The 144179-nt window shown below is 37.4% G+C and overlaps 7 protein-coding genes across 10 annotated transcripts in view; 6 read left to right on the top strand and 1 right to left on the bottom strand.

The window, feature by feature from the left end:
• The window catches only part of LOC121382678, an 8267-nt gene extending 5059 nt beyond the window's left edge, over positions 1-3208 (top strand). Inside the window, exon 4 of the mRNA XM_041512213.1 lies at positions 308-3208. Coding sequence (XP_041368147.1) covers positions 308-424 — 117 coding nt within the window. The 3' untranslated portion in view covers positions 425-3208. The remainder of the gene's footprint in view (positions 1-307) is intronic.
• Positions 3209-9790: 6582 nt separating this feature from the next.
• LOC121384108 (free fatty acid receptor 4-like) lies at positions 9791-13170 on the top strand. Its single transcript, XM_041514342.1, has 2 exons — positions 9791-10326; positions 11210-13170. Exon 2 carries the CDS (start codon positions 11222-11224, stop codon positions 12341-12343), a length of 1122 nt encoding a protein of 373 aa, XP_041370276.1. The 5' UTR covers positions 9791-10326; positions 11210-11221; the 3' UTR covers positions 12344-13170.
• Positions 13171-18521: 5351 nt separating this feature from the next.
• LOC121384335 (free fatty acid receptor 4-like) lies at positions 18522-20476 on the top strand. The gene has a single exon (XM_041514683.1). It carries the CDS (start codon positions 19036-19038, stop codon positions 20179-20181), a length of 1146 nt encoding a protein of 381 aa, XP_041370617.1. The 5' UTR covers positions 18522-19035; the 3' UTR covers positions 20182-20476.
• Positions 20477-28487: 8011 nt separating this feature from the next.
• LOC121384427 (tetraspanin-33-like) lies at positions 28488-51244 on the top strand. The gene is made up of 7 exons (XM_041514820.1): positions 28488-28949; positions 42745-42933; positions 44174-44362; positions 45259-45393; positions 46838-46888; positions 49447-49575; positions 50206-51244. Exons 1-7 carry the CDS (start codon positions 28866-28868, stop codon positions 50332-50334), a joined length of 906 nt encoding a protein of 301 aa, XP_041370754.1. The 5' UTR covers positions 28488-28865; the 3' UTR covers positions 50335-51244.
• Positions 51245-56247: 5003 nt separating this feature from the next.
• LOC121382999 (tetraspanin-33-like) lies at positions 56248-80510 on the bottom strand. Of its 2 annotated transcripts, none has more exons than XM_041512721.1 (7): positions 80118-80510; positions 63615-63803; positions 62266-62460; positions 59902-60036; positions 59217-59267; positions 58410-58526; positions 56248-57165 (listed from the first exon to the last, which is right to left on the bottom strand). In XM_041512721.1, the coding sequence occupies exons 1-7, from the start codon at positions 80217-80219 to the stop codon at positions 57100-57102; spliced, it is 855 nt and encodes a 284-aa protein (XP_041368655.1). In that variant the 5' UTR covers positions 80220-80510; the 3' UTR covers positions 56248-57099. The 2 variants fall into 2 exon arrangements, with proteins under 2 accessions (XP_041368655.1, XP_041368657.1); XM_041512723.1 differs by lacking the exon at positions 80118-80510 and adding an exon at positions 75838-76707.
• A 3798-nt stretch (positions 80511-84308) lies between these two features.
• Positions 84309-114663, top strand: LOC121384100 (lipase maturation factor 1-like). 2 transcript variants are annotated; one of them, XM_041514333.1, is made up of 11 exons: positions 84309-84587; positions 92227-92536; positions 93350-93360; positions 94182-94330; positions 96243-96308; positions 99332-99499; positions 104732-104906; positions 106640-106793; positions 108606-108789; positions 112441-112553; positions 113664-114663. In XM_041514333.1, exons 1-11 carry the CDS (start codon positions 84356-84358, stop codon positions 113842-113844), a joined length of 1743 nt encoding a protein of 580 aa, XP_041370267.1. In that variant the 5' UTR covers positions 84309-84355; the 3' UTR covers positions 113845-114663. The 2 variants fall into 2 exon arrangements, with proteins under 2 accessions (XP_041370267.1, XP_041370268.1); XM_041514334.1 differs by lacking the exon at positions 84309-84587 and adding an exon at positions 89826-90026.
• Positions 114664-119046: 4383 nt separating this feature from the next.
• Positions 119047-134482, top strand: LOC121384706 (post-GPI attachment to proteins factor 4-like). 2 transcript variants are annotated; one of them, XM_041515205.1, is made up of 2 exons: positions 119047-119720; positions 132547-134482. In XM_041515205.1, the coding sequence occupies exons 1-2, from the start codon at positions 119713-119715 to the stop codon at positions 133799-133801; spliced, it is 1263 nt and encodes a 420-aa protein (XP_041371139.1). In that variant the 5' UTR covers positions 119047-119712; the 3' UTR covers positions 133802-134482. The 2 variants fall into 2 exon arrangements, with proteins under 2 accessions (XP_041371139.1, XP_041371140.1); XM_041515206.1 differs by lacking the exon at positions 119047-119720 and adding an exon at positions 129032-129694.
• Positions 134483-144179: the final 9697 nt, after the last annotated feature.

Here is a 144179-nt window from a genome sequence, read left to right as displayed (position 1 = left end):
ACTTAAAATGATTTAAAATATTTTAAAGTAATACAAATTATTGAGATATACAATTTTCATCTTGAGGCCACACATTAGTTTTTATTCACCAAAGAACATTGAGTTTTGTTCTCTGTGCAATTATAATTGATTTTGGTAAAATATTAAAAGATTTGTGGAACATTTAATAATAAAATTTTAAAATGGTTTTTTTTAGTTTCTTATGCAAATAACTGATATATATATATATATATATATATATATATATATATATATATATATATATATATATATATATATATACTCACACACTGATATTTGTTTTCAGCAACCACCATCACTTGCAGCCACTAATGCAATGTACGGATTACCCCCCAAACTGGATATCAACTACATGCCTTATGTTGTGGAAGATGACAGCAAGTTCATCAAAGAAAAACTGTAGATGTGTGGAATACTACAACAAACACACAACATACTATTCCGTAATGTGTGGAATCTAAAACAAACACAACACACTATTTTGTAATGTGTGGAATCTAAAACAAACACAACACACTATTTTATAATATGTGGAATCTAAAACAAACACAACACACTATTTTATAATGTGTGGAATCTAACAACACACTGTTTTCATAATGTGCTATCTAAAACACAACACACTATTTCATAATGTGTGGAATTTAAAACAAACACAACACACTATTTCATAATGTGTGGAATCTAAAGCAAACACAACACACTATTTCATAATATGTGGAATCAAAATCAAACAAAGTACACTATTTCATAATGTGTGGAATCTAAAGCAAACACAACACACTATTTCGTAATATGTGGAATGAAAACACAAGCTACTTTATACATACCAATAACATTTTTAGAGATTTACCAGAACATCTATGTAAATCTGTGAAATCCTGAGACTTCTGAATTTCCTTCAATCACCAAATGCTGTATCAGTAAGATTAGCTGTGATCTACAAGTATATTTTGTTACTAAGCATGAATAAAGACATATATAAACATTAAGTCAAGATGTGTGGTAGACCTCTCGGTGCATAGTAAAATTATTACAATATCTCTTTAAATGTTTATTGGCTTTTTATGATTTGGTTTGTTCCAAACTTAGTTTGACCCTGATGTTTGTCAGATTAATTTTATATTAATTATGTCTAATTGTTACACGATCACAAAATCCATATACAAGAAATGTTGCATATTATATTATTTTGTCTGTACAGTAAGACAAGCTTTCTCATACAGCATAAATAAATATATCATCTGTACGTTCAGAGTATGAGTACTTATATACATAATTTAAAGTTATGTCTTTGATATCGTGATGAGAATATTACTTCTGTCAATTAAGTACATGTGACTAATATACATAATTATATTCCGTCTTCTGAAAACTGGTTCCATTATGTACAACCAATTTGTCATTTCACATTTTAATTTAAATCCTTATTCTGGTATAACCAACATGTACCTTCATGAAATTAGAAAGCTTGCCATAATTTAAAGTCGTTCTGAGTTTGTTGCTACTGTAAAAAAAATTGCCAATAGTGTTTTTTAATTGTTAAAATCACAAAATGTTGGGGGTTTTCGTGCTTACAATATGAATCTCTGTGTACATGTTTTTCTTCTGATTTGTAGTACATGTACAATATGAATTTGTGATCACAATAATTTTATAGCTATTTTTTTATTTTTTATTAACCATGATTTAAAACTGAAATGACTCGAGTCCAAGGGAATCCCTTTAATGGCTAAGAACTCAGTATGTCCTTTAATGTATGGTTGTTATGTCTAGCGTAGATAGCTTAATAGTGCTAGTTGCTAATAAGGTCACCGTAGACAGTTTTTACGTGTCTACTAACATCTCTGCTCATTGTATACCTGTGCATATTCTAGATGTTTTTTTATAATGTTTTGATACTGTGTATTTTTATATCCAATTTTATGTGTATGTATTTTTCAACCTTTCTCACATTTTAAAAAATATTTTATTAAACCACCTGTGATAATAATTATTTTGATTGGGAAAACATAATTTAAACATGATTAATTGTAAGAATCAAAAACATTGTAGAATATAGCATTTGGCTTGTAACCGTTATGTTTGGTAAGCTCTTGTTGGAGTTAGTGATTGTGTTAATGTCCAGCAAGACACCTTCTTGATAGATCTGTGTTCTGAACACATCAAAGGTTTTATATAGTATGTGTAATAATGCCAGTCTGTTCTTCATGAGGAATGGATACCTAAGTTTGATGACAGAGGCTTTTATTAGCAATGTATTCCTTGGGAGACAAGATCACACTGGGCTGACAATTAGAATTGATTACGTCTATAGTCAGGATTTTAATTTTTTTTTAAACTTTAAAAAACATGTTTCAATTTTTTTTAAATATGAAAAATCCAAATATTTTTTTTTATAATTATTATATTATTGTAACATGGCATAACTCGTATTACATAGTTTACCAACAAAAAGAAAAGAAAAAAGGAAAAGAAAAACCTACATTAAAAGAAAAAGAAAGAAAATATGAAATTGTGGACTCAATTTTTTTTAAAACCTACATTAAAATAAAAAGAAAGAAGATATGAAATAGAGAACTAGTGTCAGCTTTTCATATAGTGGACATAACTAATTCTGGTTATCGGCCCTTGACAAATAGATATATGTAGATGTGTACCCGTTAAGGCAGCCTGTACCTAGGATGCGTTCTATGTTGCTGGTCGATATACCTACCCTACCTTTAATAGCACACACAAAACACAGTTACGGCAGTGGTTATTCTTTCAGAGCAAGTAGGCCAGGTAAGTAGGGAACTTGGCAATTTGGAAACATCAAAAAAAAAGAAGAAGAAGAAGAGTAAATTATAACACATTTAAAGATAAAATGTTGAGGAATTTATAATATTGAAATCATTATCAGCTTGTGTTGCTGTTGTGCCGTATAATATTAAAACAAACTCCTGTAATATTACAATACTCATTTCAGTTTATTTTTATTTTGTATATTAAAATTAACATGTTGCATGCTGGTACATGTAGATGGTATTTGAAATGGTTGCCCCTTTGAGAGACATGCTGATGATTTTGTACTTAACTTTTGTATTTTTACTTTTTTTTCCATTGTTTTTTACTGACATGGCTCAATAATGGTACTTAATGCATTCCTTTTTGTATTCTTGCTTATAATAAACAGAGTAAATACAAACGTCCTTGTTCTTCCATGTTGTTGGTGGTCAGATGCTTAAACGAAGTGAGATTCAAACCGCATGCAGTGTATGTGGCGTTTTAAATCAGATGTCAAGAGAGCAAAGCTTACATTGAAGAAAGATTGATAGTGTGTACAGGTATCTTGTGAAGATTTCTTTCAGTATGTGGAAATATAAAAGTTTGTTTGTTTTGTTTAACGACACCACTAGAGCACATTGATTTTCTAATCATCGGCTATTGGATGTCAAACATATGGTAATTCTGACATGTAGTCATCAGAGGAATACATTTTCCCTAATGCAGAGAGGGATCTTTTGTATTCACTTTCCCACAGACAGTAAAGCACATACCACGGCCTTTGACCAGTTGTGGTGCACTGGTTTGAACGAGAAAAAACTATCCACCGAAGTGGTTCGATCCTGCGACGCAAGCACCTCAAGCGAGCACTCGGCCGACTCATCTAAATCCCGCCATATATGCTGACTGTTCAGAGTAGTGAAATAACGTGCAGTAAGTTCTAAATGCAGACTTTATTATCAGTGTCACAGAGTTCGTTTTAACGATTCATCCCAGATTTATCATAGCATATTTGACAATGGAGAAGGAAGGACGGAAATGTTTCATGTAACGACGCACTCAACACATTTCATTTGCGGTTATATGTCGTCGAACATATGATAAAGGTTCACACTTTATGGGCTGTCCGCCACTTCATGGGCTACTCTTTTCGATTAGCAGCAAGGGATCTTTTATATGCACCATCTCATAGACAGGATAGCACTGACAATGGAGAATTCCAGCATTGATACCTACCTGTGATAAACCATTTTAAAACTACCAATTACAATCAATGATACGATGCGGATCTTTAATATTCACCTTTCTACACAAGACCGTGCATACCACAACATTTAACTGAAAGGGGAAAGATCGGCATTATTACTATTCATTAAGACTTTTCACAAATGTATCGGAGGATCGTTTTAACAGAAATATGTGGAATACTAGGTCAATATTGTAATGCTTTGTAATAACCTGTTCGTACAGTCTATATCGGGCATTATATCAATCAGGTCGATTAAACGTGGAGAAATATCTTGCCGCTCGCCACGACCGCGATATCACCATCACACCAACAGACAAGTACACTCATACAGATCTATAGGTGAGTGTTACAAATATTAAAATATATAACGGTGCAATGTTTTTGTGTGTGGGGTTGTTGTTGTTTTTTTTGTTTTTTTTTTGGGGGGGGTTCTTTTTTTATTTTGTTCTTCGCTTTCGTCTTCTTCTTTAAATAATAATTGAAATGTATGAATACAGTTTTATTCAAAACGTATAATGAGATAGTAATTGTAAACTATGTTATGGAGCAGATTTTCCCCATGCCAGTGTTGGTGTCCCCTACACAGGCTACAGTGATTTTAAATATACTAACCAATATGTATTTTCGACTTTGCAAGATAATTAGTCGCGAAAAAGTCCCGATAGAGTGGCAGTCCTCCTACAGGCGGTGCAGGAAGGATGAAGTGGTCTTGTGTCGTCCTCGTATCGGCCATATAGAGAATACTACATGAGTGGCCGTTAGATACCATTTATCTTACAACGAGTTGTTTTAAAACGTATCTAACCAGCAAAAGCGAGTTGGATATGTTTTTAAACAATGAGTTGTAAAGATACAAGGTATCAAACAGGCACGAATGTTGTATTCCATTTCTTACATATCCTGAAAAAACAGCTTAAAAATAATTTTAAATGCCTTTTCCAACGAAAACCTATTTACGGTCCTTGCGCTTATCGTTAACTTGTGTATCACAGACAAGTCAATTTCAAGTTAACTTGTAGGGCCTACGTCTTTTTTGTCATTGAATGTATGGCATTGGTGACCTGGTCATCACCTAGGAGCAGCCAGTCGTATGTCTTTAAAATGTTATCGCACATATATGTATTAATAAGTATGTGTTATAAAAGAAATAACGAACAATGTTCTCACAAACGGGTGTGTACGAAAAACATTTAACACATACATTTATTTTAAAGAAGGACCCTCGTCCTCAGTGTGAACATTGTCAGTGCACACTGACTGTGCGACACATTTTGGTGGAGTGTGATCATCTCAAGCCGACGAGAAACAATATATTTGGCAGCAGAAATGTTTTGTAAGGTTTTAAATTCCACCCAGAATTAATCTTGAAGTGTTAAAAATATTTTGATTTCTATGAAAAGTTTTAAAATATACTTACCTTGATTTTTGTATTGTACATAATTTTAAAGTACAATTACCTTGATGTTTGTATTGTATTCTATTGTACGTTTCCCACAGCTCTTTACGCTGTGTTTTTACATAATGGTACAATTTTTTACTTTTAATCAATCAATCAATTGGTTTATTCTGGCGAAGCTGAAATCAGCCATTGGCTGAAACATACAAAATACATTGCGTGAATACAATAGTGTTAGAAATTTTCTAAATATAAATAAACTAATGGAACTAATCCTATTGATGTACTTACCTCTGTTTGACACCTAATAGCCGATGTGTATTTAATCATATTGATGTACTTACCTCTGTTTGACACCTAATAGCCGATGTGTATTTAATCATATTGATGTACTTACCTCTGTTTGACACCTAATAGCCGATGTGTATTTTTGTGCTTGGTTTGTCGATAACCATTCATTCATTCATTCATTCATGATTAGTCACATAACATAAATTATAATGTATGTACATTTTTTCAAGATTTGGGCTAATTTTTTAGAACATCTGTCTTTTATTTCAAAATATATAACTTACTATCAATCATATATTTTTTTACAATAACATCCAGGTATAAACTTTGTTTTATTTACACTGCATACTAAAGTTGAACACTTAAATGTGATAGAGAAGTTACGTAATTGTGTGTTGTGGTGACACACGTTTTATTTCCTCAACGTTCAAGCACAAATGTGTAGAGTAATTAACCCATTTCTGAAATACGAAACCTTTTTTTTAAAAAGTGTATGTCAAGCTGAAACATTAGACAGTTAATATTTAATAAGTTTAGTAAAATATTTTCTGCATGATTTCGTTTCTTTTTCTAGTCAACAATACGAACTGTCCTTTTTTATAGCATATTTCCTTTATAAGCATCTAGAATTATATATATATATATATATATATATATATATATATATATATATATATATATATATATATATATATATACATACATACATACATACATACATACATACATACATACATACATACATATATATATATATATATTGTAAAACGGACATCATATTATTGGTTACGGGTACTTTATTATCGTGCATATTATTGGTTAATGCCTCTTAAATTCAAGATAGGAAAAACAAAAGATATAGAGGTTTAACCACAACAAGCAAATTTGACGTTGCATTTGCTTCAGGACGTAGTAAAACTCGACATAGATCAAACCCTGCGGTCAGAATCCCACTCACTCGTCTTTTCAGATTGAAAACTGGGCTCAACTCCCCTATTTTCCGCGTGTAGGAGTGGATTTATATAAATTATGTCCTGAAAAATTATTTAACATTACTAGAGTTTGACTAACAATTTTGCAAATTGAAATAGAAACACAATTACACATTTTTACAAACACAATAAAACAATAAATAAAACTGAATATGTATGTAATACAGAACACTGAAAGTTTGTTTTTTGTCCATTGATGGAGAAGTGTGACGTTCATACAGAGATTACATTTAACATACTGCAAAATTAAAACTAATGTAATGTCAACAAATGCTATATAAATGCGTGCTGAACGACACAACCTACAATCTGCTATGCTATATAAATGCGTTCTGAACGACACAACCTACAATCTGCTATGTTATATAAATGCGTGCTGAACGACACAACCTACAATCTGCTATGCTATATAAATGCGTGCTGAACGACACAACCTACAATCTGCTATGCTATATAAATGCGTGCTGAACGACACAACCTACAATCTGCTATGCTATATAAATGCGTGCTGAACGACACAACCTACAATCTGCTATGCTATATAAATGCGTGCTGAACGACACAACCTACAATCTGCTATGCTATATAAATGCGTGCTGAACGACACAACCTACAATCTGCTATGCTATATAAATGCGTGCTGAACGACACAACCTACAATCTGCTATGCTATATAAATGCGTGCTGAACGACACAACCTACAGTGTGCTACCACAGCCGGAACACACTAGTTTTTATTTCAGTCGAGCGCTTTAAGGAAACCTATATTACAGGGACTATCCTGATTGTATTATAAATAATTGGGTCTGCAGAATTCAAATTTGGTATATATAAATTAAGGCATAAAAAAAGTGTTTTGGGAAACCTAGAAAGAAAGCCGACCCTAATATTTTTTCGATGTATTTTGTTTCTCCGATTTTCCGATTTTGTATTAATATATAGTTGAAAAGAGTACATAAAAACCTTTTATCTGTAGGGGTGAATGAAAACCAAAATGGTCGACCTACCCTACATACGTTTTGTCGACATGTTCCCTGAAACACATTTTGTTTTCAAGGCCTAACAAAGAATTTGTTGTGTTTAACGACACCACTAGGGCACATTGATTTCTTAATCATTGGCTGTTGGTGTCATATATGGTCATTTTGACACAGTCATAGAGAGGAAACTCGCTACTTTTTTTCATTAGGCAGGATAGCACATATTATGGCCTTTGATACACTGGCTAGAACGAGAAATAACTCCATGGGCCCGCCGACGGGGATCGATCCCAGACCGACCGCGCATTAAGCGAGCGCTTTACCACTGGGCTACATCCCGCCCCCTTTGAAGACGTTATTACATTTAAAGTTGTTGACATATGACAGAATCTGACAGATCCAAAACATAGAGAATGGTAAACGCACGCAGTTGGGGTCTGATGCCCAGGAAATAAGTTAGATCTGTATACTGTGAGTTGTTCCAATTACAAAGTAAAATCTCTGTGAGCTAGCTGTTGGTTGTCAGATTTCACTCACTACCGTTATTGAGATATCGGAATCGCGTTCCACACACAAAAAGCCACTTAACTTATTACGGATATGGGTGCCACGTGCCAATTAAGATTATTGCTCATTACATAACGAAATATGACAGTCAACGTAATTTGGTTAGTAGCTTTTATATTTAACCTATTAATATTTAGTACTAATAACCTCTCGATGTATGTATTTATGTATGTATGTGTGTGTACATGCGTGCGTGCGTGCGAGCGTATGTATGATGATGATATTCTTTATTTCCTCCATAAATGAAGATTGCATACAATCACACGTTCAAATTAAATAAATAACACAAAAATACAGGTACCGTAATACATTAATATTAGAGAGAGAGAGAGAGAGAGAGAGAGAGAGAGAGAGAGAGAGAGAGAGAGAGAGAGAGAGAGAGAGAGAGAGAGAGAGTACATGCCCTTCATAACTATTTATAACAGTTTAGAAATCCAACCGGATGTACTGACGACAAAGATGTATATATTTTGATATGCTTAAAATAAACGCAATCCACTGATGAAAATCAAGACCATTCAGGTCATTGTTTTCTCCTCCCAAAATACAGTTCATGAGATTTTCGTCACTTTGGTCACATATTGTAACATATTGGTCAATAGACATAATGTTTGCTAGTAATTCAAAAGCAGCATTTCTTTCTGTTATTAGTTTTTCACAGTGTAATAAAATATGTTTAGAATAATCTAACGTTTGTTTATCACATAGAATACATTTCCTTGGAAAGGTTTTCATGCTACCTATTTTTACGACTGATGATAAAGTTATTTTACAATTTGGATGAACGTACGCTATTTTCCAAAGAATGTGGACACCGATATCGGGGTGAATGTCACAGAAGCGGGAAAGTTCAGGCGTTCTATGAAGTTTAGTTTGGTGACTCGTATTCTCAAATTCCATTAGTTTTCTAGTATGTATGTATGTGTGTGTGTGTGTGTGTGTGTGTGTGTGTGTGTGTGTGTGTGTGTGTGTGTGTGTGTGTGTGTGTGTCATTCTGTCTGTCTGTCTGTCTGTATGTATGTACCAGGGATTACCGAGGGTAAAATTACTCACCGTCAGGGTTAAATTACAAAAGATTTCAAAACCAGATCCATCTAATAATGGCATTTATAGTCTGTTTTATTTTTTATTATGTATCCTCAAATCGTTTGCTGGTAGAAAGTCTGTGCAGGTAGGTATGTTAAAGTTTGTGCAGGTAGGTATGTTAAAGTCTGTGCAGGTAGGTATGTTAAAGTCTGTGCAGGTAGGTATGTTAAAGTCTGTGCAGGTAGGTATGTTAAAGTGTGTGCAGGTAGGTATGTTAAAGTTTGTTTTGTTTAACTACACCACTGCAGCACATTGACTAATTAATAATCGCCTATTTGATATCAAACATTTGGTAATTCTGACACGCAGTCATCAGAGGAAACCCGCTACATTTGTTTCTAATGCAGCTAAGAATCTTTTATATGCACTTTCTCACAGACAGGAAAGCACATACCACGGCTTTTGTTCAGTTGTGGTGCACTAGATGGAACGAGAGAAAAAAAAACCAATCAGTTGAATGTATCCACCGAGACGGTTCGATCCTGCGACGCAAGCACCTCAAGCGAGCACTCAACCGTCTGTTCTAAATCCCGACCCCGTTTGTAGTGAGTACGTGCATACGTATCTGTGTATGCCTGTATATGTATATGTCTGTATTGTAAATATATATATATTAAAAACAAAATTCGATAAGCCTTGACCAATTATTGTCGGACTATAAACAAGATTGTTTGTTAGTTGTAACACAACCGTCGAGGTTAGCCTGTGACCACACCAGTGGGAGTGAAGTGTTTTAGTGTCGGTACAGCTGGTACTCGTGTTATATATTTATATTAGATTCCAATCAACACACGCTGCTACTGTCGTGCTGCTCGGAGAGAGATAATGTTAATATATACACTAATACCAGAGCCGTAACGTCATGTGAATAACTCGTTTATTAATACCACAGATATCGTGTCATGCTCCAGTACTGTTGCGTCTGCCGCTGGTCTTGCATCATGTGAAAATAACAGACATCCATAAACTGCTTTAAATGTAAGTGTATTTTGTTTTTATTAGATTATTTATTAATCTTAATTAAACGAATTTAGATTTAAAACAAGAAGGAATAATGATTGAATCATTTATTGCGGTGCTAAACATGCAGCCATATATTCGCTATGATATTTCAATAATAATAATATGGGTGTGGTTAATTTTTGACGTGCTTCCATCAAATAACTATTCAAGCACGCCTGTAATGAGCACAGTGTTTGTTATTTGTGCACCAACGAGTTCTGTCAAAGACAGTGATGCATAATATAACAAAGAACTGTGTTTGATATAGCAACTCTAGACAAATAAAACCATTGTGTTTTAAAATATTTTTAATTAACGTTTTCAAACCTCTGGGTTTGTTTGCCTAAGAAGGTTGTTGTTTATTGTCGATTGAAACTGACAGACCAATCAATATGACGTGAAGTGGATTTGAATCATGTTTGTATGGGTTCCAAAGCCAAACAACCAGTGAAAGCATTACCCAATTTCCGGTTTAGTAATTGGTGCGTTGCGTTAGCTTTCATGTGAGACTGCACGTTTTCATTCGTGAATTTCGAAAAACAAATTAATCAAACATTTAAACTATTGGGGCTTGAGTTTTATATTTCTAAAGTCGTACACAGACACGTTTTGAAGTAATATTATACAAAATTGATACAATTCACACCGACGCTTCTGATGAACACAATAATTGTTCCTGCATTACACCACACCACCACGTTTAGAGTAAAACGCCTGTTCTACATGTGACATTATAATATTGCTATAACAAAACAGAAATTTAAATTACAAAATTCTAAAATGAAACTGGTTAAAAGCCAACAGCTGAGTAAGACAAAAGATTGTTGTGGAAATATTTAATTTAGATTTTCTTTTTCAGACTGCGTCTAAGATGTGGGATCAGAAAAACCACAACTTTAATTCTTCGTACTTCCCAGGAAGCGACGGTAAACATGGCTGGGGGAATACGACGTTTTTCTCCTTCTTTTCCCAGTTTAACAGGTCATCGTCTGCGTATGGAATCGTCGAAGCCACCGTCTTTAGTTTCTTATTTCTACTGTCCTTGTACTTCAATACTGTTGTCTTTGCTCATCTAATCTGTAACCGACGCATGCGCACTGTCACCAACAGTTTCATCTGCAACTTGACAATAGCAGACATGTTTCTGACATTTGGCGCCCCAATGATTGCAGTTACCAGGGTAACAGGTTCGTGGATTTTTGGGAGTTGGGCTTGCAGCATGATGGTCTACACGGAATTCGTGTGTGGGTTTGTTGGTATCTGGACGATGACGTTGATCGGCTTGGACCGATACATCTGTATTGTAGGTCGATCAGTCACCAGACTCACACAGCGATCAGCACTGTGTATTCTGTTAGTCGTGTGGATATCAGCTCTTGTATGTTTTCTACCCATGATCCTCTACTTTGACACACAGTTTGTCAGACTGGGACAGTCTCATGTGACAATATGTACCCTGATATGGCCACGCCAACCAAAAATCAGAGTCTCGATTATTTTCACAACCATTTTACTAATCAGTGCATTTATTATTCCGTTTGTTTTACTAACTTGGAGCTACGTTAATATCTTCAGAAGATTCTGGACAATTCGACAGACCGTTGTGAAGCCACAGAAGACATTTACCAGTACAATATGGATGAGCACTTTGGACTTCAAGAAGCGACGGGACAAAAGAGATTTTCGGATTGTGAAGACATTGTTTTCTTTGCTGGTCTTCTTCTTCGTCATGTGGACTCCTGTGTTTATAGTGTTCGTGTTTATTGTGGCAGACCAGAAGATGATCATATCATCACAGGTGTTTGTCTTTACCATCGCTATGTGTATGGGCAACGCCATCATAAACCCACTCTACTACGGGATGATGGTCGAAAGACTCAGAGCCCGCCTAAGGACGTGCTTCAATTGTTCGACGTTAGATGCTGAATCGAATGCCAGCGAAAATGGAAGAATTCGAGCTATTAGTGATGGTATTGTTTCTGATGCCAAATAATGATTGTTTAATTATGTTGGGACCTGGATGTTTTAAACCCCCATGGCTCTTTGTGCTTTCCCTTTAAACAGCTTGTGAATCTAGAATTGGATAGCTTTACAATTTGTTTTTGTTCACAAAATAGTAATACTTTATCTGCACTTCCCCAAGCAAGGTCAAAATTAGGAGCATGTGCTGTATGCCTGCTAATAACTCAAACTGACGGTTTAATGCTTCGTACAATTGCTAATTTGTGTGGTGTTTATTTCTTTGTTTGTTGTTGTTGTTGTGTTTTTTTGTGTGTGTTTTTTTGTTTTGTTTTGTTTGTTTGTTTTTTGTTTGTTTTTGTTTTTTGCTTGTTTTCAAACGTACATACCTACGCTCGTTTGACAGTTCAAGCAATTAAGAAGAAAAAAGATAAGATGTCATTCAACAATTACATCATGGTCTAGAAATAGTATGTGTTAAGAACGTTTTCCATAATGTTGAGGATGGTGTAAGTTTACAATTGTGCAATGTTTTTGTATGTTGTCTTCGACTTTTTATATTGTTTTATTGATCGTCACTTGAATGTGTTCGATCATTTTATTATCAAGTATTTAAAATACGAGCGATCGTCGCTTTAATTTAAGCAATATTTATTACTTTAATATTAATATATATGTCATCTGGCGTACTATGTATACAATAAAGGTCTTTCCTTACATTTTACACTTGAAATATTCTTTGGGGCGGGACGTAGCCCAATGGTAAAGTGCTCGCCTAGTGCGCTATCGGTCTAGGATCGATCCCCGTCGGGGGCCCATTGGATTATTTTTCGTTGCAGCCAGTGCAAAACGACTGGTATATCAAAAGTCGTGGTATGTGTTATCCTACCTTTAGGATGGTGCACATAAAAGATCCTTTGCTATTAAGGGAAAAATGCAGCGGGTTTTCTCTCTAAGTCGATGCTTAATGCATCAATGTGCTCTAGTGGCGTCGTAAAACAAAACAAACTGCCTTTTAATAATTGAAATACAATGTATTTGGGTTTTGAAAATAATATGTATATATTTCGTTTCTTGTACATGTATAATTTGTGAGAAACAATGACCAAGATTCTGCTGCAGATAAAGATAGTCACTGGACTGTAATTAAATTATGTTGTTTCTATATATTTTCACTTTAATTAAGTATGTTGTAATATTGTCACTTATAATATGTACACAATATTTTATTACTGTAATGAAGACAATAAAAGGTGTATTATTTCGTTTTGTTTCTCGGTTTATTCACACAGTTGCTGCATTCTACTTCTTCATTACCTGCAACACCCATTATTTGTATTAAAACACCTTTCTGCAGCTTCCTCAAACAAAGGAACATTTAAATGCGCACACGGATTTGTGTAGACTAATATACTGAACACTGTTGGAAACGCACGAGAAGAAAACAATAATATATTTAACTCATATTGTAAAATTACATATATTCTGGTCAGCAATAAATAACCCCAAAATTGTATACAAGAGTCAGAATTGTTTTGTGTTTTGCAGCAATATCATAAATGCGAGAGCAATTTAAACTGGAAAGTGGGTGGTGGTTTCCAATGTAATTCAGTATATTTTACAGAAATTTTTCAGAAATATTTTGAGGGCGAACTACCTTTAATAAAATTGGAAAGATAAAGCAGTTCGCATAGTCACGTGCAATATTTTTGCAGATATAGAGCGAGTATAAATGCGGTGTGTATCAAAATGTACCTTGGAGAATAACATTCTTAAGTTTGAAGCGTTTTGTAATTGGTATGGAGGTCCTGCCAAACATATTTCCACAAAGTAGTACCAAAAAAAAAGGTTTTTATGCGTCACTGATTATTTCAATCATAAGCGTACTGGCTGCCAGTTTTGTAGGGGTGGGGTGGAGTGGGGTAGGTGGGGTGTGAATGGATGGGGCAGGATGGTGTTTGCCCGAATTAAAGGAAAAGGTCTCAGGTTAGCATATTTCGCCCGAATATCTCTATAATTTTTGTCCGAATTTGATGATTTTTTTTCCAGCACTAGAGAGCAGTTCCCCTCCGCCTCCCAACTCGTAAACTTATGCAAATAAAGTATTTCCAAATTTAAGTAATTTTGAAGATCCTGGTGTGACTGAAACATTAACACCATTCGGTAAGAGGCGACGTTTTATTGATCCGCTGAATGGGTTTAATAGTGAATTACTAACTCGGCAGTGTAATGCATCACCACACGTGATTATAGCGATAAGGCATTAAATCATTTCCTGCTCATCATTAGAAGAGAAAACACCAGCTCTGTGTTCAGTGTGGACCACGCTATTCCTGTGTGATAACCACTACATCACGATAACGTCAACAGACAGGTGGCACACAGGTATGTATTCTCTATTGTAACTTCAGTAAGTATCGTATTACAATAATACAATGAGTAACAAAACCAGAAATAATACAAAATGATAACATGTACACGAACAAGTAGGTACGCATATTCAGTATATTAGTTTTACCTTTTATTCACAATATAATAAGACACGAACATTTAGTTTTAATAGATGTTAAAAGAAAAGTTTATATTTGTAACATGAGTACACTAGATAATTATAAAACAATAAACATATTAGTACTGATAATTATCATACAATAAATGAATAAATGAACGCAAAACAAACTATCAACATTAAAAACGTGTATCTCTGCACAAGACAGTCGAAATATGTTCAGACAATATCATGACTGCACCATTGTCAAGTGTTTCCACTTAGGAGGACTACCACTTCACAGTCGAGTGTTTCCCTTTAGGAGGACTGCCACCTTCACAGGCGAACGTTTCCCCTTTAGAAGGACTGCCACTTCACAGGTGAGTGTTCCTTAGGAGGACTGCCACTTCACAGGCGAGTGTTTCCCTTTATGAGGACTGCCACTTCACAGGCGAGTGTTTCCCTTTAGGAGGACTGCCACTTCACAGTGCGCGGTTTTACGAAGCGGTCCTAGCGCACATAGCTACCTTTTGCTCTTAAATGGACATTCCTGAGTTTGCTGCAATTTTTAAGATGTTATCGACTAACAGAGACATTTTAACGATTGTAATTACATATTACATATGATTATGATATATGAGTACACATTGAATATACAGACACTGATATTCTAAACAAGAAAATATATTTAAAGGGACATTCCTGAGTTTGCTGCAATTTTTAAAATGTTATCGACTAACAGAGACTTTTTAATGATTGTAATTACATATCAAATATATTTTTCTGCATAAAATATTAGTGGCTATATATTAAACGTGTTTCTGGTCGTTCTCTATTTGTATTAGGTTAAATTTCATTTTATTTCCTCAAATATTATTTTTTCGTACGTTCGAAATTATTTGAAGACAAAATCCAGTTTGGGCTTCTTACAAATATTAAGACGACCAGAAACGCATTGAATATACAGACACTGATATTCTAAACAAGAAAATATATTTAATATGTTTAATCGTAGAAATATTTAATTTTTCGGAAACATCTTAAAATGCAGCAAACTCAGGAATGTCCCTTTGATATGTAAGTTTAATTGTAGAATTATTTTATTAGTCGGAAACATCTTACAATGCAGCAAACTGAGGAATGTCTCATTAAGGTGATCTTAGCACTAAAATCGCTTTGTAAAATGAGGCCCAGGACGATACATATTTTCTACGTCGCCTATAGTAAGACTGTCACTTCCCCAGGACGATACTTCCTTTCTACGTCGCATATAGGAAGACTGCCATTTCTCCAGGACGATACATCCTTCATAATGACTGCTGCGACATATCGGGAAATAGCCTCTAAATGTCTACCATATCACGTCTTTAAAGCATTCAGAAGTCCCTGAATGTTATAACACTGATGAGAAAACTGTGACAAAATGATGTGACCTTGGTTGAAATCAGCTTATAATATATGTACATGTCCTGAGGTATCTCAGAAGTTGTGATCTATTACCAACCGCTTGATATGAATGGTTCTTGCTTGACATAGAAGGAGAATTGTCATTTGTTCACTGCTAATTGTTAGTAGTAGTGGTGGTAATTGTAGCAGCAGCAGCAGCAACATTGGTGGTGGTGGTGGCTTAGTAGTAGTAGTAGTAGTAGTAGAAGCAGCAGCAGCAGCAACAACAGTAGTGGTATTAGTAGTAGTAGCAGTAGCAGCAGCAGCAACTGTAGTGGTATTAGCAGCAGCAGCAGCAACACCAGCACCAGTAGTAGTAGTAGTAGCTGTAACAGCAGCAGCAACAACAGTAGTGGTATTACTAGTAGTAGCAGTAGCCGCAGCAACAGTAGTGGTATTAGTAGTAGCGGCAGTAACAGCAGCAACAGTAGTGGTAGTAGCAGTAGTAGCAGCAGCAGCAACACCAGCAATAACAGTAGTGGTATTAGTAGCAGTAGCAGCAGCAACAATAGTGGTATTAGTAGTAGCAGTAGCAGTAGCAGTAGCAGCAACAGTAGTGGTATTAGTAGTAGCAGTAGCAGTAGCAGTAGCAGTAGCAACAGTAGTGGTACTAGTAGTAGCAACAACAGCAGCAACAGTAGTAGTAGTAGTAGTAGTAGTAGTAGTAGTAGTAGTAGTAGTAGTAGTAGTAGTAGTAGCAGCAGCAGCAGCAGCAGCAGCAGCAGCAGCAGCAATAATAAGTGGTATCAGTAGTAGTAACAGTAGTAGCAGCAGCAGCAGCAACATTAGTGCTATTTGTAGTAGTAATAACAGTAACAGCAACAGTAGTGGTATTAGTCTAGGATCAGCCTGGATCGGTCCCCGTCGTCAGGCCAGTGCATTACGACTGGTATATCAAGGGCCGTGGTATGTGCTATCCTGTCTGTGGGATTCTGCATATAAAAGATCCCTTGCTTCTAATGGAATAATGTAGCGAGTTTCCTCTCTAAGACGATATGTCAAAATTACCAAATGTTTTACATCTAATAGCAGATGATTAATAAATTAATTTGCTCTAGTTAAACAAAAAAACTTTAATACGATACAGATATAAGTATATATCCGCAATTAATTAGAGCAATCAAATGTGAACAAACGTGGAATAGTTGAACAAAACTAACTGTATACAATGCTATGTGTTTTTATCTTTCACAATTATTTATCACTAGATTATATTGCAATATATACAGAGCTGATTTACACGTTCATAATATTAGGACGTAGGAGACGTTTTTATAATACATTTAATAGCTTTTGTAATATCTCAAATGTTTATTTTGTCAGTATGTATCAGTTCCACAATGTATAGTGTATACTTTGTTGTGCAATCAAATAAAATTAAAAACACCCCCCCCCCCAAAAAAAAAAAAAAAAAAAACACCCCACAAACCCCCCCCCCCCCCCCCCCCCCACAAAACAACAAACAACAAAAAACAAAAAAACGAAACAAAACAAAACAAAACAAACAAAAAAATAACAACACCCTGACCACCTTTTGCTTTTGTACAATTTATATTTTAGTGCCTGCAAAGACATATCGTATTTAAGACAGCGAAAGTAGCCCATTGGTTGTTGGGATTGGCCTCGTTCAAGTGAAGTATCTATATGTCAGTCCAGCTGCTACTTGAAGTACTTCTTCGTACTAGACCACCACTGCTCAGCACCAGCTGATTTGATGATGAAGAGGACGATGATGTTTAAACAAATAGTGTGCTATCACGTGGACAACGTTACTGTTAGAACTAGAAACACTGGCATTGCATTGCTATTCCCAAGACTGGACATGAATCATCTAACAATGACAGGTATTTCTGAAATGGATTAAATGTAAGTACAGGCCTACATTTTATATGCGAATTTCTTAATTTTGTTTTACAATAATCCACATACCTGTTAGGTCATGCCCAGTCGTTTGTCTGCACTGGGTGGCATTACTATGTTAATAGTGACGCTATATGTAGCAAATGTAACCAGTTGTCGTAAATGTTAATTTTACGTTCTTGACAACTGACGAGTGAGGAGTGATTGGAATAAAAACAAATAAACAGAGAGTTGGGGAGATTTGTGGGATCGAAGTACCCTCGTTTGAAGCTAAAAATAACAATTTACTGTATTTTCCGATGGAGTATGACCCCACAACACCCAACACCCAGAACAAAAACGACTTCACTGGCTACAGTCTAGACACCTCCCTGCATCACTCAAGCACACGCGCATAGAAAGAGAGAGGAGAGACGCTGACGTGATGAGATAATATTAATTGTTATTCATATTTAAATGGCATAACTATATTATTGTCGTGACATGTATGTATTATGGAGGGAGCCTAGTAAGTTGTGTTTAAAGAAATAAAATATGATTCAATTAAAGACAGAATAAAAACGGGGTTGTGAGAGAAAGAACTATGGAAATTAATCTACAATCCAGCTAAAGGAAATTTTACTAAACGACAATTTCGTGTCCACTATACGGTTATCATGACACTTGGTCCAGTGACAGATAACAAAATCACTGTTCACGTACAATATGTACGCAAGATTTTTAAAAAATGGATTTGTACAGAGCTAGTACTGGCGGGAAAAATTATGAAATCATGAAATGTACCTGTCCGCCGCAACTACCGATAAAATGCGAAACATACCTTTTAATATCCATGTGTCTATCTTGCTCTGCGTGTGTGCGAGGATCTGTTGGTAACGGACTTTACATTAAGACATATTAAAACATTTTATTTTTTTCAGGCTGTTGCTAAGATGTGGGATCAGACCAACCAAAACTTTAATTCTTCGTACTTGTTCGTAAACGACGATAAACGTGGATGGGGAAATACAACGTTTTTCTCCTACTTTTCTCAATTTAATAGGTCATCGTCTGCTTATGGTATTACTGAGGCAGCCATCTTAACTTTCCTGTTCATCCTGTCTTTATATTTCAATATTGTTGTTTGTGCACAACTCATCTGTAACCGACGCATGTGCACTGTCACCAACAGTTTCATCTGCAGCTTGACCATAGCAGACATGTTTCTGACATTTGGCGCCCCTATGATTGCAGTTACCAGGATAACGGGTTCGTGGATTTTCGGGAGTTGGGCTTGCAGCATGATGGTCTACACTGAATTCGTGTGTGGGTTTGTTGGTATCTGGACGATGACGTTGATCGGCTTGGACCGATACATCTGTATTGTAGGTCGACCAGTCACCAGACTCACACAGCGATCAGCACTGTGTATTCTGTTAGTCGTGTGGGTATCAGCTCTCTTGTGTTTCCTTCCCATGATCCTCTACTTCGACGTCCATGTTGTCACATTCGGACAGTCTCATGTGACAATATGTACCCTGATATGGCCACGCCAACCGAAAACCAAAGTCTCATTAATATTCATAATAATTCTGCTCCTCTGTGTATTCATCATTCCTTTTGGATTACTAACTTGGAGCTATGTTAACATATTCCGAAGGTTTTGGATGGTTCGACAGAGCATTATCAAGTCACGTGGAAAGGACAACAACCCACTTCGGATAAGCTCTATGAGTCACAAGAAGCGAAGAGACAAGAGGGATTTCCGGATTGCAAAGAAACTGTTTTGTTTACTGGTTTTCTTCTTCGTGATGTGGGCTCCAATCTTTGTGGTGGTGGTCTTCATCGGAGCAGATCAACACATGAGGATATCATCGCACGTGTTCGTGTCTTCGATCGCCGTGTGTATGGGCAATGCTGTGGTGAATCCTCTGTACTATGGCGTGGTGGTAGAACGACTAAGACCACGCCTAAGCTCGTGCTCCAAGTGTTACAAGTTCCAAAGTGTTCAAAGTACCCCAGATGCTGAACAACAGGTTGCAGAACATGAACATATCCGGGTCATTAGTGACGGCATTGTTTCTGAAAACAAGGAATGAAAGTTACTTTCCCTTTGGTAGACGATATTAACGTGTGTGTTATCTGAGCTCTTTTTTAGACCATAGCATTTTTTTTTTAAAGAATCATAGAATATATGTATGACAGATAGCTTAAGCAGACGCGAAAAACCCAGACAGATTGGGGTCGAAACTTCTCCCTGCTCAAGTAAAAAAACTAATTTCAATACATATTCCGGGAGAGTATGACTTTACCACCTATAAACTTCACTCACCACAATCTAGACACCCCCCCCCCCCCCCCACACACACACACATACACACTCTAAAATTCCTGCACACGCGCATGTTATGTCCCTTACCAAGCTTTTTTGGAATATACTTTTGTTAGATTAGATTAGATTAGATTAGATTAAATTAAATTAGGAGATAGTAATCTTTAATGGATGTTGATCTAGTTCATTCTTAAAAATGTTCTCGGTTATCTGCCTTTACTACCCAGTTCATCAACTAGTCCTCTAGTAACCCAGATAATCTTGCAATGGAGTCCTAAATGTTTTTCTGCAGTTCTTGTATCTTTGAAGGGTGTTAAATAAGAATCTAAGTGATGCCACCCTGGCACCTTTGGGCAATTTGCACAATATGCAAATTAAGTCCGTCATTTTCGAAATTCAGGGGCGGGATTTAACTCAATCCGTTGAGCGCTTGCCTGGGCTACTTGCATTGCAGGATCAAACCATCTTGGTGAATCCATTCAACTGATTGGGGTTTTCTCCTTCCAACCAGTGCTCCTGTCCGTGGGAAAATGCATATAAAAAGCCCTTGCAATTTGTGCAACGACACCTTAACACCACCATGGTGTCTGTAAAAGCAAATCCAACACGAGGGGTTCTTTGTGGCTTCATCCCACGCCCTTCCATATTCAGTGATGTGAAAGGATGGGGGCTCCGCGTGACGTGCAGGCTTCCAAAGGATTATCTGAACATAAGCTAAGCAAACATTTTGACGATAACTTGGCTTGTTGTTGGTAGGGTCGTTATGCCAGGTGCTGAAGTCTGGTTCTTTATACACAATTTACGTGATATGTCCAATTGTCACTGGTGCTCTATAGCACTTTGTTGTGAACTTGGCCACTTCTGTGATCATCTCCGGCGTTGCAGCATCTAGGTCAGCAATATCTTGGCAGTTGCTTAGCCAACACTAATCGGCTGCGTAGCAGTATCAAATCCAGAACAAAAGTTGCACACAACGGCTGGGCAATATTAACATACTTATTTACAACTGCTGCTACATCGATCAGGATATATCCGAACTAGTGGCTCCCTCTGTTAAATGGTAGTTACACCAAGTTTGTTATAAACGTGTAGAAGCAGGACGGTGACATCTGCATCATTGCACATGCTCTCTAAACTAGTGTATACTGCCTTTGTCACTCTCGCCATATGTTGTCCCATCATTGTCAACAGAGTGTGGATGGACGCGGGATGACGCCTCAAAGACCCTCTCCATGTCAGTTACACTGGCCCTTGATGTTGGCTTTGCTTCTCCAGAATGCCTGAGGCCAGTTGTTGAAACACTAATAGCTTAACAAGTGGTATACAGACATGTTTAAAATAAAGAACTGAATCATTACAAATAATAGCCTAGCACGCCATATTACCGCGGGGCTTATCGGAAAATGGGATTCTAAATAAAAACATTTGTCTGACCTAACGATTTCTTTTGCTGTTTTGTTAGTCATTTTTTTATATAGTGAAATAAAAAAATTCCCACCCAAGTTATTAATTTCCAGTAAGAAACATGTACCAATTTTTATGCATTGACGTACATACACAAAGAGAAGGCACTCTCAGTTACCGCGGGTGTTATGATTGTTTAGCATGGAGGCCCGTTATGGACAAAAAGTTAATAAATGTTACCTGAACATCAAGCAAGTCCTAGTGTGAATATCACCAGAATGTGTCTTTTTAACGTCGTGTTATCATGGTTAAAGGTACATAAACCAATAACTTAAAAATTCTCGTTACAAATAATCTGAACACAAATATTGGAATGCAAGATATTTTAAACTGGAACAAATCATACTTTAATATACAGGACAGTAACATTGTAGTAATTTGCTGAGTACATTCTGCATGCAGTGAAGGCACATAAACGTGTTGTCTGTCCTTACAACCTTGGTATCAATGGAGAATATAAGATATTTCTAGTTATCACTTTTATCACATTGTACCCACTTGCCACTCACACGATTTACACATTCTCTGTGTGCTGGTAGAGAAAACTGTTTACAAATTACACAGCATTTCGATTCCTCTAAATCAAACCCTTCACTTTCCTCATGGGAAATTAAATTGCTTAAATCATTGAGGTGGATGGTCCAGTCTGGGGTCATGAAGGTAAGTTTTTGTGTTCTTTCCAATTATCATCTTTTCAGTGCTTTGTTTACTTTATTTTATTTTATTTTATTTATTTATTACTATTATTATTAATATCGCCAGTTGTTGAAAACCGTACTAAATCGAAAACCGTATTATTTTACTTCCGGGTATTTTGTAATGTCTGCACATGTTCGATCGTTGATACAACAACTTCTTGTTAAGAAAGTACACTTAAAGGTAGGGTCAACTCCAACAAGAGCCTTATGTGTTAGAAAGATGCATACCCGGACCACCAACACATACTGACACTTTAGCAAATGAAAAACGCGTAATTTTAGAGTTAATAAAAAATCATGTTTATTCCTGCTAACTGGGGGCAGCCATTTTGTTTCGTTTTTGTGACGTCCGGTGGGATAGCTTGGGGCGAAGTGACGTCAGCTCCTGACCATCTCCTGTGTATACATGTACAGTGTAAACAAAAGCAGTAATTTTCGACACGGCGCTTCTCTTTGATCAACCTGACTTGTAAAACAGCACAAATGACGTAATAATATAATAAACAATTTAACTAAATATATTTCAAGTTGCATTAACGGAAAAAAATGGGGTTATAGTGTTTTTCTCTGTTTAATAATCCAAAAGGAAAAATGTACATTATTACGCCTATTGATATGCTACGTTGGAGCAAAAACGACAACCCACGATACCCAAGTGATAATTTTATTTTCTTTGGGACTACGTAATTGGTCAGTTCTGTGGTTTTAGATGTGGTTTTAGTCTACTTAATCAATAGTTTTACAGAACTATTTACAGTAATAAACCATGTCCATTACAATTTTAGGGGCGACAGGTAATATTCCACAATACCGGTATGTATTTTTGTGTCTAGACAGCGTCAATTAATTGGCTCGTCTGGTTACCAATCAAATACACACCTGCCAATCAGGAATCAAAGGTAGAAGCAACTAACAGCATAGACCAATTAACTAAGAAAACACTCCGTGTATCATTTCAGTACGTAGGTTAATGCATGAGCAAAACATTGTTAATTGTTTCGACTTGTTGTGTAGCCACTTTGACAATGGTATTTTATTTTGTATTGAAAAATAATATATATAGTGCTGGATATACTTACTGTTGGCTTACTGGGATGTGTATTATTACAGAACATTGCAATGTATGACTATTTATCATCCCGCAAAAACCAGGTAGATTGTGTTTCTCTAGTTCTAAGGCTCATTCCTGACGTGACGCGTTAAATATTACGTAACCACCAGCTCGCCAGAGGGCGTACTCACTGAGATGGTACAAAATGGCTGCGCCCGTTAGATATAATAGTCGTCACATTTAACCGTTTTATTAATTAACTATACGATTATACGTGTTGATATTAAGCAATAATGTGCATTATATATCGTTGAATATGCATACCAGGCCAAATGCCTTAATTGTCCTCTCCTTTAAAACAAAATTCCTTAAAAATGAGGGGGAAAATGGTAAGAATAAGTTTAATGCACAATGAAATGTATTATTACAGTTAATTTGCGCCTTGGAATCTTACTGAATGCAATGCAGATGCATCCCTAAACAGCAACAGGTGCACGACGGAATCCACACAACCAAACACGTCTGCTAGCACTGTCGATTGAGTAATGACTGGTCACTTCCGGATATCCACTTTCATGTTACTGTTTTCGATTTTATGTTGTTGCCATTGCATTGATAACGTCATAGTACGGTTTTCGATAATGCTTTCAAAAAGACGTTTTCTTAACACCTGGTGCAATTCGTGATGGAAGAGGGCTAGCGTGTATATACTTACCTTTTTATACATTTTATTTCTAAATTGAACAAGATAAACATTAATGTCGTTAAATTGATAGACTGGCATGACTGAGCATGCGCACCAGCCATTTCCTCTTAGTCGTACGGTTTTCGATTAAACGAGGATACCTCTTATTATTATTTTTTTTTTTTTCAGTTTATAATTTTTTTAAATAATATGTTTAATTCTCTGATTCAGTCAACCAACAATCTGTGACGTTACAGATTTGTGTTTATATTATATGGCCTTTATGCGCCTCCATGTAAGCCGTAAAACGTCATTACAAAAATGTCCGGCTGGTCAGCTGACAAACCCAAATAGCAGACGACAGGTCTGGGACACGTGGAAAGTCGGAGAGTGAATTGGAAGGAAATAATAAACAATTTTGCAAGACAGGGGATCAGTTACCATTTCAAGGTTGTGAAAATGGCGCATGATTTATATTTATTTTTTAACTTACAAGAGAACGGAACATTTCACACTGAGTTGTTCGCAATTGTCCAAAAATAGCTAAGCCCGCGGAATCTGCGAGCTCGACTATAATTGAAAAAATAATGTTGAAACTTGATTTAAAACAACCAAAGGTATCCATACATGATGAAATCTAAAACTTGTTTTAACGTATTTGTGAAAAAAATAATTAAAGGAAAACTATTAGACTAACCCAGGCTTGATTTAGCTATGATTTGAACAACTGGGTCTTGGAGTGTTCACGGTGTGGTGCACACCATTTCGCACAGAGCAACTGGGCCTTGGAGTGTTCACGGTGTGGTGCACACCATTTCGAACAGAACAACTGGGCCTTGGAGTGTTCACGGTGTGGTGCACACCATTTCGCACACAGCGACTGGGCCTTGGAGTGTTCACGGTGTGGTGCACACCACACAGCGACTGGGCCTTGGAGTGTTCACGGTGTGGTGCACACTGCGACTGGGTTCACGGTGTGGTGGCACACTGCGACTGGGCCTTGGAGTGTTCACGGTGTGGTGCACACCATTTCGCACACAGCGACTGGGCCTTGGAGTGTTCACGGTGTGGTGCACACCATTTCGCACACAGCGACTGGGCCTTGGAGTGTTCACGGTGTGGTGCACACCATTTTGAACAGAAGAACTGGGCCTTGGAGTGTTCACGGTGTGGTGCACACCATTTCGCACACAGCGACTGGGCCTTGGAGTGTTCACGGTGTGGTGCACACCATTTCGCACACAGCGACTGGGCCTTGGAGTGTTCACGGTGTGGTGCACACCATTTCGCACACAGCGGATTCTGTCCTGTTCATTTGCCTTGCACTTTCTTTTGCGCCTCTAAAGAATTAAGTGACTGTCAGAATGAACACACTAAACAGGTAGAACAAGATGATGATGATGGTGAGTGCGTGGAATCATTTCGACTTCTAGTACTGAAGTGGAGATTGACAGTTTCTTCCCCTTGAATATCTATATATTTTCAGAGATAAAGAAGGAAGGAAGGAAATGTTTTATTTAACGACGCACTCAACACATTTTTATTTTACGGTTATATGGCGTCAGACATATGGTTAAGGACCACACAGATATTGAGAGAGGAAACCTGCTGTCGCCATTTCATGGGCTACTCTTTTCGATTAGCAGCAAGGGATCTTTTATATGCATCATCCCACAGACAGGGTAGTACATACCACGGCCTTTGATACACCAGTCGTGGTACACTAGCTGGAACGAGAAATAGCCCAATGGGGATCGATCCCAGACCGACCGCGCATAGAGCGGGGCTTTACCACTGGGCTACGTCCCGCTCATTCCTGAAATGGCGTCACCTAGTATTTTAGAGTACTCTTTGGATCTATAGAAGCATGTACTAACTTCGTAACTATGATTGTTGAAGTTATAGACCATGAGAAAATAGGTATAGGCATTTCTTTTTATCTGATATCACTTGTAAAAGGAAATCTAATTTTTGACAATGGCGTCACGTTATTTGCATCTTTTGAATAAAAGAATGTTGGGAGGATATCAGTTTTGAGGTCGTTTGGTTCGTAGACCATGAACACATGGGTGTAGGCACCATTTACCGGATCCTATCCCATATATTCATTGAGATATCGTAGAAAAACCGAATTTCAATTGTGCAGGATTCAATTTGCATATTATTCAAATTGCCCAAAGGTGCCTGGGTGGCATCACTTTGGATTGTTGTTCCGCAACATTCAAATATATAAGAACTGCAGAAACACTTCTGAGGAACCGTACTGCAAGGTTCACCCCAAAATAGCATTTCACTGCACGCAAACAACGATATTAAATTAGTTGATTTTATATTAGATATTCCATAAAACCTCATTTTCCGTGTGGTAGGTTACCGATAACGATGAAAATAGAGAAATATCTCTCAAAGTTTATTTAATGCATTCTATGAACACCTTGTTTTTTAACAAAACTTTAAACATGCTTCTGATTTGAGATAACAATAAAACATATATTGTTGTTTTCTTACAATCACTTCTCCACCACACCTCAGAGGCATTGGAATCCCAGATGCGTGTTAGTTTTGTGTGGGGTTTTTGGTTTAGCTTCCTTTAATGAGCTCACTATGAAGATTGGCATGACATCGGCTTGCATACTGTTACTGTCTTAGTTCGCGCAATCGTCATGCGACCCCTAGACGAGTTAGACTGTGCTGTGGAGAAACTAAACCTGCGGGATATAAGTGCGGCGTCAAACGTCTTAATCCGAACACGTCATGTCCAGTTCACAGGTAACCCGAAACAACAACCCAGAGGGCGCTATGGTTATATGACCTGGTTATATAATAGAATATGGTCCAGTTCTGCTGGTCAAAATTGCGCACCTTTTCTCTTTGGCATATTGACTACTCCATTCAACATTCCATAGCACCACCACCACCACGCTCCCTTGCCTGCTACCGACCCTGGTCGGGCTGCTGGTGCTCCCTTGCACCCGCCAGTGCAGGCGGTCCCTCCTCCCTCCCCCACCCCACCTTTCCTGCCATGGACGGAGAGAGCCCACGACAGGCGTGCGCTACAACAGCTTGTTCTGAATGTGCACGTAAAACCCTATGACCTGACCTGACCTGTTCTGCTGGTCCTACATGACGTCATCAAGACACGCGCAGTGTCGCCGTTATGAGATGGTCAAGTCTGTTGACGGTTTATCACGAGGTATTGAAGGCAGTGACGATCTATGCATACAACTGACCCATAGCATGTATTGTCATCTCCTAGACAATTTAACTGATAGTAACTCTTCTTTTCAAATACTCTTCGCTGGACTTGCATAGCATGCACAAATCACAAAAGATTTGTAATCGTATTTTAATTGATTATTAGTGCAGATTACCCAAGTTTTATTCTCGGACGTTTTGTCAGTCAAGATGCTATGCTATACTTTAAAAAGAAAATAAACGAAATATATGTAAAACCATACTGAAACATGATAATAAATAATTTTATTTTCACATCATCTAAATATAACCATTGCTGCCATAAAAACTCTTTTAAAAAAAATCTTGTCACATGGTTGATATACCTGTCTTCAATAATGATCTTGTGGCCAATCTAGATTAGAAAAACAAACTCTCATTCAACTAAACGAACTAGACCGTAAGACTGGGAAATCAGACTTGTTTTGTGTGTTTTAGCCTAAACTTTAGCAAACAAACAAACACTGTACACTCTAAGTTCGCGTTAAGTGGGGAACTCCCCCTCGAAGTAAGCGAGCGACGAAACTAATGTCACTTCAGTGGACCCACTCTTGTTGTTTGTGACGTGTATTCCAACGAGACGACAACAAACAGCCCTGACTGAGCAAAGACACGACTTCCAGACTTCCAGCCTCACACGACCTTTGTCACCATCATCAAACAAACCTGCTTAATTTCAGAATAGAGCAATTAACGACGCGACTTTTAACAGTGGACACCACACCCCTTCTTAGACAACAAAGCTGACCGCACTAGCGCTCTGTTCTTTGACATTTTCTTTTGTTTGTACCTTTCCATTAACGTTAAGTCGCATACCCTAAGGAAGTGCCTTCGTGGGTGAAAACTGGTGGGGGTATTCGCTATTAGTCCTTGTGCAATTCTCAGCTGTTGTTTCACGGAAGGTAAATGAACACGGACGAACTTTGACCCCTTATCTATGTGTTCATAAGACCCGCCCCCAGTCACCTGTTGAGTACTCAGTTTAGTATTATCTCAAATCGAAAGGAAACCGCTGTTAGCGATCTTCGTCATAAAGTGCATGTCACGTGAGTTTTAATAAATCGTGGATTACTTCATTTCGAGGGACTTCGTAACGGATATAGCACGAACAGTGTGTGGATACATATATTCGGTTTACCACTATGTACTCGATAACATCGACGATAACGACATAGCACCACGAACCGTACAGATAAAATATTTACTGTGTCTGTCTGATGACCGAATGGTTAAACATAACTGCATTGTTTTCTATACATGACATGAAATCATCCACCGATGACATTAATTAGACAAAGGAAGTAAACAGTAAACTGGCCATGGCGGGAATACGGCGAAGAGACAGATCGGAAGTCAGCATTGTTACCAAATATTTCCTATTTTTTCAATGTTTTATTATGTGGGTAAGTATCTTTTAATAATACTATATTTTGTAACAACTCATTTCATAAATCCCTGTCTGTCTATCCGTGTGTCTGTCTCCATGTCAAAACATTTAAATTTGAGAAGTAAATGACAGATTATGACAAAATATCTTAATGATTACACATGCTGTCATACTACCTTGGATGATCATAGTTCTTGTAGCATTTCCTTACATGATTTATGTTTATCATACATGCATGGAGTTGGGGTGGTGGGGGCGAGACTGTCTCTCAATCGCTTCTGACGTCTATGGCGTATAATAATATAAATGTATCTGTCGTTTTGTTATTACAATTAGGATTGATTACCACGCAATATAAAATACTGATATGCATGCATATGCCATACGTGTTCTTATCAGCCTCCCTTTAGGGATATAATTTTATTTCTAATCGACGTCAGGAGAGGACAAAACGTTTAACGTCCTCTTTACGATTGCTCAACTTGTCATTAAACAGTGCTCGCAATATGTGCAATATATGACAATAAGCCGGAAGGCTGAAAGCAAAATAAATTGCTGCAACCCGGATTAATATTATGACGTGATAGCTAGTGTGATACACTCCGCTCACCCCGAATAGAGGGTATGATAATGACTATAGTCACACTTTGACGCCAATTTCAGAGCAGACCTCACTTGTACAGAGCTCGTTAGTTTCGGAGTAGCCCAACATATCACACCTACCCAAGATCCCTCCAGTACTGAGCTGAAACAAGATCCCTCCAGTACTGAGCTGAAACAAGATCCCTCCAGTACTGAGCTGAAACAAGATCCCTCCAGTACTGAGCTGAAACAAGATCCCTCCAGTACTGAGCTGAAACAAGATCCCTCCAGTACTGAGCTGAAACAACACCGAATATGTCTGTCTCTGTAAAGCTGCATTTAATGTATTATATTTATTTATATTTTTAGTTATTTGTCTATTTATATTTATGTCTTATTTCTGTGTAAAGCCACTAGACTTAAAACGTAAATATAGAACAGAGAAATAATTTTAAAATAAATATAAAATATGCAATATAGCTTTACAGAGAGGGAAATATTCGGACTAAGCTGACATCTTTCATTTTATAAAAGGCATTCAACCTGTATACTTGAAATTTGTACTACAAAATAAAAATAAAAACACCAAAAATAAAAGGGGCAATACCGTCCACCATCAGACACACACCACACCACACAACACACAGAAGAGAGAGAGAGAGAGAGAGGGATGAGACGGGAGAGAGAGAGAGAGAGCAGAGAGAGAGAGAGACACACAGAGAGAGAGAGAGAGGAGAGAGAGAGAGAGAGAGAGAGAGAGAGAACACACACATACGAGAGCAACACACACACATACGTTAATAATTATTATTTAACAGTTGTTCCTTTCTGATATATATATATATATATATATATATATATATATATATATATATACACACACACAGAGAGAGAGAGAGAGAGAGAGAGAGAGAGAGAGAGAGAGAGAGAGAGAGAGAGAGAGAGAGAGAGATATATGTATGTATATGTATTAATTAAAGGGGGAGTAAACTAAAACATGAGCCTTATGTATTGCAAAGATGCGTACCCGGACCACTAACACATACTGACACTTTAACAAATGAACAACGCGTAATTTTAGAGTTAATAAAACAAAATCGTGATTATTCCTACTAACTGGGGGGGGGGGGGGGGGGGGGGGGGGGCGAGGCAGCCATTTTGTTTCGTTTTTGTGGCTTCCTGTGCTATAGCTTGGGGCGAAGTGACGTCTGCTCCGACCAACTCCTGTATGTATAATTTACGACAAGGCGCTTCGCTTTCATTAACCTGACTTGTAAAACAACATAAATGACTTGATAGTATAATAAATTATTTAACTAAATATATTTCAATTTGCACCAATAGAACGAAATGGAGTTATAGTATTTTAATTTCTTCAAAAAAAACAAAAACAGAAAAAACATTACGCCTATTGGTAGAGTACGTTGGATCAAAAACGACCACTCACGATACCCAAGTGTAATTTTTTTTTATTTGAGACTACGTAATTGGTCAGCTTTGTGATTTTAGATGGGAAAGTCTTCTTAATCAAGGGTTTTACATAATTATTTACAGTAATAAAGCAGGACGGTTGATAATGTCCATTACGATTTTAGGGATGTCTGCGCATTGATCACACAATACCCTGTGATCTTAAGAAAAGGGGCACGTCTTTTTAGTGTGTCTAGACACGTTGACTGGGGACAGTCTAAATATACACATGTCAATCAAGAACCACAGGTACAGGCCACGACCAAATATATATAAATTTAGAGAACTTATGAGCAGTATCGGAATATGCACACTAACAAAAATAGCTAAATTCATGAATATAATTTTTCAAGTATTTAAACGCCCATAACAACAACAATACCCAACAACAACCAAAATTACCATACATTAACCAGTTAATGAAACTAAAGGTCAACATACAACTATACTTGATATATTTTAAATCGTATTACATTATTTTATGTCTTATTGTTATTTTATGAAAATTTAATTTTTATTATTATTATTATTTATTTATTTTATTTATATCTATATATTGTAATACCAATAATTATAAAGTACACAGTTGTAACTGAAATTTTCTGAATAATTATATTTTACAATACATGTATACCTCTACTCTGTTACATCGAAGAATGCATCTATATTGTTAATACACATATCTCTATAATGTAATATCATGTATTTATATTATTAATACACATATCTTTATAATGTAATGTCATGTACTGTATTTGTATTTGTATTCATATATCTACCAAGCAATGTATTCCTATTATTTGTATCCTCCTGTTAACTATCTTGTAAAAATCAGACGCCGTTGCATAACAGCCCGAATGTAATAAAGTTCTGTTCTGTTCTGTTCTGAAAGAAAAGACCAATTAAAGGGAGTAAATTAAACATGAGCCTTACGTGTTGGAAAGATGCATACCCAGACCACCAACACACACTGACACTATATCAAATGAAAAACGCGTAATTTTAGTGTTAATTAAAAAAAACGTGTTTATTCCTGCTAATTGGGGGCAGCCATTTTCTTTTCTTTTCGAGGCGTCCGGTAAAGCTAGCTTGGGGCGAAGTGACGTCACTCCTGACCAACTCCTGTATGCACAGTGTAAACAAAAGCAGTAATTTTCGACGAGGCGCTTCTCTTTGATCGAGTTGTGACACAACATAAATGACGTGATAATATAATAAACTGTTTAACTAAATATATTTCAAGTCGCATTAATGGAATGAAATGGGGTTATAGTATTTTTCTCTGTTAAATAATCCAAAGGAAAAATATACACTATTAGGCCTATTGGCATGCTACGTTGGAGCAAAATGGACATAACCACGACACCCAAGTGATAATTGTCTTTTCTTTGGGACTACATAATTGGTCAGTTCTGTGGTTTTAGATGGGAAAGTCTACTTAATCAATAGTTTTACAGAACTATTTACAGTAATAAACCATGTCTATTACAATTATAGAAGCGACAGGTAATATTACACAATACCGGTATGTATTTATGTGTCTAAACAGCGTCAATTAATTGACACGTCTGGTTACCAATCAAATACGCACCTGCCAATCAGGAATCACAGGTAGACCAAACAAACAGCATTGACTAAGAAAACACTTCGTGTCTCCTTTCAGGACGTGGCTTAATACAGGGACAAAACGTGGTTTATTATTTCGACTTGTTGTGTAGCCACTTTGACAATGGTGGTTTATTTTGTATTGAAAAATAATATATACTTATTGCTGGATTACCGAGATGTATATTATTACAGAACACTGCAATGCATGACTATTTTATCATCCCGCAAAAACCAGGTAGATTTTGTTTCTCTAGTTCTAAGACTCTTTCCTGACGTTGCGCGTTAAGTATTACGTAACGACCGGCTCGCCAGAGGGCGTATTTACTGGAATGGAACAAAATGGCTACGCCCGTTGTATCTAATAGCCGTCACATTTAACCGTTTTATTAATTAAATATAATAATATACGTGTTAATATTAAGTAATAATGTGCATTATATATTTTTGAATATGTATACCAGTCCAAAAACCTTGCTTAAGCATTCCTTTAACTAAGAAAATACTCCCATTATTATTTCAGTACGTGGGTTAATTTATGGACAAAACATAATACAGTTATTTCGACAATTTGACAATGGTTTATTTTGAATTTAAAAATAATAAATACTTATTGCTAGCTTACTGGGATGGATATTATTACAGAACATTGCGATGAATCCGCAAAAAATGAGGTACGTTTTGTTTCTTCAGTTTTAAGACTAATTCCTGACGTGACACGTTAAGTATTATGTAACCACTGGCTCGCCAGAGGGCGTATTCACTGGGATGTTACAAAATGGCTGCGCCCGTTATATATAATAGGGTAACCGGTCAAAGAGGGGTTTTTGACTATTTATCGCAGGGGGTTTGACTGAGGGTGTTTTGACTGAGGGTGTTTTGACCGGAGGGTGTTTTGACCTGGATTCATATAATAGCCGTCACATTTAACCGTTTTATTAATTAACTATATGATTATACTTGTTGATATTAAGCAATAATGTGTATTATATATATATATATATATATATACATGTGTGTGTGTGTGTGTGTGTGTGTGTATATATATATATATATATATATATATATATATATATATATATATATATATATATATATCGTTGAATATGCATACCAGTCCAAAAGCCTTGCTTAAACTTTCCTTTAATAAATATATTAATAAATATAACATACACATACATATACATATACATACATATAGATATACATATAGACTACATATATACATGTATATGCAGAACACTATGCAACTACAATACTAAGCACTCGATACAACGTAGTCCTACACACATCCTGCAGCTACATCTACATCTAATCACTGTAGTAAAAACGTTCACAGTACGTGATGGTACAGTACCTTGACAACAAGCGTGTCGCATGCACTGTGTAACGACGGGTCACACAGGACACAGGAAAGTAATCTGACGGAGGGTGACAATTAAGACAGCATTTGATATGTGGACGGGAGAACAACGGCGGGTCATAACTAATAAGATATTCGCATTCAGTCTCACGTACCCCGCATAACTCGAAGCAATTTAATTAGCACGAGCCACGTATTGGAAACATCTGTCAGATCGGGTTTCTCCCGCTCATATTTAGATCAGCTGATATCACGATCTGCACTCTTAAACCATCCACCTTCTCGGGGCTGTAGAATCTTCAGATAATATTATAACGCCTGTTAGTTTTATTGTCATCATATGATAATATTGCAATATTCACTCTTAACCACATACCGATTGATATTTTCATAGTTATCATATAATGTTCAAAATAAGTAGGGGATATTCAAATATAACACAATATAACAGAGATGTATTAGTTTTTATTACAATATTAATTAATGGTAAAACACAAACACTCATGTGACAAGGGATTGGCATTAAAGATTATAGCCAGGATAGTGATGTAGGTCCGGAGGAGACACAGATAGGCAACAGGGGTGGTACTTTTCGATTTGACGTTTTCAATATTTGCACTAGTAACGGGTAAAACCCCCGCGGTTCGCCAAGCATACACGAATCCGACGTGGCATGCTCCTGATTAAACGTCCAATAACATTTTCGGGGATCTTGTCCCATTCCTCTTGGAGAGCGGCGCCTAATTCAGCCAAGTTGCATGGCTGACGTTGACATTCTCGCAGATGTCGTCCGATGATGTCCCACATGTGCTCAATGGGTGAAGGGTTTGGGCTAAGGGCTGGCCATGGTAGTGCGATGGTGTTCTATTGCTGCAGATACGCCGTGACCAGTAGGTGAGCACGGGCGTCGTCGTCCTGAAAAACTAAATTGCGTCCAGCCTGACGTGCGAAGGGCACAACGATCGGTGCAAGGAAAGAAAAAGAAATGTTTTATTTAACGACGCACTCAACACATTTTATTTACGGTTATATGGCGTCGGACATATGGTTAAGGACCACACAGATATTGAGAGAGGAAACCCACTGTCGCTACTTCATGGGCTACTCTTTTTTCGATTAGCAGCAAGGATTCTTTTATATGTACCATTCCACAGACAGGGTAGTACATACCACGGCCTTTGATATACCAGTCGTGGTATACTGGCTGGAACGAGAAGTAGCCCAATGGGCCCACCGATGGGGATCGATCCCAGACAGACCGCGCATTGAGCGAGCGATTTACTACTGGGTTACGTCTCGCCCCCTGGTGCAAGGATGTTGTCACGGTAGTACTGCCCAGTGACCCTCCGTGAACAACGTGCAGCTGGGTTCTGGCAGTCATGGTGATGCCACCCCACACCATAACTGACACTCTTCCAAATCGGTCATGAGAACGAACGTTGACGTTGGCGTAGCGTTCATTGGGACGTCGCCAGACACACTGTCGTCGATCATGGAAGTCTAGTGCGAATGTAGACTCGTCTGAAAACAGTACCCGAGCCCAACGCCTGTTAGCCCAATGCCTACGACGTTTACACCATTGACGTCTGGCAGCTCACCGTCAAATGTGAGGTAAAGTAGGGTCGACATGCGTGGATATTACGTCTTGTAACGAATAGTCTGACCAGACAATTTAACGCCGGAGTACTGATACTGATACTGATATGTAATACGGAGGTCTCTTGCGATTTAATTGCTTGACTGAACTCGATTCCTCAACGTGTATGAAGCGGTACTGACCCGGAATTGTGGCTGTTAGCCGTTCTGAACAGGGACTATTATCCACATTTCTGTTTTGTCGATATCGGGCCCACAATCGGCTAATGACTGATTGTGACACATTAAGTTTACGGGTCACAATTCGCTGGGTGGTGCCAACTTGGGGCATGCCTACAGCCCTGAGACGTTCCTGATAATGGAGACGTCGCATTGTTGAAAAGTTACACAATGTTGTAAGGCATGTGGCAGCAAGGTTATGATTTAGTGTTTCAGTAACAAACAAGAACAATATTGCCACAGTGTGCACACAACGTATACACAAACTAAGTGTTCTATTTCAAATCACACCCTTCGCACGTGCAACGTCGACGTCACGTCAAATGCTTGTGATCTTAACAATCGTTGCGGTTTTTTGCGTTTGAGTGGGAACATTATCGCATATTGTGCACTTATTTTGAGTTTTATATCTCATTTCATTCTATAATTATTGATATTTGAAATGGAATATCCCCTACGTATTTTTAACAGTATATTATATAACAATATTCACTCAATCTTTACACTTATAGCATGATCTTTTTATGGTCATCATATAATATTATAATACTATACCAATATTTACTCTTAACCATCTAACCTCTAATATATTCATAGTCATCAATCTATGATGTATATAGCACCATCACCACGGGTAAGTGCCATCTTATAAATCATCAGCTCCATTTCGTTTAAAATGCATGCATAAAACTGACACATTTATTTCTATATAACACCATAACCCCAGCTAAACATCTCTAAATCTGTTCTTGCAAAACAAAAAATACCACACTATTCTGTTAAATAATGTCTAGAAGAGTCTTCTTGATCAACAGCTGACATACTGGCACATATTCCCTGACATTGTTCACATGCAGGCGGAGTCGAGATCTGCCTTACCACAAGAGCATCTTGGTGGTAAACTCTGAAGTTGTGGTAACTGGCTTCAGCATATGTTGGAGGCAATATCTGTGGCTGAACAATCTATAGTGGGTTAGACTCACAAATCATGTGGATTAGCTAGATTTAACAGGCAGGGTGAATGAACAGCTGTCAGACATATTTCAGTATGACCTATCAAGCTACCCACCTGCTTTATTTGACAACAGTTCAATGTCCATCGACTTCCAAGACAGTGCTTGTGAGTGATGACACTAACCTGTTGATTCACCGTGACATTTTCTTTAGGCCTGAAACCAAAGCAGTAACATATAAGTTATCACGACGCTAGAACATAAATCTTACAATGCAGAGTCTAGGTCTTTGAGAACATCCTCTTTGTCCATGCTGTGTTCGGATATGACACATTAACAGTGTTTGGCATTGGCAAAAGTGTTGTTTTAACGCAAACTAGAAACAGTGTAGACTTCAGTCTCGAGTCAGAAGTGTTCAACAACAGATTGGCTGCTGATGAGGAGATTACAACAGATGCAGTAAGTGCACTCGTTAGTCTGTATAATGGAAGCCAAAAAGGAGACACACTGGACCAGGTTCCAGCACGTCCAGTGTTCAGCTTCAGATATTGCTTCCAACATTCGCAGCAGCCTGGTGTCGCATCGTCAGAGTTTACAACCATATGCAGATGTGGAGAGCCTTGGAACCCACTGATTGGGGTTGGAATCCTCATTCCAGTAATGGAAGACATATAGCACCAAAGGCCTTGTTGGAAGTCGTCAGATGCTCTTACAAGACACGCTGTACAACGATGAGATGGTCCTCTTACAAGACACGCTGTACAACAATGAGATGGTCCTCTTACAAGATACGCTGTACAACGATGAGTTGGTCCTCTTACAAGACACGCTGTACAACGATGAGTTTTTCCTCTTACAAGACACGCTGTACAACGATGAGATGGTCCTCTTACAAGACACGCTGTACAACGATGAGTTGGTCCTCTTACAAGACACGCTGTACAACGATGAGATGGTCCTCTTACAAGACACGCTGTACAACGATGAGATGGTCCTCTTACAAGACACGCTGTACAACGATGAGTTGGTCCTCTTACAAGACACGCTGTACAACGATGAGATGGTCCTCCCGCAGGGCAGGCTTCCCATGCTTCCCAGGCTTCCCAATATGTCAGTTGTTGATAAAAAAAAATCTTCTATTGATGATTAATATGATTCTCTTTGAGAAAACCCCACAGAGCAGGAAATCACGTGTATTCTCTCACAAGGACAAATGTACAGGTGTTTAGCTGTGATGATGTGGTTATATAGAAACACATTTTCCAGTTCTATACCCATTATTAGATGGCACTTGCCTGTTGTGATGGGGTTATATAAACATTAATGTGCCAGTTCTATAATCAGTTAAGGGATTGGGGCGATTTTTTTATTAGATGGCATTGTAATTAGAAACTGCAGAATTCTAACTGAACATGACCCATGTCTCTGAAGTGAGTCATTATATTGAATTTGTGTCTATCCAGAACTGTAGTGTGTGACGAGTTATAGTGTCTGCCTGTATTTATCCAAATGTTCCACGCACAACACCAACATAAATGTACTTTGATTACAAATCTTATGTTAAAAGACTTTTTTTTAGCATCTTATAACATAGACAAATGCAGTGCATTGAAAATATGGTAAAGCGTCGAAGTCTGTGGTTAGTTATTGGTCAATGGCCTTCATTAGATATGAATTGGTCACACAGTTGTGTTTATAACCACAGTAATGATCAATGATAATGTTTTTGTGACAGGTCGTGCCTACAAAGCCTAATCTTAACCTTAACACCAAATAAAATATTCACGTTGGATGTTGTATATGGTAAAATAAGCCATTTCCAAGGATTTGGGCAGCCATATTGGATTTATGCAAATCAAGAAAGTGCCCATGTAAAATGTTACATCTTCTAAAATATACATCATGCTCAAGAAATACATTTTAAATTTTAAACTAATTAAAATACCTTGCTTAGTACTTGCTATATGACCAAAAAGGTTATCTTCGGGAGGTTTGGCAGCCACATTGAATTTATGCAAATTAGGCATTTTTCCCCAAGGTGTATTCGGGGGCATTTTTAATGTTGTTTTAGAGACTTCTCCAAAATGCATTGTGAAGAAACAAATTGTATCGCAATTTGTGGTGGATCTGTTCCCAAATTGACTAGACTATATAGGATGTCAAACATTTGGTATTTCTCTTACATATAGTCGTAGAGACGAAACCCACTACATTTTCCCATTAGTAGCAAGGATCTGTCATGTTCAACATTCCACTATTCACGGCATTTGATATACCAGTCGTGGTGCACTGGCTGTAACGAGAAATAGACCAATGGGTCCACCGACGGGGATAGATCCTAGATCCACCCCGCGAGCGCTTTGTCACTGGGCTGTGTCCCTCCCCTTTTAATAGACATGCGATTGTGAACGAAGGTGCCATGTATGTGCAGGTACTTGTTATACAAAGTAGCACGTTATTACAAGTCCTTTTAATACTAACTATTTTTATAGATGGGTGTTTGTTATACAAGGCGTCCTTTGTTGTCAGGCGCCTTTAAGTAAGATTTCGTTTATATACAAGTGCTTGCTATAAAATGTCATCGCTATAGAAATACGAGTGTCGTTTCTATGAAGGACTATTAGCCGTAACACGACATTCTGCTCTGACCCAGATGTTGCCGTAGACCTCACGAAGTATGGTAATGTCCCCAGGCTCGTTAATGTGCGATTACGTTTGAAGATAATATTACCGATAAGAAACCTGTACTGAACTGGGTGTTGTTTACTCTGCGTTTAGTCAAACAGGAAGGTCTCGAGTTTCTGGTGGTGCAGATGGCAAGCCGACACGTTTGCAAACAGTCGTAAATATCTGTAATGTTACCCGTACATCATGTGGTATCTGGCATAACGGCACGTCATGCCATTGCCACACACACCCGAGATACAGGGGCGTAGGCTGTGGCGTTAGAGGACGTCAAACGACCCCCATGCCCTAACCAGCTTAGGCTAAAAAAAAACATTTACAGTGCAATATTAGGAAAATTGTAGGCAAAATAATTTGCTATGTTCATATTCGACCCCTCCCCAGGTCCAAATGACGCTACGTCACTAAGATATAACTACCATACAGAGATGAAGTTGAAAACACATCACACTTAATACACAGGGTTGTATCTAGACTAATCGAACTAGAAGGACTCCGTAAGAAATAATCAGAACAAACTAATTTACATGAACTATCTTCTCCGTCTACACGAACGAGAAACACCCAAACAATAAAGGATACCTTTACGTAACTTACCCAACCATCCCCACAACGCTAGGTATGCTATTTGTATACCACATACGACCAAACTGCCTTATTACATGTGCTTCTCCTACGTGTTGATAATATAAAAACATGCTTCCTACCAAGTGGTAGCTTATGTATAAGGCTACAGCTATATTCCTGTATGGTTGCAGTATGTGTGAGTGTTTGTGATAGGGCTGCAGCTGTATTCCTGTATGGTTGCAGTATGAGTGAGTGTTTGTAATAGGGCTACAGCTGTATTGCTGTATGGCTGCAGTATGAGTGAGTGTTTGTGATAGGGCTACATCTGTATTGCTGTATGGTTGCAGTATGAGTGAGTGTTTGTGACAGGGCTACAGCCGTATTGCTGTATGGTTGCAGTATGGGTGAGTGTTTGTGACAGGGCTACAGCCGTATTGCTGTATGGTTGCAGTATGAGTGAGTGTTTGTGACAGGGCTACAGCCGTATTGCTGTATGGTTGCAGTATGAGTGAGTGTTTGTGATAGGGCTACAGCCGTATTGCTGTATGGTTGCAGTATGAGTGAGTGTTTGTGATAGGGCTACAGCTGTATTGCTGTATGGTTGCAGTATGGGTGAGTGTTTGTGATATGGCTACAGCCGTATTGCTGTATGGTTGCAGTATGGGTGAGTGTTTGTGATAGGGCTATAGCCGTATTACTGTACGGTTGCAGTATGGGTGAGTGTTTGTAATAGGGCTACAGCCGTATTCCTGTACGGTTGCAGTATGGGTGAGTGTTTGTAATAGGGCTACAGCCGTATTCCTGTACGGTTGCAGTATGTGTGAGTGTTTGTAATAGGGCTACAGCTGTAATAGGGCTACAGCTGTATTTCTGTATAGTTGCAGTATGTGTGAGTGTTTGTAATAGGGCTACAGCTGTAATAGGGCTACAGCTGTATTCCTGTATAGTTGCAGTATGTGTGAGTGTTTGTAATAGGGCTACAGCTGTAATAGGGCTAAAGCTGTATTCCTGTATAGTTGCAGTATGGGTGAGTGTTTGTAATAGGGCTACAGCTGTATTCCTGTATGGTTGCAGTATGGGTGAGTGTTTGTAATAGGGCTACAGCTGTATTCCTGTATAGTTGCAGTATGAGTGAGTGTTTGTAATAGGGCTACAGCCGTATTCCTGTACGGTTGCAGTGTGTGTGAGTGTTTGTAATAGGGCTACAGCTGTAATAGGGCTACAGCTGTATTCCTGTATAGTTGCAGTATGGGTGAGTGTTTGTAATAGGGCTACAGCTGTATTCCTGTATGGTTGCAGTATGGGTGAGTGTTTGTAATAGGGCTACAGCTGTATTCCTGTATAGTTGCAGTATGAGTGAGTGTTTGTAATAGGGCTACAGCCGTATTCCGGTACGGTTGCAGTATGTGTGAGTGTTTGTAATAGGGCTACAGCTGTAATAGGGCTACAGCTGTATTCCTGTATAGTTGCAGTATGAGTGAGTGTTTGTAATAGGGCTACAGCCGTATTCCTGTACGGTTGCAGTATGTGTGAGTGTTTGTAATAGGGCTACAGCTGTAATAGGGCTACAGCTGTATTCCTGTATAGTTGCAGTATGGGTGAGTGTTTGTAATAGGGCTACAGCTGTATTCCTGTATAGTTGCAGTATGAGTGAGTGTTTGTAATAGGGCTACAGCTGTATTCCTGTATGGTTGCAGTATGGGTGAGTGTTTGTAATAGGGCTACAGCTGTGTTCCTGTATAGTTGCCGCATGACTGCATAGTTGTTGTTTGAGTGATTGTAATATGACTGTCTGGTTGTTATATAACTATGGTTGTAATATGACTGTATGGTTGTAACATGACTGTATGGTTGTATAACTATTATTGAGCTATAACTATGGTTGTAATATGACTGCATGGTTGTTGTATTACTGTAAACCTATGGCTGTTGTATGTATGGTTGTATGACTATGATATGGTTGTAGAATGGCTGTATAGTTGTAGTGTGACTGTATGGTTGTAGAATGATTGCATGGTTGTAGACTGACTGCATGGTTGTAAATGTCTGTATGGTAGAATGGCTGTGACTGTATTATGACTGATTGTATTATGGCTGTGATATGAATGCATGGTTGTAGTATGACTATGGTTGTAATATGTATGGTTGTAGAATGACTATGGTTGTAGTATGGTTCTATAGTTGTAGTATGAGTCTATGGTTGTAGTATGCCTGTATTATTATAGTATGACCTATTGTAGTATGACTGTATAGTTGTAGTATGACTGTATGGTTGTAGTATGACTATGGTTGTAGTATGACTGTATGGTTGTAGTATGACTATGGTTGTAGTATGACTGTATGGTTGTAGTATGACTGTATGGTTGTAGTATGACTGTATAGTTGTAGTATGACTGTATGGTTGTAGTATGACTATGGTTGTAGTATGACTGTATGGTTGCTGTATGACTGTATTATTGTAGTATGACTCTATGGTTATAGTATGACTATGGTTGTAGTATGACTCTATGGTTGTAGTATGACTCTATTGTTGTAGTATGACTCTATGGTTATAGTATGACTATGGTTGTAGTATGACTCTATGGTTGTAGTATGACTCTATTGTTGTTGTATGACTCTATTGTTGTAGTATGCCTCTATTGTTGTTGTATGACTCTATGGTTATAGTATGACTCTATTGTTGTAGTATGACTCTATTGTTGTAGTATGACTCTATGGTTGTATGACTGTATGACGGCTGAGTTTGCTGTATAACTGTGTGTATCTTGCAGCTGGTGGGCCTGGCCCTGATGGCGGTCGGTGCGTACATCCTGACGTACAAGAAGAAGCGGGTCCGTGACGCCATCGACTTCTTCCTCGACCCATCGTGCGACCTCTGTCTTGCGGGGTCCGTCGCCTTCTTTGTGTCCTTCTTTGGCTGTATGGGCTCTCTCAGGGAGAACGTCGTCTTCCTGAAGATTGTAAGTTCACTCACGCAAACTCCAAGTAGAGTTGTCGGCCGCTTGTTGTGACTTTTGATTTATTACGGGAATGATAGCATAACGCCGAGATCAAATTATGAGTTACTTGGTTTTTATAAGTTGGAGCTAAATATATTTAACGTTTAGTCCTTCACGGGATATTTATAGTGATGACAAAATTATATTTGATTATTATTATTATTATTATTATTATTATTATTATTATTTCATCTTACCATTTTTAAAACTGGTATTTTTGTTCGTATTTATTTGAAGTTGTCTATAGTAAATATTGCTGAATTCAGATCTGATTTGAAATAAAAACTCTTAAAATGAAAAAAAAAAAAACGTGTTTCAGTATTTGCAATTATGTTTTAATATGCCATTTAGGGCGTGTTGCAGTTTTGTCGTAGAGCACAAACACAACGTGCAATGGGTCGCAGGATCGAATATTGTTCTATTCCAAACAAGTACACGACATCAAATATAGCATAGACGTTGGCATTTTCTGGTTATGGTAAAGTACATAATTATTCTAAAAGATCCATTGCTGTAACTATTGGGTAGGAGTAGCATATGCGGCGACCGCGGGTTTCCTCTCTATTATCTGGATCATCTTTTACTCAAGATTGTAGCTTTTCATTAATTCATTATTTCAATTTATTTTCGTGCTACTATACAATTAAGGTTCAAGCATGCTGTCCCGTGCACACATCACAGCTATCTGGGCTGTCTGTTCAGGGCAGATGTTATTGATTAGTTGTTAGTCGTTCGTGAAAGAGAAGTCGGTGTAGTGGCCTTAAACCTCTTCATCTGGCCGTTGTAGCTAGGTTTTAAAGACGCAGACCCTAGTTTCAGCCCAAGAAAATGTACACCACGTTTAGCTGATATTCAAAAATGCAACCAATCTGAATAAGGTTATAACAGAGAGAAGTTAAAGTCTGTGACGTTTAAACGCGGAAATATCGTCTAAAAGTAACTAGAGCTTATCTCGATAACCATTGTTTCTCAGTTAAACGTACGTTTTATGAATTATGAAAACTGCATTTTGAGGTATTACCAAACCCTGGATGACCAGAACCACATCAGGTGTACGAAAATGAATATTCTAAATAATAAAATGTAAGTATTTCTAATTTAAATTATCAGAAACGGCTTTCAAAAGTGAGAAATACGTCGTAGCGTTTAAAAACAAGGGTTTGTCACTTTAACTTCAGGTCTTAACTGTGTCTAATTGTAGTATTACTACTTCACGGCGATCTTCCTGCTAGGAGAAGTAGTTCTCGCCATCCTTGTCTTTATCTTCTACTACGTTCCGGATGTACGACAAAAGCTCCATCTATTTCCGGAAGAGACGTTCCGGGACGCCATCTTGAAATACAGAGATGATCCTGACATGCAGAATCTTATAGACAACTTTCAAACTAGTGTAAGTACGAACAGTAAGATTTAAAAATTAATTATATCCACGTGAAATTGAAAAATATATCCCTGAGGTGGTGGAAATTTGATCTGGGACGAGGATTGTGGAGTTCTCCTAGGTTGAAATTCGCACAGACATCAGTGACTGAAAAGATGACTTTTGAGTTGACCATTTTATCATAAACTGTACTACCATATTTACCGTTTTTGTTTCATAGTATCATGTAAAATAACAATTGACAAGATACGTTTCATAAGGCGGGTTTTAATGACAGCATATCAGTCTGAAACTGTTGTCTTGATGACCACAGGTATAACAATAGTGTTAGTTACCTTTGTTAAGCATAATTACGTAATAGCGCATGGAAGATTGGAGTATATCATAGCTGTCGTCATGGGATAGTAGCTCTGTCCTATAATTTTAACGATGAGAAAGAGTATGTTTCTGTTTTGTTGTTGTTTTGTTTTGTTTTTTGTGGGTTTTGTTTTACCTGCAGTGTTTATCGGTAATTTGAACTAAAGTAAAATGAGTTGTTGGATGAAACGGTGGGCGATTTTAGTTGAATTTGGGCACTTGGTCGAATGTTCTCTCAGACAAAGTTGAAAGTTTGTTTTGTTTAACGACACCAATAGAGCACATTGGTTCATTAATCATCGGTCGCGCATCAAGCGAGCGCTTTACCACTAGGCTACGACCTGTCCGTTCTCTAAGACTGTCCTTGCCCTGTTTATATGGATGGATAGATGAATGAATGAACGGATTGACGGATGGAAGAATATATGGGTGCGTAGTTTGGTTTTGGGTTGATGGATGGATGGATGGAATGAGCAAACAATGGTTGATGTATAGAAGACGGGAATGCAAATGAACGTTTTATTCATATCTGATTGTAACTAACACAGATGGAGTGCTGTGGTCTTTCTAACGACAACGAAGGCTACAAGGACTGGAATAATAACGTCTACTTCAACTGCACGGCCTCGAACCCGAGCCCGGAGCGCTGTTCCGTCCCGCCATCCTGCTGCCGAATAAAGCCCGTGAGTAAACATATGAATAAAGAAAAATGGTCTCCAGTAAACGGTTACATACAGATCGTATTTTCGTATGCCGAATAAAGCCGGTTACATACAGATCGTATTTTCGTATGCCGAATAAAGCCGATTACATACAGATCGTATTTTCGTTTTCCGAATAAAGCCGGTTACATACAGATCGTATTTTCATATGCCGAATAAAGCCGGTTACATACATATCGTATTTTCGTATGCAGAATAAAGCCCGTTACATACAGATCGTATTTTCGTATGCTATAAAGCCCTTGGATAAACATATGGATAAAGAAAATGGTCTGCAATAAACGGGTACATACATATCCTATTTTTCCATGCTATCTTTATGACATGCGTCATAACAATATTTTAAAAATTATTGTGGAACTCTTCTGAAGTCGTGAGTAGCAATAGCAAATGCAAGCTTGCGACAGTCGCAGATTGTGATATTGAAATAATTCCGCGACATTGTTAATGACATCGTTGAATGTTATTAACATTGACTGTGAAGCGATTATAATGATATTTTACGTTTCTTATTAATCACTTTGTGGATAGTAAACATAGTATAACATAAAGTGTCACACGAAATTCATGAAACCCGTTTGGGAATTGTTTTATACCACTCGCGTTTGCTCGGAAAATAAAACAAGTTTCAAACTCGTATCATAAATTCCGTATGGCACTCCCGCTCATGCAAAAAAAAAAAAAAAATAATAATAATTATACATCTCGTTAAAATAGACGATACAATACATTGACTTTTGGGTGTTTTTCATTTATTTTTATGTGTTATTATGTAGGAGGTAGGTGGATGGGGGAATGTCTAGGCGCGTCTACTTCGGGGTCGAACCTCCCCCTGCTCAAAGCATTTTTTTTTTTAAATACGGTTTATTTTCGATGGGGGTATGGCTCGACGCTCCCAAGAAACTGCGCTCGCCACAGTCTAGACACAAATGTATGTACATAAATTCCTGCACACATTATTTTTTTATGTTATATATAGTAATCGCACACATTATTTTCTAAGTATATTTTGTTAATGAGAAAAAAACAACAACCCCAAAACCATAAACAAAACAAAAACACCCCCAACACCCCCCCCCCCCCCCCCCAAAAAAAAAAAACCCAACAAAAAACAACAACAACAACAAAAACAAAAACAAAAACCACAATATATAGCAACAAACATTTAACTCACTCCAGTCAATAACCTCACTCCTCAAAATACAACATATCACAAGAATATTGCAGAAAAGAATGGGAAAAGCCCAACACCAACAAAACCGACATTTATCACAGTGAGAAATGCTCAGATATCCTTCTCATACACCAACGGTTAGAGCATAGCTGCCGTGTATACAGTTCTTAGTTACAAATGTTCAATTACGAGATGTTTCGTTCTATCGATGTGTGTCTTGTTGTTTTGTAGGGTGACACGACAAATATACTATGTGGAGCGCATATAAACAAAATTGATAAGGTACGTATTAGACAGTCACAGTGTGATTCGATCAGTGTTAATGTATTAGACAGTCACAGTGTGATTCGATCTGTGTTAATGTATTAGACAGTCACAGTGTGATTCGATCAGTGTTAATATATTAGACAGTCACAGTGTGATTCGATCAGTGTCAATGTATTAGACAGTCACAGTGTGATTCGATCAGTGTTAATGTATTAGACAGTCACAGTGTGATTCGATCAGTGTTAATGTTCAGCATTACAGACTACTCAACATCGACAATATCAACTGTGTTAGATCACCCAATAATACCATGTCATTACATAATTTATGCCTCAGAAAATAAATCTGGAGAATGATGTAGAGTTTGATAATGCTTCTTTAAAGGGACATTCCTGAGTTTGTTGCATTGTAAGATGTTTCCGACTAATAAAATATTTCTACGATTAAACTTCTATATTAAATATATTTTCTTGTTCAAAATATCAGTGTCTGTATATTCCACGTGTTTCTGGTCGTCTTAATATATGTAACAAGCCCAAACTGGAGTTTGTCTTAAAATAATTTCGTACGTACGAAAATATGTTTTTCTTTTTTAGGAAATAAAATGAAATTTAACCTAGTACAAATATTAGAACGACCAGAAACACGTTTAATATATAGCCACTAATATTTTATGCAGAAAAAAAAAGTAATTACAATCGTTAAAAATCTCTGTTAGTCGATAACATCTTAAATATTGCAGCAAATTCAGGAATGTCCCTTTAATGACTGGCTTTCAGCAGTTAAATGTTTATTTGTAAATGTATTATACCGGGTGATACGACCATCGTCAATATTCGGGATTGCATTATGTATTCACCTAATACATAAATCATTACATAAACTGTCTCACAAAATAAATATTCAGAATGATGTAGAATTTGATATCTAAAAACATATTTCTTTAATAACTGGCTATTAGGAGTCAAAGATGTAAATTTGAAGTTTGTAGTACAGTCCGTTTGTGGCAAAAGGGAACCGATGAATTGGCATATAACTACATACTATAAAATTAAGTTTTAAATCCATACCATTCATGGCAAAAGTAATATATGGCAATGCAGTTTCTTTATAAATGAGCATCAAATTATATAGATTGAAGTTCATTTATAATATACGGGGTGAAGACAACATTCTTGAACAGCCAAGGTGTGCAGTTTCACCTACAGTAATTGATAATGCCGTATGCCTACATAGCGATTATAGACAAAATTGCCGGTACTTCACATTGGCTGTTCAGTTAATAAACCCACAAAAAAAAAGCAACAACAACAACAAAACAAAGAAGACAAACACCAACAACAATTTGATGAACATTAGTAAAGAAACTTTTTTATTATTATTTACATTGAAATTTTAAAAAGCCCACATTTAACGTTAATCTTTACAGAGTAACATGCCAATTCATCGGTTTGGTTTTCACGCAAAAATACTTAGTGATGGACCAGAAATCAAACAGAGGCTACTCTTTCAAATTTGTAGCAGAACATATTTCATATGTACTTACATCGTCCTTAGAGTATCAGTAAACATATTTCATATGTACTTACATCGTCCTTAGAGTATCAGTAAACATGTTTCATATGTACTTACATCGTCCTTAGAGTATCAGTAAAAATGTTTCATATGTACTTACATCGTCCTTAGAGTATCAGTAAAAAAAATTCATATGTACTTACATCGTCCTTAGAGTATCAGTAAAAATGTTTCAGGACGCAGGACCCCGACGGCGTACTTGAACCTTAATTTGGTATAAGCAGCACAGACAAATTTAGTAAACATGTCTGGCAGTCCTCTTTTGAAAGGATCAGAAAGGACGTATTGTTCTGAAAAGGATCTCCTCTGGAGTGGCTGTCCTCCTATACATGAGGCTATTCCTACATAGAGATTCATGGAACCACCACTGTTTTGCCAAATACCTATTCGACTCTGCATTGTGCAGTATGATCGCGGATATCGGTTTTGTCGTTCAGAATTAAAACGAAGTTATACTCGTAGAAAAAGGACACAACCGAATAGATCTTCCAAGTGGGTGGGGCGGAGGGTTGATTGCTTAACCCATCACATCTGAGGCGAGAACTCTATTACTGGGTTAGGGGCGGAACGTAGCCCAGTGGTAAAGCGTTCGCTTGATGCACGGTCGTTATAGGATCGATCCCCGTCAGTGAGCCCATTGGGCTATTTTTCGCTCCAGTCAGTGCACTACGACTGGTATATGAAAGGCCGTGGTATGTGTTATCCTGTCTGTGGGATGGTACATATAAAAAATCCCTTGCTGCTAATCGAAAAGAGTAGCCCACGAAGCGGCAACAACAGGTTTCCTCTATATATGTGTGTGTGTGTGTGTGTGTGTAGTCCATAACCATATGTCTGACGCCATATAACCGTAAATAAAATCTGTCGAGTGCGTCGTTAAATAAAACATTTCCTTCCTGCCTATTACTGAGTTACTTCCCCTGACTATTTTGATGAAATATAGGTGTATTTCATTTATATGTAGTAACAACATCATCAGTGTTGGGCGTGTTTTACAGGGTGGTTTCGTCGTGCCCCAGGACGTGTCTCGGATATACACTAAAGGCTGCCTCAAAGCTCTAGGAGACTGGATTAACGCCCATTCCTTGATGATTGGGGGTATTCTTATAGGAATACTCATACCTCAGGTAAGATCTGTTTAGATATCTATACTGTATCCTAGCATGTAACCCGTTTATATAGCTAATGATTGGGGTATTCACGTAGAAATGTTTGTATCTCAGGTAAGAACGGTTTAGATAATATTCTAGCATGTAATCCGTGTGATGATTGGGGGTGTTCTCATAGGAATACTTGTAGTTCAGGTAAAAATATCTAACATGTAACCTGTTTATAACTAATTTTCCACAGCCCTCTAAGAATGGACCACTTGCCAAAAACCTATGCATGAGTTACGCCTGGCAGTTTGATCTACCCTATTTCTGATTGCATAACCCGCGTAAATGATGCCCTAAATTTTATACGCGAACGAAAATAGGTTACTAATAATATACTAGTAAAATCACACAGAGACACGCCACTACTCATCTCTGTAAACCCTTCAAAGTTTAAATTAAACTTTTGTTTCGTTTAACGACACAACTGGAGCACATTGATATATTAATTAATAATCATCTATTGGATGTCAAACATGTGGTAATTTTGACTCGTATTCTTCTATAGCAAACCCGCTTAGCTATATTTGTTTCAGAATTAGTGGTGTCGTTAAAGAAAACAAAGTTTGTGTTTGAAGTTCAGTTTGCGGTGGTTGTTTACAGGTGATCTTCATCTGCATGGCCAGGAACATGATCGACTCGGTGAAGGTTCAGCTGCACAAACAGCGACTCAATGAGGAGCGGCAGCTGAGGCAGGAGCGACAACGAGACCAGAACACAGAGCGATACTAACTCCATACCCAGGGGTGGATCCAGGGGGTACCAAGGAACTCACCCCTCCCTAAATATAGTCAAGTTCCTATCTTTTGTCTGGGAAAAAGTCATTGGGCTGCCCTTTTTACGAGTTTGTCAATGTGCCCTTTTTCTTATCCCAAAAAATATTTCCAGGAACCGCCCCTGACATCTACCTGACTTGATGACCGAGAGACACAGTGTATCTGTGCTTCTATGAATGGACCCCTGATGATGGCATAATCTGTCAAACAACAATGTGAGCATGTGTTGAAAAGTGATTGTGTTTTGCCAAAGTATCTATACAATAGTTTTTACAAGTCAGTGGTTAGGAATTTATTTTGTTGAACCTTTGTTCTTGCAATATCTTAAAAATCTAGGCTTGAAGTAATTTTTGAAGCTACAGTTTGTACATTGAAATATGTTTAATTAATTGTATAATAACGGACATAAATTGTGCGGCAATTTGGGTTAAATGTTCAAAGTAATATCAGTGTAAATAATTAATTTATTTTGCTACTAACCCATCGTCATAAACTTGCTCCACATGTTAACATTTACTTCGTCTTATAGGAGGTTTTGCACCTAATTCTACAACAAAGGTGAATAGTAAAGTGACAGAATGATTGACAGATGATTGCATAATTTGGTCACACTCAAAACAGTATTCTAAATGCATTCCTAACCGTGACTGGGTTTTTTCATTAATAAAGAAATATTTTAATCAAATGTTGTGAATATATATGATTGTAATACCCCAGTCTTTCATCCAATCTTTCATCATGGTGTACTAGTTTTCATGTGAACGATGGTTGTGCTATTGCCGATTCATTTGATATGGATTTAACAGTGTATACTACACATTCATTTGGAAATATATCGTACATGTTATTAAATATTTTATACACAGCGTAATATTCATATTGTGTTCGCGTGTTCATCAAATCACTATTAGTATGCAGGACGTTTAACAGGCTGGGTCTATACTGTGTCGAGGGAAGTTTAAAGGGGGTTGAGGTCGGGTCATGCTCCCCTGAAAAACCATCCGACCCTAGAAGCCCTCCCCACTGCACACGCGCCTGATTGTGTGAGTCTAAGCAGCAGATCGTGCTATTTGAAATGTATATGTACTTCATATCATATCAGTGTGCACCACACAAACGTACATTATTTTAAAGTGATTGTGTTGAATTTTGATTTTGAATAAAATAAAATATTTTTCTTAATATATTGGACCACTCTTTGAAATGCATGATACGTCAGTACGTGTCAGTGAGAATTTAAAGGAAATCCTACGCTCAGTTTAAAAAAAAGAAAAAAAAGAGTCAATTCTGTGCTCTTCCAAATGATCAGTGCATTTATGTTTGACTGATGTTGTGATCCGAACCAGCAGTCTACCAGTCTTTAAGACAACCAACTTTGCTGCGTACAACATTATCATATTCAGCATAGGTTAATGGAGGGTGTAAAGCCATGTTATTAACGTCTCCACCTACATTGTACATAGATATCAACTTCAGAATAGGCCAGTAGAGGATTTTAAGGTAAGTACATCAACGTTCCACTTGAAATATTATCAATGTCAAATCAAGGCACTATTTAAACGCTACAGTTAACATATTAGCCTGCTGTAGAAAAACAACAAACATTTGAAAATGTATTTGTATATTGTAAGTTATATTTTTTCAATTAACACCTCTTTCCTAAATCAGGCTAGTTTAAATGATTTACGCCCTGAGAACGAGGGTCTTGTTTTCCGAAAAGACTGACAAAGATAATGTGTGTCAGTCTACTAACCGGTAATACACCTAGACAATACAAAATGGATGATTACGAATCTGTCCTCAGCATATTTAGTATCATATTTCTGAGTGTATGCAGCCATGAATCAAATATAGGGTTCCCTGTCCGTCTACAGGAGGTATGCCACTTGTATATAATCAAAGGTCATGGCCATGTCTGCAAGATGGTGTATATAAAAGATTCCTTGCTACTAATAGAAAAATCTAGCAGGTTTCCTCTCCGAAACAATATGTTAAAATTAGCAAATGTTTTGTATCCAGTAACCATTGATTAATAAATCAATGTGCTCTAGTGGTGTTATTAAGCGAAACAAACACTTGTTTTTAAGGATCTGACCAATATTGTGCAAATTATTTAAATAAAGAAGTCCCTTTAAGATTACCCATAATGTGATAACAACAGGAATGGTGTGGTGGTATCGTAATGAGCATGTCTATCGGTATCGGTCGTGTCATTTTATTTTCGTATTTATATCCAATTAAGGTTCAAGCACGTTCTCGTGGACACCACAGCTATGATATTTTTTTCAGCCGACTTAGTCTACAGTCTCATTTTGTTGTATATACAACATATACAAGCTAATGTGTACCTCTATGAAGATTCAGTCATATCACTAATAACGGTTACTGAATATATATATATATGCTGCATCAGGCGAACACTTTACGACTGTGCTGGGTCCCGTCCAACAATATTACAGACAAAATAAGAATACCCAAAATAGTTGGTAAAAACATTTATTTTAATTGCAAAGGTTTTCATCATATATAATACAAAATAATGCATATAAATATTAAATTTTTATTCAAAATACTTTCATCATGTAATGTCATATTCAATATGTTTATAACCACACCTGTAATACATTGTGTAAAAATACACTGGGTAGTAAATGTGTTCAGTATATATTTCATAATGAACGGTACTGGAAACAATGGAATTAAAAGTGCAATACGATAAAAGCAAGAAATAGTGTCTTTAAGAAAATACAATAGAGTTAATAGTCATATTTTATCACAAATATCTTTAAGAAAATAAATACAATAGAATTCATAGCCCTGATATCCAGTACCTTTAAGAAATTGTATCCACTAGTTCGAGTTCATAGTCATGTCTACTACTCAATACTTTTGAGAAAATATATGTAATAGTTGGAGTTAATAGTCATATCTGCTACTCAATGCTTTTGAGAAAATATATGCAATAGTTCTAGTTAATAGTCATATCTGCTACTCAATGCTTTTGAGAAAATATATGCAATAGTTCTAGTTAATAGTCATATCTGCTACTCAATATTTTTCAGAAAATATATGCAATAGTTCTAGTTAATAGTCATATCTGCTACTCAATACTTGTGAGAAAATATATGCAATAGTTACAGTTAATTAATAGTCCTATAGGAAATTATATGCAGTAGTTCTAGTTAATAGTCATCCGTTAGTACTGACCGTGTCAAAACGTAAAAAGGACTGAGGAAAAGCGCAACGAAAAGTAAAATGATTATCAATGACCTTGGCGGTTTTATTTCAATGTGCTTCGGGGCGAGACTTGGCTCATCCGGTAGAACATTCGTCTGAGGTGTGATGTGTCGCAGGATCGATGTCAAATAGGAGTACCATCAATCCGTCGTACAAGAAATATAATAATATAATTCGTATATTCAAATGTGTAAAACAATATCCACAACCGTTGACGGTATGACTTCGATATACATTCGCTGTGATTAGACAGATACAATGCAGAAAGTTAAAATATTGTATTTGCCAAACTATACAACCATCTGCTGCTGAAGTCATAATTAATGTGTATAGCTATATAATATAGAGAATATCATAAAAGATGTGACATCGTGTTGTGGTATTTACTCGAGCCACCACCCTCGCAACCAAAGAAAAACAAAACAAAACGAATCGCCCCTAATTCATTATCTTGTAAAATATGTACTCCAACATAATATACTAATTGCATATGTAACAATTATTTCAAATTCAGGTTATTAAAATACAATATATTACACAATGCACTTGCAATAATATATTGTCTGATATGCGTGTAGATTGAATCGTTGTAATAAACTTTGAAGAGATTTAATATTGGACAAAATAATCAAAATGTAACTATAATTAAACTAGGACCTCCTTCTGTCAAATTTTAAGCATTGTGGTGTGTACCACATAAGAAGGGGATCCTGGGGGAAGAACCAGGGGACCCATCCCCCTAAATATATTTTTAAATGATAATTAAAAAAAGATCTGTCTTTTAATCAATGGATTGCCTTTTTCACGAGTTGGTAATGTCCCCTTTTCCCTTAGCCAACCACGCATCCCAACCCCATATTTCCTGAATCCAGTCCTGACAGCAATTCAATAACTTGTTTTAACACAAATGCGTTATAGATGAAAACAACTGGCGAGACGTTTGGTTATACACTTGTTATAATATTACATTCACTTCCACAGCATCACGAGTTAACTGTACGAGAAATTGGTAAAGGGACGGACAATCACAAACCACACTAAATATATCAAGTATTTGTGGGACTATGCATGAGTTATCACAGTTTACCTCACATTTAAATACTTCCCTTGCTCAGACAGAAGGGATTGGTATGTTGGTTTTATTGCAAACCGTATTCCACTGCTATCCAAGCTGGTATGCAAGCAATCTAATTAAAATGAGCTCCACTATTACATGTGAATCTAACAGCAGCCAGTTGGATCTCAAGTCCAGTTGACCTTTCATTCGACCAATCAAAACCTTACTTGCAAAATCATGCCAGTGATTTGAAAAGAATTTGAAAACATTCGGGATTATGCCGAGGGTATACGAAATGATTCGGGTGAATTACGAAGTATGCCGGAAACTAATTTCAATATAAAATGTTAAATAAAATTAGTTTCAAGACGAAAAAAAACCCGTGATGGTATAGCCATAAAATCTTTTTATACTAGTATACAATCCAGAATTTATTACTGCACTTTTCCCTCTGTTTTTTCAATGTTGAAATAGACCAACAAGTTCGCCTATTGCATAAATAGTTTCGACCGATATTTTTAGAATTTGTATGCTCCCAAATAACGTTATAAAAGGCGAAGTGTAATTGGTCGATATTTAAAGGCGCCCAATCACAGATTTAGTGGGCCTTATTTCTCTAAATATGGATCATAAATGACATTTACATTAATTTGGAATACCAAACCTCGCTATTGTATCACCCAGAACATTTTAATTGAACCACGATTGAGGGAATCCCATAACAACCTGTGAGCAGCTTAATTTTTAAAAATTGGAACTCTTTTGTCAGGAGTCTGAAACGTACGACAAAACCGAGTATTGATGAGGCTATATATACGACAGCCGTGTAAAATACCTTTGAATTTTATATACAGTGCACGACTGCCATGTATAGAGACTTTAAAATAATTTAAAATATGTTATTTCTTGAAAAAATAATCAAAAACAGCGGAGGCCATATACACGGTCATCGTATATATAGCCACTTTGTATATAAACACCGTCTAGTTCACAGTATTCTTTAAAAATGTAATAAGTCCTATCCCAAGCCAGCTGTAATTACCCATGGGGTTATGGCATATTTAATAATAAATTTCACAAAGTGAAAAATGAATGCGGTGTTTAGATTTGTTCGCGTACAACAAACGATAAATTTACCAGTACATGCAAAGGCCTAACTAGTCGGAATCGTCGCCATTTAAAATGCTTCTGTTGCTAAAATAAATTAATGTATAAGCTTATTATCATTCAGTACCTGTTTATATAATTTTTTATAACTTATTTTCATTGTTTTTCTTTCAATTTACCCTACGTCGCAGAGGACGGTCAAGTGTTCTCGTTACACGACCTTAGCAACTCGTTTTGACACCGCGGTTATTCGGGGGTTGCCCATCACGTGACTACAAAAAGAATACGTCACACCTCTTCGCTCCAAACAGCCGGGTTTTTTCCTGAATTATGGACCGTCGACATAATTCAATTATTTTTACAAAATATCAGTAATAAGTGGGTTATGGTAGTTAAATAAAGTACTTTTAGCGACAAACCAAATGTGTATATTTTCAGATAATACTTTGTTAGGTCATTAATTAGGTCACCATCCGTGACAGAGCGCCTTTAAATTGTTATTTATAGATGAAATGTCACCTGGACATGGGAGTCCACGCAATGCTGTTAGTTCTACTGGTGAGACCAGTAGAGCTAATTTTAATCAGATTGGTATGCAAGGGAAGGATGGTTTCGTGGGGGTCAAATCGAATTTTACTTTTATAAATGTCTGTTGCATAGTTTCACAATTTCACAATTGCAATTATCAAAACATTTGAATAAAATTTTATTGCAAACATTTTATTTTAAGAGTAAATATCGATTGCATTTATACATTTGTGTTATTTGTGAAAGGGTATCATACAACTACAATAGTATTTATAGTACTGTACGTCATTCATGTCAAATATTATCATCATTATATGGTGAAATGTCTTTCGAATTCATTCCAGTTTTAAAAATAACAAATTGCTTTAAAAAGGCACCACCAACTAGCCAACAGAACGAACTGTTGGCGTTGATTTGAGGACAAACACTTGGGAACACAGTTTCCTTTTGGCCGTGTCATCTTGATGGGAAATTGCTACATGATATTGGCACATTCTTTTTATCAGCGCAACATGTTACATATAAATGTTAATTACAAATATTTATAAGTGTCTGTTTGAAATGAAGAATAAATAATGTTGTAGTTTTAAAAAACATTACGTTATTATTGCAAAACGTATATTATTCGACTATTCATACCACTGAATAGAAATGTATAATTTAACATGTTATACACAGTACACATGCTGCTGTAGTTTATGAAAATACGTTATACAAAAAAACCCCAACTGAACGTGGAGCTGCCTGGGAGTGTTGAGCACGGAGTTCTGGAATGTTGACCACGTGACGCTCTTACCATTTGGACTTCTGTTGTAACACTTGATCTCGCAAAGCCCGCGCAAAACCAACCAAAAGTATCTGAAACACAAAGAAAGTTAAACGTTGTTTTGTTCAACGACACCACTAGAACACTGATTAATTAATCATCAGCTATTGGGTGTAAAACATTTGGTAAATCTTGACGTAGTTTTAGAAAGGAAACCTGCTACATGGCTGAAGCAAGAAATAGGTAAATGGTCCCACCGACGGGGATCCATCCTAGACCGACCGCGCATCTGAAGAGTGGTTTAACACTGGGCTACGTACCGCCCTTGAACCCCCCCCCCCCCCCAAAACGAACGTAAACGTTCAAGGTCATGACAATACCGCCGTTGCAGTAGGATGTGTTTATCTTTGATATGATCACTGTTTTGAAGTGATTCACGAGTCCATGCCGCCAGAGCTGTGTAAAGTTTCAATGAGATCAGTCTTACCCAGAGTTCCGTTTATCAAACTAGTCTTGCCCGTGGCAGTCTTACACAAAGTAGAAACGTAATAAGCCTGCTAGTGGCAGTCGTCTTAGACAAAACACCTGACAGTGATTCGCGGGAGATATCACGCCCTTAACAAAGTGTCCTTTAGAGACTGTCGTGGACAGAGATACGAATTTGAATACCTTATTGGTATTGTTCAAATCGATAAGTTTCTGTATTAAAGGGGTCCCATATATCTTTGTAAAAAGGTGTGTGTCTTTACAAAAGAAAGACTATCACTTAAAAAACAGACGGCAAATTATATATATATATATATATATATATATATATATATATATATATATATATATATATATTAACAGGTGCTACAACAAGTACCACAAGTACTACAACAAGATCCACAACATATATATTGATGGGAAACATTTTTTAAAGCTGAAAGTCACCAGAGAGCAGTTTATACCCAACTCATTCCAGTGCAAATTTATATCGGTTATCAATTTACGTAAAAACGTTTCATGAAACGACCATAGTTTTCATAGTCTAAGTGAGCGTTTTCCATACATTTTTGGCCGACCCTGTGAAATGATTTATCATGTTTGCTGGAAACTAATCCTACAACACTCTTTATTACTAGTGATTATAAAAGTAATTATTTGGCAGCAAAATTCTTCTAAATGTCGAAAACAAAACATCCATATAAAAGTCGCAAATGTGCTGGGGTTAAAAACGAAACATTTCTAAAAGGTCCAGGTTTTAGCAGTGACTCAGCTGAAACAGCAGTAAAATTCCCAGTATAATTCTTCTAAACGTCCAAATGTTACTGTCCAAGGTTTAGCAGTCACTCACCTGGGGCAGTAAAATTCCCAGTATAATTCCACCAAACGTCCAGATGTTACTGTCCAGCCACACCTGCAGGCCGCGTAGACAACCGTTAGTGTAGATCTTGTCCGACACTTCATTGGGCTGCAATGTGGAAAACAAGGAATAAAACTAACACACCTAGTGAGTTAATACTAACACAGTATATCAGACATAGTCGTAGATAGAAAACCCGCTACCTTTTTCTATTAGTAGCAATGGATCTTTTATATGAGCCATCCCACAGACAGGATAGCACATACCATGGCCTCAAAAATTATCAAGTCTATATGTATGATCTCACCCCGAACCCCAATTTGCTGGCATATTCCGACGACTATGAAGCCTTTTTTTCAGAAAATATATATATATTTTTTTTAATGAAATGTTTGGCATCTAACAAGTGACGATTAATAAATCAACATTAACGTCGTTAAATAAATCAAAATTTATCTTTTTAACTTAGAAAAAAGAAACCACAAAATCACGTTAATAGCGGTCACTTATATGTATATGTATATATATGTGTGTATATGTGTGTGTGTGTATATATATATATATATATATATATATATATATATATATATGTGTGTGTGTGTGTGTGTGTGTGTGTGTGTGTGTGTGTGTGTGTGTGTGTGTATGTATATATATATATATATATATATATATATATATATCTTATATAAATAATAATGAACAATCGTAGGTTTTAAGTGAAAGTGTGTTTCACTATTTCGTCTAAACATTATGTTGTTATTAACCTGTTATGTGTTAAAACATACAAAACGCCCTTACATCAGATTTTTTTAGCACTCCAGCTCCACATAAAATATTTATGGAATCGCCCTGAAAAAATTACAACAAAAAATATAAAAACAACATCATGTAATAATACTAATGCTTATACATATATTACAAACACAACAATAACAATGGATTTTCATTACTAAAAAATGACAAGAACGGTTTCATAGATATACAGTCCAGTGAGTGAGTGAATGAATGCATGTTTAACGACACCCAAGCACGAAAAATACATCGGCTCTTGGGTGTCAAACTACGATAAATGCAAATATTATGTTATGACCAACATCAATATAAAAATTCAAGAGGTAAATTAAAGCAAACTGTTAAAAAAATACAAATATCACGGAGAAGGAAAATTAAAAGTTACAGTATCACGAAGAAATTGCAACAGAAGTTCAGGATGGAATGATAGAATCGAACTGATTCCATCACATTTCCTAGTCCAAAGATATCTTTTCTAGTTTCTCGTAGATGATTGCACTCCACCAAAATGTGGCGTATCGTCAGAGATCTACAAACTTTTTATCTTATCTCATCATTCATAGAACGAAAAAGAGAAAAATATTCAATAGTTTTTTTTCTTCTTGTTTATGTGTGTGTGTGTGTGTGTGGGGGGGGGGGGTCTATAATTAACCGTAACATTATACCGTCATAAAACACATGCGACACCTACCGGCTTTATTTTGCAACAAGAAAAGGGAACAGAGCAACTAAGGACTCCGACCGACGAATCGTTGCAGAAGTAATATTTGTTCAGATTCCAGTTCAAGTAGCCCGTCTCGTTGTTACTTAGTCCACAACAGTCCAACTGAAGGAAGGAAGGAAGGAAATATTTTATTTAACGACGCACTCAACACATTTTATTGACGGTTATATGGCGTCAGACATATGGTTAAAGACCACAGAGATATTGAGAGAGGAAACCCGCTGTCGCCACTTCATTGGCTACTCTTTTCGATTAGCATCAAGGGGATCTTTTATATGCACCATCCCACAGACAGGATAGTACATACCACGGCCTTTGTTACACCAGTTGTGAAGCACCGGCTAGGACGAGAAATAGCCCAATGGGTCCACTGACGGGGATCGATCCTAGACCGACCGCGCGTCAAGCGAACGCTTTACCACACTGGGCTACTTCCATTTTCTATTCCTGGTAGTGATTAATGAATAATTTAACATATAATATTTAATAATAAATCTGCCTTTTAATTATTATGGATTACAGGGCGTGACATAATGAATGTCAGCCATCTTTGTTTTCTGCTGTCAAAACTATATATTTTATGATTTAAGTGAAGTTTCTGTTTTAGTTGTTAGCTTATCTGAGTTAATAATTTAGCTACGTTTAATCAATTGTTTTTATGACGAACTACACCAAAACATTGGTTTTGGAATGAATTAGTTTAAATGTTTTAGTTCTGAATGTATAATAGATATATGGAAACCATATACTAAACAATTGATATTATGAATTTATTTTTATGCAGGTTTCCCCAGTTGTTATGGAATATATCAACACAATGCCTACGTGTAATTCATATGGGTGTGTCTTATGTTTAATAAAAGATGATGCCCTAACCCGTAACTGGTGTTGTGAACTTTGTTGAACCTAGCTTCACGCACAAAATACCGACTGCTACACGTATATAAGACTAGAGTCGTTCAGAGTTCTCACAATACGACTCGATCGCATTCGACAAGTCGGTGTGACTAGGCGCATACTGAGTAGGCTCCTGAACAGGAAGGATCGACAGCAACTGTCAGGAAGTTAACAATGTTTCTGACATTCTATCTCACATTACTGACATTCAATCTCACATTACTGACATTCAATCCTACATTACAGACATTCAATCCTACATTACAGACATTCAATCTCACATTACTGACATTCGATCTCACATTACTGACATTCAATCTCACATTACTGACATTCAATCGCAAATTACTGACATTCAATCCCACAATACTAGCGTTCAATCCTACAATACTGACGTTCAATCTCACAATACTGACGTTCAATCCCACAATACTGACGTTCAATCTCACAATACTGACATTCAATCTCACAATACTGACATTCAATCTCACAATACTGACATTCAATACCACTTTACATCTTTGTTCAGGCAATACGACGCTAATAATTGCGCTCAGGTTTACGATACCAAGTATTCCCTTATGTGTTTCTCTCAGTATATTTGGTATAGTAGACGTAGTGGAAACTACTTTCATTTTATATCATCAAACATATCATCGAAGATAATGCAATAACGACCACCAATAAAAACAGAACTACCTATATGTACTAATATTTGCATAATGGATTCATACAAGCAATAAAATATGGTAATTTTCATCCATTATTGAATGGTTATTTTGTCAAATGCTATTTTGAGAAACAAAGAGTATGTTCGTGAAAACAGTTAAAAGAAATAAAAACTATAAACAGCTGACTACTTCCGCCTACTGGTTATTGCTGGTTTCTAATAATATATTTGTTGTATTACTTTCTGGGTTTTCAAATTCTGGGTGGACAGCAGTTTTGTTTATGTACCTATTATTTTCTGAATATTATCTAAACAACTTTTCATGTCCTGTTGAGTTTTATTTCTCTGCTTACTGGTTTGTAATTGTATTTATAATATATATATTTCAAGTCCACTACAGCAGGGGGTGGGGTGGGGGGGGGGGGGTGGCAGGTGCCCCCCCCCGAAAAAAAACTTAAAGAAACTTCTCTTCTTAACTGTTTAAGGAGTTTTAGACTTATTAACTACTCAGTTGCCCCCCCCCCCCCCCCCCCCCACAAAAAATCCTAGCTACGGCCATGTACAGTCATATTTTATTAGTCACTACATATTAATTAATTAAAAGATTTTTCAGGTCCCCAGCTGTTTTATTTCATCACTTATTGTTTTTTGAATGGTATCTAAAAGATTTTTCAAGTCCCCTGCTGTTTTATTTCATTACTTACTGTTTTCTGGATGGTATCTAAAAGGTTTTCGAGTCCCCTGCTGTTTTATTTAGTACTTACTGTTTTCTGAATGGTATCTAAAAGATTTTTCAAGTCCCCTGCTGTTTCGTCCTCGTATTTTTCTATTGCAGTCTGCAGCAGGTCCTCCGGGTAGAGCTTCAGCGACTTCCTCACGTCTGGCACGTAGTAATAAACAAACACCAGGATAATGAGGGCCACCTCGAGGAAGAAGAGTATTGACAGAATCAGCGTGTACTGAAAGAAACAGAAACAATACGTTGTTAACAACATTATGGAATTTCGTAAATGATAGATAAAAACAGACCATTTGTATTTCAATTTGTAAGCTGAACGACAAAATTGCTACCATATTGTTGAAAATCGTATCTCTAAAGTGAAAATTATGTTTGGACAAGGTCGTCACTGCTCCTATAAATCACCTTCAAGTGAATTGTTCACAGGAGGTCTGCCACTTAGCCCACCAGTATGATGCATTTTCCCTACACTGTAGCAGGCCTGCTATTCCCAAGACTGGTTTGACAAAGCACGGGCCATTTCAAGAACATGGTGAATATTTTGATACAGGGACTTAGGCCTACCTTTTGGATGGAAGCCATTTGCTTCCCCCACTGAAAAGTGAGTGCAGTTTTCAGTTAGAAAGTGCTCTTTTTGTCTAGCTGAGAAGACGCCATATAGATTTGGAATGAATGAATGTTTAACGACACCCCAGCACGAAAAATACATCGGCTACTGGGTGTCAAACTATGGTAATGCAAATAAATAAAGTGATGATCAACATCAATATAAAAATTCAAGGTTTAAACAAAAACAGTGTAAAGAACTGTGCAAAAATACAAATACAAATATCACAGAATTTTACGGACACCGAATTTTACTCTAAACTTCAATTTGTGCTGTATTGGCCATTCTCAAAGAGAATGTTACACCCCTGCACCACGGTGAGGTTACAGCACGCGCAGGGGCCATATAGATTTGGTCCGATTCTCTTTGTGCTGCACGCACTGTTATTAGAGGGTTCGTATTGAACCGTGAGACAACTTTCCATCTAGCCCTGTCAAAACGTAGGTCGGTAGTGAGCTCGCCTGAGGATCGAACCTACTTTGGCGATACATTGGATGGTCCCACGACTGGTATATCAAAGTAGTGGTATGTATTGTGCTGTCTATGGATATGAAATACTCCTTGCTGTTAATGGAAGAATGTAGCGGGCTTAGCCTACATGTCAGAATTACCACTTGTTTGACATCCAATAGCCAATGGTTCATTAATCAATATAATATGCTTTAGCGATGTCGATAAACAAAACACACTTTAACGTTGGACTTGGTAAAAGGGCACTTTGAGAAATAAGTAAACTATATTTGTAAGAGTTAAATGAGTTCTTGTACCGTTCTAAGGAAACAGGTATTTTCTCTAAGCGCTCCAGCGCAGCCAAAGAATGCGATGACGACACAGATGGACCCGGCCAGAGTGAGGATGCATGCTGGGTCAAACAGGAAGTCCATTAACGACGTTACCTGCTTGCCCGTCGTGACCAGGATGTACGATCCGCTCACAGTCAGTGCCAGGCCCAACAACTGGAATAAAATAATACATACATAAATAAATAAATAACAATAACGATATATAATAATAATAATAATATAACACGCATTTCGCAAGGTATTTTTCCTGCGCTCTGGTCCAATTGACTAACGTATACACATGCTAGATATTGCATATAAAGATGAATTCCATAAATACAACTGTAATGGAGGTCGCCATCTTTGCTACTTAACACAGAAACGGCTGAATACACGGAGGCCATGTATAAAACCTCGGCTAATGAGGGCTGGCTGTCTACACGGCAATCACATAGTTGGGGGTGGGGGGTGGGGGGTAAAGCCCAGTGTAAGACCACCACACCCCATCTAAACTTCCCCGTGAATAGCACGTGTTACATCTAATAATAACAACAACAACAATAGTTTATAATAATTATTATACTCAGCAGCTAAAAAGCTGGCAATAACTTGCGATTGCCGGTAATAGGAGTAACTGTATAGTAGGTAGTTACAGAAGACTCTTAACAATGCCAGACGTAACTGCTCAAACTAAGCCCACAGTACAGTGCAGTGCTGTGCTGTGCTGTGCTGTGCTGTGCTATACTGTACTGTACTGTATTGTGTTGTACTGGACTGTACTATATTGTATTGTAATGTACTATACTGTACTATGTTGCACTGTACTGTACTGTGTTGTGTTGTATTGTATTGTACTGCACTGTATTGCACTGTACTGTACTATACTATACTGTAAGCTACTGTGTTGTATTGTATTTCACTGTACTATACTATACTGCACTGTGTAGTACTGTACTGTACTGTACTGCGTTGCACTGTACTATACTATACTGTACTGTGTTGCACTGTACTGTACTGTTGTACTGTACTGTACTGTGTTGTACTGTACTACACTGTACTGAACATTTCATTGCGACGTTTACGACTATACGTGTTATATCGTAGTTGTGTGGGAGACAGCCGTCCACCCAGTGTATTAACCACATACTTCGATACACGCCTTCAGACAGCCCTGTTCGTGATATAGCCAAAATAACGTATATAAATAGAAACCACACTTAGCCTGTTTTCATAGCCCTTGGAAAGAGGTTTGCGTCTCCATAGGCCGACGTGGTAAACATATTTATTATCAAGCTATCTTTTTAAATTTTATCATGCGGAGAAACATAATGGACTTCCGTCAGTTTAGCCGGGTAGCAGCATGTCAGTTATATAACTGACTCGAATAGCAGGAGCTGAGACAGGCCCGTAGCCAGTGGGTGATCGGGGGGGGGGGGGGGGGGGGGGGGGTCGGTCGACTCCCCCTACCGAAGACTTTTTTTTTCAATATGCCCCCGGACCCAAGCCTAAACGACCCCCCCCCCCCCCCCCCTCCTCAAAATCCTAGCTACGGGCCTGCTGAGAGATGGTTGGGTGTTTACCAGTGTATTATCGTAAACCACTCCATGACGGCTAGCAGCATGTCAGTTATATAACAGACTCGAAAAGCAGGCAATGAGAGATGGTTGGGTGTTAGCCCTAGTACTGTGACTGTTAGAGACCTAGACGGACATTTGGACAGTTGTACGCTCTCATTACACTGGCTAAATGTTCGCCTTGCTCTCTTGCAGTCAGAGTACTCGGGCTAGTTAGGTGGTTACCGGTCTATTACCGAAAACCGTCTCCATCTTACATGGTTTTATTTTATAAATCTGGATATTTCAAATATTCTGTTGGCAGTTATTGAAAGAAAAATACTGTCAGATAGAAAAACAGTTCACAATTTCACACAATGAACTAAAACACTCAAAATTAAAGGAAAGAAGTGAATGTGTGTGTGTGTGTGTGTGTGTGTGTGTGAGTGTATGTGAGTGTGTGAGTGAGTGTGTGTGTGTGTATGTGTGTGTGTGTGTGTGTATGGTGTGTGTGTGTGTGTGTGTGAATGTGTGTGAATGTGTGTGTGAGTGTGTGTGAGTGAGTGTGTGTGTGAGTGAGTGTGTGTGTGCATCTTTTTTTCCACATGCGAAGATTTGTTCCTGCATTGGGGCGTTGGGGGTGGGGCTGTTACCACGTTAAACCCCGCCCGGTTCGCACGCTTATGGTCATACCAGCATATACGTTATGTCCAGCACTATTAATATCTGTGTTGAATCCTCTGGTTAATATTCCTTTTATACCAATACAGTCGTATTCAAGAGCAGATATAAAGGAGCTGACCCCCCCCCCCCCCCTTTATTTCTTGTTGAATGGGGCTGGGCGTTGGCCAGAGAGGTAAACAACTCACCTAATGGGCAGTTGGTTTAGGATCGATCCCCGTCGGTTGGCCCATAGAGATATTTTTCACTCTAGCCAGTGCACCACGGCTGGTATATTAAAGGCCGTGGTATGTGCTAGCCTGTCTGAGGGATGGTGTATATAAAAGATCCCTTTCTACTAACGGAAAAATGTAGCGGGTTTTCTTTCTAAGACTATTATTATGTAAAAACAAATTACCAAATGTTTGACATCCAATAGTTGATGATTAATAAACCAATGTGCCCTGGTGGTGTCGTCATATAAAAGAAACTACACTGTACACACGTTTTGATGATATCGGCCCTTAGCTAATTAGCTTGGCACATTCATCCCTCAGCATATCTCTTTTCAAATTCGTCTATCCACCCTTGGTTTACGCTAAGACGTATCTGGTTCGGTGAAATGAAGTGTATTCCTTTTTAAAACATGAAATGTCAAATACAATGATCGTGCACCTACCAAAAGAAGCTACCCTTTTGTGTGGCGATTTATTAATACTGTGCAAAACCCGCACAACACATACCTGGCTTACAAGTACTTTACTGAGACATGCAATGGGCTTGACACACACTGGAGGACATATGATACTGAGCAAACACGGTACAGTGACGTGTGAAAACCGCTACTATATTAATATTGTTTACCTTCGCCCGAAACTCACCTACAGAGCACAAGGAGAGAAATCACGTGATGTTGGTGGATATCTGTGAACATATTATATATAGCTGATGTACATTTTAGTCTTTGGTCTGAATGTGTCTTCTTCTACAAGTTTACAATTCAGACTGTAACGATATTGTTGGCTTATATAATATGCCTATTTGTTTCTTCTCGTGGTTTGTATACATTGTTAACAGTCAATGGTATCCAGTTATCCAGAGAACATTTTATATCAGGAGAGATTGATTTAATTTCTCATTTTCAAGGAGCCCATTGACCTATTCCTGTAATGTTGAAAACATACATTTCTTTTCATAAATATTTGTTAAAAATAAATAAATAAAATGTCCATCTTTGTGTTAGTAAAATAATAAAGTGGATACTACAATCACGTAAAGATTATGTCGAGTCATAATATGATATAATAATTATGTGGTTTGCTCATTTAGAGAAGAGATGGCACCGACATCTCTGGTGGCGAATTGCACCCTGCGGACACTGTCCCTCGCCTCTATGTAATACCAATCATTAACCATGCAAATAATAATAATAATAATAATAATAATAATAATAATAATAACTTTATTTAATGAGGGTGACAGGTTTAGCACAAGCTAATCTTCCACTTGGCCCTCAGCAATACATTGAAACACTGAAAAAAGAAAATACATGTATACTAAGTACTATACTATTATAATAATGCATACATACATATTGACTAGAGAAATTTTACATTTAACAGACATCTATTAGTTGTGTAATATTGACACTAATGTCTCAAAACATAACTATTATATAGAATAAAAACTAATCAGCCAAATAAACATCCATAAGATATTGTTTCAGGCTGGATTTAAAGTTCGCAACTTACTTCAGGTGTCTAATATCAAAGGGTATTGTATTCCATATCTGAACACCTGAGTAACTGAAGGATTTTTTATGTAGTTCAGTATGAGGCCTTGGTAGCTGAAGTTTGTTTTTATTAGAGGATCTTAGGTTATAATTACAGATTTCAGATATTGGGGTAAGGAGAGATGTAATGTATTCTGGGGAGAAGCCATTTAGTGCTTTATATACCATTATGCCGATGTGGTATTTTATTCTGTCAGGGAAAGGTAAAATATTTAGTTCCCTGAACATGTCTTTAGACGGAGTTATTAATGGTTTGTTTAAAAGTATTCTCATTGCACGTTTTTGCATTTTTAGAATTTGAACCACTTGTTCCTTAGCACAGTGTCCCCAAACAGTGACAGCAAAGTCGAGAATTGGAACAACGTATGCATTATAGAAAACTGTTTTGGCAGCTTGATTTAAGTATATATTAAGTCTCCTGAGTGTGAGATAGTCGAGGCCAATTTTGAAATCACTTTTCTAATGTGTACTGTCCAGGTCAGTGACTCATTTATATAAACACCAAGTACCTTTTGCGATTTTACTGCATTAAGTTTTTCATTGTTTAGTGTAATTTGTATTGAGTGCTGCCTGGCTATTTTGTATGTTGTACTTACTAACATACAAGTTGTTTTCTGAAGATTAAGAGCCATATTGTTATTTGTGCACCACTTTTGAACGACCAATAAATCCACCTGCAAATTTAACTAGTTCTGTTAGGTCACTACCATATGTGTGCATGGTTGCATCATCGGCATACATGTCAATAAAGCAGTGTTTGGCATACAAGGGCATATCATTTATGTAGATAATAAATAGTAGTGGACCGAGAATTGAGCCTTGGGGGACACCGGTCAGCTGTGATGAGGATTGTAAGTTCCCAACTTTTTCAATCTGCTGACGATTTTGTAGTAGGAAGTAAACCATTTGAGACTTTGATCAGAAAAATTTAGAAGCTTCAGTTTATAAAGAAGTATAGAATGATCTACAAGATCAAGGCTTTCTTTAAATCTAGGAAAATGATTCCTACCATGTTATCATTATCGATAGACAAGATCCACTGATCAATTAGGTGTACCAATGCAGTCTGACATGAGTGTTTTTCACGGAAACCAGACTGAGCATCATGTAGGAGGTTATATTAGTCAAGTATTTATATAGATGATTTGAGATATGCCTCTCAAATATTTTTGTTATAGTTGGTAAAATCGAGATAGGTCTGTAATTCTCTGCTTTGTCTTTATCACCCCCTTTATATATTGGAGTGGAGCAATTTGTAATGCACATGGGAAGGTTCCATCAGCAATACTTAAGTTGATTATGTGTACGATGAGTGGAGCTAGTGTGTGATTACTAAGCTTTAATATTCCTGGCCCAATGCCGTCTAAACCGGTTGCCTTTGATGAGTCTAATTTTGTTATATAATTTACCACATCGTGTAGACAGATATGTGGTATTCTAAATGGCAAGTTATTTACTATTTTGTTTTTAAGATAATCCTGAAGTATAGTGTGATTTTCGGGAGTAAAAGGTTTTGTCAATAGTCTGTGAGATGTTAATGAAATGCTCATTTAAAGTTTGTAGAATGTCACTTGCATTAGTAACCAAACTGTCATTTATTTTAACTCTGAAGGCATAAGTAACCCTGATCGTTTTCCAGATAATGTTTTGAAATGATTCCATAAGAAACTTGAAGGTTTGTTATTCTGAACAGCATCTTGAAATAAATCCTTTTTGGCCTCAGCTATGAAATTTAATGTTTTATTGCGCCACAGCTTGTAGCTGGTCCAGTCTTTTATTTTATGAAAATGATCACGTTGCATTCTTGAGTATTTTATCTTATCACTGTACCATTTTGGTTGTTCAAATCGTCTAACTCGTTTTTTTTTCAAAGGTGCATGTTTATTCAGAATATTAATTAGTGTGTTGTGCCAAAGTAATAAGGCCATATTAACATCATTACATGAAAAAATTATTGTTTATATTGGAATTGTTAATGTCTAAAAGAAAGTCTTCAGTGCAAAATGTTTTAAAACACCTATATGATATAGTTTTATGAGTGTTATTTATCATATTTATATCAGAATTGTTTGTATATTGATTAAGACTAACTGACAGGATAATGGTCGCTAATAGTAAAACATGGTATACATACTTGAGTAATCATACTAGTGTTTGTACAATAAATGTGATCTATGATAGTCGAAGAATTTTCGGTTATTCTGGTAGGCTTATCCCCTATTTGAGTCAATTCATATGACTTCACTAAATTGCTCCACTTGGTATTAGAGCAACCATTTATGAAATCGATATTAAAGTCTCCCATAACAACTATATCAAGGTTTTCATTTAAAGCCTTTTCCAGCTGAGTGTCAATCATATCTATCCAGGACACATGTGAGTTAGGTGGTTTGTAGACAAAACATAACAAGATGTTTTTAGCATGTTGTAAATTAATTTGTAGCCATATAGTTTCTGTAGTCAAGTCTTCGATATCATTTCGTCTTTTATAGGATAAGGAGTTTCTAATATATACAGCCAGTCCTCCACCCTGTTTGTCCCTTCTGTCTTTTCGTTCCAGGTTGCATTGATCAATATTAATTATAGTATCCGGGATTTCCTGGCTTAGAAAGGTTTCACATAATCCTAATATATGTAAAGAAGGGTTTTTACCCATTATCAATGAGATTTCATCTAGTTTTGGCAGTATATGTTGAATGTTCCAACTGGCAATATTGAAACTTTTTGTGGGGAAATTAAACTTGCTTTTACTTACTGAAAATGTTGGGCTCTTTGTTTTCAATGAAGTAATATTTGTATCAGATCTACATTTGGCTGTACCTAAAGTTGATATTTTCCCACAAGGATTATCATTAACTGACTGAGGCATCTCCCAACTTTGGGATTTTAGTGTTAAGATATTGCTTATTTTTAGAACTGTCTTGTGCAGCTTTATTAGCAATATTTATGATTAAGTCAATTAGGTAGTGATTGGAAAGATAAGACAATGGCTTTACTCTTAAAGACTGCACCTTGCTATACATATCTGTATTAACTAAAAAGTAGTCAACTGTTCTAGCACTATTATAATATTATTTATTATAATAAACATTATTACTGAAATATATGGTTAAATATATCTGTACATGACATTACACCCATATGTACTCCAGAAGGAATCTAAAAGCAATTGTATTTTCAATTTGTTTTTACGGTGGAGCATGTCCCCGAACTCCCTAGCATTTTCACCCCTACGGGGGATCAATTTACGTCCCACATGTTTGCCAACACTATGAACAAAACTCCTGGATGAAACACTGTTACTGTTCCAGGCAGCATATGTCCTAAATAATGTGTATGTCTCATTCACCCCCTGTTGTACAAGATACCGGATTCTCCCATTGTCTTACACGACAAGGGTTATTTAGAGCAGCAGACGACAATGGGATGTACTAGATATATTACGGATGTTGGACATTAATGAATCATTCATACATGTAGGTCAAGTGCGTTGTTTTGCAGGCCAAATGCTAGTTCATGTCAACTGATTTTATTGTATTAGTTCCTATGAGTAGTTTACGACAACAAACATAATCATGGTGACATATGTTCGTGCGAATGTCCCATTAATGTTCAAGCCTGTTTTCTGGGTCGCATAAAAGAACAACTCACTTTTGTGGCGACAACATAGGTTGGAGAAAAGCCACTACTGCTTTTACAAACGTACATTAGGATGGCATAAAACATTTGTATATACAGACACTGGATTTCTAAACAAAATGCTTTCAGAAAGACTGTTTGGTCCTTATAATGGCTCTATGAACTTCAAATACGTTCATCAAACTGAAAAGATATATATAATTGTGTGCATAAAATTATCTGAATAGTACATATTGTAATTAAAAAATAAATTTGTCTGCATTAGTGTATGCCATAATTATATTTCTATAGCACTGCTCCTAAAATGTTTTAATAACGCCATTCCTGAAAAGGAAAAGAAGTCAACCTACACTAATGAACTGAACAACATAAAATTAGAAGAAAACATTATTGGTTTACTAATTCATGTTTGCAACATATGTCTACCAATTACTTCATAAATTGATTATGCTTGGTTTTCGCTCGCTTTAGCATTTTGATGAGTGCAATTTTTCACTCGCCTAAACATTTTGATTAGTGCGATTTTTCACTCGCCTAAGCATTTTGAGGTGTGCGATTTTTTGCTCGTCATGGTTTTTCAAAAGCCAAGGACTGCAAAAGTGGAGTTCAGTGATATGTTTTTCTCGTAATAAATATGTTTTGGTCAAGACAGATGAGTTGCGCGCCCAGAACAGTATTATCGAACCCTGTGATATTTATAAGCAAATTCTAAAGGGGAAGAAAACCAGTGTGGCATTTGAGTGGGTGCCCCGGGCAACACCTGTTGCAGTACTACGTTTTAACGGTGTTATTGATTGGTCTACGCCTACTGGGAAATCTCCAGTGAACACTGTTTAGACATCTGCAGTGTGTTCCGTACTTAGCATATACATACCATATACAAGTAGTATGACCAATTACTAACAACTAACCACTATCCCACTGTCCTGGACAGTCAGTCCACATAGATGAGGTGTGTGTGTGTGTGTGTGTGTGTGTGTGTGTGTGTGTGTGTGTACAGGACAGCGTGCTTGAACTTTAATTGGATATAGGCACGAAAATAACTAAAATATGGATATTTAAATAAATCATGGCCAAACTCTGTGGCTTAGTGATTAAGCAATCATATTTCATGTTTAGATGTTCTGGGATCGATTCACGGTAGCCGCTCCCACCCCGGCTCAGTGGGAAAATACAAGACCGGGATTGTTCTCAATAACTAACCATTAACCAGTGCCCTGGATAGACGGAGGTAACAGCCGAGATGTGTCCAGGACAGTGAGCTTAAACTGGTTATTAGCACGAAAAATATGAAACATTAATGACCTACATATATACTAACTGATAAAGCATTTGCCTGTACACTTTACTATAAGAATGAATGTATTATAATAAAATACATCGGCTATAGGGAGTACCTTATTCTTCATAAGATTCATCTAGTAATAATAATTATAAATTAATAATAAAACAACGGATTTCCATACACCAGTTGTGGTGCACTGGTCGGGACGGAGGTGGGTTGGGGGGGGGGGGGGGTGTCACAGTCAGAGAATGGGTCCACCGAGGGGGTTCGATCCTACGGCAAGTACCTCAGGTGAGCCCCCTACTGAGTTACGATCCCGTCCCCCTTTATAATCAACTCGTGAGTAAATAATTGAAAGAAAACGGCACTGGTGTAGTGTTCTTATTACGCGAGGCGTTTCAGAACAGAAAACATATTACACTTCAGAATAGATTTGTGAAACTCGTTTGTACCGACTGCTGTGCGACAGAAACATTGACCATGTTGGTGTTTTATAAATAGCACTGCAATTAGGAAGTCATTTGATCTGAACTGTATTTAAACTCTGGCCGTAATTCAACGACATATGAGGTACATTGTGAAACTATAAGCAAATAAATAAATCGACCTAATCATTGAGAGAATCAGGAATTCACTGATAGAATTCGTTTACGACAAATGAGAACAATTACTTAGTCATAAAAGATATCGTATATATGATAACTGTTTTAAAGACTTTAACAGCAACCTTTTCTAAAGCGTAAAGGGTAACTAAACATTGGATAACTGTGTTGCACTTTTGTTGTCACAAACTAGATTACAAACATGCTTCTCATTTATTAGCATCGACCATACATAATTAACGCATTTGTTTATGTTTTGAAAAGGGCCCTCCTAATGTAAACATTGCCAATGCTACAGAATTGTCGGCTTCAAAATGTGTAGCACTGTTAATGTACATTGGCAATGTTTACATCGAGGAGGAGAAATGTTTTAAATTATTTTAAGCTGCACCCACAATTTATTTTAATGTTTTCGAAACATTTTGATTTCAACACACAATTTTGAAATGCATTTACCTGTATATTTGTATTGTATTGTATTTACCCCCAAAGATCTTGTTTTACATATATATAAAGATACTTCATGATATTTTGTCGAATATGATTTATATTTCATCGAGTGAAGTTTGCAATCATATCTCACGAGTCGCGCTTGAGCGACGAGTGTAATATGATTGCAAACTTCACGAGGTCAGATATATAAAGCATATTTGACAAAAAACATGAACTTTCTATTTATTATATAACTTTTGGCAATTTACTTTTATTTTTAAAATGTCAGCAAAAAAAATATAGTTCCAGCTTTCTTACAGTGACGATAACACATTTTCGAGTGAAATTTCACTCTAAAATGTGTTATCGTCTCTGAGTGACTGATATCACTTTTATTTCAATGATATTTTAAGATATTGCACTAAATGTTATATAATAAAATGTTTTATTTTAAAAGGAAATTATTATATTAATAAACTAATTACCTTTGATTGAAAACGGGTTTTATAAATGTGGGTCAGTATATTTTGAATACAATGAATGAATGAATGAATGATTGAATGTTTAACACCACCCCAGCACAAACAATATATACTATTTATTAATGAATAATAGTATAGCCACAACACACTCAAAGTGTGGGAACCATTTGATACTGGAGAGGTGAATGGGTGAATGATCTTGTGTTGGGTTTTTTTAAATCTCTTCCTTTTCATGTGAGTGTTCATATAATACCCCCTCACGTAAAATGACTGATTTTTAATACAGTTAATTAAAACATGTTACTGTCTTCTTTCATTTCCTTTCACGCTGGTATTTTCTCTAACTGTATAATATTTCCTGTGATACCCTACCTTTTGAAACGTATTTTATAATAGTCAATATTCGAAGAATGGTTCATTTGACATCCTCGGGGAACCAATGTCCCTCCGATCACCCCTGTATTAATAACCACTTGATATATTCGGTGTGTTCCAGTCAGTGGCGGACATTAGATTCTGCACGATAAACTGATAGAGCATTATGATTATTACTGACCCCATAGAAGGGCAGTCATGCCGAGAGATCAATGGTAATTGCGGCCATTAGATGACACACAATCAATCAAGTCAGCCCCACGCAGTGGGTCACATATATTTTAATTATTTATTTACTAAAAAGCTAATTGCTGTATCTTTGTACGCAGAACTTCATTCAGAGATGCCCTGCCACCGTATTAACTTTATCAAACATCCACTTGTAGTAAGAAACCGTCACTTCTATAAAACAATTCTTTAAATGTTTCTGATAATCTTAAGCGTTCTTGTCTATCATAACTCCTTGGACTGGATTTTGTACTTTTATTGCTGTATTATTATATGGCCGCTTTATGTAGATAGCCAGTCCTCATTAGCCGAGGCTGTAGACACTTCTCTGTCAAGTAATAAAAATGGCAGCCTCCATTACTGTTGTATTTATGGAATTCATTTATGGTAGGTTTCAAACATAACATAATATCGTTGCTTAGATATCCCTTGAGCTATAATTTAAAAAATCTATATTAAAACTGTTACGTTAGTTTCGAACCGAGTGTCAGTCAGCACACTTGTTAACTACGGTTAATTGGGGTTTCATTTTTGTGGAAGACTTGGTTGGCGAATGGTTAAGTGTTTAAACTGTCAAATGGCATGCGAATCGATGTAGTAGGTTCGAATCCTGCCAATTGATAGTTTGTGTGTTTAAATATTGTAACAAAATATGGCTCTGACATTCAGATTTGTAAATCCAGAAATGGGAGTGGCAGTCCTGCTGCAAACGAAGTGGCAGTCCTGCTGCAAACGAAGTGGCAGTCCTGCTGCAAACGAAGTGGCAATGATGTATCGACGTTTTGGGAAGTGGCGATCGCATTACATCACAAAAGATTTAGTCAGGATTGACAGAGATTTGATAAGTGGGTTCTCTGCTCACTACAGTCGACTTCCTGACTACAACGATGAAAAAAGTTCAGAAGCCTACTTTCCACTGAAGTAATAATGGAGTAATAAAGATCTTGGTGTGAATATCTGTCTAAATTGAAGTAACACATAAATGCGACACCCAGCTAGGATATTTAAACTGAGGTTGTTAACATTGACCTACAGCAAACAGCAGATGTGTATCTTGAACTGCTCGTGGACACGTGGAAAATCGATAGCGGAGAACACAGGTAGACAAATACATAAACAAATACACCGCCATTAAGTGTGTTAAGGATGCATATACTTACGATGAACATGAAGTTGACGAAGAATATTAAATACTTCGTCACTAAATTCACGGCACTTCGGTCATTTCCGAGTACTGTGACATTCTGTGTGTTTTCAACCATATCCTTGACACGATCTGGTAGTTAGCATCCCCCAGGTAATAAAAAGACTCTTAACTAATTGGTAGAGGTCTCCTCTGGGAAACGGTGGTTCCCTCTTTTATATCCCCACAGCATAGAGCAGTTCACAGTACAGTATTCCCAAAGTATGGAGATGATATACACTGCAGTATTTCCACTGTATTAGTCACCACACCAGTACTAAACGTAAAGTATTTCCCACCACTACGCACAGCTGGAGATGAACGTCGATGACAATCACGCTGGTGGAATCCAGGGTCAATGTAGTGACTTGTTGTCATAGCATGTCACTGTCTGTGCTGACGGGTCATCGCTGTTTGTCTTACAACATTACATCATTTGGATAATTATACTATATAGAGAACCTAGCCTCTCGTATATACTGCTCAGATAAATTTTTCTCAGATTTACAACACTGATAAAACTCTTCACAACTTGGCACACAGGTCGATAAATTCTTCTTTTAGAGAGGAGAACAAATCACACATTTTTCGAACAGAGGCTATTCCGCGTTAGAACAGACAGGAAAAACATCATCACGAGGTTTACGAGCTCTTGAAACGTGGAGTTAGTGTGGGTTGGGCGATAGCGAGAGAGGGAGAACGTGAAGTGTGCTTATATCATCACTGCCACCGCATACACTGACTGGCACGTGTAGGCTGTCTGCGCTGCGACCAGGCTTGATCAATAACAAGCACGGAGTACAGTGCACACTGCGGCATGCTGGCCACGGAGACAACAGCCAGGCGGTAAAACCATCGGATCCAGGTAACCACGTTATGTGGTTGTTGATATAATCCGTCTAATTACTCCAAGGCCGATGCGTGATCTTCCTTTGAAACCATATGTATGAGTCTAACCTGATGTTGGAGAGAGAGAGAGAGAGAGAGAGAGAGAGAGAGAGAGAGAGAGAGAGAGAGAGAGAGAGAGAGAGAGAGAGAGAGAGAGGGAGAGAGAGAGAGAGAGAGAGAGAGAGAGAGAGAGAGAGAGAGAGAGAGAGATCACAATTTGATAGTTGAGGCTGAATTAGGAAAGTCACAATGCGTGTGTAGGAAAGTATGCGTGTGTGGGGTGGGGATCCCCTCTTATGTAGAGTTAGACAATGTTAATATTAACGGCAATGGGAGTTGTTTTGCTGTGAGGGAACCGTAGACAAGATTCCGTGCTTGTTTGAACAGAATAATGTGTTTGTACGACCGTTATTTTGGTCTATTGTTCATGTAACTGATATGCTCTATAAACAACATTAGGGTACGGCATTATCGGAAACATGATTATAATTGTTTTTCACGTCTGTTTATATCATATCGAAAACATACGTCATAACAAAAGGAATTTCTGCTTCAAGTGTATATATACAGTTTAAAACTACAATCAATGACTCGACAAATTATCGCTAAGTCTAAGAACAGTGTAGGCCCCTATTAATAACACCGTGACACGTCAATCATAACAAGGGTTTCCCTTGCTCCGTGTTTGTACATGGCCCACGACTGACATATCAAAGCAGTGTTTCCCTCAGGATGTTTGTTCATAGAGTTGGCAAAATAGTTAGACGCAAACTGAGGTCCCGAAGGGTCGACAATGCTACGGGGGTCCGGGGGCATACTCCCCCGTAAAATGTTGTTTTTGTTTTTGTTTTAATTCAGGTGCTTTTAGACACATTCTCGAGTACATATTTAATATTATATTAATTAATTCATTCAAACATTCGTTTATTCATTTCAGCTAATTGTTTGCTTATATCGAATTATGGGTTATGCACGTACATATATGTGCCATGTATATTTATAGAAAAATATATTTCAATAATAATGTTTATTACTATTTGCATAATATCAAAACGTTGATGAACAATAATTTGAAAAGGAAGTATAAAATCATTTCACTAAGCAAAGGCACATAATACATACTACTGAATTATTTAGTGTCATTTTGTTATGCACCTGCAATCCAGGGCTTCTAGAATTGTCTATAACTCCGGTAGCCATGATTGAAATCCACTAGCCCTACTTCTGTATGTCCACCAGGGGTTCGAGAATTAAAAACAAAAATCACTTCCCATACTGGACAGTGAATTAAAAATTCATTAATCATGATTAAAAATTCACATGCTAAAATGAAAGTAAATAACCTTTCATTGTACAGTTTCATATACTGATATAACTGAGATCGTGTCTGATAGTCTGTCACTTAATACAACAGATGGGAGGATTAGTCATTGGAAACTTTTACTCATTTTTCTAGAAAAAAATGCTAAAATATTAATCAGTTTAAAATAAAGTTATCGAGTATAACACCTAACAGCATTAAACTATGAATAATTAAAGTCAACCCAGCACAAAACCGTCATTGGCTCTAAGGTATAAATCGAAGGAAATGTATGAATGAATGAGTCATTAAACAGACTAAATCTAAAGTTTTTTGTTTTGTTTTTTGGTTTAGCGACACCATTAGAGGACATTGATTTAATAATCATCGGCTACTGGTTGTCAAACATTTGATAATTTTGACATATAGTCGTAGAGCAGAAACCCGCTACATTTGTTTCTGTTAGTAGCAAGGGATCTTTTATATTCACATCCCACAAACATGATGGCACATACTACGGCCTTAATTTTTGTTATACCAGTCGCGGTACACTAACTAGAGAGAGAAATATCCCAATGGACACACCAACGGGAATCGATCATAGATCTACCGCGCATCAGGCAAGCACTTTACCAATGGCCTACATCCCGCCCCTCTGTGGGAAAGTGCACACGAAAGACTCCATGCTGGTAATAGGAAAATGTAAACTTGTTTCCTGTGAAAGACTAGTCAGAGTTATCACTGTTTGACATCCAACAGCCGCCTTGGTGCATCCAGGAATTTATATTGTGTTTATATGGCACCAACGTTGGAGAAGGTAACCACACGATCTGTGAGTCGTGTTATGGGGAGACAAACATAAAATGTGGTCTGAAAAAAAGAGAGATACTATTGGTGGGGCAGGGGGTAGGCATCTAAAAATCGTTTCATAGAATCGACCGCTTTAAAGTGTGTAATTTATTTCCCGACCCAAACAAACGTCCATCACCAAAGACTGGCCTAACCATATATCGATCACTACAAGTCAGAATGGGAAGCAACAGCGGGTATCTTATCTAATTTTCTATAAAATGAATTACTATATTATGTGTTGGAAACCTACATTATATTAGCTGCCGTTTCATATGTGATGGGACGTTATACGTCCTTTGATGTTTGTGTAAACAAGGACAACAAAAACACGTGACCCATTTGTAAACGAGGACAACAAAACGTGGTGCATTTGTAAACAAGGGAAACAAAAACACGTGACCCATTTGTAAACAAGGACAACAAAAAGATGTGGCCCGTTTGTGAGGAATCCGTGTCGTTTCGCCCTAAAACCATACCGAACTCTGCGTTGTTTCGCCCTTAGTCCTATTCACCCAGGGTTGGTTCGCCCTAAATCTCATTCGTACCGAGTCGTTTCGCCCCCCAAAATAAATATATTTATTATAGTTTTGAAGTATTTTTTCTTCTGTTTATTCAATATTCATTACCAAATATTAGTGTGACTGTTCATAAATTAATTATTAATGTGAATACATTGTCTGTATATTATCTAAGGCCTGTACGTATTTCATGTATATGGCTTGAGTAAATGATATTGGAAATAAACAAAATTATAATATTATTTTTATCTGTACATTGATATAAACACACAATGTGTGACATCTAAAAATCAATGGATATAGGACAAATCAATGAATAAATGTACTTTATTAACAAAATAAAAATTAGGGTGAATCGAAACATGGGGCGTAACGACTCGGTTTGAGATACGAATCGACCCTGTTCAAAACGACTCGGATGAACTAGTAATAAGGGCGAAACGACCTGTTACCGTTTGTAAACAAGAACAAAAACATGCGACCGTTTTGTGCATAAGGACAACAAAACCATGTGACTCATTTGTAAACAAGAGGAAAACGTCTTCATTTTGTGTAAATTAGGATTTATAATAACTCCACATTTCGAAATAAATTACAGCAGATGCAAATTAAACGATTAATTTTTATAATGCTAATGGTATAAATATATGTTTGAATGGTATACTTAGAATAGAAATGCAGATATAACGCGACACTTACTATGAATATAAAGTTGACGAAGAAGATGACATATTTGTGGAAGAGATTCACGGCACTCCGGTCTCTCCGTCTTGGGTTGAACATTCGCCGTATTGTCCCCATGGCGAACACCAAGAAACCGTCAATCAGTTACTCCACACACCTTAAACACGAGAGACAGACGTATTCCTCAACCCTTCTGGCGATCACTTAATTTGTTTGTCCTGTTTCCAGTAAAAAGGAGTGACTGTAGGTAGATCTATATTCCTCTAACAAGTAAGCACGCTATCCCTCATTATTGGGTGACGTTGTATGAAACCTAGGCAGTAACGGCCAGCAAGCCCACGTTCTTTGTCGTGGTATTACCTATCAGTTTAGTATCTCAACTTCCCCTTTTTGACACGAGTCCTGTGTGTTAGCTTTACCTTCTCAGGCGTGACGACAGGTAACACGCAGGTCAGGTTGGGTTTCGTGTTACGCTCTCCTGATCGAAACGCGGGTGACTCATAGACCACTTATATCTTCAACCATTAAAGTCACGGTTTTTATTATCACTCATAAATGCTTGTAAATATGACAAATCACAATAGTTTTGTTGACAGTACCTTATTGACAATACTTCCTTGACATAATTATGGTAGATATATAATCAATCTGATCAATATGTTGCCTACTGACAAAAACCAAATCCACGATTGTTTCATGTAATGTCTTCATGGATGTTAACCAGGAAGTGTTTTTAACATGTATTGATTGTGGTTATCAAGCAAACATGACGACCAGGGCGAACTTACTCATAGCGAAAACGCAATATATATATATATGTATATATATGTATATATATAACACCAATATATTAATATTATTATTATTATTATTATTATTATTATTATTATTCAACCTTTTTTCTTCTTTTTTTTCATACATAACCATATGTCAACAAGGATATATGAAGTTATCTCTTGAAATACAATCATGTCTGCAAGAACACTGTTATTAGTTTCCTACTGGTCCAACCAGAGGGGACTATAGGTTTCATTTGTGTCCTGTCTGTCTGTATGTCTGTCTGTCTGTCTGTCTGTCTGTCTGTCTGTCTGTCTGTCTGTATGTATGTATGTATGTATGTATGTATGTATGTCTGTCTGTCTGTCTGTCTGTCTGTCTGTCTGTCTGCCCGGCAGTCAGTCTCACGTATAGTTTTGATATACTGAGCTGACATTTTGCGTATATCTTTATCATGTACTGTTACAGCTAGAGCAAGTGTTATGTTTGAGGCGAATTACCCATATTGAACTAAGGAAATATTGAACATTGGTTTTCCGGACTATATATATATATTTGTTACAGGCAATGTGTAAAATCAGGCGATCTGTAAATTGCCTGATTCACCCAGACAATCTGTAGATTGCCTAAATAAATGCCTGACTTTTCAAAGTAATTTCTCGACACATTGCCTGAAATGAAAGGTATATTGAGCTGAAATTTTGTGTATGGCTTTGTGATATTGTGTTACAGATTATGTTTGACCTTTAGGGCAATTTACCCATTTTTCTCATAGTTATAGCCTTTGAACCTTTGAGGAGAATCGAACCACGTACTTAATGGATCCATTTAACTGATTGTCTTTTCTTGTTTTAACCAGTGCACCACAACTGGTCAAAGGTCGTGATATGTGCTTTTCCTGTCTGTGGGAAATTGCATATAAAACATCCCTTGCTGCTTTAGAATAAATGTAACGAATTTCTCTAATGACTACGTGTCAGAAATACTCAAATGTTTGACATCCAATAACCGATAATTAATTAATCAATGTGCTCTTAGCCTCTATGGTGTCGTTAAACAAAACAAACAAACGTTTACTTGCCACAATTTAACACATTAATCACATTCATACTTGGAAAAGACTACACTTTTTGTAATAATATAGCACATTTTAAATTACTTTTGAATCGATTCCATACTTGGAATAAAACATTTCTAATTACTCTTTACGTATTATCTGCTTCGTTAATACAATAATAGTATAATTGAATTAATTAGATCAGTGTTACTTGTTCTAAACCCCACAAATGTCATTTTCGTTTATAAAATGTATTAATATGCCTGGGTTTTTGTTATAGATCCATTCTTTTAGCCCTTTCCAAATGGATAAATTTTACTACAATTAAAAGAATTAATGTTGATATTTCAAGTTCACAGAAAGAACAAAGTGGTGACTCGATATATCCTATGGTATAAAACATATTATCTGGTTATATTTTGTGGATAATTTTATATTGAAACCATCTAAATTGTGTATTATCTGTGCAGCGAAACGGCATTGCATTTATAAGTTTCCAATCAAGATCTTGATAATGACAATTTTCACATTTTAAATTATATTTGTTTTTAAGAAACCTTGATCCGAGCAATGTATTATAATAATGTTTACTGCCTCAATTAATTAATTAATTCAGTCAATCAGCAAACATTATTAATATACATTGCATGGATCAAGATTTCTTAAAAACATATAAAATTTAAAATGGGAAAATAAGTCATTATCAAGATCAATTAATTCAGTCAGTCAGTCAGTATGTCTGTCCGTCTTGTTACTCTGTACATCATAAACAATTTAGGGAAATGTAACTTAACGCTATTTATCAGCTTCAAATGTCTTACAGTTTAAATGAAAAAAAAACAACAACCCCGAAACAAACGTATTAAAACAGGCTATGGTATGTGCTGTCCGGTCTATGAAAAGTGCATATAAAAGAGCACTTGCTGCCAGTGGAAAAATATAATGGGTTTCCTCTGGGGTCCCCACGAGTACTCCAGTCCAATACTTTGAACTCGTGGAGAGCCTAGTTTCATCTAACAAGTAACAAATTACCAAATGTTTGACATCCACTAGCCGATTATTATTAAATTAATGTCCTCTAGTTATGTGACCGGTTGGACCGGTAGAGAACTAATAACGTTTTAGTAATTCAGTAAGTTTTGAAAATCGAGTAAGTGACTTGTAGGCCTATATCAATTGGTTATGCATTTTCTTTTCAATACGTGGACAAATGTGCCAAATGTTAAAACATTTTCAATATTGTTTATACATTTAACAAGAAATATTTTTTTAAAGTTAAAATTTCCTTTCAATGTTATTGATGTTGCATGGTTTGTCAATGGTGTTACCTGATTTTATGGTGTTACCTTGTTTGGTTAAATCACTGACAGTAACACCACTGACAAAATAAAAATATATACTCTTCCAACCATGTGATTAACAAATGGTTTCTATGTGTTCAGTAATCAAAACCCAATATGTTTTATATGTTATATCATTTAATTTGTATAAAACTCCACCTGCCATTGACTCAAAATGGTAACACCACTGACAGAGAATGAACATACCCTACTGATTTAAATAAATCCGAATAAAATTAATATTATTTAAGAAATTCGTCTTTTAGGGTGCCATTTACTTCCTTTTAGCACTGCAGTGGCCAGTGATGTTCAAAACGGTCAACTTTGGTATCATATATATATATCATAATCAGAAATTCACCACTGACATAAACAGTTGTATTGACATTTTTTTCATACCCATATTTTCAAAAACTATTAAACATTGTTTATTCTACTCTATTTGGTTGCTAGTAATTCTAATGTTTAATGTGTAAGAATGGTAGGCTACAAGTGTATTTCATAATTTTGTATTCTGTTTTCAAAACATTAAAAAATATAACTTGAAATTTGGGTGATGATGTTATAGTGACAATGTAAAACAGCAGATATATGCATATAAAAACAGCTATATATATAAAGTAAAGTAAATTAAATAACAAACACAAATGTATGTTTACTTTACTAGGGATTTGTTTGTTGCTGAAAGTGCAAATGTGATAACATTTGGAATATGTAAACAAAAAATAACATTTAATGAATGACCTGGCCTATAAAACTTTATTATTATTTTATTATTATTATTATTATTATTATTATTAAAAATATATATACAGTAATTTTTAGATTTGTATTTATTTAGTCATTATTATTATTATTATTTTAAAAAATATTTAAATTTTTTAAAATGTTTTATTTTTATGTTTTGAGAACTAACAAAGTAAACGACGACGGAGTTATCGTTCGTCAATAGACTGGATTATAAATGTTAACTTATAATTATGTTGGTTTGAGCTATGCGTAACAATTCTAACACACAGTGTGGCTTTTAAAACTAAATTTGTCTATGAAAGATTTAAAATTGTGATCTTACGATAATTATGACAAGTGAAAAACGAAATGTCAACGTTGCCAAAAAGGATGGGATTCGACACAGGAAACTAGATGCACAGAATAAGAATGACAACGCCAGCATCGAGACAAATTACGGAAAGGACTTCACTGACACTTCACCAAAAACTGGGTCTTTTGCATCGTCTGCAGTCAGCATAGAAACGGGCACATATTGGCTCACGCGCGTTGTTTTAATACGTTATTTAGGATTTATTTATTGTAAGAATTTGTTAAAAATATCATTGGCTTTGGCATTGTTAATATCATATATGTATGGTATTTTATAGGAAGACCACTTTATAGCCTTGACTAGCCCGAGTACTCTGACTGCAAGAGAGCTAGACGGACATTTGGACATAAACACGCTCTCATTACAGTCAGAGACCAACCTATGTCTTTTTTTGGCAATTCCTGACTACCAAACGGTAGGCAACGAGTCCCGCTCTAATACCACAACAATCCTATGTTTGACGTCAAATACCTTTACATCAATCATTTTCGAGTTAAGTGATAAAAAAAAATCCACATATTAATCACTAATACACATACTACAGAAAGAAACCCGACAGCATCCACATTCAGCTACGCTTCGTGACACTCCGTCGCAACAATTGCAAAGCTCGACGATCTATTTCGAGACGTAGACCACGTGATCGCGCACTGGGCGATTCCGCCTTGTGCAGCAGTTACAGGGGTCGTCTCATAAGAGGAGGCAGTACGTAGCACATACTTTTGCCGTATCCTGTCGATAACACCCCAAATGTATCCTTCAAATTCAAAATGGAATCAGTAATGTGTAATTGTTTTGGTTTAATGACGTAATGAAATCCAAATTCATCCAAAACGGCATTAGCCAACTCTTCCATGTTGTAACTTCGCTTGATATGAGACGGCCCCTGTAACTGCTGCACAAGGCGGGATCACGTGGTCTACGTCTCGAAATAGATCGCCGAGCTTTGCAATTGTTGCGATGGAGTGTCACGAAGCGTAGCTGAATGTGGGTGCTGTCGGGTTTTTTTCTGTAGTATGTGTATTAGTGATTAATATGTGGATTTTTTTTTATCACTTAACTCGAAAATTATTGATGTAAAGGTATTTGACGTCAAACATAGGATTGTTGTGGTATTAGAGCGGGACTCGTTGCCTACCGTTTGGTAGTCAGGAATTGCCAAAAAAAGACATAGGTTGGTCTCTGACTGTAATGAGAGCGTGTTTATGTCCAAATGTCCGTCTAGCTCTCTTACAGTCAGAGTACTCGGGCTAAGCCTTGACATACAACCGTGTCCGGTGTATCGGCGCGTCCGGTGATTCGGCGCACTTGGTATTTTGCATGAGTATGCTTAGGAAGTTGTCATGTTGTCGGAGTTTTTAACGAATTAAAGTTCAATTCCTTTTTCAATGGTTAATCAAGTATCAACATATTTATTTTTAAGGGTGCAGTTAATTTTTTTTTATAGAATTATCAATAATTATATAATAATTTCAAAATAAATCATTCACCTGTTTTCGTGTTTACAAACGCGAAGTAGGTCATCCTTATTGATATTAAGAATGTTAAAACCAGTCTAAAAACACCTTTCCCGCATTTAAAAAATTATAGTCAACAGTATAAATGTAATTATTTTTGTTGGGTTATTTTTTTATTTAAACCGAAAAAGAAAACACAGGCAAATGCAAACAAAACGAAAATTTTACACCTTAATTGACGGTCATTCCATTTCACAATTGTCACATTGTTATAAAAATAAAAGCGAAATAAGATCCACGTGTGTGCACAATCTACCCGAGAAAAATAAAATCCATGTAGGCATCTTAGCCATGCATGACAATGAACATGTATGCATCTGCAGTACTGTGCCACTCAAGAAAACGATGCCGAAACTGATCATGAGATGGGGTCATATGTGATCGTTCATTTTCATAGTAATATTTTTAACAAGACAAAACAAAAAAGTACTAAAATAATTCTGGCACAATAGTGTAGCGTTTATAGGCTAAAAGTGAGGTCATGGGCGGTTTATAAATAGCGGGGTCAACGATCTACATCTACTGCGCCGAATCACCGGACATGCAAATCGTTTTGGATACAAGGGGGTGCCTATATTTATGCACCATTTTAAAATGTTTATTTACTACAGACATAAAACAGTTTGTAGTGTATTTCAGATTATGCACTTCTTCATTGGTGAGAGACGCATTTTATTAAATATTTCACAATGTTCACATAGAAACTGGTCCTTGAAAGCTTAGGTGCGCCGATACACCGGACAGCACTGTAGGTACCACAGACCAAACAAATGTTATTTTTTTCCCCTCATGGTCATAGTTTCATTAAAACTGTTGCTCTTATTGAAAAAAACACATCACTATATTATCAAATGAAGCAAAATAAGGTCGTAGTAGCCTTGTACTTCTGTGACCAAACATGGCCGACATGACGATCTTAATGTTGTTTACGTCCACTTTTGTAAACAAAAAAATAACAGAGAAATTTTCGTTGTTACGTTGTAAGCTTATAGATGTTACAAGCAGTTATTAATGTTGCATCTCTGAAAATTTCAAGTGAAAATATAAGGGTTACTATTATTTCTGATAACATATGTATTCTTGGGGTAGGTTTGAAACCTCTCCAAAATAACAAAAACACAAATCTTGGAATACGTAATTTAATGACATAATAATTTATGCAAATGTTACATCAGAATAACAATTTCAGTTCACATTTATTCACGCTTATACAATAATGTACATCCAGACCAATAATAAAAAGGAAAACATAAAGGTTTAGATCGCAGATGGAAAGTGGATACACATATTACATAAAAAATAAGCTTCGTGTTTCAAAAACAAAGAGAGAAAAAAAGAAAGATATATATTTACCTAGACTCCTATTAATATTGAATACTAGATTTCAATAAAAGATGCAATAGAACTTATCATCTGTACCGGTCTTTTAACTCAAACCAGTAAAAACTTAAGTATGCTTAGGAAGTTGTCATGTTGTTGATGTTTTTAACAAATTAAAGTTCAATTCCTTTTTCAATGGTTAATCAAATATCAACATATTTATTGATAAGGGTGCAATTAAAAATTATTAGAATTATCAATATCAATAATTAGATCATAATTTCAAAATAAATCATTCACCTGTTTTTGTGTGTATAAACACGAAGTTGGTCAGTCTTATTGATATTAAGAATGTTAAAACCAGACTAAAAACACCTTTCCCACATTTTTTAAATTATAGTAAACAGTATAATTATTATACATTTTTGGGGGGTTATTTTTATTTAAACTGAAAAGGAAAACACAAGCAAATGCAAATGCAAATTGTCACATTGTTACAAAAAATAAAGGCAAAATAAGATCACAATCTACCTGAGAAAAAAATCCATGTAGGCATCTTAGCCATGCATGACAATGGACATGTATACATGCATCTGCAGTACTGTGCCACTCAAGAAAATGATTCTGAAACTGATCATGACATGGGTCATGTGTGATCGTTCATTTTCATAGTAATATTTTCTACAAGGCAAAACAAAAAAGTACTAAAATATTCCTGTGACAATAATGTTGCATTTATGGGCTGTATATAAATAGCGGGGTCACCGATCCACATCTACTGCGCCGAATCACCGAACATGCAAATCGTTTTGGATACAAGCTAGGGGTGTCTACATTTATGCACAATTTTAAAACGTTTATTTACTACAGACATAAAACAGTATGTAGTGTATGTCAGATTATGCACTGCTTCATTGGTGAGAGACACATTTTATTAAGTATTTCACAGTGTTCACATAGAAAATGGTCTTTGAATGCTTAGATGTGCCGATACACTGAATAACACTAGGAATTTTATCATCTGACATCATTTATTAATAATTAACCTGCTTGCACCAACCCATCAACTTTTGATTAAATATACTACTCAAAAGAATTTAAGGGTCAAAAATTTATAACCAAATAAGTTTCAGAGTGTATTAGATTGATGATGTAAACTACACCAATTTTTTTATTTATTGTTCCATATTTACAAAAAAACACAAATAAACGTCACTGTATACAAGAAAGTCACATGACATGCTGTCAAAGTTCAAGGTTGTCAAACATGGATTTTACACATTAGAACATTCGTTTAATAGTGTGTGAATCCACCCCTGGCGCGAATACACTCGACACATCGTTGCCTCATGCTGTTGATCAGACGTCTGAAGAACTCTTGGGGAATGGCCTGCCACTCTGCCATAAGAAGTTGACCCAGATCATGAAGGTTGGCCGGAGGGGCATGGTTATCCCGAACTCTCCTGCCTAATTCGTCCTAGGCGTGCTCTATTGAGGCCAAGTCAGGCGAATATGCTGGCCAATCCATCCTGGCAATACCTTGTTGTCTGAGAAAGTCCGTTACCACCCTGGCGCGGTGGGGTCTGGCATTGTCATCCTGCAGAACTGCCCCGCCGCCAATCTGCTGAAGGCCTGGGAGAACCAACGGCCGGATAATCTCATTCAGATAGCGGATTCCATTCAGATTGCCATCCACCACATAGAGGGGGGTCCTGTGGTGGATAGAGATGCCGCCCCACACCATGACGCTGCCACCACCGAACCGGTGACGTTGTCTAACGTTAACGTCAGCGAAGCGCTCCCCAGGACGTCTGTAGACACGAACCCGACTGTCGTTGAACTGGAGACTAAACCTGGACTCATCAGTGAACATCACTCAACCCCACTGAACACGTTGCCACCGCAGATGAAGCGTGCACCAGTGACGTCTGGCCGTTCTGTGACGTGGTAGGAGTGGTGGTCGAACAGCCTGGCGATGGCAGCGTAGATTATTGGCTCTCAGACGATTGCGTATGGTTTGATCAGACACTCGAGTTCCAGTCGCAGACCGCAGATTGTCACGTAATCGGCGTGCAGTGGTTGTGCGTTGACGTAGAGCCATATTGGTGATGTAGCGGTCCTCTCTATTTGTAGTGCTTCGGGGTCTTCCCGAACGTGGACACCAAGTCCCAGAGCAACATTTTTTTGCGTATTGCCATCCTGAAGCCAAGCAATAGCCCTTCCTCGATCTTCGATAGTCAGTTGAAGTCGTACCATTGTCGAATTTTGAGTGTGCACCGTACATGAACGCAAGCTCCAATTATACGGAAATTCAGCATTGGGAACATGGAATACATGTGCAAAGTGTGCAAATGAAGCGCTTTGTGAAAAAGCAAGTTATGGGCACTTAGCAGACCTTTCGCTTTCGCCCTAATTTACGTGCAAATGTAAGCATGTTTTCGCCATTAGAACTAGTCGACAGTGTCAATGACAGTGGATTTTAATTCATTTATGGGTTGCTTAGACCCACTTTCGTCAAAATGGAACAATACCATGCGTGACATTATGGTCTAGCTAATATAATTGACATTCAGAAAATAATGCCGAAAATATCGTCTGACCCTTAAATTCTTTTGAGTAGTATATAATCGTTAAAATGGTAATCAATTAACAAAGATTTGAATTATTAGGAATAACCACGTATTGTCATTTTACCATGGATACAAATTGATCATGTTACCTTTAATATGTAGATGATATTCATAATCTGTTTCCTTTATGTTCACGTGAAGATGAAAACAAACCCAAACTCTTTACAGCCAGCATATTTATGTAAGTTCCATCATCTAAATTATAGTAACTATTGTAGTTAGCATTTTTCTATGACAATCAATTATGAATTTTTATAATCATGATTCAGTCGTCACATTAATAGAAGAGCCCAACCAATCAATTCTCAATTTTAATTGATCATTGGAACACAACTTGTATTTTATTGTTATGCATGGTCAGCGGTTGCAAAACGAAGTACTATAGTAGGCGTTGGAACTGACAGAGTAGGAGTTGGGGGTTTATCGAGAGCTACAGACACTCAGTAATGGGGGCACACGGGGTGGGGTTGGGGGGGGGGGGGGGGGTGGCTCTATGGGCCAGAGTCTGTTACCACAGAAGTGTGCAATGTAGTCCACTTGTAATGCATATAGTTGGTGAGATTGTTGGCCCAAGAATAGAACAAGTATGACTCAGTGGTTTTCCGTTTAAAAAACAAATGCTACATGTATTTTCTGTTTCATGTTTATGTAAATTCCGTTTCATTTCCATTTCAGACAACAATATGTAATTAACAATTGAACTAACACAAGTTGTGAAAAATTAAAGGGTCCGAAAATATACTGGCATCGACATCCGTCCCTATTTGTCATTAAATCAACCTAAGCCTACATATTAGTAGCGAAAAATCGCATCAGGAGCAAAGGCTACAATTATAATAACTACATAAAGCATGATTGTCCAACAATTAAGTGCACTGCTTTATTCAACGGGGCTTAGGGTTCACAAAACGTAAGATTTATTTTATCATCTCTTTGACAGTCTAACATTGTCTGCAATTTGAAGTATGCACATGACACAGCGGAAATAAAGTAACATTGCAACATTCAGCCATCTGCTTTTTGTAAACGTTTGCAAACATATTTTGACTGGTGGTTCCCGAAATGGTCATAGGTTTAATGTGTAGCGTAAAAATCTGTCTTCCAAGACATGCGTTAGCGATAAACCGGTGGCAAAACTGTGAAAAAAACCTGTCCCATCTGCGCTAGCACAACAGACTAAGCAGTAAACCAGCCCCAAGTTCAGCCAGCAAACGTTTTGCTAACGTTCGCGAAGTATTTGGTTGGTTCCCAATGTGACCATTTGGTTTACCGTGAAGCACATAATCCAGTCTAGCGTTTGCCAATTGAATAGTATTGCGCACTGGTCAAGCATCAGTTTTACAGCATGTTGCAATAGTAAAATAGTATTAATTTTTTTTAACTTCGCAGAAAATCGTAATTCCGTTTCCAAATGTAAATTCCGTTTCATGATTGGAATTCCGTCCGTTTTCTGCGATTGCGAAAAATCACTGGGTCTAAGTGTGCTCATGAATCAACACAAAATATATTTTAAAAACAAAGGCAATGAGCAGTAATGATGCCTTGTTTTGCAACCACTGATGGTGTGCATTGGGTACATGCAAATCGGGCCAGGGAAATCAACAATGTAGATATTGCATGATATACCATTATCATACAACAGAATTTTCAGATTTTCTACATACCATGTAGATCAAATATCTTTTATTATTTTATATAGCTGTTTATATTCAGTATTTATCAACATAAATTACCCGATACTTTAATTGGGAGATAAACATTTCTCACTTGTTAGCATGATTACCCTTGAAATTTGTACAAATATATTCAGCTATCATTTTTACTAATAAAAAAATATTTTTCTACATGATGTTTGTTTGCATTTGTGCTTTTTATATAACATCATTGCTAGTACTTGAGTTGTTTTGGTTAAACCGCATGACTGTGAATAAAAATGGAATTGTTGATAGTCAAGTGTACTGTACCTTAATTGTAATTTAGAATGATTACCAAATGGATCTGTATTTGAATTTTAAGTAAAATCCACTTTTGATCTTACAATGTTACATACTATGTGAATTGACCATGGATACATACTATGCAACTTCATGGTCACAGATCACTTTTGTTATATGTACACAGAACTTTACCTTAGTTTCACACCCAATTGCCGATGTATTTTTCATGCTGGGGCATCGGTAAACATTCATTCATTAAAGGTTTCGGATGTTGGGACTGAGGTTGTTAAAAAACCAATATGCAGCCACATATTTAATAACATAAAATGTATTACAATGATTGTATAATCCAATATAAAGATTTGCAAACTAAAATACATGAACCATTTGATAGAAGTAATACATACACATACATGTACGTCTACAACATATTTTTAATTTCAGTTGTTGCCTTCCTTGTTGCCCTTGATCAAAACAAGCAGCTTATTGGCCTGAAAGGTCTGCTGCCTGCAGACAAACATCTTGACCATGTGAAGGACAGGGCTCAAGGCATCAACTGGGTTACCTTCAACTATGTGCCCAGCATCATCTGGCTCTTTGACTACCAGCAGCACCTTGACGTGATCCTCGACTACATCGCGTACGCTGGGCTCGGTCTGTCATGCTGTCTTATTGTGCGTGGTTCCGCCAACTGGATCGTCATGCTTTCTCTGTGGATGCTTTATCATTCTATTGTCAATGTGGGCCAGAGATGGTGAGTTGCTGGAGTCTGCGGCAGGGAACATTTTGTTCAGTATTGCCTCACGATTCGCTAAGCATGTTTCAGAGATTGCTACACAATTGTAAAACATTAAACAGTAATTGCTAATCAATTTTCAATTGACTAGAAATATCAATAATCAAGATTTTGATTACAAAATGTTCCCTTTGTGGAGAAAAATAACTGTTTATACTTACATATATGTATAAGGAATATGTATATAATAATATAAATTAAATAATTTTTGGGACTTTTTACTATTATAGGTATTTTCACCAGTGTACAAAACATATTTTGTTTTGCTAACCCCTTCTCTCTCCTAAATGTGTTTTTTTATTTTTTATTAAAGCTCTACTCATCCAGCATAAGATTTGTATGCTTGATATAATGTTGATAATTGTCAATAACCCATTATAGTATTTAGTTTCCAACAGTTTAGGATTTCTTGGAATATGGCAAACTGGCAAAGTTCATTTGAATAAATCCCATTCTATAAGTGCTAATAATGACCAGTCTGTAAGCATGTATTCATGTTTATTATTAGGTGGCATTACAGTTTTGAATAAATCCCATTCTATAAGTGCTAATAATGACCAGTCTGTAAGCATGTATTCATGTTTATTATTAGGTGGCATTACAGTTTTGAATAAATCCCATTCTATAAGTGCTAATAATGACCAGTCTGTAAGCATGTATTCATGTTTATTATTAGGTGGCATTACAGTTTGGGTTCTCAGATATGTTTTACATGAAATGGTTTGATTGTAAGTGTGGAACTTTATCATGCTTCTCTCTTATTTTTTGCAGGTATTCATTTGGTGAGTACATCAATGGACTGTATTAGTATTAGAGGACACTTACTTGGATTTTGTAAACATGCATTTTGAGATAATTAGTAACTGTTTAGTATGTTGAGATGATCAAATTCGGTTTTGTATTTTGTTATTAATATGATTTTTGTATGCTCTTACTAGTTGTAGTGTCACTAATTTAATTTGTTCATGTCTCAGAGCTATTTATTTTTCCATTTCTGTCCTTTTCTTCCCACGTCATAGGATAGCATGACGTTACATAGAGCTCATCAGAACCCATTTTGTGGGAAATGATAAGCATACACATATTTTTTTATATTTAAGTAAACCATAGGAGTCTTATCAATTTCATTGTGTAACAAAACAATTATTAAACATATTTTATTGTGTAATAAAACAGTTATTGGCCACATTTTGTGAAATATGATTGTCAGGTTTTTTCGACTGAAGAAGGTTGATAAAACCTGCTATTGCTCTCACTGTGGTCACTAATTGGTTCTATAAAACATCTGTTGGGTGGTGTAAATGTCTTTTAAGGACATTTAGTGTAACTAGGTCTAACTGTACATGAGCAATGAAGATAATACAACACTTGGTATTTGTGCAAATTAATTGAATTAGTTTAATTTTAAAATATATTATAATAGTATAAAATTACAAAATTTTAATATTGTTCATGTAAATAACAAAATGATGCCAGTACCTTAATACCATAGTTAATATTCCTGCTGCTACATAATGTGTATACGCCTCATGGTCATTGATATTATGTCAATTTGTATTGAATTAGTACTTGTCAGTGTTTGTACTTTCTGCTTTCAATTCAGGATGGGAATCGCAGCTTCTGGAAACTGGCTTTTTGGCAACTTTTCTCTGTCCAGTGTTGAACGTTTCAGTTCTTCCAAAACACACTCCAACATCTCGAGTCGTCATCTGGGGATATCGATGGCTTATTTTTAGAATAATGTTGGGTGCAGTAAGTGTAGTTTTTGTGGTCATATCGATGGCTTATTTTTAGAATAATGTTAGGTGCAGTAAGTGTAGTTTTTGTCATCATATCGATGGCATATTTTTAGAATAATGTTGGGTACTGTAAATGTAGTTTTTGTGGTCACATCTATAGTTTTGTAGTCATTGCAGAATCATAACAAAAAATTGTCTAGAATAATGGCAGAAGCATTTACATGTGTACATGTATGCCACATATACCAGGCATGTGATTCTTCCACTGATTGGTAGAATTCCGCTTTTAAAAATGTTTTCCTTTCATTCATTTTCCTTGCATTCTGCACTCGATTACGTGCCTTCGGCACGCATGTATCATTTTGATCTCTTTTTAGAAATGTTTCAGTCACATACCTGATATACGAATGTATCAAAATAATGTGTGGTGACACTTTCACCAGCTAATTGTTACAGTAAAATGTTCTGACTTGCGTTATAAATTAATTACATTTTGTTTCGGAGACAATTTTTTCTCTGAACATATTTGCCTACTTTCAAACAAAACGGCCATTCTGCTTTGAAACAGAACACAAGGTGCAAGGCTCACAGTGGAAATCATTTTGTTTTAGCCAATTTTCAGATATGTGGAATATTTCCCAGACCTTGCTTTTTAAGGTGTGCAGATGCGATCGCGCTCGTATAGCGCACATAATTTCAATCTGACAAGTGTGAAAAGCAGCGCACGTCACACTCAACAAACGGCGCACGTAAAATAGATGGGTATATTTATTTCCACAGTTTACAAAAATCAACAGTTTTCATAGCTCATTTAGCTGATAGGCAGGTCCTTTTATTAAAACAATAAAAATTAAAAACATGGCAGTGGTTTCCATGCAGTCGTTAAACTGGTATTTCTCTTTGTTGAACAAGTCGGGAAATACTGGTTTAATAGACAATTTTGTAGACGTACCAGTCAAAATCCAATCGGAGCTACACTGCCTATTTTGTTTATTTTGGAAAGTGATTTTTCACTCGCCTTAGCATATTGAGGTGTGCAATTTCCTACTCGCCTATAATTTTCAAAACCCATGGACTGATTTCCTTTAAAATTATTTTTAAAAAGCTAATTTAAAGAAAATTTTGGTATTCTAACACTAAATGTTGTAGCCATTTTGTTTTTAAATATTAGCAATTGGCTAATGTGATTATAGACAGGGTGAACCCAGAAGGTGTGATGACATGGGTAAGTTGCAATACAATATGTTCCATGATACTTAATGGCACTGACCCTAATCATTAGACAGTGTAAAACATTTTTAGCAACTACAGCTGTTTTCATATATAATATACTACGTAAGTGTTGCTTAATTTATCAATTTTTAGCAAACCCAATGTGTTTCTGGTCATCCTCATATCTGTAGTAGCTCAAACTGTATTTGATGAAGAACAAAAGCGGTATGTTTTTTAAATGGGGATCATTGACTTAACAGCGTGTATGTATTGTGATAGAATTGCCCTACATTGAGGCATCCATTTTGGACCTGGGGCGGGATGTAGCCCACTGGTAAAGCACTCGCTTGACACGCGATCAATCTAGAATCGTTACCCATCACTGGGCCCATTGATCTATTTCTCATTCCAGCCAGTACACCATGACTCGTATATCAAAAGTCGTGATATGTGCTATCCTGTTTATGGGATGGTGCATATAAAAGATGCCTTGCTATGAATGGAAAGATGTAACAGGTTTCCTGTATAAAACTATATGTCAGAATTACCAAATGTTTGACATCCAATAGCCGATGATAGTAAATTAATGTGCTGTATTGCTCTATAATTACATCAGTAGTGTATAACTAATTAATTTTTTTTAATCTACTGATGTCTTTGAATACATAGATAATTTACATTTATTTGATATTAACATGTTTTCTGTGTTACAGGGACTGATAAAGATAAGGGGAGACAAATGTTGGCGAGATTTGACTTGCATGAATTACCACTATGAGGTAACTAACTTAGGATATGTCGGCTTTCAAAGTTCAGAGAGGTTAGCCATTTGTAACTTTTATCTGATGCTTGTAGCTATAAACAACTCTGGATAATATATGGTCAGGGTGTAGTGCAGTGGTAGAGGTAGAGAGCTTATCTGAGGTGTAATATGTAATAGGATCGATTGTCCTTAGAGGTCTTGTCAGGTTTTTGTTCTGTTCCATACAGAGTCTCTGCGACTCATACATCAAACACCATGATATATGCTATCCTGTGTTTGTGAAAGTGCATATAAAATAGTTCTTGCTGCTATTGGGTAGAAGCGGTGATAAAATTACAATAGGTCATTCCGAGTCAAATCACCCAATGGGTTTAACTCTGATTTGGTTGAAATTTGTTTTCTAGAGAGATTTTGGCTGAAAATGCTTAATTTTTAAAGATGAGCTCAATCGGACCAGCGGTTTGGGTGCTACAGCTCGCCCATTTTGGCAAAAGTCACGAAACTTGGGCGGGTGGATTCCAAACACTTGGCTTACTATATAGACTACATGTATCAAGTCTATCTATGACAGGACACAAACAAACTTGAACATGTTTTAATTAATTACAGTACACCAATGTTTGATTTATTGTATAAGTTACAATCTAAAGTATCGGAAGTGTTTTAGAATAATATATGTACACTTACATTTTCGGAAGCAGCCTCAGAAAGTTGTGAATTTGAAATAAAAACACCCCAGAACTTTTCCCATTGTCTTAACTTGATGAACATGTGGTTGTTTGGGGTTCACACCTGGTGTTAACTTAACGTTACTTTATATGTACTAAAGCATAGAACAGTATCTATGGATTATAGGTTTCCAGAGAATGAATGCATTCATTATAACACATGGAAACAGATCAGTTAGGGGCTTACATTTTGTAATTATGGTATATATCATCTATAGTTGAGGTTTGTGGTATATACTTAGAACATTCCAATATTTGCTATATTGACAAATTTTACATAAATCGTCAATATGGGCATGGCTTCTACAAAAATTGGAGACCGTCAACTGTTTTAATTTCCATTAATTATTGTTCATTATGGTCAGTAGTATGTGTGTGCCAAATTTCAAGAACATGCAATGTCTACTCATAGTCGGTGGGAATTATCCTTCACAGGGTACTAACTAAATTGAAGTTAAATTGCTTGGAAAAGGGTTTTTGATTGACTTTTGTGGACTATAGAGGAATATTACACCTCTAGTTCTGTTATATTTTGTAGGAAACATGTTTGACTATAATTCTGACCAATTTTTATTTCAAGGTCATGAGGGCAACAAGGTCAAAGTGATGGTCAAAAGGTCATCAGACTTTAACTTACATCAAAAGATTTGGAATCCTTGGGCAATTCCCATTCAAGAGATGCCATTTCCATCAAGATTAGACCAGTGGTTACTTATTTATGGACGTTCAAATATAGGGACCCCCACCAAATTTTGGTGACTTTTGCCAAAATGGGCGGGTTGTAGGACTCAAACCGCTGGTCCGATTGAGCTGATCTTTGAAAATTAAGCTTTTTCAGCCAAAACCACCATAGAAACAAAATTCCAGACAAATCTGAGGGGGTGAGGTTAAAAATTCTTCTCTTTTTTGTGTGATTTGACACAGAATGTCCCATATGTGAAGACACTAAATTGCAGTGAAGGTAGTAAGCAGAATTTTTCACTAGTCCACCGGAAAGAACATCTAGAAATCGGCTTGTCCACCAATATCTTCACTTGTCCATGTAAGCTCTTTGTTTACTTCATTCTAGTGGTCATGTTTTGAAATTATGGTACTGCTTTAGAGATTTTAATTTTTCTGCCAAATAACCGTTAATTGAGGTACATTTTGCTTATTCAAGTAGATTTCATGTGTCAGGCAATTGGATAATTACTTATTTTGAATAGCCATCCTAAAACATGTTGAGGTGTTGTTAACCATGTATACCTTTCCTTCACTGTATAATAGATGCAATTGTTTTTCAGAAATATACAACATTGATGAGAATGAATGATATGCATAAAATATTTGCTTATATTATTATAAATGACAGAAATCTAAACTAGTGGAATAGGAGAATGCAGGTGAATCATAGATAGCCTGTCTGAGATGTGCTTTGTTGAAGTATCACCCCTGTAGTGTGTGTTTTGGGCTAGTTTCCGTTCCATCCAGCAGTGTGATTAGACTAGCTTGAGGACTTTAGATTGCACCAAGGCTGAGGCGATAAAGGGTGTGATCAAAATAAGCAAGCTCAAATTAAGTACAAACATTCTATCCTCAAAACATTTCACCTCTAAATCAATGGACTGTTAAGCTGTGTTAGATTAAAATAACTTGAAATGCATTTCTGAAAATGTACATCTATTTACCAACTGTTACTAACATCACTGCACTAAAAATACCTTGTAGTGCTCAGAAAAGAACAAAAACTGTTGTGTTAAATGAGTGAGATCTAAAGCACTGTTTACGATTGTTTCGTGCTGGGGTGTCGTTAACCAGTCATTCATTCATTCATTTCTGCTAGCTATGGTTTCGTGCTGGGGTGTCGTTAACCAGTCATTCATTCATTCATTTCTGCTAGCTATGGTTTCGTGCTGGGGTGTCGTTAACCAGTCATTCATTCATTCATTTCTGCTAGCTATGGTTTCGTGCTGGGGTGTCGTTAACCAGTCATTCATTCATTCATTTCTGCTAGCTATGGTTTCGTGCTGGGGTGTCGTTAACCAGTCATTCATTCATTCATTCATTTCTGCTAGCTATGGTTTCGTGCTGGGGTGTCCTTAACCAGTCATTCATTCATTCATTAATTTCTGCTAGCTATGGCCTTGTGTTCTCTGTCCAGTTTTTTGTTTCTCCTAAATATCGACAGAGAAAAAACTAATTGTTCAACATAAGCTACATGCAGTAAACAATGTTTGCTTGTGTGACATCCCCTTTACACAATTGTTTCTTTTCTTAATGCTTTTAAGCAAGGCCTAAGTGTAAATCAAATTTGATATATATATATTTTCAGACACAACCAGTTCCAAACCCAGTGAGTTACTACATGCACCAGGAACCGGAGGTTTTCCACAAGTTTGAGACTCTGACCAACCATTTCGTAGAACTGATTGCACCTTTCCTCCTCTTCATGGGACGCAGACTGTGCATTGTGGGAGGAGTCATCCAGAGCATGTTCCAGGTCAGGTTGTTCATAGGTTCTCTGTCTGAATACACACACAAACAATATAACCCTATTGACAACAATTAAACCACCAGGTTAGTTTGTTCACAGGTTCTCTGTCTGAATACACACACAAACAATACAACCCTATTGACAACAATTAAACCACCAGGTCAGCTTGTTCACAGGTTCTCTGTCTGAATACACACACAAACAATACAACCCTATTGACAACAATTAAATCACCAGGTTAGTTTGTTCACAGATTCTCTGTCCAAATACACACACAAACAATACAACCCTATTGACAACAATTAAATCACCAGGTCAGTTTGTTCACAGATTCTCTGTCCAAATACACACACAAACAATACAACACTACTGAGAACAATTAAACCACCAGGTTGTTCACAGGTTCTCTGTCTGAATACACACACAAACAATACAACTGTACTGACGATTAAACCACCAGGTTGTTCACAGGTTCTCTGTCTGAATACACACACAAACAATACAACACTACTGACAACAATTAAACCACCAGGTTATTCACAGATTATCTGTCTGAATACACACACAAACAATACGACCCTACTGACAACAATTAAACCCCCAGGTTAGTTTGTTCACAGGTTCTCTGTCTGAATACACACACACAAACAATACAAACCTATTGACAACAATTAAACCACCAGGTCAGCTTGTTCACAGGTTCTCTGAATACACACACAAACAATACAACACTATTGACAACAATTAAACCACCAGGTTGTTCACAGATTCTCTGTCCGAATACACACACAAACAATACAACCCTACTGACAACAATTAAACCACCAGGTCAGCTTGTTCACAGGTTCTCTGTCTGAATACACACACAAACAATACAACACTATTGACAACAATTAAACCACCAGGTCAGCTTGTTCACAGGTTCTCTGTCTGAATACACACACAAACAATACAACCCTATTGACAACAATTAAACCACCAGGTCAGCTTGTTCACAGATTCTGTCTGAATACACACACAAACAATACTACCCTATTGACAACAATTAAACCACCAGGTCAGCTTGTTCACAGATTCTCTGTCCGAATACACACACAAACAATACAACACTATTGACAACAATTAAACCATCAGGTCAGTTTGTTCACAGATTCTCTGTCTGAATACACACACAAACAATACAACCCTATTGACAACAATTAAACCACCAGGTTAGCTTGTTCACAGATTCTGTCTGAATACACACACAAACAAAACAACACTACTGAGAACAATTAAACCACCAGTTTGTTCACAGGTTCTCTGTCTGAATACACACACACACAATACAACTGTACTGACGATTAAACCACCAGGTTGTTCACAGGTTCTCTGTCTGAATACACACACAAACAATACAACCCTATTGACAACAATTAAACCACCAGGTCAGCTTGTTCACAGGTTCTCTGTCTGAATACACACACAAACAATACAACCCTATTGACAACAATTAAATCACCAGGTTAGTTTGTTCACAGATTCTCTGTCCAAATACACACACAAACAATACAACCCTATTGACAACAATTAAATCACCAGGTCAGTTTGTTCACAGATTCTCTGTCCAAATACACACACAAACAATACAACACTACTGAGAACAATTAAACCACCAGGTTGTTCACAGGTTCTCTGTCTGAATACACACACAAACAATACAACTGTACTGACGATTAAACCACCAGGTTGTTCACAGGTTCTCTGTCTGAATACACACACAAACAATACAACACTACTGACAACAATTAAACCACCAGGTTATTCACAGATTATCTGTCTGAATACACACACAAACAATACGACCCTACTGACAACAATTAAACCCCCAGGTTAGTTTGTTCACAGGTTCTCTGTCTGAATACACACACACAAACAATACAAACCTATTGACAACAATTAAACCACCAGGTCAGCTTGTTCACAGGTTCTCTGAATACACACACAAACAATACAACACTATTGACAACAATTAAACCACCAGGTTGTTCACAGATTCTCTGTCCGAATACACACACAAACAATACAACCCTACTGACAACAATTAAACCACCAGGTCAGCTTGTTCACAGGTTCTCTGTCTGAATACACACACAAACAATACAACACTATTGACAACAATTAAACCACCAGGTCAGCTTGTTCACAGGTTCTCTGTCTGAATACACACACAAACAATACAACCCTATTGACAACAATTAAACCACCAGGTCAGCTTGTTCACAGATTCTGTCTGAATACACACACAAACAATACTACCCTATTGACAACAATTAAACCACCAGGTCAGCTTGTTCACAGATTCTCTGTCCGAATACACACACAAACAATACAACACTATTGACAACAATTAAACCATCAGGTCAGTTTGTTCACAGATTCTCTGTCTGAATACACACACAAACAATACAACCCTATTGACAACAATTAAACCACCAGGTTAGCTTGTTCACAGATTCTGTCTGAATACACACACAAACAAAACAACACTACTGAGAACAATTAAACCACCAGTTTGTTCACAGGTTCTCTGTCTGAATACACACACAAACAATACAACTGTACTGACGATTAAACCACCAGGTTGTTCACAGGTTCTCTGTCTGAATACACACACAAACAATACAACCCTATTGACAACAATTAAACCACCAGGTCAGCTTGTTCACAGGTTCTCTGAATACACACACAAACAATACAACACTATTGACAACAATTAAACCACCAGGTTGTTCACAGATTCTCTGTCCGAATACACACACAAACAATACAACCCTACTGACAACAATTAAACCACCAGGTCAGCTTGTTCACAGGTTCTCTGTCTGAATACACACACAAACAATACAACACTATTGACAACAATTAAACCACCAGGTCAGCTTGTTCACAGATTCTCTGTCTGAATACACACACAAACAATACAACACTATTGACAACAATTAAACCACCAGGTCAGCTTGTTCACAGGTTCTCTGTCTGAATACACACACAAACAATACAACCCTATTGACAACAATTAAATCACCAGGTCAGTTTGTTCACAGATTCTCTGTCCAAATACACACACAAACAATACAACACTACTGAGAACAATTAAACCACCAGGTTGTTCACAGGTTCTCTGTCTGAATACACACACAAACAATACAACTGTACTGACGATTAAACCACCAGGTTGTTCACAGGTTCTCTGTCTGAATACACACACAAACAATACAACCCTATTGACAACAATTAAACCACCAGGTCAGCTTGTTCACAGGTTCTCTGAATACACACACAAACAATACAACACTATTGACAACAATTAAACCACCAGGTTGTTCACAGATTCTCTGTCCGAATACACACACAAACAATACAACCCTACTGACAACAATTAAACCACCAGGTCAGCTTGTTCACAGGTTCTCTGTCTGAATACACACACAAACAATACAACACTATTGACAACAATTAAACCACCAGGTCAGCTTGTTCACAGGTTCTCTGTCTGAATACACACACAAACAATACAACCCTATTGACAACAATTAAACCACCAGGTCAGCTTGTTCACAGATTCTCTGTCTGAATACACACACAAACAATACAACCCTACTGACAACAATGAAACCACCAGGTCAGCTTGTTCACAGGTTCTCTGTCTGAATACACACACAAACAATACAACACTATTGACAACAATTAAACCACCTAACACAATATGATTTCTTTGTGTTGATTTACCTTCATGTTCTTAATGTTGTATATGGAAAGCTCGGAAGTATATACTGGTTTGATTTATCTTCATGGTATCAAAGTTTTATATAAAGAAATCAGAAATAGGCAGTGGTTTTATTTTTATTTTCATGTTATTAAAATCGCATATGGAGAAATCGGAAACATATACTATCTTGATTTATTTTTGATGTTATGGAGAAATTGGAAATATATATGTTTTGATTTATTTTCATGTTATTAAAATTGCATATGGAGAAATGGGAAATAGGAACAGGTTTGATTGATCTTCATGCATTTCAGTGAGGTTGTCTGTAGCTCAGTGGTAGAGCACCTGCCTGATTGTCTTGGATAGACTCAGGTTTCTCAGCAGTGCTCAGTGATTGGTACACCAAAGGTTGTGGCACTTGTATGTACTATCCTGCATAAAAAAGTAGCTCTTGTTGTTGGTTTGGTGCGAGTAACCTATGTAGTGGCTGCAAGTTTCCTCTCTTTCTAAACCAGGTGTTGAAATAACTGTTACGACACTAAATGACCTTAGTTTAAAATGTGCCCAAATGTAGCTGTATAAAATTATTGTTTTCATTTGTTCTAAATACTGCAGAATGCTGCAGTGATAAAGTATTACCGGAGTTAAATACTGCAGAATGCTGCAGTGATAAAGTGTTACCGGAGTTAAATACTGCAGAATGCTGCAGTGATAAAGTGTTACAGAGTTAAATACTGCAGAATGCTGCAGTGATAAAGTGTTACCGGAGTTAAATACTGCAGAATGCTGCAGTGATAAAGTATTACCGGAGTTAAATACTGCAGAATGCTGCAGTGATAAAGTAATACCGGAGTTAAATACTGCAGAATGCTGCAGTGATAAAGTAATACCGGAGTTAAATACTGCAGAATGCTGCAGTGATAAAGTGTTACCGGAGTTAAATACTGCAGAATGCTGCAGTGATAAAGTGTTACCGGAGTTAAATACTGCAGAATGCTGCAGTGATAAAGTGTTACCGGAGTTAAATAATGCAGAATGCTGCAGTGATAAAGTATTACCGGAGTTAAAGTGTTACCGGAGTTAAATACTGCAGAATGCTGCAGTGATAAAGTAATACCGGAGTTAAATACTGCAGAATGCTGCAGTGATAAAGTGTTACCGGAGTTAAATACTGCAGAATGCTGCAGTGATAAATGTTACCGGAGTTAAATACTGCAGAATGCTGCAGTGATAAAGTATTACCGGAGTTAAATACTGCAGAATGCTGCAGTGATAAAGTATTACCGGAGTTAAATACTGCAGAATGCTGCAGTGATAAAGTATTACCAGAGTTAAATACTGCAGAATGCTGCAGTGATAAAGTATTACCAGAGTTAAATACTTCAGAATGCTGCAGTGATAAAGTATTACCAGAGTTAAATACTGCAGAATGCTGCAGTGATAAAGTATTACCGGAGTTAATATGTTATCTTCTTTCTTTTTCACAGCTGATTCTCATTACAAGTGGGAATTTGAGTTTCTTAAACTGGCTGACTATTTTACCGAGTCTGGCCTGCTTTGATGATGCCAGCTATGCCTTCCTCTTCTCAAACACAATGATGCAGAAGGTTAGAGATTTACAACAAGAACACAAACCTGAAAGAAACACACAACTCAGACTTGGTGTGTTATTATGATTAACTAAGTTTTATGGTCTGATCAACCTCCATTTTAACTTTTTTTAATATATATATATATTAAAAATAATTCCAGGTTGTCTTAACACAAAAAAAAAAATACAAGTGCTTTGGCAGGGAACATTTTGTTTATTATCGCATCATGAGTCGCTTTGCAAGTTTCAGAGATTGCTACACAGTTTTAAAAAATTAAACTGTAGTTGCTAAACAATTTTCATTTGACTAGAAATATCGCTGTTCAAGATTTGAAAAACAAAATGTTCCCTGTTTAGAAAGAACAAAAATGTTCTATTTTTATGTGCAATTTGTTAAAACATTGGTTGCAGGAGTAAATGAAACAGCAATACTCAAAATGGTAAAATTATTCTTTGTCATATTTCTTTTACATCCACACAGAACAGATCTCTTTACCTGTTTATTCAGATATATTTTTGATTGAAGTGTTAAAGGCATATTGTCACAGACCACTGACCTATTTAATGGTGTAACAAAGTATTACCTGAACATAAAATAATTTGATTTGTCCCTAAATGTACTTTATTCAACCATCTTTATAACCACCATACTCCATTTATCAATGACATTTTGTAAAAATAATTGAATTATGGCAATGGTCCATAATTCAAAAACTAAAATTGCTGAGAAGGGATGACATGGATTTAACCCCATCATGGTTCAGTTAAGGTGATGTGATAACTAGATTGGGTTTTCAACAATTATGTAATTTTTATTTATTATCCATTTTTAGAGAAATAAAGTCCTTAAATCCGTGACAGTATGCCTTTAATATGTCTGGTGTTTATATTTGATGTTTGCAAGTTGTTACGTTAGAAGTGTGTTCAATAGGTGTGTGTATATTGGATGTTTGCAGGTTGTTAAGTTAGAAGAGTGTTCAATAGGTGTGTGTATATTGGATGTTTGCAGGTTGTTACATTAGAAGAGTGTTCAATAGGTGTGTGTATATTGGATGTTTGCAGGTTGTTACATTAGAAGAGTGTTCAATAGGTGTGTGTATATTGGATGTTTGCAGGTTGTTACGTCAGAAGAGTGTTCAATAGGTGTGTGTATATTGGATGTTTGCAGGTTGTTACGTCAGAAGAGTGTTCAATAGGTGTGTATATATTGGATGTTTGCAGGTTGTTACGTCAGAAGAGTGTTCAATAGGTGTGTGTATATTGGATGTTTGCAGGTTGTTACGTCAGAAGAGTGTTCAATAGATGTGTGTATATTGGATGTTTGCAGGTTGTTACGTCAGAAGAGTGTTCAATAGATGTGTGTATATTGGATGTTTGCAGGTTGTTATGTTAGAAGAGTGTTCAGTAGGTGTGTTTATATTTGATGTTTGCAAGTTGTTAAGTTAGAAGAGTGTTCAGTAGGTGTGTGTATATTGGATGTTTGAAGATTGTTACGTTAGAAGAGTGTTCAATAGGTGTGTGTATATTGGATGTTTGCAGGTTGTTACGTCAGAAGAGTGTTCAATAGGTGTGTGTATATTGGATGTTTGCAGGTTGTTACGTCAGAAGAGTGTTCAATAGGTGTGTGTATATTGGATGTTTGCAGGTTGTTATGTTAGAAGAGTGTTCAATAGGTGTGTGTATATCGGATGTTTGCAGGTTGTTACGTCAGAAGAGTGTTCAATAGGTGTGTGTATATTGGATGTTTGCAGGTTGTTACGTTAGAAGAGTGTTCAATAGATGTGTGTATATTGGATGTTTGCAGGTTGTTATGTTAGAAGAGTGTTCAATGTCAGTCTTGCTCTGGGTCTGGCGTACCTCAGCATTCCTGTCATACAGAACCTGATGTCGTCACGTCAAGCCATGAATACATCATTCGACAACTTCCGGTTGGTTAACACCTATGGAGCATTTGGAAGGTTTGTCACAACATGATGTTTTAAGATAAGAACATAATATCTTGTTGTGAGTCAGATTGAGGGAACCAGCAGATCAATCATCTAGTTTTCAATACATTTTCTACTTAAATTAATTTATTTATGTAAAAGAAATCAATTTGGTGCTTATTCCCGTTAAGGTTCAAGCATGCTCTTCATGGCATTCCTCAGGTAATTTGACCAATCTGTCCAGGACATGATTAAAAAAAATTTTGTTTAACAACACCACTATTTTATTAATCATCGGCTATTGGATGTCAAACATTTGGTAGTTTTGACATATAGTCCTTGAGAGGAAACCTGCATCATTTTTTCATTTGTAGGAAGGGATTTTTTTATATGCATCATTCAGCAGACAGGATAGCTCGTACCACAGCCTTTGATAAACTAGTCGTGGTGCCCTGGCTGGAACAAGAGAAAGCCTAATGGAGCTCACCGATGGGGATCGATCCCAGATGGACAGCACATCAGACTTTACGACTGGACTACACCAGAAAACACCAGTAAAACTCTAAAACAATATAAAATGTTAAAAGTTTGTAATAGAATCCATAACATACATGATGATTATGAACCTGTCATTAGCATACTCAGTACCGTATCTCTACCCAAAACTGATTCTAAAAGAGGTTATGATAAACCTCTCACTGTCGAGTGCTTTACTTACAAAGAATACGTAATCTTGACAATATATAGTTCCAACTCCGTCTGTAGGAGGACTGCCACTTTATAGTGTGTATGTGTCAGTGTGACGGCAGCCAAAATCTTACGACAGCTTCTATAAACAGACAAATGTCTGAAGGTGCACATGGATATGCAGATAATTATATTTTAAGCACAGAACTAAAATTGAAAAAAGAAAAGTTTGCTTCAAATTTTATTAATGTCTTTTGGCGTTTAAATTTTACACTGTCCATAACACATTCATGTAAGTATTTTAATCTTAAATACAGTAGGTTAGAATATCACCATGTTTTGGTGTTTAAATGTTACACTGTCCATGACACATTCATGTTAGTATTTTAATCTTAGATATAGTAGGTTAGAATATTACCATGTTTTAGTATTTATCTTAATCTTAAACAGTTGATACATTGTATTTATCTTCATCTTTTCTTAAGTTGGTTGAAGCAGTTATCGAGTTTACAAAAAATTTAAATATTTATTACCCTAGCAGGCACTCATAACGGGGAAAATAAAAATAATAATTTCTCACTGAGACATTATCATGCATTGGTTTAACATACACTACTATTGGACGATTTGATGTCAACAAACCAATCACCTTGTTGGTACTAAATATGACGTCATCACGATTTGGCAAAGCACACACAATGACGTCACATAGTTTAAAGCGTTCGCATTTACGGGTTTTCTGGTTTCAGTGTTAAACTTGTAGTAGAATGGTAGTTTAATGCAATTCATTATAGATTTTTGTTTACAGAATATATAGAACTTCGGGTTTTGAAAATTATCTGTAAACCGTGAATTAAATACAAAGTTAAAGCAATACCCAGAACAGTAAAGTAGTTTACATCGTTTCTATATACATGGACGTGTAGCCGGTGTAGGCTATATTGAAAATAAAGGCTTGAAAACCTCCCAAATAGCAGGGGTAATAAATAAAATAACAAATTCGGCACCAGTTATTATCAAATTTATGTCCCTCATAAAATAATGTTCACTTCTCAATTGCTAAAGCTCGTGACAAGTGAAAATTATTTCACTTGAGACATAAATTTGATAATACCTGATAACTATTTTATTTTCCTCTCTCTATATATAATTTTGCAGCATTACAAAGAAAAGAACAGAAGTGATTTTCCAAGGTACGAGAAGTAATGACCCAAGTGATCCTAGCGCTGAATGGCTGGAGTACAACTTCAAATGTAAACCTGGCAATGTGACGAGAAGACCCTGCCTTATCTCCCCTTACCATTACAGACTAGACTGGTTGCTGTGGTTTGCAGCTTTCCAGGTAAGGTGTTATCAGATTACGTGTATTTGATACAGCATTTCTAAGCAATTGAATATTAAATAATGAATTATTATATTACTTTTTAAAAATCATAGTTCTAATAATGTGAATTAAAAAAAAAATTCTAATATGACTTGGGTCTGTTGAAATTTGGTTTAAATACCATACGGTTAACTATTAGAAGTTTGGTTTGAATACCATAAGGTTAACTATTAGAAGTTTGGTTCAAATACCATACGGTTAACTATTAGAAGTTTGGTTCAAATACCATACGGTTAACTATTAGAAGTTTGGTTTGAATACCATACGGTTAACTATTAGAAGTTTGGTTTGAATACCATAAGGTTAACTATTAGAAGTTTGGTTTGAATACCATAAGGTTAACTATTAGAAGTTTGGTTCAAATACCATACGGTTAACTATTAGAAGTTTGGTTCAAATACCATACGGTTAACTATTAGAAGTTTGGTTTGAATACCATAAGGTTAACTATTAGAAGTTTGGTTTAAATACCATACGGTTAACTATTAGAAGTTTGTCTTTAAGTTAGGATTGGTAAGTACTTGCTTGATGCACTGTGGGTCTAGGATCGGTCCCTAACAATCGAAAAAAGACTTCCTTTTGAAACTGAAGTACCATACGGTTAACTATTAGAAGTTTGGTTTAAATACCATACGGTTAACTATTAGAAGTTTGGTTTGACTACCATAAGGTTAACTATTAGAAGTTTGATTTGAATACCATACGGTTAACTATTAGAAGTTTGGTTTGAATACCATACGGTTAACTATTAGAAGTTTGGTTTGAATACCATAAGGTTAACTATTAGAAGTTTGGTTCAAATACCATACGGTTAACTATTAGAAGTTTGGTTCAAATACCATACGGTTAACTATTAGAAGTTTGGTTTAAATACCATACGGTTAACTATTAGAAGTTTGGTTTGAATACCATAAGGTTAACTATTAGAAGTTTGGTTTAAATACCATACGGTTAACTATTAGAAGTTTGTCTTTAAGTTAGGATTGGTAAGTACTTGCTTGATGCACTGTGGGTCTAGGATCGGTCCCTAACAATCGAAAAAAGACTTCCTTTTGAAAGTGAAGTACCATACGGTTAACTATTAGAAGTTTGGTTTGACTACCATAAGGTTAACTATTAGAAGTTTGGTTTGAATACCATGTGGTTAACTATAGTCTATTAGAAGTTTGGTTTAAATACCATACGGTTAACTATTAGAAGTTTGGTTTAAATACCATACGGTTAACTATTAGAAGTTTGGTTTAAATACCATACGGTTAACTATTAGAAGTTTGGTTTGACTACCATAAGGTTAACTATTAGAAGTTTGGTTTGAATACCATGTGGTTAACTATAGTCTATTAGAAGTTTGGTTTAAATACCATACGGTTAACTATTAGAAGTTTGGTTTAAATACCATACGGTTAACTATTAGAAGTTTGGTTTGAATACCATAAGGTTAACTATTAGAAGTTTGGTTTGAATACCATAAGGTTAACTATTAGAAGTTTGGTTCAAATACCATACGGTTAACTATTAGAAGTTTGGTTCAAATACCATACGGTTAACTATTAGAAGTTTGGTTTAAATACCATACGGTTAACTATTAGAAGTTTGGTTTAAATACCATACGGTTAACTATTAGAAGTTTGGTTCAAATACCATACGGTTAACTATTAGAAGTTTGGTTTAAATACCATACGGTTAACTATTAGAAGTTTGGTTTAAATACCATAAGGTTAACTATTAGAAGTTTGGTTTAAATACCATACGGTTAACTATTAGAAGTTTGGTTTGAATACCATAAGGTTAACTATTAGAAGTTTGGTTTAAATACCATACGGTTAACTATTAGAAGTTTGTCTTTAAGTTAGGATTGGTAAGTACTTGCTTGATGCACTGTGGGTCTAGGATCGGTCCCTAACAATCGAAAAAAGACTTCCTTTTGAAAGTGAAGTACCATACGGTTAACTATTAGAAGTTTGGTTTAAATACCATACGGTTAACTACCGTATATCTTCGCCTGTAAGTCGATCTCGGCTATAAGTCGAGTCCCTAATTTCAAGCCCTGAAAACTTATTTTTTTATTGACCCGTTTATAAGTCGACCCATGAAAAACTACTTATAAATATTGAAATATTTCTTATTTTCAGCACATGAGAACAATAATATTTGAACAAAAGAAAATTATTTTCCAAACTTCGGTTTTCACGTTTTGTACATCGCAATATAATCAGACTATTCCAATCAAACTATCATTATTACATAGCATCAAAACGAAATATTCCCTTAGTAGAGAGTGAAAGCTGTTTGACTGTTACTGTATAGTACTGTACAGATGGTTTTGTGCACAGACAACGACTTTATTTATAAACACTGACAACAGATCACTACGATAAAACTGAAAGTATCACGTTTTGCCGCCATATTAATACATGTAAGGAGGATAACTCTGGAAAGTACACTGGTTTTTGTACCAAATGATGTGTGTCCCTATTGCTCTAGATAGTGAACTGCAGAGATCAGTCTATTTTAAGGGAAAGCTCAGTAATATTCATGAAGTTAATCACCGCCAAAACATTGTTTGAACAACCATTAATGCCAGTGACCAGATTTCAAAATAAACTCAGGCAACAGGTAGTTAGTATTGTTTAAATTTTTACTATTAGTGATGACTGTTAATTTAACTAAGTGGACTGTTGTCTTGGCATGTGAGTGAGATCGTACGCCTTTTCGCATAACCAAAACCGTTCTAATGCCCAAAAAAATAGGTTATAAAAAATAAATGTGTCAAATTAACATATTTGAGTATAAATACATGGCATACTTCAACAATAAAACTTGTAAAATAATCCCCAAAACAGTAATATTTTTTGGTGAAATGTTTTTACCCTCTTATAAGTCGACCCCCCAAGTTGTAAAATAATTTTTGGGTGAAAAAAATTCGACTTATAGGCGAAGATATACGGTATTAGAAGTTTGGTTCAAATACCATACGGTTAACTATTAGAAGTTTGGTTTAAATACCATACGGTTAACTATTAGAAGTTTGGTTTGAATACCATAAGGTTAACTATTAGAAGTTTGGTTTAAATACCATACGGTTAACTATTAGAAGTTTGTCTTTAAGTTAGGATTGGTAAGTACTTGCTTGATGCACTGTGGGTCTAGGATCAGTCCCTAACAATCGAAAAAAGACTTCCTTTTGAAAGTGAAGTACGTTTAATGCTTGAATCTTTGAGAGGGCGAGATGTAGTCCAGTGCTAAAGTGCTCGGTTGATGCGCTGTCCAAATAGGATCGATCCCAATCGGTGGGCCCATTAGGCTATTTATCAGTCCAGCTAGTGCACCACGACTGGTATATCAAAGGCTGTGTTATGTGCTGTCTTGTCTGTGAGATGGAGCATATAAAAGATCCCATGCTACTAATGGAAAAATGTAGCATGTTTCCTCTCTAAGACTATATGTAAAAATTACCAAATGTTTGACATCCAGTAGCCGATGATTAATAAATCTGTGTGCTCTATTGATGTTATTAAATAAAACAAACTGTTTCAAGCTTGGATTGAATAAGTTAGGATTTGAATAGTTGAAATAATTCTGTTGTTGCTGATGTTGTTGTTTTTGTAGAACTATCAGTATAACCCCTGGCTTGTCCATGTAGCTGTGAAGCTGTTGGCAAACGATGAAGGAACAACATCACTCATAGCCCATAACCCTTTTGAGGGAAAATCTCCTCCCAAGTAAGTAAAGACTGAAAAAATAGCTGCAAATTCATAGTAAATTTGATCATTCTAATTTATTGTGAAGAATAACTAATTAAAAGAAGAAATTTAAAAAAAGAAGTCTTGCATTTATTCATTCTTATATCTGTATTGTCCATCCATCCATCCAGGGGAACCTCTCTATATTAATTAATTATCAACTGGGTGGAGGGTGGTGCAATGCATCATAGGAGTTAAGTTACCAAGGCACCTTGACTCCCCCCCCCCCCCCCCCCCCACCCCTTACCAGTTCTTACACTATCAATTCTTTCTTTGACTATTAGAGTTTGTGCCAGAGGATAAAATGGGTATGGTGCCAAACCTAAATTTATTTTCATATATTAATTTTTTTTTTAAGTTGACCTTTGACAAAATTAATGACTGTTATCATTACTATATGATTTTTTTAACCCTAACCCTAAACTTAACATATTTTCTTTCTGGGGGAGACCCTCCATACCCACTACATACACTGTAAATGTTTTTCTTTCTGGGTGAGACCCTCCATAATCCCTACATACACTGTAAATGTTTTTCTTTCTGGGGGAGACCCTCCATACTCACTACATACACTGTAAATGTTTTTCTTTCTGGGTGAGACCCTCCATACCCACTACATACACTGTAAATGTTTTTCTTTCTGGGGGAGACCCTCCATACTCACTACATACACTGTAAATGTTTTTCTTTCTGGGGGAGACCCTCCATACCCACTACATACACTGTAAATGTTTTTCTTTCTGGGGGAGACCCTCCATACCCACTACATACACTGTAAATGTTTTTCTTTCTGGGGGAGACCCTCCATACCCACTACATACACTGTAAATGTTTTTCTTTCTGGGGGAGACCCTCCATACCCACTACATACACTGTAAATGTTCAGTTTGATAGCACCATACCCAGAAAGTTTTTTCTGGCAGAAACACTCACTATGAAATGTTCTTTGATTGTGAGTCATGCTCCAACCTGGGTAAGTTTTTTTTTAATGTATTTCACATTTTACCTTATTTTAGAAGCTGTTCCTCTTTTACTAGGATATAGGCTGACAAGAACTATCATGGCTTTTTTTTCAATTCTATTTTCCAGATTTATACGAGTGGAACATTATTCTTACAAATTTACAAAGCTTGGCAGCAAAGAAGCAGCTGCTGGAATCTGGTGGAAAAGAAAATACTTGAAAAATTATTTACCTCCAATATCATTAAAAACAATAAAACCATTTATGAGGGAGATGGGATGGAAGCTCCCCAAATTAAGGACTCCCTAAAACATATATATGTGTGTATCTGAGTTTCTTACTGGTTTACTCGAGTATTTATGGGTGGTGGGATGGAGGATGTTTCTGAGTTTATTATTGGTGTACTTGTGTACTTGAAAGTAGGGCTGTCATGTTTAAATGGTATTGTTTCATTTAGGCCATCTTAACGTTTATTACATTTGTTTATGTTTAAATGAAAATATCAGTGTTATATATGACTGGTCATTAGTATTTTTTCTCTGTTTTCTTAATAAGTAAACAATATATAGTTGTTTTATTGCGCAAGTCTCAAGTACTATTAGTTTTAAAATAATTCCAATATATATTTTTAAAGTTTGTTTTCAATCTTTGGGGTTTTTTTTTCTAAACATAAAATTCTTTAGATATGGTATCATAACTAGATGATTGTTACGGTTCACAAATGCAGTGACAACCAGTTGTATAGTTTATTGTATTTTATCCTGTAATTGTTTGTACTGACACAGATTAAAGCAGGGTGATAAACTTGCACTAGTCACTGGACGTATGCCCTGCGTTTCAATAGAGTAAATTTACTTTGCTAAATCTTTGTTTCTATGGATATCAGTTTGTGCCTTGAGAGGTTTGTTTGTTTAATGAAGTTGTAGAAAGGTATTTACTGCTTGTACCTGTGCCCTGCTGTATCAGTTCTATAGATAGCAGTGAAAGAATCATCTATCTTAGTTGAATGTCAGTACAAGCAAGTCATGGCTGCTATGTTCATTATTTCTTTTGGAATCAGTTTTGTTCACTATACAGTATTGAATTTGCTATCAGTAGATTCATAATTGGTATGCATGTTACAGCTAATGTTTCTTGTTTTGGTGTTTTGTTGGTGAGTAGGTTAATACATACAGTAATTGTTATAATCAGCTTTCTTGGAAAAAACACTTCTATGTCTCGTTCCAGGGTGGGATGTAGCCTAATGGGAAAATGCTCACTTAATGCGTAGTTGGTCTAGGATCGATCCCCGTCAGTGGGCCTATTCGACTGGTGCATCAAAGACTGTGGTATGTGCTATTCTGTCTATGGGGTGGTGCATATTAAAAATCCCATGCTGATAATTGAAAAGAGTAGCCTGTGAAGTGGCGACAGCAGGTTTCCTCCCTCAATATCTGTGTGGTCCTTAACCATATGTCGGACTGCATATAACCGTAAATAAAATGTGTTGAGTGCGTCGTTAAATAAACCATTTCCTTCTTTCTATTTCTTGTTCCAGCCAGTGCACCACGACTAGTATATCAAAGGCCGTGGTATGTATTATCCTGTCTGTGGGATGGTGCACATAAAAGATCCCTTGCTACTAATGAAAAAATGTAGCATGTTTCCTCTCTAAGAATTACCAAATATTTACCATCCAATAGCCGATGATTAATAAATCAATGTGCTCTAGTGGTGTCGATAAACAAAACAAACTTTAACTTTCATTTTGAGAGCAAGGTGCCTTTGGACCAGCAGCAGTAAAATCCATGAAGAGTTGACTGTGATTTAAATTTCTCTCAAATAATACAAATAGTTGGCAACATCATTGCAGTGGCTAAGCAACCTGAATATGTCCATTTTTATTTAAATGTACAATAACTAAAAATCTCTTGTATAATTTTTATTATTAATTACAAAAATGAGATACAAAAGTACAGTAGAACCTAGACCGATAAGCTACAATAGTATGATGCCCTCTGTAAACAGGTCACTGTTTAACACAGGTCATTTTCTGTTATATTACACTGTTGTAGCCAGTGAGGGCTATGCTCCCCATCACACCTTTTCTTTCCAACCACCTGTTATATTTGCCTGTTGCCCCATTACACATGACAAAACGGGAATTAACAGACTCGAAGACCGTACAAATCCTGGCTACACCATTGCTAAATTGGGTGATACAGGCTTAGTAAAGTAGCTTCTTGAGATGGGTGGCTGCTTGATGTACATCAGCTTCAACTATTTTGAGTGTTTTGGAATAGTAGGGAGATGGTCACTTTAGACATATGGTTTCTTAAACTATAGTCCATTCCATCTTCCATGAACAATGTTTTGTAAATAATTTCAGTTTGATTTGACGTAAGAAGAAACGTAAAGGCGTTTTGGAAATAAAAAAAACCTATTTTTGTGTGCAATTTAGAAAACAATCTGCTCCGAAATAAATCACTTGTAGTACATACGTAAGAAAACGACGTTCCCTGTGGGAAGGACTATCCATGTCCACTTTAATAGATCTGAATACTTATATTTTAAAAACAGAAACTAAATTAACATGGCAGACCTGTTGTTATATATGTCCGGTAATTGCAGGATAATGAATGAGCTTCCTTCTCGTAGCAAGTTTTTGTCCTGATTGAACTAATTTTCATTTGTCACATTCTTTAGTGAATGACGGAAGAAAATCATTACACAAAGGACGTGAATTTGATACAAAATGGTAGCAAGTTCACAGTCCCATATTACCCAGTTAGTATGTCTTAAAATCTGGCATGTGGAAATATTATAAGGAATAGAAACTGAGAATATACATGTTGAGATTCACTGACAATGTAGACCGCTGCAGTGGAGCATGTCAGTTCCTAGTGGCACTCTGGTACTTACCATACTATTGGTAATGATCATTGTTAAGTGGGGCATGTCAGTTCCTAGTGGCACTCTGGTACTTACTATTGGTAATGATCATTGTTAAGTGGAGCATGTCAGTTCCTAGTGGCACTCTGGTACTTACCATACTATTGGTAATGATCATTGTTAAGTGGGGCATGTCAGTTCCTAGTGGCACTCTGGTACTTACCATACTATTGGTAATGATCATTGTTAAGTGGGGCATGTCAGTTCCTAGTGGCACTCTGGTACTTACCATACTATTGGTAATGATCATTGTTAAGTGGGGCATGTCAGTTCCTAGTGGCACTCTGGTACTTACTATTGGTAATGATCATTGTTAAGTGGAGCATGTCAGTTCCTAGTGGCACTCTGATACTTACCATACTATTGGTAATGATCATTGTTAAGTGGGGCATGTCAGTTCCTAGTGGCACTCTTGTACTTACTATTGGTAATGATCATTGTTAAGTGGGGCATGTCAGTTCCTAGTGGCACTCTGGTACTTACTATTGGTAATGATCATTGTTAAGTGGGGCATGTCAGTTCCTAGTGGCACTCTGGTACTTACCATACTATTGGTAATGATCATTGTTAAGTGGGGCATGTCAGTTCCTAGTGGCACTCTGGTACTTACTATTGGTAATGATCATTGTTAAGTGGAGCATGTCAGTTCCTAGTGGCACTCTGATACTACTACCATACTATGGTAATGATCATTGTTAAGTGGGGCATGTCAGTTCCTAGTGGCACTCTGGTACTTACTATTGGTAATGATCATTGTTAAGTGGGGCATGTCAGTTCCTAGTGGCACTCTGGTACTTACCATACTATTGGTAATGATCATTGTTAAGTGGGGTATGTCAGTTCCTAGTGGCACTCTTGTACTTACTATTGGTAATGATCATTGTTAAGTGGGGCATGTCAGTTCCTAGTGGCACTCTGGTACTTACTATTGGTAATGATCATTGTTAAGTGGGGCATGTGAATTCCTAGTGGCACTCTGGTACTTACTATTGGTAATGATCATTGTTAAGTGGGGCATGTGAGTTCCTAGTGGCACTCTGGTACTTACCATACTATTGGTAATGATCATTGTTAAGTGGGGCATGTCAGTTCCTAGTGGCACTCTGGTACTTACTATTGGTAATGATCATTGTTAAGTGGGGCATGTCAGTTCCTAGTGGCACTCTGGTACTTACTATTGGTAATGATCATTGTTAAGTGGGGCATGTCAGTTCCTAGTGGCACTCTGGTACTTACTATTGGTAATGATCATTGTTACCAAGCAACCCCAGTTTCACAAAATGTAAACGTAAATCTACTACTAAACCACAATTCTTATTACTATTATTACAGTAAAACAAATATAGTTAGTTTTCAATTGTCCTTAAAATGATCCCTCTTCCAGAATATAATTTTCTGCATGAAATAGAGGCCAAAGACATGTAAACGTATGCTCAGTATAACTGCAAGTCGCAGACGTAAACTTACGATATTTTTGTGAAATGGGGCCCTGCGCCATATTTTAGCCAATTTAAGCCCTATTGAAAAACAAATATTGTATTCAAATGAAATCGCCAAGCTTAAAAAGAAAAAGTAAAATCCCCAGAAACCTTCATTATCCATTTTGAATTGTATTTGTTACAAATCCAGTGCAAATACTTTTTTCTCCTACGTTAGATTCACATTAATTATACATTGTGACAAATACGTCCGAACAGATTGCACTGGGAAACCGCTCCGAACATTGTACCTGTATAACTGTTGTTTGTTGGATAATAATAATAAATAATTCTTATAAACTGCTATCTGCAACTCGATATAAGTGTTTCTGCTCGATGATGCTTATTATTATTTTATTTTTTTATTTCAATTTATTTTTGTGATTGTATTATGCCTGACCTATCGGATATGTCTGTCCAAGCCAGAGATAAAAGGTTATTTGACAGTGGTTCATGGGAAAGAAATCCGAATAGTGGCCGTGTGTCTTCACGGGGTGGCATGTAGCCTGATGTGCAGTCGGTATAGGATATATCCCTGTCGGTGGGTCCATAGGGCTATTTCTCGCTCCAGCCAGAGAAACAAATGTAGCGAGGTTTCTCTCTAAGTCGGTATAGGATATATCCCTGTCGGTGGGTCCATAGGGCTATTTCACGTTCCAGCCAGTGAAACAAATGTAACGAGGTTTCTCTCTAAGTCGGTATAGGATATATCCCTGTCGGTGGGTCCATAGGGCTATTTCTCGCTCCAGCCAGTGAAACAAATGTAGAGAGGTTTCTCTCTAAGTCGGTATAGGATATATCCCTGTCGGTGGGATTAATAAATCAATGTGCTCTAGTGGTGTCGTTAAACGAAACGAACTTTAACTGCCTCGACAAAGTGTCGACAACCATGTTAAACCATGTTAAACAACAAAGGGCCGTATGAGAGCCCTCGCCTGAGGTGCTTGCGTAGCAGGATCGAACCACCTCAGTGGATCCGTGCAACTGATTGGTTTTTTACTCTCGTCCCAACTGGTCAAAGACTGGTATGTGCTTTCCTGTCTGTGGGAAAGTGCATATAAAAGGTCCTTTGCTGCATCAGGAAAATGTAGCAGGTTTCCTCTGTTGACTGTGAGTTAGAATTACCAAATGTTTGACATCCAGTAGCCGATTATTAATTAATCAATGTGCTCCAATGGTGTCGTTAAACAAAACAAACAAACTGACCATTCGGTGTCTAACGCGGTCGGAGAGTAAGACAAGAAAATAAATGTTCGCAAATTGACTCACTTTTTATTAAATCGCGTAAATAAAGTATATTACAGTACTCCTATCCCACTGACAAGACAACACATACCACGGCCTTTTGGTATATTCGTAGAGCATTTTTGGAATTGAAAAAACAAAACAAAAAAAACATCGCTCTTCAGGCAAACGTTCTGCCACAGACAGCATAGAAGATTGCTCAGTTTAACCACTTGCTGTTCAAAATGTCAATATCTGAAAAAATATTAATAGTTGACCCCTAGTGTGACATTTCCAGTTGACCACTACCACCGTAAGTGTTCATTGCTACACTGGCTTCATCCGTATTGCCTTTGAGAGATAACGTCTGATGCACAGCGTAATGCGAGTTACAAGGTACCTGTGATAGATGTCGTCGAATCAAAAACCAAGGGGAATTTTATACGGGTTGATACATTCACCACCGGGTTTCAGTGGATTATTGTATTCGCCAGTCTGACAAAGATAACCGTTACTAATAACCACCAGCGTTATATGTGCAAAGATGTGTAGGTAAGTACACACATACATTGATACAGACTTCGGTTTATATAATATATATATATCCTCATCTCTCATACTCTGAGCTGAAGTCCGCCACCCTATTTGTCATGTCTGAGTCAATTTTGTGAAGGGAAATGAAGCGTGTGTGTCCTCGTCCGTTCTCTTAGTCTAACCACCAGCGTGCATACGTGTACGACAGAGGGGGCAGAAGCAAATCTCCAAATTCGGGGAAAAACGATGGAGATATTAGGGCAAAATGTGCTAACTTGAAGCCTTTTTTACCATGTATTTCCATCATTATATCCTCAAAATCGGTTTTAATTCATGCAAAATGTGTAGTGATCCGTTTGCAACCGTGTTGGCAGTAATGCTAATAATTATGATATTAACCCCCCCCCCCCCCCCCCCCAAAACCCGTTATCAAAATGCATGCATTTCCGTCTAATTCGGGCAAGAACCAGCCTGCCCCCATACAAAAATGGGAGCCCGTGCGCCTATTGCCAACGTGACAGCAAATAGCTGATTTCCCCAACCATAAACCTACATCATTAAACCACGACATCCCGTTTGGTGTCATATATATATAATATACTCTTCAAAATAAGAAACTTGTCATTGGTAAAAAATAATGCTATCAGATTATTTTTACAGAATCAAAGACGTAAAGACAATCAAATAAGTGAGGGAATGGCGGAAGCAAATATACATTGGGGGGGGGGGGGGGGGGGGACTGAGAAGGAGTGCGCAAATCAATTTCTAGTGAATTCGGGAGTACGCTTTAAGATTTACTACCAATGATATTTCTGATTGGGAACATATGTTAATGCCAAATGTTTCTGTCTGGGATAGATCAGGTTCCAAGATCAGAGAATACCACATATTCCATCTTTCAAATTCTTCATGTTCTTTTATTCTGCAATATGATGTTCTTTCCAGAATATTTTAATTTGTGTATCATACTTTTAAGTCGCTTGAAATAAAGGTTGTGTGTGTGCGTGTGTGTGTGTGTGTGTGTTTTGTGTGTATATATATGTGTGTATGTGCGTGTCTGTGTGTGTGTATTTCTCTGTGTGTGTATGTGTGTGTTTGGTGTGTGCGTGCCTCTGTGTGTGTGTGTGTGACCGGTCTCGGTGGCGTCGTGGTAGGCCATCGGTCAACAGGCTGGTAGGTACTGGGGTCGGATCCCAGTCGAGGCATGGGATTTTTAATCCAGATACCGACTCCCCTGAGTGAGTGCTCCGCAAGGCTCAATGGGTAGGTGTTAACCACTTGCACCGACCAGTGATCCATAACTGGTTCAACAAAGGCCATGGTTTGTGCTATCCTGCCTGTGGGAAGCGCAAATAAAAGATCCCTTGCTGCTAATCGGAAGAGTAGCCCATGTAGTGGCGACGGCGGGTTTCCTCTCAAAATCTGTGTGGTCCTTAACCATATGTCTGACGCCATATAACCGTAAATAAAATGTGTTGAGTGCGTCGTTAAATACAAGATTTCTTTCTTTCTGTCTGTGTGTATGTTTTGTGTGTGTGTGTGTGTGTGCACGCGCGTGTGTGTATATGTGTGTTTTGTGTGCGTGTGTGTGTGCATGCGCGCGTGAGTGTGTGTATGTGTGTGTGTTGTGTGTGTGCGTGCGTGTCTGTGTCTCTTTGTGTGTGTATATGTGGTTGTCTGTGTGTGTGGCTTGTGTGTGTGTCTCTGTGAGTGTGTGTGTACATCAAAGGCCGTGGTATGTGCTATCCTGTCTGTGGGATGGTGCATATAAAATATACCTTGCTGCTAATCGAAAAGAGTAGTCCATGAAGTGGCGACAGCGTGTTTTCTTCATCAATATCTGTGGTCCTTCAAAAGATGTCACCTTGGAACAGGTTCAGTAACCCTATTAGAATGATATCAACATGGAAGACTGCTCTCAACACATAAATGTCATCACGTTTTCCCCCCGGCATGTTCACTGGTCCATTATGTGTTGCATATACAAATGTAGTTCCGCTTGGTGAGCACGAGTAGTGTTGTTGCTCCAAGTCACATACTCTTTACAATTATTTTTACATTTGTTGCTGTCATAGATTATATCAGTGTCCCTATATATCGTCGCGTGAGAGCCAGAAGGACGTAAGTGCATCAAAATTAATATTTAAAAGGCCGAGATAATGAAGAAAAACTTATTTTTTTATCATCAGTTAAGATGTCGAATTTGTTTTAATGACGATGAAAGCTGAACATGTTTACGATTTCTTTGTATATTTGCGGTATTTATAGCATATTAGGTGTTTTAGTTATTTGCTTAAATAGTTGTAGTTACGACAATTATTCATGATTAAATTAAATGCGTCATTTACGACCAACAGTATATCAAGTAAATTTAAATATTTATTCTGAAAGAACCATCATTTCTAAAACATTTCAGTTTTGCAAATCACATATTTATTTTTTAAAAAGGAGAAAGCTTGTAAATAGAAAATATTTAGAAGCAAACATTCAAAAAGGAATACAAGTAGAAGTACGTATTAATAAAATCACCGCTTAAACAAAATATTACGTGAAAAAAGTTATTTTACTTTTGTTAATAACAATACGATAAATAAAATCACCAATTAAACAAAATAATAATGTGAAAAAAACTACTCTGACTCGTGAAATCCTTGTTTTCCTTGACCCACCCCTGATTTTGTGTGACCTTATCTGGTGCAGGGTTTCTGCCAGAGGGTAAAATGGGTATGGTACCATACGCAAATCTGTTTTAATTACTCTTATCGTTACTGTATGATTTTCTTAATCCTAACCCTAAACTTAACACATTTTCTTTCTGAGGGAGGACCTCCCATATCTCTGTTGACTGTGGTTGCATTTAATTCCATAGAGCCATACCAAACAATTTCTATCTGGCAGAAACACTGTGGTGGTAGTGCTCCATGTTCGTTGGTTGATGATGGTGTCTCAGAATCAGACGACTTGTCCATACAAAACCTCTTTTTCTAGGCAAGTATTCGTTCCTGATGAGTGATCAGAAAAGCTGATGTCATGTTGTGTGCAGTGTTCTTTCCGTGTTCTTTGCGCCATGGGAGTCATTTTGCAGATAGTTCTTGGTTCTGCTAGTGCAACAGACAAACCAGAATAGTTAAGCAAACTGAAACTGGTATCCTTTAATGAAGAAACTATGTTCAGCAGCTTATTGGTTTAGGATACACCGGGTTCAAGTGAAGCTCATTCAAAGGATATAGGGTTTACATTTCCAATGAGGGTGTGTACTGAATGTCAAATCCAGAAGTAGTGAACACTATCTGTTGAGTATGCAGGATTCTCTCCAGGTTATATTGAGAGAATAGTAAACCCTACAGCTTCTGCTGTGCGTTGGGTGTACTCTCCGGGTTCTGTTGTGTGTTCAGTGATCTCTCCAGATACTGTTGTGTGTCCAGTGATCTCTCCAGGTTCTAGTTTGTGTTCAGTGATCTTTCCAGGTTCTGTTGTGTGTTGGGTGTACTCTCCGGGTTCTGTTGTGTGTTCAGTGCACATTCCTGGTTTTATTGTGTATTTGGTGATCTCCCCAGGTTCCGTTGTGTGTCCGGTGATCTCTCCAAGTTATATTGTGTGTTCAGTGATCTCTCCAGGTTCCGTTGTGTGTCCTGTGATTTCTCCAAGTTCTATTGTGTGTTCGGTGATCTCTCCAGGTTCTGTTGTGTGTCCAGTGATCTCTCCAGGTTCTATTGTGTGTTCAGTGATCTCTGGAGGCCAGGGGCCGGCTCCGGGACAAAAAATTTACGGGACAATTTTGAGTTTTAAACCAGTATTTTGTTTGCGCAATTCGAAATTAATAATAATATAAAAATTCAAATAAAAATAAATTAATAACATTTTTGGCGCTTAATTTAAGAGCGGGCAGCCAAAAAGAAAATAAACATAAAATTTATATTTAACCTTAGCCCTTGTGGAGGTAAGGAGGTTAAGGTAGGAGGTTAGGCCAAGGCCACAGGAAGTTATTTAGTGGTTAGGAGAAAGGGAGGGACACCAGTCTATTGGGAAAATACGGTGTGACCCACCAGGAGTAGGTAAGGGGAACAGGACAACCCCCGGACATACTCTGACACTCCCCACGGCCAAAACCGCCTACGCTTTAGCGCCTAACCTACTTTTTCCGGTGGGATGCCCCATCCCACCCCATCCCGCCCCACCCCACCCCATCCCACCCCAAAAGACCCACACAGAACCTGGAGAGATCACTGAACACACATCATAACCTGGATAGATATGCTTGAAACATTTGTGGTATAGGAGCATGTTAAAAGATTAAAAGTCCAGGTTCTGTTATGTGTTCAGTGATCTCGCCAGGTTCTGTTGTGAGTCCAGTGATCTTTTCAGGTTCTGATGTGTGTTCAGTGATATCTCCAGACTATGTTATATGCAGTGTTCTCTCCGTGTTTTGTAGAGTGTTAAGTGATCAATCCTTCGGTTTCTGTTGTGTGTGCTAAAATTATTTTCTGCGTCTGTTGTGAGTGATATGCCATGTTCAAGTTCTCTTGTGTGTGGTATGTCATGATCATGGTATGTTGTATGCGTGTTCTGTCATGTTCTTCTTCAGTTTCTGTTGTGTGTACTATATCACGTTCAGGTTCTGTTGTGTGTGCCACGTCATGTTCAGGTTTTGTGGCGAGTTCTCTATTATGTTCAGGTTCTGTTTTGACTGCTATGTCATGTTCAGGTTCTGTCGCAAGTGACTGGATAAAGGCCGTGGTATGTGCTGTCCTGTCTGTGGGGAAGTACATACAAAAGATACCTTGCTGCATTAGGAAAAATGTAGCAGGTTTCCTCTGATGACTATGAGTCATAATTGCCAAATGTTTGACATCCAATAGCCGATGATTAATTAATCAATGTGCTCTAGTGGTGTTGTTAAACAAAACAAACAAATACACTGTCGCAAATGCTATGTCACGTTTATTTTCTATGGTGATTATTTTCTCATGTTCAGCTTTTTGCTATGTTCAGGTCTTGTCATTGATGTGCCAAATTTTGTTGTGTATGCTATATATTATGTTCAGGTCCTGTTGTGCGAGTTATGTTATGTTCATGTCCTGTTGTGTGTGCTATGTCATGTTCAGCTTATGTTGTGTGTACTATGTCATGTTCAGCTTATGTTGTGGGTGCTAAGTCATGTTCAGTATATGTTGTGCGTGCTATGTCATGTTCAGCTTATGTTGTGTGTGCTATGTCATGTTCAGCTTATGTTGTGTGTGCTATGTCATGTTCAGCTTATGTTGTGTGTGCTGTGTCATGTTCAGCTTATGTTGTGTGTGCTGTGTCATGTTCAGCTTATGTTGTGTGTGCTATGTCATGTTCAGCATATGTTGTGTGTGCTATGTCATGTCCAGCTTATGTTGTGTGTGCTATGTCATGTTCAGCTTCTCTTGTGCGTACTATGTTGTGCTAATGTTTTGGTGTGTGTGTGTGTGTGTGTGTGTGTGTGTGTGTGTGTGTGTGTGTGTGTGTGTCTGTGTGTGAGTTGTGTCATGTTCACGTTCAACATTATGTTGCTTAACTTAGTAACTGGTTTAACGTGCCCATAGTCCATATACCACTAGGGTTTTGAACACGCCTATCCCGAGTCCGGCCTCCGATAGGATCGGAGGTCTGACTCAGGACAGGGATATTCTGTTGCAAATATTTGTTAACTGTAAATTTAATCAAAGTTCATAGATCTTTTGTTACTGGACTTTGTCCTGGATAACTTACAGTGACGTTTGTATGTGCAATATTGTTAATCCATAATGCCTACATTAGAGCAAACCTGTAGATCTTCAAAGGCAGCTGAAAGGCGGATCTTGATCACCGTAACATATAATTAAATACATGTACATCTAAAATCAGTGTGATTATGCTTGCACTTTGGTCGTATATGCCACATACAACATTATTATGAATTAAAATTGTATCTACAGATACAAATTACATGTTGGAAACTTTGCTTCAATTAAAAACATTTCAAAATAGATATTTGTTTTTCAAGACAGTTCACCAAAACATGTTTATTATTATAATTATGGTGCACATAAAATAGCAAACCATACAAACATTAATATTACTGCAATTCCTATTTATATATACAGACACCATTCTTGTCTGTTGCCAAATGGTTCGTAGTACCAAATGTTTTCTTAAATAGACCGGGCTATCACAACTACAAAAGTCATATTATTTTTTAGGATTCAAGCACATACAACTATTGACATGTCTGTATTGTACTTCGCATTTGTAATTTCTATCACAGACCGATAACAAAGAATACATATGTGTCGTATTTGGCACATACGACCTATGTCAGACATAATTATATAACGAACTGTATTTAAAAAGGGTGTATCTACCACACACGGCCAATCGTGTTCACATAAAGGACAGCAAGCAAATCGGAGGAAAGTCGTATGTATCAGTGGTAGAAATTCATGTATACTAAGGCCTAAATGGCCGTAACTTGCTAGGAGGGTTCGGGAGCATGCATTTTTGAGAAAAGTTCGAATTTTAGGCGTTTAAATACGGCGTTCACAAAAACAAGACCGGTGTGCATGAAATGCATGGAATATTCTTTCATTAATGGAAAAGCACAATTAGACTTATAATTCAAGAAAAACGTTTGTATGTTTTGTTTAACGACACCATTAGAGCACATTGATTTGTTAATTATCGGCTATTGGATGTCAAACATTTGGTAATTTCGACATTATAGTCTTAGATAGGAAACCCGCTACATTTTTCCTTTAGTAGTAAGGGACCGTTTATATGCACAATCCCAAATATATAATAGCACATACCACGGCCTTTGATATACCAATCATGGTGCATTGGTTAGAACGTAAAACAGCCCAATTGGTCCACTGACGGGGATCGATCCCAAACCGACAGCGCATCAGGCGGGCATTTTACCAGTTGGCTACGTCCCGCCCCTATAATCCAACAAAGACAAGCGTGGTAAACTGAGACAGACAGACAGACAAACATAAAGAAAGACAAGCGTGGTAAACTGAGAGAGACGGACAGACAAACATAAAGAAAGAGAGAGAGAGAGAGGGTGGGGTGGGGGGGGGGGGGGGTGGGGGGGAGGTATCATCTTAAACAAAGCTTGTGAACATGGTGAATGGGGTGCATAGTAATAGATTATCTTTAAAATAATTAACTATTGGATCTATGTTTCACAAAGGGACTGTCATATTGGGCAAAATTTAGTAAGTTCCCAGTTTGGGGGTTACAATAAAACTACATCTGTCTAATGATTACATATAATATTTATATATATATATTACCTATAATCGATCTTAATTTATATCACTGAACTCGTTTGGTTGACGTTCCAGTAAGATCGTAGTGCACCAATCCTAACACCAAGTGGGATGTATCACACTGATATGTACCAACATATTATTAGTAATATTACCCGTAAGGTTACACACATCTTGGTACATATCAAATTGATGCGTCCCACTATTCAGGGTGTTTCGCTACTCGGTGAACGAAACACCGGCTCCCATCTGACACTGTGGTTTGTCACTAGACCGGCGAATGTCCACTCTGTTCATGGTCACAATAACCGGTCACATTGGATTATTCAGTAGAAGCTCAACTTCGTTTTCAGCAGTCAGGTTTTTGCAAGTTAATTCATCAACAATCTTAAAGTTTTCGTGGAAAGAAATTTTTTTTTTTTTAAATTAACAACAAAAATGAATCCTGTTTTTGGAATGGACAGGTTCTGATGTATTTAAAACATAGAGAAACAAAAAAATGTCGTCGGCACCGAGGAATTATGTCATGTCATAGGGTTTTACGTGCACATTCAGAATGGGAATGGGAATGGGAACTCTATTTACGTGCCCCTATCCACAAGGGTTCAGGCACGCCCACCCCGGATTTAGCCTCTGACTTCGCCAGTGACCAATTCCGGGGGGGGGGGGGGGGGGGCACATTCAGAACAAGCTGTTGTATTGGGTTTTACTTTTATAGTCCGTCTGCGTGAAAAGAGAACCGATGACTCATAAGAATTGTAAACGCGTTACAGATGCTCGTATATACACACTGTAAAAACATTGTGACAACTGAGAATACTGTTTGTTAGTTTGTGTTTGTTGTTTTGTTTATCGACACCACTGGAGCACATTGATTACAGTTTTAACCCAAATTACAGTAGATAGGTGTACGGGATCCCATTTTTGTGATTACAGTAGGGCAGGAGTAGTTTTACCCACATTAAACAAACATACTCAAATCTCGATAACAACGTTTGTTCATAATATGATAATATAATATTATTGGCATTACTACCAAACAGCTATATAGAGTTCCAAACGGGTCGCTACACAATTTTACATGAACTATAATTAACATTATGAGTAGAATTTTAGGCCAGCTCATTTTGATTAAACGTCTCCATCGGTTTTGCCCGAATGTCAAGATTTTTTAAAGCACGGAAGGGTAGTTGGGTGGGTGTCAGTAACTCCCAATTTCGTACGCTTATGTTTCCGTACATCAGCGGGGAGGGGGAGGGTGGGGGGGGGGGGGGGGGGGGAAGTAAAGTAAAGTTTGTTTTATTTAACGACGCCGCTAGAGCACATTGATTTTTTATCTTATCATCGGCTATTGGACGTCAAACATATGGTCATTCTGACACTGTTTTTAGAGGAAACCCGCTGTCGCCACATAGGCTACTCTTTTTACGACAGGCAGCAAGGGATCTTTTATTTGCGCTTCCCACAGGCAGGATAGCACAAACCATGGCCTTTGTTGAACCAGTTATGGATCACTGGTCGGTGCAAGTGGTTTACACCTACCCATTGAGCCTTGCGGAGCACTCACTCAGGGTTTGGAGTCGGTATCTCGATTAAAAATCCCATGCCTCGACTGGGATCCGAACCCAGTACCTACCAGCCTGTAGACCGATGGCCTGCCACGACGCCACCGAGGCCGGACGTAGCCCAATAGTAGAGCGCTCCTTTGAAGCGCGGTCGGTCTAGGATCGATTCCCGTCGGTTGGCCCATTGGGTTATTTCTCACCCCAACTAGTGGACCGTAGTATGTGCTATCCTGTCAGTCGGATGGTGCATATAACAAATTCCTTGCTACTAATGGAAAAATGTAGCGGGTTTTCTCTCTAAGACTACATGTCAAAATTACCATATGTTTGCTATGGTGGTTGGTAGGTGGAGGGTGATGGGTGATGGTGGGGGTGGGTGGTAGATAGAGGGTGGTGTGTGATGGGTGATGGTGGGGGTGGGTGGTAGGTGGGGGTGGAGGGTGGTGTGTGATGGTGGGGGTGGTAGGTGATGGGACACCCCGCGAATCTCCGTTTCGTACGCTTATGTTTCCGTACAGCAGTTTCTTCTGTTTAGGACTATGCACCTTTAATAAGATGTTAAATGAGCCGGGTTTAATTACGCTGATGGATTGCCATTTACATAAAGCAAAGTCGGATGTCTTACCGGTAACACTTCTCACTGCGTCTATGCCCTGCATGAACTCGAACCAATCTAGACATTTTCTATGTTATTTTTCTTAAATGTGCCGGTTATGGACGAGATATCCGCACGATATAATAATACCGTTGTACGGATCGATTCTCATACTAACACGCTCGGGAACGATTCATTTTGGAAATTGCCGAACTGCGCAAGCGCCAGTATTTTCCATTCACATCTGTAGAGAATGGTAGCAGAAGAACCGTGCCAAACGATACTGATACGTTCCTGATACGTTCCTGATGAAACCCGACTACCGTACTGGTGTTAGGAATAGTGGCCGAGTTACACAATACGAGTCCGGTGTTGGATTACTCGCCAGACCCATTCATGTACTGTGGTACAGTTGCTGCTAGCCCCGCAAAGCCGTGTCATAAGTAGCAACGCCTGGGTTCGTCTGGTAGGCAGAACGGGGTTAGCGAAAACTTAGCGATTCCTCTGTATTCTTTCGGTTTCCGGAAGGGAACAGAACTGGAGAAGAATAACAAGGTCAGTGTTGGGTGTTTTTTCGTTGTTTATGTAAAGTCTAGAATATACTCTCAACGTGTGTTATGCTTTTATTCACTTTAACAACATAAACAATAAGAGCAGCAGCAACGGCATCAGCAACAATGGCAAAAGCGACAACGACGACGACAACAGGAATATGAGATTATGTATGGTGTGTCAAATCCGTTTTAAGCAGCCATTCAAAACTAAATAGGATTAAGTGATACTTACTACTATTATTATTACTACTACTACTACTACTGCTACTACTACTACTACTACTGCTATTACTACTATTACTACTACTATTACTACTACTACTACTACTGCTGCTGCTGCTACTACTACTACTACTACTACTACTACTACTACTACTATTACTACTACTACTACTGCTGCTGCTGCTGCCGCTACTACTACTACTATTATTATTATTACTACTACTACTGTTGCTACTACTACTACTACTGCTGCTACTGCTACTACTACTACTGCTGCTGCTGCTGCTACTACTACTACTACTACTACTACTCTTACTGTTACTACTACTACTGCTGATGCTGCTACTGCTGCTGCTGCTACTACTACTACTACTACTACTACTACTACTACTACTACTACTACTAACTTTATTAACACAAGCTAATTTTCCACCGGGCTGTCAGCAATACATTGAAACATCGGTAAACAAAATACATGTACTTAGTACTACAATAAATAGTGTTTTCCCTAGCTTGTTTTAGCATGGTGCAGCACCATACCTCAATAGTCTAGCACCATCTTGCCTTAATCAGCACCATGATTAAACAAGCCTTTTTCACTAATTAATTCTAAAATTGCCTTTATAAAACACACAGAAAGGTATTATTAATTAATAAAATATGCCTATTATATCTTTTGCCATTCATTTTTTAAAGCAAGCACATAAATTACATTAATGTTTATTTCAATTAATTTTTGTGTATTTTTAATGAAAAACAATTGCCCCGAAAATGGTGAAAATGCCCCAAAAGTGTTTGGTCTACCATGCCTTGCCAAATGTCTAGGGAAATCACTACTAAATGAATGCAAACGAAACAACTTGAGATAAAAATAAAACAATCCTAAACGTAAAAAGCAAATACGTGTTTATTACATTAGATGATTTGTCAAAAACCCACATTGATGGTGGGTGTTTACGTACCCTGTTTAGTAGGTTTATATAAACAGGTTTATATATAACCTGGGAAAATGACTAAACACTCGTAAATCAGTGGCCTGAGTTAGTCTGAACGTTTACTATAAACTGCTATAGATAAAAGGTCATATGTCGATTTCCCCCAGGTAAACTAATAGAACAGGTTTACAACCTACATAATTTGTACATGGTAATTGCTTATTTTAATTGTTTTATATTTTCTATTAATATTTAAATTTGTTTGTTTGTTTGTTTTGTTTAACGATACGACTAGAGCACATTGATTTATTAATCATCAGCTATTGGATGTCAAATATTTGGTAATTTTGACTAGATTATAGTCTTATTGAGGAAACCCGCTACATTTTTGTTCCATTAGTAGCAAGGGATCTTTTACATGTACCATCCCACAGACAGGATAGCACATATCACGGTCTTTGATATACCAGTCGTGGTGCACTGACTGGAACGAGAAATAGTCCAATGGGCCCACCGACGGGGATCGATCCTAGACCGACTGCGCATCAAGCGAGCGCCGTACCACTGATATGCCCCTAATATGCAAGATATCTGTTTAGACAACAACAAAAACAACCAAGCCATGTGCTATTGAACCTTGTATAATGACTGGATATAATAATTGGGGCCTTATTTAAAATATTCTAACTAAACGACATGACATTAGATATTTTTAAACAATTCGCAATTAGTTCAAAACGCCACTGGATAATGGAGGAGGTGTTCTAAAAGCTGGTATGTACTGGAAGAATTCCACATTTGTCAGTTAGAGCCAGGTGTGTTCTCAAGTCTAATCAAAGGATATGGGCTATTTATCTTAAAGTGCACGACAAAGTGACCAACTAGTATTATATCTTCAACCAAATACCATTATATATTATTTGCTCCAAGAGAAAATGTTTTATTTATACAGTACGTGGACTGGCAGAAACTGCAGAAATAAAACGTCTGCATATGAAATCAATCGTATGTCTAATATTATTATAGTGCTTTGTTGGTTGGTTTGTTTGTTAGTGCCGGATATAGTCCAGCGGTAAGGCGCTCGCCTGATGCGCGGTCAGTCTAGGATCGATCCCCGTCGGTGGCTCATTTCTCGTTCCAGCCAGTGCACCGCGACTGTTATACCAAAGGCCGTGGTATGTGCTATCATGTCTGTGAGATGGTGCATATAAAATATCCCTTGCTACTAATGGAAAAATAGAGCGGGTTTCCTCGATAAGGTTCTATTTCAGAATTACAAAATTTTGACATCCAATAGCCGTTGGTAAATAAATCAATTTGCTCTAGTGGTGTCAATAAACAAAACAAACTAACTTTCGTTTGTTTGTTTGTCTTTTCACAACTAAATGCTATGTCTGAATACCATAAATATCTATTTGTTCCAAGTATAACTAGTTTTATTTATGAAATATATGGATTGTTGAAAACTGTAGAAACACAATGGCTATGTATGGAATAAACAGTGTCTCATTATATGTAACTTACTTGTTAGTATTTGGCGTGCCTATATCCAATTAAGTTTCAAGCACGCTGTCCTGGGGACACAGTGAACTGCCTCTCCAGCACTGAAATTGTAGGCTAGAGCAACTTGTTTGTTTGTCTGTATGTCTTTTCACAATTTATAGTATGCCTAGTAATTCATTATGTCTTTCCACAGGAGATGGGCCATGGTCATCGTAAAGAGCCACGGCCACTGTGTACAGCGCATGTTTGGCGACCCGCTCCTGAGGCACGTGGTGGCCGTGTCGGTATGCACGTTCACTGTGATCCTGCCTCTGACGTGCTTCAACGTGCGCCACTCTGTGTACTCGCTGTGGCAGACGGACAGGGACAGGGAGCAGACGAGACTCGCCGCGGCCAACACACGACGTCTGCAGGAAAACCTGGCGCACCTGCGCGCCTTTAACGCGACCGCCCTGTGCCCAGACAACACGTCCGACAAGCAGCCGAAGACCTGGAAACACCTGCACGTTGCGATCACCATCATCACGGTATCGAGAAACAGGCACCGCGTGGAACACTACGAAACGCAGTACCTGTCGCAGGTCGTCGGCCGTTTTCTCTACCTCCTGAACAAAACGATAAGCGACAGGACGTACAGACTGTTCGTCTGCAATGTGGACCAGGATCCGGACAGTTACGGCGAAATGAAAGCGCTGCCGGCCAGCATTCCGACGTTCGAGCGATATTCGCAGACAGAGAAGCCGCCAAAGGACATCTTCGAGAAGGAGAAGCAGGATTATATATTCTGTATGGAGGAGAGCCTCAAGATGAACCCCTCGTACGTGTTTCTCGTCGAGGACGACGCCTACCCTCACCGCCACCTGCTACCCGTGCTGGAGCACGTCATTGATTATCACATAGAGAGGCGCAACACCATTGGTGCTCGGAACTTCCTGCATAGGATCGTGACGTACGTCAAGTTCTACCACCCAGAACGCTTGTTGGGCTACTACAGTTTAGAAGCTGAACGCATCCCCGAACTTGTTGGTGCTAGTCTCGTGCTGGGGACCGGGCTGTTCCTGTTTTACATGCATTTTGTGGTTGCGTGGAAGCCAAACAAAGTGAATGTGACGTGGGCGTTATGCATCGTGTATTGTTGTCTTGTGTGTGTTTCCATTGGGAGACAGAACCTTCTGGAACTTAGGCGCCTTTCCACGCACCTCTACCAAGTGACGCCCGCCCCTTCGTGCTGCACGCCCGCCATGTTGTACACAAAACGTGGCGGAGAAATGGTCGCCACTCATTTGAAAGGGGTAAAGTGCAAACAGTATTTCGGAAAGGACAAGGCGCTAGAAGAAATTCGTAGGCGAGAGAAATACGTTGGACTGTTAGTGCAGCCTAACGTTTTTGAGCATATAGGAATGTATTCGTCAGTAAGACAGAGTATGGTCGATCCGTTTGCGGTCTAAATATCAACCCGCACAGAACCACACAGAGACTGACACATGCACGCACAGAACCACACAGAGACTCGCACATGCACGTACCGAACCACACAGAGACTCGCACACGCGCATAGAACCACACGGAGACTCACACATGCACGCACCGAACCACACAGAGACTCGCACATGCACGCACCGAACCACACAGAGACTCGCACATGCACGCACCGAACCACACAGAGACTCGCACATGCACGCACCGAACCACACGGAGACTCACACATACACGCACAGAACCACACAGAGACTCACACATGCACGTACCGAACCGCACAGAGACTCCACACACATATTCCCACATACACGCACAGAACCACACAGACTCACACATGCACGCACAGAACCACACACTCGCACATGCACGCACAGAACCACACAGACTCGCACATACACGCACAGAACCACACAGCGACTCACACATGCACGCACAGAGCCACACAGAGACTCGCACATGCACGCACCGAACCACACAGAGACTCACACATACACGCACCGAACGCAAAAACTCGTCTGACCAAGCTAAGCTATCTGTTAGAAGTGCAGTTCAATAACACACATTCATATATACAAACGTTTACATGGAATCACACACACACACACACACACACACACACACACACACACACACACACACACACACACACATTAAATATAGCAGTAACACACACATATACATACAGACACACGCGCGCACACACACACAAGCACACATTAAATATAACAGTAACACACTCAGACACACACACGCACACACACACACAAGCACACATTAAATATAACTAACACACAGACACACGCACACACACACACACACACACAAGCACACATTAAATATAACAGTAACACACACAGACACATACACACACAGACACACGCAAACACACAGACACACACATACAGACACACACACATACACACACAAGCACACATTAAATATAACAGTAACACACACACACATATACACACACGCAGACACACACACACACACAAGCACACTTGAAATATAACAGTAACACACGCACACATAAACACACACACACACACACATTAAAGACACGCAGTAACACACAGCCACACACACACAAGCGCACATTAAATATAACAGTAACACACATACACATACACGCACACACATTAAAGACACACAGTAACACACACACACAGACACACACACACGCAGAGACACCCACACACAGACAGACAGACAAACAGACACATACACACACACACACACATTAAAGACACACAGTAACACACAGAGACACATACACACACGCAGATACACACACACACACACACACACACAGACAGACAGACAAACAGACACATACACACACATGTATCATGTATGCTGGGTTTTCTTTAGTGTATATAGATTCATACCTAAGATCGCAGTTCATATCAAAGGCAAATTAGAAGTATTATTATTATTATTATGACTTTTACATGTGCACTTTATTTGTCTGACATCTCAAGAGAACAAGTTATTAATTAATTATGGGGTCCCAAAATGAAAATGTATTCAGGTTTTAATTGTTGATACTTATTTTATTTGTTCCTTCTGGACGTTTGTTACGTTGAATATGCTTTATTAATTATTATATGCTTTTTCAGGTTTAATAAACAGTTTGTATGAAAGGTTTGTATGACATGTTCATTTGTGCTCTTGAAAACTGATGTTAAGATCTTTGATTACCTTTCAGATATATTTCATGCGTTTTGATTGGTCAGTAGCTGATGCATACAAGCACATCGTGTCATTTGCGGGAAAATACAGAATTTGCTTGGGTGTACGAAATGCCACGTGACTTGCTCGACTGGTTGTACGGAAATATAAACTGCGGATGAGACCGACGAAATTGTCTCCAACACGCCTCACTGATTAAATTTGTTAATTCATTATGTATGGGAATACCACAATTCGTTAAATATTTTTACTGTTTATTTGAAGATTTCTTGAGCACGTTTGGCCAACAAATGTGTTAGACTGTAGGCCGGGCCTCAGGAAATATAGAGTTTGGAGGGGCGTACAATCCCGTACGCCTGTCAAAAAACCGCGAAACGAGTAATAATCCGTGTGGTATTTTGTAAAATTTTGAGAGAATATTTATGTAATAATGAACGTCTTATATTAGGACTTAGACATGCATTAATTTACATTTAATGGAGTCAAGTGTCGGGGTCTATTAAAACAAGAAAGGAGGAAAGAAGGAAGGAATGTTTTATTAAATGACACACTAAACATGTTTTAATTACACCGTACTGTTATATTGCTTCGGACATAATTATGGTTAAGGGTGTACACCACCAAATCAAATCCCATAGACGACAATAGTAACATATGTGGCTAAAACTCCTATATGCAGCGTATACAATCGACATGGGTATAAATACTACCACCCCTCACCCTTAAATAAAAAAGAGAAGGGTTAATCTGCTCGTTTCAGAGATAACGTGTAGCGTCTGTGACTACTCTAGTTCCGCACACACATTGTCATGCTCTTTTTAGTAGGACTCCGCACATGTTTGAAACACAGTGGTAGTTGGTACACTGACACTAGTTCAAATTGAATTACAGGAATTTACTGGCCAAATGAAACATTTATTTCAACTGCTTTCCGTGCTTATATCAAATTAAGGTTCAAGTACGCTGTCCTGGGCACACAGCTAAGCTATCTGGGCAGTCTGTCCAGGACAGTGGGTTAGTTGTTAACTGTTAGTAGTTAGTGAGAAAGAAGAGGGTGTAGTGGCCTTACACCTACCCATTGAGCCCTGAAGAACTCGCTCTGGGTTGGAGCCGGTACCGGGCTGCGACCCTGTACATACCAGCCTGTAGTCTGATGACGTAACCACGATGCCACCGAGGCCGGTTTTATTGCAACGCACACTCTCACATTTATCATAACACACACACTCACTTTTATCACCAATGGCAGGACTGGTAGCCTTAACTATGGAATGAAAAGTTGGGGTGCACCTCGAACTTTGACCCAGCCAGATGTTAGTTGGTTTAGTACTACATATATTAAGGACCAGGTAGATAATGATAGAGGAAATCTTTATGTGTAGCATTCCACAGACAGGATAATACATACTACGGCTTATGTTGATGTGGAGCCCTGGCACAAACGACGATAGTTTCTTGTTCTGTTGGTGACCTCTTTATGACTCGGTTAGTGAATGGGCCCACTGAGCAGGGAAAGCGCCGGTCCATATGTTTGATCACGTGGTCTAACATCAAAGGAAGAAAGCACTTGATGAGCTCGATGAAGAGTCCTTGTCCCGCACAAAGACGCTCAGGGGGCGGGATGCAGTCCTATGTTTGATCACGTGGTCTAACATCAAAGGAAGAAAGCACTTGATGAGCTCGATGAAGAGTCCTAGTCCCGCACAAAGACGCTCAGGGGGCGGGATGTAGTCCTATGTTTGATCACGTGGTATAATATCAAAGGAAGAAAGCACTTGATGAGCTCGATGAAGAGTCCTTGTCCCGCACAAAGACGCTCAGGGGGCGGGATGCAGTCCTATGTTTGATCACGTGGTCTAACATCAAAGGAAGAAAGCACTTGATGAGCTCGATGAAGAGTCCTAGTTCCGCACAAAGACGCTCAGGGGCCGGGATGTAGTCCTATGTTTGATCACGTGGTCTAATATCAAAGGAAGAAAGCACTTGATGAGCTCGATGAAGAGTCCTAGTCCCGCACAAAGACGCTCAGGGCCGGGATGTAGTCCTATGGTAAAGCGCTGGCCTAATGCGCGGTCAGTCTTTAATCGATCCTCATCGGTGGGACTTTTGGGCTATTTCTCATTCCAGCCAGTGCATCACGACTGGTATATCAAAGGCCATGGTATGTGCTATCCTGTCTGTGGGATGGCGCATATAAACAATCCCTTCCTAGTAATGGTTTCCTCTCTACAATTGTCAGAATTGCCAAATGTTTGACATCTACTGTAATAGCCGATGTAGTGGTGTTTTTAAACAAAATACACTCTTATGGGTTTTTTTTTTTAAAAGAAACTCACGACTCTCTGTTGCTAGCTAATCATTATCAGAGGGAACTAGAGTACCCGTGCAGCCTAAATATATTAACGGACCTCTTTTGTCTGGCTTTAAAAAAACATGGCTTGCCCTTTCTACAAGCTGGTCCATGTGCCCTATTTCCCTTAGTTAACCCCAACCCTCCATATAAACACACACACACACACACACACACACACACACACACACACATACACATACATACCACACACACACACACCAAACACACACACACATACACACACATACCACACATACCAAACACACACACACACATACACACACATACCACACATACACACACGCAGACACAGACACACACATACACACACAGACACACACACACACATACACACACAGACACAGACACACACATACACACACACATACCACACACACACACACCAAACACACACACACACATACCACACGCACATACCACACAAACACACATATACCACGCAAACACACACACAAACACACACACACATACCACACACACACACACACCAAACACGCACACACACATACCACACAAAAACACACATACCACGCAAACACACACACAAACACACACACCACACACACATACCACACACACATACACACACCACACACACACATACACACATACACAGACATACACACATACCACACACACACACATACACACACACACACACAGTACCATAAAGCAATTGTATGGCGAGTTCAAACACGGTCGAAAGAGTACTGAAGGTGATCCACGCTCTGGTCGCCCATGTGAAGTGTCCTCTGAACAAAAATGTTAATGATGTCCTTGACACAGTCATTCATGCAGAACAAGCGAATAATCCTCAGACAGTTTGGATGCGGCAATGGAAATCAACGATTTGTAAAATAATCGCTCGCGGCCGGTTAGGATAGAGCTTTAGTCTAAATAAAAAGAAATAAACCTCAAACGCCTTAGTGGTGTTTATGCATGTTTAGTATCATGAAACATTATGCTGGGTGCTTTAGTAGCAACCCGTACATATATATATAATAAACGAGTGATGTGTGAAAACCATATTTTGAATCATTGCTTCTAGGGGTGGGACGCAACCCAGTGATATGTACTACCCTGTCTGTGGGATGGTGCATATAAAAGAACCCTTGCTGCTAATCGAAAAGAGTAGTCCATGAAGTGGCGACAGCGGGTTTCCTCTCTCAATATATGTTTGGTATTTAACCTTATTACACACCAGTGCAAGATATTGCTCATGTGATAACAATTACTCAATACCTAACTAGTTTAATATTGGCACGCGCAGACTGACGTAATTAGAATGACGTCGGTATTGGAATGACCTCACTTTGCATCTCCCTGCAATAAAATAACTGGGTGCATGACACGTCCTTTTTCAGAAGGCTAGAAAACATTACGTTGAAAATTGCTGTTAATGTATCCAACTGTGTTTGTACCAAATAGTGTAATTTAAAAGAGTACCATTACGAAATATGACCATGAATTGAAATTGCGATACGATAGGCCGTTAATGTTGAGCTCATTGTGTACGAAGCCAAAGCTATGTTGCGGCAAGTGTCTGTCATCGACCTGCTACACCTTTTTACGGCCCTATGTATACAATGTCTGATTTAGTCAATCCCATTCACTCAGGTTAATCTTTGCTGGTCCGATCAACAATTCAGTTATTATTGTGAGTTTCAACGCCTCATTAAATGAAATGCAAGCTTTACGCCATCTAAACTGTATACTGCTGACGTGTTATTGCTAATTTTGACGTCATTTAAATTTACGTATGACGTAGATCACTTGCTGACCCAATTCGTAGCAAAATTACATGTGGTAGGTCTTGACATCTGCTTACCTATGCGTTGTGGTTTGTTTGCTGTTGGTTTGTAATAAATAAAATACTAAACTAGCATGCCTGTCATACCATTTTTATGAAACTCGTGAACAGTGTTAATATCTGACTCGCTTTCGCTCGTCATATAACCGTCATGTCCCACGTCCTATAACCGTAAATAAAATGTGTTGAGTGCGTCGTTAAATAAAACATTTCTTTCTCTCATTGCTTCGCAATTCGTGAAAATATGTTTTTGACACATCACTCGTTGACATAAAAACTATATTCGAAAAAACAAAACAAACATGAAATAGCCTCTATATAATAATTAAATAAATAAATAAATAAATAACATATTATAGAACCAAATGCACACATATATAACATTCATTATGGGAACAGAAAAGTAAAGAACAGTTCACAATAGTAGTTTGCTATTGCTGCCACTACTGCTATTACTGCTATTACTGCTATTGCTACCACTACTGCTATTGCTACCACTACAGCTATTACTGCCACTACTACTATTACTGCCACTACTGCTATTACTATCACTACTGCTATTACTGCCACTACTGCTATTACTTCTATTGCTGCCACTACTGCTATTACTGACACTACTGCTATTACTGCTATTGCTACCACTACTGCTATTGCTACCACTACAGCTATTACTGCCACTACTGCTATTACTGCCACTACTGCTATTACTTGTATTGCTACCACTACTGCTATTGCTACCACTATTGCTATTACTGCCACTACTGCTATTACTACCACTACTGCTATTACTATCACTACTGCCACTGCTGCTATTACTACTATTACTGACACTACTGCTATTACTGACACTACTGCTATTACTATTATTACTGACACTACTGCTATTACTGCCACTACTGCTATTACTACCACTACTGCTATTACTACTATTACTGACACTACTGCTATTGCTACCACTACTGCTATTGCTGCCGCTACTGCTATTACTATCACTACTGCTATTGCTACCACTACTGCTATTGCTGCCACTACTACTATTACTATCACTACTGCTATTACTGCCACTACTGCTATTGCTGCCGCTACTGCTATTACTGCCGCTGCTATTACTGCCACTACTGCTATTCCTACCACTACTGCTATTACTGCCACTACTGCTATTACTGCTATTGCTACCACTACTGCTATTACTGTCACTACTGCTGTTGCTACCACTACTATTATTACTGCCACTGCTACCGCTACTGCTATTGCTACCACTACTGCTATTAGTGCCACTACTGCTATTACTGCCACTACTGCTATTACTACGACTACTGCTATTACTACGACTACTGCTATTACTGCCACTACTGCTATTATTGGATGTCAAACATTTGGTAATTTTAACATATGGTCTTAGAGAGGAAACCTGCTACATTTTTGTTTCAATAGCAACAAGGGATCTTTTATAGGCACCATCCCACAGACAAGATAGCACATACCACGACCTTTTATATACCAGTCGTGGTGCACTGGCTGGAATGGGCCCACGGACGAAGATCGACCCCACATCGACCGCGTATCAGGCGAGCACTTTACTAGTGGGCTACGTCCCGCCCCTTAATCAGAGTATAGGCAGATGTACCTAGAATCACACTCCTAGCGTCGTACACAGGTCTCTCTGGTATTTTAAAGTTCCTCAGTTATGTCTTTTGTTTTGCGTAAATTGCTTTTGGAGGCAGGATGACCTCACAGACATAGTAGGTTTATCAAATCTAATAATGTAAGCAATACACGATGCACGAGATATTTGGGATTCTGTTGTGGAACATCTTTATTTCTAATCTAAATGATAAAAAACAACAACCGGGAATGTGATTCTTCATTCTAACGTTGCGTGAGTACAGCTTTCTTTCTCTGAGGCCACGTGTATTTGTTTAATTATAACTCACAGAATGTGACCTTGTTGCTAGACTTAGATCGCGTGATCATTATCTCTGGCTTGAAGCTCCGCCCATTTTATTGTCGGTAGGACCCACCGCAAGCACGGGTTTAATTAATGTAAGTTACGAGCAAAACAGCTATACTGATTGACCATATTTTACACTGTCTAAACTAACTCAAATCCGTGTTATTAAGACAATACACTAAACCAGTTATTTCCTTCGGTGCCTGTTATTAGTAACAGTGCTGGTTAATGTGGTAACGAGGCTTGTAAAAACAGTGATGTACCTGGAAGATGTCTAAACTGGGAAGTAGATTGTGTGCTTTAGCCACATATGTTATTATTGTTGTCTATGGGGTTGGAATTGATGATCTATAGGAGAAGCCATGTGTTTAGGGAAGTGACGTCACATATCAGCATGCGCGCGTATCTGGTAGGCAGAAGTCTATCATAATGGCCATTAGTAACAAAGCGAACTAGCGTAGTGTGAATAGCAAAGAATGGCCAAAACGTGCTTAAATTACCGCTTGTAGCACGGGAACGCTATTCTACATAGCTCCTGTATGGAGGAGATACATGTACTCTTTCCACCCATAAAATTTGACGATTGACCGAGTTCAAAACTATAGCAAACTTCCTTTTTTTTTCTTTTTTTTTTCACCTGAATAAATATTTTTAGTCCATGTATTTTTAAAGCGTCTGGTCCATATTTCAAGTAAAGCATTACAAACGAGCGCACGCACACACAAATAAAAATAATAAAATAAAACAAGTAGGCCTATATTTTTTATTTAAAACTGTTTAAAAGAAATAATTGGCCTACACTTTGTTAAAGGAAATTATTTCTTTAAACAATTTTAAATAACCATATATATATATATATATATATATATATATATATATATATATATATATACATATAAATACACATACACACACACATACACATATATATATATGAACATTTGTTACAAATGAACCAGTAGGTAATATATAGACAGTAGTTATATATATAACACATCAGACTTGTCTACTGGTTCATTTGTAAGGCTTTTCATCAACAATAAATTTAAGCAAGTATCTTATTAGAAAACTTTACAAAAACTTTAAAACTATTAATTTTATCAACTTCATTTTTATTCCTTAAACTTGCTGATATCGGATACATATTAACACATTGTATTAAAATGGAGGAACCTAAATTTAGTTTTTATACATGTTCCATGACCATACATTGCTCCCTCTAGCTACAGCGTCCCTTTTTAAATATTAGTACAGAACTTAGCCTTTTAAACCAGATACATCTCAAATTTACTTGGTCCCTCACCTTTGCGGTTCCATCTTCAGAACATTTTGTAGCATTATTACATATATATATATATATATATATATATATACACATACATAAAAATTGCCATTAATATTTTAATTGCCTAATCCCATGCAGGCCAGGACATAGTTTAATACGCAGTCGATCTAGGATGGATTCCTGTTGGTGGTCCTATAGGGCTATTTCTCATTCCAGCCAGTGTTCTACAACTGGTGTAACAAAGGCTACACTATTATCCTGTCTGTGGGCTGATGCATATAAAAGATCCCTTATTGTTAATCGGAAAGAGTAATCCAGTGTGTGACAGCAGCAGGTTTCCTCCCTAATATTATCTGTGTGATCTCTAAACATGTCCGACTCCATATATCCGTAATTAAAATGACTTGAGTGCATTGTTAAATAAAAGATTCCTTCCTTTCAAATCTAAAACAGTGTCAGTTACCTTTGACAAGAGGCACAGTTTCAAAGGCTATCACTTTCAACCTGATTAATAAACCAGTTAAAACAACAAATTACTGTAAATGGTAACAATACAATGTTTTAATTTAAGACACACATTAACACAATGCAAATATCATTTGATCATTGGTTTATAATGATAATAGAAAAAGAAATAATAAATATGTGTTGTCTATTGTTTTTCGATATAATTTTATTGATTTTGTAAAGTCTGTTTTTATTAGAAAATAGAGATCCTGGTAAAAAAAGATTAAATCCAAGTGTTATCAATGTCATCATCACATACTGAATAGCCCCAATAATATTGCATATGGTAGTTTGGAAAGTCAGTGAAAAAAGTTCTGGTATCCTTCTTATGCACAGAAACATGAGATACTGTAGAAAAGAATCGCTGAATCTGATACCAGTGTTCTCCTTAGCATCCCTTAATTCACCCTAAAACTTAAACGCCCGTAATTTATCGTGAAAGGCCCATTTTTCATTCAAGAGTTGCCGGTTCTCATTTTGTCCATAAACTGGGATCACTGATACCTAGAAAAAAATATGAAAATTGGTAAATTTCTATGATATATAAGTATGAAAGTTTTATATTGTGTACATATTAGTACTAGTAACTATAGCATTTTTTTACTGTATCATGTAAGCCCAAGATGTTGGTCAAGGGCATATATATTAAATATTATTGAAATATTTGAATACACATAAATGTATTTGTGAAGACATATTGACATTTGTCACTGATGACAATAATACTT

This window comes from Gigantopelta aegis, chromosome 10 (genome assembly GCF_016097555.1).
Source record: "Gigantopelta aegis isolate Gae_Host chromosome 10, Gae_host_genome, whole genome shotgun sequence".
Taxonomy (NCBI): Eukaryota; Metazoa; Mollusca; class Gastropoda; order Neomphalida; family Peltospiridae; genus Gigantopelta; species Gigantopelta aegis.
This window is presented reverse-complemented; position numbering and strand designations above follow the sequence as displayed.

Excerpts from the sequence above, each read along its gene's own strand:
- LOC121384427 (XM_041514820.1), top strand. The coding sequence starts at position 28,866 with ATGGCGGGAATACGGCGAAGAGACAGATCGGAAGTCAGCATTGTTACC. Across the intron at positions 42,934-44,173 it reads ACGTCGTCTTCCTGAAGATT|TATTACTACTTCACGGCGAT; the intron begins GTAAGTTCACTC and ends GTCTAATTGTAG. Across the intron at positions 45,394-46,837 it reads CCTGCTGCCGAATAAAGCCC|GGTGACACGACAAATATACT; the intron begins GTGAGTAAACAT and ends GTTGTTTTGTAG.
- LOC121384100 (XM_041514333.1), top strand. The coding sequence starts at position 84,356 with ATGACAAGTGAAAAACGAAATGTCAACGTTGCCAAAAAGGATGGGATT. Across the intron at positions 96,309-99,331 it reads GCATGAATTACCACTATGAG|ACACAACCAGTTCCAAACCC; the intron begins GTAACTAACTTA and ends ATATATTTTCAG. Across the intron at positions 108,790-112,440 it reads TGTGGTTTGCAGCTTTCCAG|AACTATCAGTATAACCCCTG; the intron begins GTAAGGTGTTAT and ends TTGTTTTTGTAG.
- LOC121384335 (XM_041514683.1), top strand. The coding sequence starts at position 19,036 with ATGTGGGATCAGACCAACCAAAACTTTAATTCTTCGTACTTGTTCGTA.
- LOC121384108 (XM_041514342.1), top strand. The coding sequence starts at position 11,222 with ATGTGGGATCAGAAAAACCACAACTTTAATTCTTCGTACTTCCCAGGA.
- LOC121382999 (XM_041512721.1), bottom strand. The coding sequence starts at position 80,219 with ATGGGGACAATACGGCGAATGTTCAACCCAAGACGGAGAGACCGGAGT. Across the intron at positions 58,527-59,216 it reads GAGTGCTAAAAAAATCTGAT|CCCAATGAAGTGTCGGACAA; the intron begins GTAAGGGCGTTT and ends TCCACATTGCAG. Across the intron at positions 57,166-58,409 it reads TGGGAATTTTACTGCCCCAG|ATACTTTTGGTTGGTTTTGC; the intron begins GTGAGTGACTGC and ends TTTGTGTTTCAG.